The sequence below is a fragment of the Ptychodera flava genome, chromosome 13 (genome assembly GCF_041260155.1).
Source record: "Ptychodera flava strain L36383 chromosome 13, AS_Pfla_20210202, whole genome shotgun sequence".
NCBI lineage: Eukaryota > Metazoa > Hemichordata > Enteropneusta > Ptychoderidae > Ptychodera > Ptychodera flava.
The window spans coordinates 13915943-14060121 of NC_091940.1; the positions used below are offsets into that span (position 1 = coordinate 13915943).

The following is a 144179-nucleotide window of genomic DNA, read 5'->3' on the forward strand; positions in this document are numbered from 1 at the left end:
ATGCCTACCCTATCAGTGAAGTTTATGTCGATGATGATGATGATGATGATGATGATGATGATGATGATTGTCGTTACCATCACCATCATCACCATCCTAACACCATCGTCGTCATCATGACCATTACATCGTCGCCCGTATCATGCAAATGGACCCCAAGACAAGCGTTCGCATTGGTTCTTCCGAATCGTTTTATTCGTTACATAACAATTTTACCCAATTATCAATCACGTATATGCATAGGCCTACTTCGAGTTTTAATGTAATCGCGACATGAGAGAGGGGCGCCTCTCGGTGCAGACGATAACCTGTGTGTGTTTTTGTACACGTCAAACCTATCAAAAGGTTATTAGTGGTTACTTCCTGCTCGCGATGTGTTGGACTATTGTGCAGTTGGCGGGCTGACAAGTGAAAGTGACGGACGTCATAACCAGAAGAAAGCGCGAAGGTATTTGTCGTACGCAGCGAATCAGTAATAAACCAATTATCGCCGTCATCAAAGATACACCTGTCGGATATTTATTTTCAAAAAAGAAAGCTGCCACTTTGGAATATAGTTCACGGTCGTGTGACACTTGTATGTTATGTGACATATCTATAGATAAATAGAATGTTTGGAATTTTCAATTTTTTTTCACGGCAAATTGTTTTGAAAAGTAAAAAAAAAATGGATTTGCAGAGGTCTCCAGGCGCCCCTTTCAATGGTAATCCTATACAAAAGATGAGTAATACGGCAGGAAATGTAATAACGCATGCGGACGGATATGCGGGTATTTGGGCAAATAAAGAGGGTTTTCGTTCCATATTTAAACAATAAAATTATTCAGACGGTTTACACGATCTACTCCGATTCCAGGTAAGAGAGAAAGGTGTTGATCTTGGGAACACCGCAAACTTGGGACGTATCCAAATAATGTAGGCCTAGGCCTACGCCAACTCGGTACGATCACACTCTGCCCGACAACCGACCCAAAACGAACTCAAAACTGCTCCCTATATAAACTGGAGAAAGATTAATTAAACATCTGACAACGCCTAGTTCAAAATTATCGCACAAAGGTGATCGCCGCGACCCTGGTGAAGTTGTTTACGTTGTGACCTTGGAGTTGTTGCTTGTTGTGTCTTTGCGCGTGTCCTCAGAAAAGGGTGAAAGGTGACGCACTTCCGTGGCGTGACGTCAGCATCAAGGAATTCGCAATGGCGGATGTAAAGAAGCTCTACAGATGTGAAGGTTGGCTGTGAAGAGCGCGCCCGAAATATGACAGTTTACTCCAACTAGGCCCGTGTTTCGGTTTTATTTTCGGTCTGTCAAATGAGTATACGGCTTTCACGATATGTAGCTGACCATGTAACCGTACAGTGAGGGGGTTTTCGGTCTGTTTTGCTCAGTTGTTTTCAGGAGTTGCAGTGCAGTGCGATGGTTGAAGCCATCGACGAGTGCGTTTGTCGCTTGTTGGTTGCGTGCGAGCAAGGTGACCTGACTACCGTTCAAACTTTACTGGACCAGGACTTAGCAGTCGACACCGTCGACGAGGAGGGTTCGTCGTTACTGCACATCGCAGCTGGAAATGGCCACGAAGCTCTCGTTCGGTTTCTCATCATGCGCGGAGCGCGCATCGATCTGCAGAACTCGTATGGTTGGACGGCTCTCATGCAAGCCGCACGGACGGGGAATCACAAGGTGGTCGGCCTACTGTTGCAGAACAAGGTCGACCAAAACGTCAAGAGCAAGTTGGGGTGTACAGCTTTAACGGTGGCGGCCAGGGGAGGACACACGCAGGTTGTCCGAATGCTACTTGAAATACCAGGTACCGAACTCAACGACAACTCATCGACAGTGTCCCCCCTCATGGCCGCCGCGCAGTACGGCCACGACACCGTGGTCCGACTACTCCTCGACAAAGGCGTCGAATTGAACAATTTTGACGAAAGGACAGGACTAAGTGTTTTGATGGTGGCAGCTCTAAATGGCCACATGACAACGGCACAAATCCTGGTGGACCGGGGATGTGACCCAAATGTGACCAACATTCTCGGCAAAACTGCACTGGCCATCGCCATTCAGTCCGGGAAGCGATCCAGGGAAGTTCGTGGATATCTGGACAGGAAAACGACAAATAAACCCAAACTTGGTGGGTATTCCGTTTCCTATATATCGTAAACGCTTCTGTTTAATGTGATGTGTGCAGTTGTTTGAAGCCTCGTGATTGTGAATGCCCGGTACACACACTTCAGTGAATGTGGTTACTGTAGTCTAATACAATTACACGTAAATAGAAAACCATTCACGCCATTCGAGAACAGTTAAATGGAAGAAGCGAGGGAACTTCAATAGGTAGTCTAACAATACTATGTACAACGCTATACAGGCAATTGCAATAGTATTTACCACGAGAGAGAGAGAGAGAGAGAGAGAGAGAGAGAGAGAGAGAGAGAATAACTGCGAAACATTTTAATTTCTACCGCTATTCTCCAGAGCTCACCTTTTTTGATGGCAGATTTTAAAACTTACTGACGAGTTTATTAATTTAAAGTCAAACCATTTGAAATAAAATCCTGTATTTAACTTACGCGGCAGGATATTGATAATTTAGAAATTCATTGAAAAGCTTGAATAATATATTTAGAGATAAGGATATGCTAATCTCACTGTATTGTGCTTTTACAATAAGCGATTTCCTGCGGTGCTCACCCCAGCCTTTGAAAAGAAAATTGCCATCAATTCGTTGTATGCCATGACTACAGCTACCGCCAAAGCATAGCTGCATCGCAATGTTCTCGTGCACAGCCGCAGTCATTTTATGACCTAATTTTGTTCTGTTATGGAAAATTTATGAAATATTGACAGCTCCCTCGGGTTGAGTTGGACCCGCCCATCTGTGCGTTGCCCACAACACTCCAGGCAAACACAAAAGAAGGAAATATCAAAGGTTCGGATGCAGTCAACCTCGAGGATTTGCACAGATAAACTACTTTGCTATTCCTGATTTTAAGTGTCATCGGTCATCTTCATTGCTTTTCCAGTCTGCATGAAATGACACTGAAGATATTATGTAAACGGCGACGACGAGATTTTGAGAAGGCTTTACATGTACATGACTCATTGACTGTGCTCATAAGTAGTATTGGGCAATTTCTTGTCACAAATTATTTATAGTTTTCTGAGAGAGAGAGAGAGAGAGAGAGAGAGAGAGAGAGAGAGAGAGAGCATTTACTTCACACGCAAAAATATTTATTATGAGTATACAGTATTTACCTAGCAACTGTCACCCATGTATATTTAGGCATGTGCGTGTACCATTGTAATGCTGACAGCAGATATTATTTATTTGAAGCTAAATAGTTTTGATGTGCAATATTTGACCTGCAGGTCCATCTGATTGAATATGATTGATATTTATCAGTTGTCAGAACAAGGCTTCTTGAATTGAATCAACAAATGGAAATATTTGTAAAGATATGAAAAGATGGCACTCCCCTGACATAATATGTCTGACATTGTGGCACCATGTGAAGTCTGGCAGAGCAAGTACCGGCAACGTGGGAAAAAAATTGTGTATTACTGGCAAAATTTCTCACTCTCAGCAAGTACCTGTGTTTATTTTTCGTCCATGAACAGCTGCGACGGCAGCTTTTTTAAAGGATTTGAAGTTCTGATAAATGGAAGTATATGTGTTAAATCAGCCTAGAAAATAATCTGAGTTGTCTGTAAGGCTGGCAGCTGTCAGTAGAATCCACACAGCTTACTTCCTGGAAGTCTGTTCCCTGTCCCAGGCAAACAAGTACCCCGCTCATGAGACACTTTTGTTCGGTGAATGCAAACAACCCCGAGGCAGTGGTGTGAAGTTCTGGTCCCTCCGCCTCCACATGCCTTTGTCCGAGTCAATACACTTGATGCTCCTAAAGAGTAGAAAGGAAGTGTGGCACGGTTTTGGTGACAGCTGATGTCAAAGATTCAGCCGCAAGCCACCCATTCATTTTACATGTGGATATAATATATCTAGTGTTTTGCGTCAATATTGTTTATATTCCCACAATAAACTCGTGCTGATTTGTCTCCTGTTCACATTTTGGATTTTTGAATAACTTTTACCTGCTCCAGTTTCTGTCGTTTGAGTCAAGATTGAATTCACTCCCAAAACTCCCAAGTAAAAAATGTACTACAACATTAGATGGCATAACTATTTTAGGGGAAAAAACCCCACGGTTTCAACTGACAGCTGCAAAATGAGTATTTTAGTATAAAGTCCAGTAAGGTCAAGCGCTTTGCCATTTGATTCAGAGAATTCCTGTATAGCTTGGAAGTTGGAACATCACGATGAATGCGCCAAGAACATTAGTGGGGCAGAGTTGCTATGCCGGTGTTTGTCCCGTGTTTCCACCATCACACAATGAAGATGATTGACAATCAATTGCCAGATATTGAGTTCACACTCACACGCACATATTTCTGCCTTTTGTTTGCTGACAGGGATCAGGTGCATCTCCCCCCCCCCCCCCCAGCGTGTTTGTGAAGATTTTAATATCACTTGCTATGTGGCGTGATTTTAATTAAGAAAGAATTAGTAACGAAAAACAAGTGATAAAATGTTCTGCAAGAATTTTTTTTGAACATTTATTTTTGTATTCGCCTGCATAACTGAGCTAGTGTGTACATTTTGTGAAGCAGCAAAGTCAGATACTATTGTGTTTTCAGACAAAATATATTTTGTGTATTGTTTCAAGACTTTGCTTTCCGCATACATAACTGGGGGTTCATATCAACTCTGGAAAATATCACCACATCCAAATCCCTGTTATGAACCATACACAGTTTCGTCAACTGGTTTGATCAATATGTGATTGCTCTTCAGATGTAATTGAATAAACATGTTCTTTTTTCAAAAAAGTTCCAGTCGTAGGGAATGTGTGTGCACTTCACTTTGTATACAGAAAGATCTGTGCCATGCAGTGAGGTAAAACAGGCATAAATTTTAGGTACACACCTCTTTTCAAGCCAGCCAGAGTTTGAGAGACTGCATTATCAGCATGCAAATTTTATGTAAGTACGGTGTATTTATCCAGCGATGCCTTTGTTTTTATCACCAATCTCACGTGAACTAATGATCAAATTGATGTCTACTTTTTTTGTCTCATTACAGAACCAGAGGACCATAAACCGGACATATTGGAAGCTGCCAAGTCAGGTAGGCACCAGTTGCATAACAACATAATATTTGAGTGGTGAATCACCACTGTCAAAACAATGTCATACAGATTCCAAAAAATCTTCTGAAAGAATCTGACAGGTATCTTATAAAGGTATTAAAATATAATCCTAGTGGTATGGGGTAGAGTCTTGATCTTTAATCCCATAGAAATGATATCACGTTTTCAGAAGTTTCTGAACTTTAAGGGGGGAGGGAGGATCTCTTGATGTATGTATTATGGGGGGGATCTCTTGATGTATGTAGTGATACTTTCTGCTCTGGAAACATAGTTAGGAGGCCTTTCTTGACCATTTAGAAAGAGTATTAGCAGGCAAATAATTTTCAATCACACATTCTAGTCTTGGTCTTTCTGTCCCACATTGCATACATTTGCTATGCTCTAGACATTTATACAATTCCTTTTTGTTAGGTAAGTTGCAGATGGTGTATTGTATCCAAGTAGTTTTTCATTTAGTAAAGATGATAGTACCTGTAGTAAATGTTGATACATTTTCAGTCTCAGGTCATGATTTCGTTAGACGTTTATCCACGGATCAGTATGTGTTATAGTGTGTAGACTTCGAAATGATGTTGAAAGTTCTATGGAAGTATATCTGCTCTTGAACAGTAGTCTTCGCATTCAACCCTTTTTCAAGGTTCTTTTCACCGAAAGGTCACATGTGAGAGTGAAACTCAAAACGGTCAATCCGTGCCAGGCATTGTAAATTACGCCGCCAAGGAGGTATCGCTCGACAGCTCAGTAAGTTCATGGAGAGTACCAATCAACCTCTTTATTCAATCCCAGCATTATATCAAGTGAATGGCCCTCGTCCGTCAGCGCAATATTCCTGTCAGATGATTTCACAAGCACTATAAAATAAAATGTAAAGAGCCATGTGGAACACGCTGCCCTTTTAAGGTTGCTGACCTTATTTTTTTTCCGGCAAAAAAAAACAGGATCAGCCTCACGCTCCGGATTAACTTTAGATAGTAGCAAATTATGTACAGGGTCAAGGTTTATGGTTGGTCTATATAAATCTTCCTGGGTCCTACCTTCTTGACATGGGGGGGGGGGGGTTTGGCAGGCAGGGATTACCGCTTCTTATATTATTTCAAAATATTAAAACTTTGGTAAAGTTCTCTGAATTCTAGAGCGTTTGTTGCTAGATTTAGCCGATGTAATATTTAGATTGTAAAACAAAATCATCATCATCCAAAGCTTCTTCTTGTACCCATTTCATCTTCACTTCTAAAGTTGGTGGAGCCCCCTGTACCTGTCACATTGTGTGTTGTCCCACCTCCAGTTCATGTAGCTAGGCTTTGATCAAGATAGCTGTTGAAAATGTCACCAGGGAGGTTGTATTACCTGACAGGCATGGAGAGGGCTAGGTTGACAAATCGGCTAGAAATAACCGAAGGTCAGAGAATCTCTCCTGGAGTCTGCAAGTAGGGGAATAAAAACGGATGTTTGACGTTTGATGTTTGTAACAAATTACCCGTATAGGTCATTCCGCGTATGAAACTTTCAACTTTGTATCTGAGATGCGATGTGATATTGAACTTCTGCACCACAGAGAATAGTCCCTGAGTTATCTAGTTGTCTGATGTAAACACTTTGGAAACTAGATAATTATATGCGCATGATGAATGTGATTCATTGTATTTGACAAAATTAAACAAAAGTTTGGAAACTGCGAAAATCTGACAAAGAAATTGCTGAAATAAGTTATTAGAAACTCAAACTATGGACAAGTATTTCAACAAAAAAAATTTCAAAACAAAATCTTGAACAGTGAGCGATTGAGTAGCACGTATATATATACTGTTTCCATTGCACAGCCGTGGCACTCAGTGCGACTGTGCGAGCCAATTTGCGAAGGATAATTTGAATGGAGCTGCACCCCCACACCCTGAAAATGCCATGATTTTCATTTACCATACATGTTTCAACTACCCACAGCCCCTCATATAATCAGTTCTAACATTCTTTCCAAACAGGGATGAACATTGTAAGTTCTGACATTTAAAATGTTCACCATCGGATCAACCACGATCAACATGTAGCCTCAAGCTTGCAAATAATTTCTGATTTCTTCAGCTTCCACCAGACAGCATAGCACAGCATAGCACTCCTGAACCTGCACCCGAACCTCAGTATGTACAAAGGGTGCATAATTTTTTTCCCCCCCGAAAACTATGGCGATACTGTTGAGCATGTGACATTGAGTTATTGCATATTTGTTGGCAAAGAACAAACGATCGAAAAGTCTGCCCTGGTACTAGCTGTTTCAAAACAAGCTGCTCCATAAAGCCAAGGCTTCTAAATAAATCAGAGCTGCCTAAGAAAGCCAAGGGCCTCATATTGTGCTGAATTTACCGGTATGTTTTCATTTGACATCTAAAAATGCCACAACTTCTACGTCAGTGTCTTGATGATTTTTGTTTCCATGTATCAAGTGTGGTTCTCGTCATTTTGTGTTGACACATCTTGATATTAAGGTCTTGTATAGGTGTGATGTATATCTTTTGTGGCTGATCTTGACAAGTGAAAACCAGACAGAAATTCCTCTTCAATTGGTATTGTCCACTAACAAAAACAATTTCTACCATTCGGCTTTGTTTCGGATTGGAAAATAGCGAGTAGTCAAACTTGCAAGAAAAAAACTTTTATCAAAATTTACAGCAGTTGTCGCACAAAGCAATTAATGAAACAAAAGGCAACCAAGCCCTCCAAGATAATCTTTCCTGAATTGCAGAAATGATAAAAAAGGAGTTTCCTCACAGGAGGTATTAAGGTAATATCGGTGTACGCATAATTATATAACTGTAGACAATAGGGTGATGTAGTGTAGACAAAAGCTTAGCTAATCCCCATAGTTCTAAAAAGAAAGGTCTCGTATTTTATGACTTGGCTGACTCTATAATAGCTTAAAAAAGACGCTGATGTAAGACGGGATGCTCTCCAAATGATTTACTTAGTTGTAAATTGTGATTCACGAGTGGATTCGCACGTAATAAATTATATCAACATGAGTACGTGGCGTTGCCACCAGGGAGCATGTGTTTGCCGAGTGAGCGACGCCCTGCTCACACATGGTTGGAAAACCTTAGTGTTGAGTTTTGTGTTGTTGTACACGTGCTGGTCAATTTGGGCCGTTTTGGCCGATTTCCCAGTTATTAACCATCCCGGTGGCTGGTTTGATATGAAATTACAATCGTTACATTGTCTCGGCGCAGTCCTTTCGCATTATTCACCAAATACTGTTTCCTTCATTTTGTTTTGAAGTCTCATAGTTGTTTTTCCTTCAAATTGCATCGCGAGTAGCATGGTTTGGAGACTCGTGGCTTTTTATTTTGCGAGCGTTTGTTTACCACCGAAGGCGGTGAAAAAAAGGGCACACCACCTTAACAAAGAGCTTGTCACCTAAACTGGGACAGTGTGTCAAGTTTGTTACGTATAGCCTGTCTGATGACAATGGCCGTGTGCCTTCAGGCTTGTTTTCAGAAAGACTCAATGCCCGGGAATGTCCAAGCCAAATATCGTGTACACACTCGAGTCGTCGCCGAGACTGTACTCAGATACCTAAGCTGTGTCCTACATTTTGTGACAAGTGTCTTGAAAAGTGAAAGTCAAGTCTAGATGACCATCAAAAAAACTAGTCACAGTGCTGCTGTTGTGGAGTTCGACTGGCAATACCAAGGAAAATATGTTTTTTGAAGAGGATAAAAGTGTGAAACATAAGTTTAGAATTGAGATTTGCAAAAGATTTTGTGCTGAGTCACTGTGGGTTGAAATTCAGTTTGTCTTTGTGTAAGGAAATATTTAAAGGACAGAGACAAAAAATTATCAGTTTTAACACATTTTTTTGATAGCAATAACCGCACACGTCCACTAAAACCTGTACATCAATGAATTCTGTAAAACGTCGGAAAAACCTAAATGAGTTCAGTGCCTGAGTATCAGGTATATAACCAAAATTCTCTTGAGAATTGTTTTTTTCTTTGCGAAGTTCCAATACAATAAAAAACTGAAACTTGAAAAGGTGCAGAGCTGGAAGCAAAATGTTAAAAATTATGTTATTGAGTAATACGGTGTGACACAACACAATACCGGTAAATTAGCCATAAGTCTGTTTGATTTGTACAAATGAAGGTCGCTTTCCTTAAAATGTATTCTGTTCTTCATATTATTAAGCAATGAAGCAAAATAGTAAATAATTTTTAATAATATTTTGTAAAAGCACGTTTAGATATTTCAATAAAGATCTCAAAATAATAGTTAAATAACTGTAAAAGTCACATTGTGCAGGTACTACAAATACCATAGTTTTAAGAAGCAAGATATGACACACTGAAGGGGTTAGTCTCTGAGAAAAGGTAGTATTTAAATTTCCTTTGTCATTTCCATTGAAAAAAATCAATATCTTTTTGTTTAGTAAAACAGGTGCAACTTGTCTGCCTATTGTCCTCCACATTATTCTGTACAGCTGAAGGCACAATCTGTGGAAAATTTTACCAAAAGTGCTATCTCCTCTCTCAATCAAGCATAATTTTCCAAATTATTGAAAAGGGAAACTGTGAAAAATGGCGAGCTTAAAAGTACATTTTCAAAATTGTTAAAACTAGTCTACGAGTTTGTCTACACATAGGAGCCACGGTAGACTTCCCCTAAGGAATCTCCAATGGTACAAATCCTGATGAATTATGGGATATCCCCATTGCTGTGTGTGATCAAAAAATGTTTTGTCTTGGAATTGTAGCAATCTTGTCTCACTTATCCTATTCATTACCAAGAGATCATAGAAACATCTTTTGTCTTTCATGCCTGGCCTTAAACTGTCGCTATGGTAATTTGTTTATTGTTTGAAAAATATAAAAAGAAATTCTGACTAATTTTACAATATCAGACCCACAATTAATGCTGAATTTTACTTTTGTGTTTTTCCCTTAATGATGGCAAAGAGCTAATTATGATAATATTCGGTGAATAAATTGTCCACCGCTTATCTCTGCATACATATGCAGTCCTTTATACATGCTATCCTCAGTTTTGTTGGTAACTGATTTTTCAGCGGCATGTGCAAAGAATGAGTAGACTAGTGCTGCATGCAATAATTGTGTAAGAATGGGTGGAGATGACCAGAGGCGGGGACTGGAAGTGGGAACAATGAGCTTGTCACCTAAACTAGGACAGTGTCAGCTGTTGTTGCAGCCTAGTCTGCCCTTCCACAATGGCAATGAAGCCCCGGGACGTAGGCTTTTACGGCCATTGTCTCCGAATTACTAAGCCAAATGTTGTGTAATGGCACTCGGGCGCTCAACGTAAACACGGCATAAAACAGGAGCCCCGGCGTGGAATCCCAGTCACTGTCTTTGAAAGGCCCAAAAAAAATGAGGAGTTTGCTATATGTGGCATTGGAATAAAATGCGTGTGGCATTTCCCCGACAATGGCGGGTAGAATTCCCCGGTTGCATAACCTTCGTAGCTAGGAAATGCGTTTCCATCTGTCCAAAATCTGTGTCATGCAAACACATGTGCAAGTACATGTGTGCAAAATTTGCTACCTGTCACATTGTCTATACCAGAAACGATGGCCTTGTAAAACATTTTATCAAGAATAGAAATGCTAAAAAATGTGAAAAATTGTGATTTAGGATATAGTAACATACAGTACACCTTGAAAATGAAGGTTTGAAGTTCTTCCTCACATTTTTCTACATAAAATTTTGAATTCTTCTTTTTAAAATGATAAAAAATGAACTTCAGTTTCTTGATAATAAGATAAGCAAATTCCCTGTAAAAAAGTAAACTTGATTCATATCGGATTTTAAGTGGGGTCATTTCTTTCTTCTACTTCTGTGTGAAAGCCATTGAATCACCAGACAACATTGAGATAAAATTCATCAAAAACTGTCATTTTCGGAAGCTTTCAAAATGAATCTCCACAAGGTGCTCTGGTATGATAACAGTAAGAATATTGAGTTTAAGTACCCCATTATTGCGAAATCTGTCCCTAAGTATCCCCCCATTATTGTGAAATCTCCCTCAGTTGTGTTGTCTCTGATGTTGTCTCAGACCCTTTTATCAATATATATTTATGAATATATATTGTCTAAAAACAATGCAGTATATCTGTATATCAACTATAGTAGAATATCGATATATATGGTGGTACTGTATGACTTTACTGGAGTTCAGTATGAGGGCTCACCTCTCGTGTGTCTTGGGAATATGTGGTTTCATGACACAACATTTCACAAGCCAGTACAGTATAGACCTACTTGTACCGGTATTAGTTAATGTGAAATGATTGTCATTTTCTGCCTGGACTGAGAATCGATTTAGAAAAAAACAGTCTTTGTGTCATCTATGTATATACAATGTTGCCTCTAAGTTACAGGTAAATTTAAGAACCTTAGTAACATTATTGCTGTCTCCCATAGTACATCATTCATGTATGAAGGAATCAGTTCAGCACAGGGAACCCTGGGTACAATGACTAGAGTAGCCGAAACACTCCGGTTCAGTACAACTCCTCAGAAGTCATTATTAACTTAAATTCAGTCAAGAATGAATTTCTTCAGATAGATCTCCTCCAGTTATATCTTTCCGATCTTTTCAAATTCTTATTATATCTTCCGCAGGAAATATACTAAGGATCCGGGAGATTCTCCAGGATGACTCAAAGGCTGCGGACACCATCGGAGAGGACGGCGGCACCCCCCTCATGTTCGCTGCGATGAGGGGACGTTTGGATATAGTGGAGCTCCTCGTTCAGAACGGTGCCGACTTCAACAGGCAAGACACAGCCTCTGGATGGACGGCACTTATGCAGGCTACATATTATGGGTAAGTACCATCTGCAAATATAATATCACCCTCCGTTATGCAGTAAAACCTACAAGACAATCGATGTACTGATTTCAAAGTCATTTAAGCAGTTTCGGGTATAAGAGAGTTACATCAAATAGCTGTTGTAATACAACAGTCAGTTCAAGTATAATTGGAACAATATATTTACCAACAAGTCAATTTCAAATACTGCTGAAAAACATAATTGCTCAGATCTCCAAATGATATTTTCATAAAGCTGATTTTTATTTGCCTGCAAAAATTACAACATGGGCCAAACTTCAAAAGATATGTGATATGAATTATCACCTTCCACCAAAATGATATCCTAATTACTTTTTAAATTAACGGTGCAACTATTTGTAAGCTGTTAATTTATTGAGATGACAATTGCTACAGACTCAGCCGGTAATAATAATTTGTCATTCTATGTTTACATGTCACTGTCGTGGTAACAGGATAACAAATATTGAATAAAAGTTTTTTGACCGTCAATACGGTAGCTGGTCGTTGAAGAGATTACTTTTCATGCTTGAGGGCATCGTTCTGTTCATTTTCTGTATTTGTATGTCATAGCAACACAGACTGACCTAGATTTAGATTCTGTATCAGTGACTAGCATAAATATTAAAATTATTTTGACCTTTTGCAGTTAGGTCACAAAGTGTGACTTAGATAAGGCTTGTCCAATTTCCCATTTAATTAAATATACATTGTAGAGAAAGTTGGTCAAAGTCAGTCAGTTCTTTGGAAAAATGACAGAACTCAAAGTCGTGTGTGTGAAAAATTGGATATTTTAACACTTGCAACTGTTATCTTGACATACATTTATTTTGCTGCATTTATAAATTTTGATTGTTGCGTTATGACTGAAGAGTTGAGGGTTTCCAAGTTTGAAATATTCTTAATTGACTGCAAGAAAAAAGGAAGAAAGAGAGGAAAAACAAAATTGGGTCAGAATAGATTAGAGAGTGCGTGTGAAAAATGGCTGACTTTTGTATCTTTTCAAAAGTGGCAGACAATAAATTAGGGGTCATGCCTGTCAGATTCTGATAGAACAATTGCCAAGTAGCTTTTTGTACCACACAGCCATCCCTTACCTCCTGAAAACATTTCACAGCTCGGTTAATAAAAGTGAACGTTTCATTTTTGTGTCAGATCCAACAGTGTATAATATTACTGAATTCAGGTTTAGATGCCACATATTTTGTCTGCTGTAAAATTTCCAAGCATATTTTTAGGGGGAGAGTAGGGGAAAGTATTGTAGGCTGTCACAAAGGTCAGGGTATGGAGTTGAATGAACCTCAATACACACTGGGGTGATTTTTTTCTGGTTATTTGACATTTTATAATCGTTTGGTTAACCACCTTTTTTTTTATATTCGAAATGTGAAAATTTTTGGGCAGAATAAATATGGATGGGTTTAGATACTAGGCTATCAATACCTATAATGTGAAGTCACTAGAATATTTCATATACCGATACATGTCACCAGCCCATGTTGACCCTTTGAGCACCAAAGTCAATATTTGGCGCCTTTACAAATTACACTCCAGTCAATTTTTTTCAGATTTTTGCGAAAATTTTGATAAAAAACTGTAGCCATTGAAATGTGACGTCTATTTGTTTCAAAATTGTAAAAAAAAATACAGAAAAATTCATAAAAATTGGTAAAATGTTGGACTAAATTTTTTTTGCCGGAAAATTTACAGCACTCAAAGGGTTAATAATATTACCACAGTGAAAGCAGGTGAGTATATTTGATAAAAATAAGAAGGGAAATACTAGACAGAAGATGAAATAGCTGCACGTGTTAAAGGTAGTGACTTATTGCCATGTTGGGAAAGCAGGTGTGCGTGATTTCCCCGTGGCAGTCGTGGCGGCAATTGAAGCGAATCATTCTGTGCGGTGTTTGTTTTTCACAGTAAAAGAGAGGTCGCCAAATACTTAATAAACCAAGGAGCCGATGTGAATACACAGGCCAAGGATGGTTGCACAGCCTTTGATCTAGCAGTACTCATAGGTATGTCAGTTCAATCATGTTGTACTTTTCTTGTCTGCTCTCTAGGCTGCTGGCGTGGTTTGTGTGTTTTGTGCAGCTTGTTTGAATCCAATAAGGAGTCTGATTTGGAAAAGGGACGTTCTTTACCAAGAACTGGGTTTGCCTTCAACATTTTCTGATGATCAGGAAGGAATGAGCTCAGAGGATGGATCTTTTTGTGGGCTGAAAAACAACGGAAGGATTGCTTGCCACAAAATTATCATACAAAGATGGATTCAGCTGCATATTCTTTTTCAGATTGCCCACTGCAAGTTGACAGTGTTGGTGGTATACATCTGTCACGTGTGGGCAATTTTTAGGATGTGAGGTACACACATACATCACACACATGCATGGAGGGCCATCACCAGACCAACTCCGGGCTATTTTGCCTAATGGAGGGGTCCTTTAATCCACTGTTTGCACTCATGACTTCTATTGAACTACAAACATCATCCAAATCCCACCAAAAGAAGCATTACTGCGCTTTGTTTTTTCCCCCAAAATAATATGCAAATCTGCTCAAATAAGCCATCATTTGGATCTTAATGAGAATTGACCGAGCTAAAGTTTCCGCAGTGTATTTTACAGATTTGCGACTTAAAAGCAATTCTTTCATCCAAGCCTAAGCCCTCAATAGGATCAAAGTGAACTCTTTTGTTTTTGTAGCTTTTAGGAGTTTGCTGACCGTAATTTTGTGGCTTTCTTGCAGAGTATGTACAAGTTTGCTGGTTTGTAGGCATGGAATTTTGAAATCGAGTGTAAATTGTATAGGAGCGTTGGAAGTTTGAAACCTTTTGTGCTTTAAATGTACCTCTTGTGTGTGTGTGGTTTATGTGTGTGTGTGTGATTGTGTGTTTATAGATATGTCCACTGGAAATCATTTTTTTAGTACCGTAAAGACCTAAAATGTCAGCTTTAATTCAATATGCTATCATTTCACAATTCAAAAGTATTTAATAACTTTTGAAGGAACAAACATCAAAATATTTATTTTAGGTATTGATAATGCCGATGATGTTTCAATTCAATTTATTCTTTGTCACCGTTTCAAGGGAAAATAATTCCCATCATCACTCTGTATGAAATCTTCACAATGTGTGTTTGTTGTTAGTTCTTTACTCACTTACCATATACAAGTTTTGCTCCACTAAAGGTCAGCAAACTTATTTTGATTTTTCAAGTTCCTGCGAAGCCAGACCCCTAACCTATATCATGGCCTGACCACATCACTGTAGACAGTGAACATGAAGCTTACATGTTACCTTTTTGATATGATGGTCAGCTTTGATAGCCAATGATAATACTTACATAACATTCTGAAGTTTTGGTCTCCCCATCAGCAATGGGACTCCAGACACATTAAAAGTATGTTTGGCATGTTTCCACTCTGAGATCTGCGTGGATGAGTTGTAGTGTGAAGCCTTAAATGTCTACAGAAACAAGAAAAGATGAAAAAAAAATAAGCTCAGTAAATAATTTGGCATACATCACTGACAGAAGAATTCTCTCTTCTCTGCAATCCTCAGATGATGCCGACACCACAGAGCTGGTCAGGCTTCTTGCCTCGGTGGCCATGAAAGTCAACAAGCCGCACAGGGGCCGATCGGCCACTATGCCCTGGTCTTCCAAGTCCAAAAACTCTGACCTCGTCAACGGGGATGCTGAACCACCAAAGAGTGGTCTCAAGGTGAGGACACGTTTATCCTGTTCACCCCCCAATCCCAGTGAACAGGTCCACAGTCACTATTGATAACCAGGGGTAATGAGCCAAACCATGGTGGTTAAAGGGTGAATTCCTGTTAACCCCTTCAACCATGTTACAGGCATTCCATATAGAATACTTGGGATGTACCAGTGTCTCTGCATGGTGCCAAAATGATGAATTAGAAAATATGAATGATTAAACAGGCAATTGTATAAGTGTGACTGATCACATAGGCAACCCTGGTATTTCATAATCAAATTTTTCCCTTCCGTGTGCAGCTGGCGGCTCAATTTCATATATGTCTTTCAATTAATTTTGATACATTTGCATGTATTACAAAGTCTTCATAGAGTTACAATGTATTGACAGTGAGTTAGCCACCTGCAGCAGTAGGCAAAACTTGGTTGTAATTCGGACATGTAATAATAATCATTGTCACCTGTTATTTGGAGATCATAATGTAAATTCAACAAAGGAGGCCTTGTTGCAAGCATTACATCTTGATCAGGAAAATTGTGGTTTGCGCAAGAAACTCCAATTACAAAGAGTACGTGATGAACAAATGAATTAATGAAGTAATGCATAAATTAACAAGGAAAACAATTGTTTTGCTCTCTGCCTTGACTTCTCAATTTAAATTCTTTCCTCGTTTTTCTCTATACTGTGGATTTAAATTTTTGCAATACTGTTGGCAAAGTTCAATTCATGAGACAAGGATGGCTGCTCATTTTTCATAGTAGCAAAAAACTTTCTGTGTGCATATTTTGCATAAATTTGCATAATTTACATGTATTTGCATACCTAATGATGATAAGATTTCTTCATCACGTAGTGATGTTCGTTCAGGGTAGACTATAACCTGATACATGTCTGCCTTGATATCATCCAGACAGTGGTGTAGTCTAAGGTAATTTATCATAGATAGTCAAACAGAGTACAGCTATTATGGGGTGTCTGTTTGAAAAAAATTCTTCTTGAGGTCTTGATGGGACTCCAAGTGAATAAAACAGATCTTTGGACATAAATCATCGTCATCTGCCACCAGTACTGAATGGATTTTTGTTCTGAAGTGGGAGCTGCTAATGGTGGTGCTTTGTTGCATTCTGGCAGACTGTAATTTTCTTCCTCTTTGGAGTTGCTCCCTGTCAGGGAAGGTCATCACTCTTCTGTTATCAGAGGTCATAGGTCAGATCAGAGGTCAGCTAATGATAAACATGAGGGTAGTGATGATACGTAACAAGTCCCAACTGTTTTGACTTGATAATAAGGGATGTGAACAGAATGGATAGAGTTGGGGTTATGTAGAGTCGTAAGTTGACAGGCAGTTTGAAATATTCATTCATGTTTATTTTATACGCTCAAAATAATGTTATCTGTGTCTAGGATATTTTAGTATAAGATAACATTACTTTTCAAAGCTTGCTGTCGTAAAAATAACTGTGGGACAGTCACCCTTGACTTGGACTTTCAGATATACATAATCTTGAAGCGTTTGGTGGAGTGAGACATTTAAAACAGACGTTGCTATGGCGTCACACACTCTTTGCTGGGTCGATGGGGTCAGATATGGACACGATAGCTATCTTGTTGCTATCTTGGGTCAGACAGCCACATGAAGGCGGCCACTGGTTCGTTGTTACCCGATCAGGCATGATTGCCGTTTTGACACATTTTATTGGGTCACATGTTGAACATGATGGTTATCTGACACTCAGAGTTTATGGGGTCAGCTTGGGGTTCTTGATGACTGTTTGGCTTTCTTTTGTTGGTCGCTCTTTGAAGTTGTGTCCTTGCAGTGACAAAATCAAATCAATGAAGTCACGAAATGGCCATTAGATTCATCACCGAGTTATTTTCTGCATGGTCAAGTCAGTCATGGGTACATTTTGTGGCACAAATGTCCTTGTAGCTAGTCAGAGTGGAGAAATTCAGAATAAGCAACAGAATATGTTGTAGGACATAAGTGACATACATAAAATTTCTGTCATTGTAAATTTTGATATAAAAATATTAAGGACAGGAATTGTTGTACCTAAGCAGTTAATGAGTTAAATTTTTTTTTTCAATATGTAGGCTTGGTGGTCAAGGATGTCCAACCGTTTCCGCAACTTGAAATTGACCAGTACATTCCGCGCCCGCTTTTCATCCAATCGCCTGCAGCCGTTCAACGATGAGAACACTGCCACAGATACCACTCTCAAGCCGGCCCCGGAAGACGGCCCCAAGTCCAAGTCGCGGCGGTCGAACAACATGGAGAGCCAGATAGCAGAGATGGACAGGAAATTCAACAGTCCGAAGAAGTCAGCAAGTGAGTTCAATTTATTCATTCCTAGAAAGGGCTTCTTTGTGGGTCATTTTCACTGTTACTGTTTTGTAGAGTATGTTTAACATGACATATCATGTTGAGTTTGTCACTGAGGCAAGTGAGTCTGGGCAAAAGTTATACGGATACTGTCAGCTGAAAGTGTGTTTTCTTTCCATTATCAGACAAAAAATAAAATTAATAGCTGATCTTTGATAATTCAAGGGATTTTATGATCTAATAATTTACTGCAATGGTTAGTTAGGCTTCCAACACAAAACTTATCAGATGTGGAGGGATACTGGTACATATAATGGTGTATGAATGTGTCTTGGCCAACAATACATACCACAAGTAAGGTATGAATTTAAAATGTTTGTCTCTCAGCCTGGAATGCTACCATGAGATGATATCACTGTTTGATGTGTGACATGTCATGTTCTGTTATCTTACATAGCTGAATGTTTTAATTTCCTTCCAGGTATTGATAGCGGACTAGACAACAGCCAGAGCAGTAAAGCTCTCTATACATTGGTGAGTTTGCATTTTGAACCTCTACAAGTACATGCCCAACACTAATATCCCTGTTCGTATCATATGGCATAAAGTCCCACACCAATCCAAGGGACTCCAATGAGACACTATAGAGATTTCAGTGGTAATTTGGAACAGTCCCATATGCATCCTATGATCTTGTAGGGATCCAACATGGCCATTCTGTGGGGTAGGGTTTTAGTTCAGTAATAATCACACAGGATTCCTGTGGGATATTTTTGTCTGGACCATGTACCAATACATGCATTTTCTAGGAAAGTTATGCTTCTCTCTGGCAAGGCTTTAGCACCAATAGCTGTAAATGGTGAAGCAATACCAATATTATGAAGACATAAACGTGATACCAGCCATGTCGCTACTATGCAAATTTTTTTTCTGCAATTCAGACAAATATATCCCCCCAGAAATTCCTGCAAAGTTTCTCAATCATCAAGCTGAAAACCTGTCTTTGGGGAAATTAGATCTGTGACTTTGTCTTAGTATGAGCTGGGATGGTAAATATCAATTTGTGAATTATTAAATGATCTTTCACTGTAGAGAAGTTGGGGCAGGCTTCTAACCTGTAATCCTATGAACAAATTCATAAACCTTTATCTATCAGATCTTGAAGTTCTAAAGAGTAGATTAACGGGAGCTTGCAAGATAAGATTTTGTTTTATATTTAATGTACATATTTGCTAGATCTCTTCCCTTATTTGCCTGTTTATCTTTATTTCAGTCATTGGCGTCACCAACATCAAAATTACCAAATGAGAAACTAATGCCGGTAGTACCGCCGTTTCTGCCGCCTCCTTCATTTGAACTCAACAGCTCTGACAGGCCGCATAATATACACTCCTCATCCTCTAAGGTAAGCTATGGGTAGTGTACGAATGCTAGTTATGAATTGAACTCTGAATTATCCAACAGGTGGGAATAAGGCCAATTTGAGGTTTTTCCTTGCATCATTTGTCTTTTTTCTGCCAACAAGAAACAAAAAAAACGCGGAAAACTTATAAATGTTGAGCAATACACGCCAGTCTTAGATAGTAGGAGAAATTTTCCCCTCATATTCAAATTGGTCTTTGTACATTTTTTTCAATTTTCCATACTTGTTAATATGAGTAGAAGATATTGACAGTTCAACCTGACCCTGTTACCATGGTTACAGCTTTGTTGCCGTGGTTGCACGGTCAAAGAACTTTTATCTGTTTCAATACACATGCATGCGTTTGACCTACTTGCGAGCAGATTTTTCTCGTCAATCCAATATTGCACAAATAAAGAGATGCTTGTGGAATGATAATTGCAGAAATGAGCTGATTTTTTTACACCGGATGCTGCAGTTTGTGTACATGTACTTTTAAGGGTTTGCAAAACACGTACTTTAACAGTTGTGGAATTTTTTTTAATTTACCTTCTGGCATTAATAGGGCAATTAGTTAACCTCTGACCCCCCCCCCCCCCCCCCCCCCCCCCCCCCCCTTGGTACAGCATCCTTCATTCTTGTAGTAATAATAATTATGAGATGATCATTACAGAAGCCATCACATGTGATTGGTAACTGACTTAATTTCCATTAGCCGTGACTTTTGATGTACCGTACTGCTCAATAATTTTTGATTTTTGTTGTATTGGTAAAAATGCGGTTTCTTGTTCTACTCACAGAATGATTTGTGAAATACCTGGTGTTCAGCATATTCAATTTGTCAAATACAGCCTGTAGTCTGTGTCCAATGACTGTTTGTGGACAGTTGAATTCTGGTCCATACTACTGTAGAATTCATTTATCAACAATAACATTGTGTACAGTACACTATGCATTGTATTGGCAAGGCTTATGAGGAGACTAACAAGCTGTATTTGTTGTATTCAACAGACAATCAAAGTGCTATAAAAAATTATAGCTTGTTGTCCCTTTAAGAAACAGTCAGTATTTTGTCTTTCACACAGGGTTACAGTGACCCATTTTCATGTTCAGAGTTCTAGTATCTAAGTAATGATAACATTCTTTTGGAAAATAAAAAAGTGACACCTTCCTGTGCAATTGTATTTTTCAGAGTTCAAACAGGCGATCGGCTCCGGCTGGCAGATTCTCACGAACCATGACCAGCTCCCGTAGTCCCAATGATTCGGCAAACTTTGGCTATGACTCGTCCAGTCCAAACTCCTCGTCGGGGGCAGGCGGCGTGAGTAGGATTTTCACGACATCCCACAGGTCACACCCCATGTACAGGAGGCATACGTACGACCCATCAGGTGAGGACATGGATGGCTTTTTTTTTACATGTATGAGATGGTGAAGGTCAAAGGTCAAATATGTCCTCGCAGGGGAAACTTATACCCCCCACCTTTAAAAAAGTACCCTTTTGTGTGTTTTTTGACACACCTCGTTGAAGGCAGACAAAGGTGTCCTTTCATCGGGCCTTTCAGGCGGGACAATGCCAAAATGGAACAGAGTGTTTCTAAATTTAATCCTTGCATTGAAAGCCAACAATGGGCGGTGGACAGAAAAATGATGTGTGAAGGAACGGCTTTGCCATGAGAACACACTCTCTGTCAATGTTGTGGTTCCAATATAAGACTGGCAACACCGGCAAAACAGTGTAGAGTTTTGGAACTGGAAATGAACCAACCAAAGCTTGACACACACCTCATGAATTTAATCCTTAGTTTTCGAAATATTTTTATATTGAAAAATTATTCTTTTGTATTGTGATTAACGTCTTTTCTGTCAGAAACTTTCTGTGTATTCACAGTAACATCAGCAGGAGTCTTTTTTATGTGTTCTTTTTATTTTGGTATCTGCAAATGCAGCTATGAACTCACTGTGTGATTAGTTGTCATGTGCAGTTCTATGGTGTGTACAGGACTATCATGCAGCAAAAGTTATATGTACCTGAAAATCTGATGTCAGGCTGGTTTCATTAAAAATTCCCCATCTTATTGTGTCTCTGAAAGAAACATTCCTCAGTCCAGATGTAGCATAGCAAAATTTGCTGTTTGCTAAAATGAGTGCAGTTTCTGCTTGGTGCAAAGTTTCGTTGTTTTCAGTTTTAAATTATGCAGGTATAATTTAGGAATGCACATTTGTGTCTCATAATAACAATTGTTTTCAAGCTTTGATTCTATAAGAAAAGCCGTTTTACTCATTTGTTGTTCAAATTACACAATAAATGACGTTGAAAACTTTTCAGAAAGCAAAAGCCATGCAAAGATTTTATCGTTTGAATTTGATGCCGGTAGCTTTTCAATAAAAAGAACACACAAGGGGTTCCCTGCACAAAAGGTGTGTCTCCTTGTGCTGATGTCATTCTTTCATTTTTGTGTATTTCACAGTGTCAAGGCCAAGGCCAGTGTCGTATCCGACATCAGCGTTCATGTCGGCACCATCAGCAGTTAATGACTCCAGTAGTCTGGGCAAGCAGAGAATGGCTAAGAGACAGTCAAATTTGTGAGTAATCACATGCCTCTTTAACCTTTGTCAGTGAGAAACTTTGACTCTGTGTGTAAACGTTCATTGAGATATTGTGTTGATACAAAAGTGTGTCAGGTTGAGAGAGTGAACTTGGAACTCTGAACTGACTCATGGGAAGATATCATGCCCTTGATAACTAATTTTCACCAGTCTTGCAGTTGACAAAATATCTGGTTTGTGTATACCAGTGGAGATACTGAAAGTCTTGCATAGTTAGCTGTTTGAGGGCGCACTCACATTTAAATCAAACAATGCAACTGTGTGTCCAACGATATCTTCTACTTTTACCCCATGTATATTATACCGGTAATGTCTTTAAACTGTTTCCATACAACTTACGATTTCTTCTCCCCTGTTTTGTTTTCAAGACCGCCCAGTGCATTTCACGCAAGTTCCAATTCGTCCACAACATCCAGCTCACTCACGCCCTCCAGACATCACCACAGTGGAGCCTCACAGAGTAGTACTACACCGACCTTGACCCCGTCACATTCCCCTGACCCCAAGGGTCACCTCGGGTCAACAATCAGTTCATCCAGTATGTCAAGTTCGTCGTACAGACACAAGAATACAAGTTCGAGTAGTGGCATAAGTGAAGATGGTAAGAACTCCCCTGTTCCTTTCCATGATTTTAGACTTTCTCACCCCATTAATTCATCTGAGTAGGGGACATATTTCAAATTTGTGAAATGTGATATAAAATGATCATGAGAAATAGAAAATCAAAGTTAGCCTTGCTTGAGAGACTCTGTATGTCGGCTGCTACTTGAGTGAATAATTGGGAGACTGAAATCCAAACTCTGGAAACTGCATCGCTGAATGATTCAGCAAACTTTGATATGATAATCTTAGTTGTCTATTGATTCAGGAAAGTTTTCATCCCTCCCACTGCTTGTCGCCCCTTGTACGATGTATGTGTGACATCCTGCTGGGTCTGTGACGTCTGCCAAGAAACTTAACCTCCAAAACGCCATCACCATCTTCTGCATTAGGGGTGGCTTTTGTTTTGAACACTCTCAATCAATAATTCCAAATACTGTCCCTGCCGCTTTCCAACAGGAAGTGGTTATCTCCAAATAGAGTGAGCAATGAAATAATCTTTATCAGCCAAGAGAAGTTATCTGTAAACCATCCATTGATGGGTTCATTGATGTCGATTTCTGTACTTGTCACTTTCAGATGAACTTTCACTTCTGATGAAGAGACTCTCTCTAGAAAAATACACACCCATATTTGAAGAACAAGAGGTAAGAAATGACATTGATTTTATCATTTCTGAAGTTACGATAGTGATGAATTGATGCAAAGTTAAATCAAAACTGCCATTCAGTGTTCAATGATGAAATCATGGATACCAGTGAGTGTGTATGTTAAGTGTTCACCGTATATGATTTCTGGCCATTTCTGAACAGTGTACAGGCATTGGAGTTATTTTTTCACAGATTACGCTAGATATTTTCAACATGTTTTTCATAAATTCAACTTACCCATAACAAAGATCAAAATGAGGAGGTTTAAAAAAAATGTTGTTTTGAAATTTTTTTCATACCCAGTGATTCAGAGTGTCATATACATCAATGAGGTTTTCATCAGATTACATCAGGATTTGACACTACGAGATTTTAGCTGCACATTTCCATGATTAGCTGACCTATAACCCTCATTTCTGCGTGATTTTTTCCAGGTTGACATGGAAGCTTTCCTCACGCTGACCGATGAAGACTTGAAGGAATTGGGAATATCTCACATAGAACCCAGACGTCAAATCCTAAGTGCAATAACCGAATTGAACTCTGGGAAGGGACGTGAGCGGGAATTCTTACGAACCACCCTCACAAATTACAATGCCCACGACTTCCGTCATTAGAACACAAGTCAAAACACCCCCTCCCCCAGGAATCCAGGTCACATCGGCTGGCCCATTGTAGAATACAATATGACCAAACCATCGGCAGATTTTCAGGGAAGATGGGATACAATTTGTGTACATTCTGAAATGTAGATCTCGCACTTTTGAAACCGAGAAGAAACCCCATGAATTGTGAATTTTACAGATCTTTTGTATGTTTTTTTGCTGTAGCAATGTAAATTTTTACAAAGCCATATGATGTTTTTTTTTGTGGAAGTCTTACAAGCAAATGGTAAATTTACAACTAAGCTTGCAGCTAAGATTTGAGGAGGTTGCACCAAGGACCAAAACCCTGTCACACCCTAGTAGAGTAGACCGATCCACCCCATAGAACAAATGTAGGACTAAACCAAAGAGATTTTCTCATAGGTGTTCACACAGCTAGACTTGAATTATGGATTTACAGTGAGAAGCGGAGCTACTTAAAAAGAAAAACGAACCGAAATCTACATATATTTTATTAATGCCTTCCTTTTTGTGTCACTTTTAATGATCATGGCAGAATATTTTTAGCTTGAACTTTAGAGATGTTTAGATTCAATAAATTTGGAAAAGAAAGAAAAATTGCTATTTGCCTATTGTAAATTAATGTAACTGTGTTAATGCTGTATTTGCATAATAAAATATTCCTATTTTGAAAGTGACGACTGGTCTTGATGGTGTTACTTGAGCCTCAGGGTATTACCCCCCCCCCACTTTGATATTACAAAGACCACTAAGTATCCGGACATTCTTTCAAAATTGAGCCTTATTTATTAATTTCAGTGACATGCCATTAAGAAAATATCACCATCTTTGAATTCAAGCAAGTTCACATGATTTTGAGACAACTTTGGAGATCCCTAGAGGTCTGTTCAAATCAAGTAGATTTCCCCCATTTCTCTAGTCTGTGATGTAATCAAGAGTAAATACTATCCTGGATTACTACCTCATTGGCAAGATGATGTACAGCTGGAAGTTGTGCCAATATCAATCTCATTGACATGCTGTAAACATGCAGGACTCAAGAGAAGAACCTTGCCACTAGAGGGCAGTCAAACAGTCTCGGGACCAATTCTGTGACATGGAGATCAAAGGCCCAATAGGCAGTAAACTGAACAATTCATTTGTGTGCGGTGCTGCGCCATCTCTGACCCCAGTAGCATCACAGTTGGCGGATAGCACCACCACCCTAAGCAATAACTTTCAATTTTAAGTGCGGGGTTGAAGTTGGCAAAGGTCCCATATGCAAATGAATCTTCCAGTCTATATCAGCAGTAACTTTCAATGATTGTCCAGTAGTTTTTGTATACAGACTGTAAAATACAGATTTTTGTTTTTCTCTCTCAAACATTGAAATGCTTTGGTGTTCAACTTGTCAACATATGTGTGATGTTCAATGTCAATCGCCGAATTTAAGTGTGGACTCATTCATTTGTCAATGATAACACTGCATGATTTACACCATGTAGGACGTTGCCCGCGCATTTCAACATAACTCTGGAAGAGAAATGAGATAATGCATTTGTCTCATAGAACAATAACCAGTAAAATATCAGAAATTAAAGGTATAGTCCCTTCACACTCAACACATTTCATGACTGCCAGCAAATAATTATCAATTGCTGAAATATGATGTTAATAATCTAATACCACCAAAAAAGAAACATAAACTTGTGAAATAAAAAAGCAAAGTTTTTTATTTGCTTCATCATGTTCTATTATACAGCACCATAATATATACAATAATGCAGAAATTAAATATTTACATGATGTGACAACTTTTCTCAATGCGCCTGTAAGTTTCAAATTCATTCAAAATGTGAAATGTCCTCTCATATTTCAAGTTCACAGGACATAGAAATGTATGGCACCTTGTTTTGGACAATCAAAGGTCGTACATAGGGCAAGTGGGGACGAGCAATCAGGTCACCTGAAAAAGTAATATATTCAACTGTTCTGTGACTTCTTCAAATCTGATCATTACAAAATTGTACTTAATGTCTCTATTTGTCTTAAAAGTTGAGCATTTCTTGAATTAGCCCATCGCATGGAACAAAAGCAAGATGCTACATTTCCATGAATGTACATCGGATACTGATATACTCACTATGCATTATCTATGCATGACTCAGTCAAAAACTCATGACATACCGAAAATTGACAGAACAGATCATGAGCCTTGCTGAAGGAGCTCAAGGAGACAGTATGAAAAGTTTACAGGTTGCGATTCAACAACTACTTCAAAGCAGACTGCAGCTTTGCATTCACAATGTGTGAGACATTTTTTTTGCCATTTTTTAATTCAGAAAATTTCACACATAACTCTCACAGATGTGATTAATACGATGAAGTGCCAGTTTTCACACAGTCACACATCTACGGTCTCTCTTTTAGAAAGCCCAGCAATTACTATATCTGTATATGTTTCACTTTTTAATATAATGATGCGAAGCCTTCAGCTGTTTCAACACCAGTGAATGAACTTTGACGAAAACCCATGGTAAAGAACCACTTCACAACATTTTGAAATTTTTGCAGCCTGCTTGTCTATGAAACGAAAACCGTCAAGTTATGCCGTTTGCTACAGAAGCTTGTCTCAACAAACTGGCTCATGTTTGTTCCAACACACAGTATGAAGGTAGATTTGAAAGAAATACACACGATGGGTATATAGTCAAACGCAGCTGACAGTTTCCACACATGTATGGGCACACTGTACTTTAACTTGAATACTTAAGAAACATTTGAACGTGTTTTGATGGGGTAAAATAGAAAGAATATTATTTCAATTGTTGCCACTATGGGCCATTTATGAGAAGCTAATCACTGTGAAATAACATCTTTGAAAATGAAATTAATTCCGAGAAAAAAAATGTTAAAATTCCTACGCTGAAATGGACAATCAGTCTTGCATTGGGCGACATACATCAGTGTATAAATCAGTAGCTTTGGTTACACGTGGTTTTGTTAACAAACACAAATTCATAGTACTGGTGGATGTAAATCAAAATATGAAAATACAAAAAACGTCTCAAGCAAAGGAAAAAATGTAGAACTGGGTTTCAAATTGGATAGGATGTAATATCATTCCACACGGGCAGACTCAAAGAAAATAGTACAAAAACAAATTCATGTTTTACTAAAGCAAAGGATATTTCAGATTTGGTGATATTTTTATTAAATTGCACTGATGATCTGGGGAACTTTGATTGTCCTTCATAATATATTATTCTTATATTGTTAAAAGGGGCAGTAAGTTTTGTCCTCGAACACTCTTGCTTGTTTTCTACAAATTTGACAAAGAATTTGCCAGATGCTTTAATTTTCATCCAATACGGGAAATGTATATCAAAGTAGCTTAGCTGCTTCTCAGATTGCGCAATGACTTCATGAGCAATATCTGGCGATGCTTCATGCACAAAAATTTATTACTTCTTTGCCCTTTCAGGTCTAAATGTCTGGAAGGGCATATAAGGGTATCTCTGGTATGTTACCAGAAAGTCAGGCCTGAAAGGGTTAAATTGAATTTCAAACAAATATATAAACACAATATTGGCTTGAAAACTTTTGTAGACAGGTTATTTAAAAGCCTATAAAGACAGGCGCTACAAATTCTCTCTCTGACAATTTTTAGTTCTCACACAGAGAAGAGCACCAGCATCAAGCTGCCACACCCCTTCACTGTAAATGGAATTTACCACTTCTGCCACTGGACTCTAGCAGGAAGTGGATTATTTAAAGAAGGGCTTGCACTGGGTAGGGGGAGGGCGGCGTATTGTGGTGGCTACAAATGCGTAGACCGTCCAAAACTGTCAGTTCTCTCTCTGCCATAAATCTGGAAATCTTCTTGAAGACAGAAGCAACCACAACCAGTAGGACACACGTCCTGTGTCTGGAACCATTCCAACATATGATATGAGTGTCCTCCATGGCCACATGATAAACAGAAGTTAGATGAACCTGTTGGTAAAGAACGAGATACACACAGTGTTTAGTTCTTATGGCACTGTCTGTCAGGCTTCCTATGGTTTCTTCTCAGGGGTCAAAATTCTGCCTTTATAAAGTTAACAGTAAGCTTGAAGTCAAGGCAAACTTCTATCTGCATCAGAACTCCACTCTTTCAGGTGTTGATTTTACTGATTGCTAACTGCTAAAGCAAACTCTCTGTGATTCATTCTCCACATTTGAAAATAGCACAGCCAAGACTGTGTACAGATGCCAAAAACTTGGCATTTTTGAACAGACAGACTACCAGTGTAAAAATATACATAGTAGAACATGGCTGACACATGGCATGAACTGATTTTTATCAATTTGTCAGAAGTGCCATGCATACTTCTCATTAACACTGCAGCTCTATAGCTGTCGCGTTCATTAGAAACATGAGTTCACCTTCACTCAAACAAAACACTTTCAATATACCCGATAATATCAGACACAGAAGATGACTGGTAGAAGTCTATCTCATTGATTTGAGTTATGGTACTCTACTTTGTCTTTGATCAATAAGGCTGTACAGATGGTACTGTAAATGAGAACTTTGCTATTGAATAAAAATATTCACGTTTTCTAGAGTTTTTGCCTATCTTAATATCCTTGTATTTAGAGAGTGGAGACAGTTGTTATGAGTAGCAATCAAAGCCTTTCCCAAAAAGCCCTGCACGACTGAACACATCATTGACCTCCTACCCTGTGAGGGCGCTATAACACTGCTCACCTTTGACAGCGATATGACAGACTGCACACTGGAAGCTGTAACCAAGGCATTCATTGCACTTTGGACCTTTGACCTCACGGTGACAATGCTGACAGTAAGTACCAAATTCTGAAACATACACAAAAATAACAATTTTCACAAACACAATACAAATACACAGCAAAAAACACTTAAAATGTGCAAACGACCTCTGAATGCTATGGGTTGGCTCAATGTCATTATTCAATTGAAAATATGAAATGAGATCCTTTAACAAAGTTAAATATTAATAGATTTCATTGTTTTAATGGCATAGATTTCATTGGTTCACTGGCAAATAAGCGAAATTTTATCCTGGTGAAAATATTTCAAACATTGAAATAGTATTTAAAAGTATTTAACTCCCTGTGAACATGGGTATTTTTACAGCATTGCTAACTTTTTCACCATCCTTCAATAATTCAAAGTGACGAAAGCAATGCTCTGACAGAACTGTAACATAAAAAAAGTTACCTATCCCAGCATGCTCTGGTTCAGGGGCGGAGACGTACTTCAGGATGTCTGCCCTGGCTTCTTTCAGGTCCCACTTGTAAAGCACCTTGGCATAGGCTTTCTTGAACTCATCATACTGCAGCGTTAAGTTGGGATTCAGGAGACTGGTAGCAGGGTGAACAAGAAATGAACCATATTAGAAGATCCCTGATTGGACTAGAACTGTCTTGTGACACCTAATTCACAAGCTGATTGGTTTAGAGCGATAGCATAATGATTACAGCTATATGACAAATTTCTGACTCCCTTGACTCTGCTTATTTTGTATTGCCGATTGGTTCAGTGAATGTCATGTCACGAATACTGCCTGAAGCAAAATATTGGAAATAATTGCTGTAGAACTATTGCTTTGTAGACTTCAAAACTGTTTCTCACATTGCACAGAGTACTGCCACATTGCCATTTCATGTTTGCATGATGTGACACCCTCAAAGCTAGGGTTAAATATCTTCATCATTGAATGCTATACCTCACACCAAATCAATATCTGAAAAGTTATGTAATTTTTTTTCTCTATCTCCAAAACTTTGCACAATGACCCCTGATTTTATTTCATTTCATTATGAAAGAAAGTAAATGATCTGAAGTTTTCCCTCAGGGTTTCATGGAGGAAAGTTTGAGCAAATTTTAAAACTTTCTGTTTTGAAGCACATATTACCGAAATAACAATCTCTATAGCACAAGGGGGGTGCGTAAAAACAGACTTTTCACTCACTGTGTTCTCTCTTCATGCATTTCTCTTTCAAGTTCCCTGGGATCTAGACTGTGAGTTGAGAATCTGTAGTCGTCCGGTGATTCTGTCGACCAGCTGACACTCTGTGGGATACCCCCACCGCTGCCGATAGACCAGTCATTCGCACTGGTGTAGAATGAGTCAGGGTAGAAATTTGGAAGTGTGGTGAAGCTAGACTGGTGGAGAGAATGAAAAGACAGGAAAAGGGTATAAGTGGGTTGTTTTTGTGACCCCTACATGACCTTACATTCCAGTATTTTTATTGGTCTGAATCTAGTTGGGGTCAGTCTACCAGTTTGATTGACAGTTGGACAACAGTCAACTTTATTCTCAGACTGAATTCTGTATTGACCGGCCACTGTAATTGAATTTCAAGAAAATATAGTGGCATAGTTCTCAGTTAAATTTCTGATTTTTGTATACTAAAATACCAAAAACCCCCCAAAATTAAAGATTGTTAAAATGGCCGAACAGGCAAAGGGAGCATTTTTGTTCATAGAGTTGTGTGTGACTGGAGATGTTGGCATGACAACAAGGTCAAGGACTGCAGTAAGTAATCATTGTGACAATGTATCATGCCGATAAAAAACAGATTCAAATGTGCCAAAAATCTTGGCAGAAATATAGATTACATTGTTCGCTACCATGTTTGCTGGTAAATCCTGACAAAGGCATTGATCTGAATTTCTATATGCTGTAATCATGGTCAAAGAAAAAAGTCCAAAAATGATTATAAAAAAGCATATCAATTTTCCAGATTGAACCAGTCAATTTGAATTTAGCGCAACCAAAAAATGATGACAATTTCTGGATTTATTTGAAAACAACACAACATCATTTATCGTGGGATCATTTATTTGGGTCAAATATTGACCATTTGCATTGAAATAAAATGTAACAAAATTATTTTTAAAAGACAATGGCACTCTATCTTTGATCTGAGGATAAAATTAGAAATTTGTATCATAGCTATAATGAAAAACATGTGCCATGTACATTAACTGTTTTTGTGTATAAAATAAACTGAAAAAAATTCTGACATAATTCTTATAAAATATCAACCAGCGAACAAAAAATCACTGCCATGGGTTCAAGGAAACAAACAAAGCAGACAATTATTGCTCTGAAAGTCACTTACGTTGTTAGGGATACTGCCTTGCGAACTTGACCTTCCCATGTTACTGCTCGAATCGCCATAGAGATCGCCTGACTTTGGAGGCTGACTGAAAGCACAGCAGAGCATGGCTAGGGTCTGGACATCATGCAGGGCACTGTACTTTTCAATGCTACAAAAGAAAAGCAAGATTTTCTGTTCAAGTCACATGCTGAGATGAAGCTAGTACACTCAGAGGGTTTAACACTGAGGTTGGTATAAGCTGGCTGGCTTGTGCTGTGTGCCAATGTCTCTCAGCAAAACTAAATTTGCAATTAGTTACACATCTTCAATGAAAGTATCTATGTGATAAGATGATACACTGACTTTTCTTGCATCTTATCTGAATATGACACTACTAAAACTTCCTTTACTCCTCTTAATGAAACTATGACCTATGAACTCACATCGATGAGTTTTCCCAATGACCCTATAACTTATAACCAATGAAACCTAATGACCTTTCAACTCACATGGATGAGTTTTCCAATGACCCTTTGACCTATACCCCTCTCAATGAAACCAAGTGACCTTTCAACTCACATGGATGAATTTTCCCATGACCTTTCACCTATACCCCTCTCAATGAAATCCAGTGACCTTTCAACTCACATGGCTGACAGTAGTTTTCTTCCGAATGGATGGACAGCCCAGGGTGATGAGACATCCGGATCCTTGGACGGTAGCAGAGCTTTGTTGGTTGCCAAGGCAGCCAGGGACCAGACCTGAACCAGATCTTTCCTGCCAACATTGGCCGCCACGCTGGCATTCTTGCTACACATGCTGGGTATGTCTGTCAGATCTAGACTGTTAAATGGCAAGAAAAGGTAACAAAATGACTGCCATGATTATTTTTGCAGAATAAGCTAAACACTGGTAAAAATTTGTTCTACCCCTTTCAAAAAGAAAAGCAGTTTTTCAGGATTGGTATAAACACAAAAAGATGAAGCATTGCATTGGCAGTGACTTACACATAGTTCTGTGCCAGGGTCTTGTGTATTGGCAGAATCCTTTCAATATCATAGATGTACACCGTCCCTGGCTTGCTATGTTCAGCTGGAACGTTTTCCTTGTTACGTTGCTTTGGAGCTCCTCGCACTCGTATTTTCTACATGAAAAAGAAAAACAATAAATAAAGGACATGTTCTTTGTGTCTCAAGTAATTTTCAACCCGCATTGTGGAGGAAAAGAAAAAAAGCAACAATACCCGAAGTGAACATGTCAGAAGTCAGCTACTGATTTGGATGTGCATACAGCAGATACATACTGCAATTGCAAACAAAAAATACCGGTAATGGCCATTTTGTCAGGAAAACCTGTCTCGTACCGTTCACTCAATTGTGTCTGCACCTGGAGAATGTAGGGCCCTGTATCCATTATGAAAACAGCTGGGGTTTCTTAGAGGGCCTTCACTGGCTTTGTGAAGTAGCTTGACCCCCTAGAATTATGCTGACTTGTAAAATCGTTCAATGTCTGCCTACTCTTCTTCATTCTCACCTATTTGTGGAGTTTTTTTTTACCTTCCTAATAATCAATGACTTTATTTCCATCATTTCACTGATAGGCTCAATGTACACTGGTCAAATCTAAAACAATTATCCCCTCCACTGAAAATAAACTTGGTTGAACCAAAACAGAGGTTGCATGTATGACCCTGTCATCCCTGTCTTCAAGTATACTGATCCAGCCCATCGATCCAAAACAACTGGATTGTACCACAGTCTGCTGGTGCATGGGTCGTGGTAGGACACTTACCCTAGAATGACTCTCTCTCTCCTTGTAGTAGGTGCTGATGGAGACATCCGCCTCTCGTTTTGGACTTCCCAGGAACTGCGATGTTTGGGACTGCTGTCGGCTTGATATCGGGATGGCAATTTGTTTCTTGGGCATCATGATGGTGTTTCTGAACACCCCTAGCGCTGCCAGTGACCTGAAGAAACGGTGAGATAGTGAGCTCACTATACTAGTACAAATTAGGGGCAGTCTCCATAATTTTCTTTATTTTATTTGCACAATATCTTTCAATCTTTTCAAACCTCTAAATCAATGATAGCCGAACTTACGATCATTTTTGAGTTAAAACAACCACACACAGAGTGCTGTGTTGCTGTGAAGTTTGGTTACTTTGGGGTATACAATGATGGTAAGATTCTTATCAGAGATACCAGTTTTTAATATACACCTATGAACTTCAGTTACCCAGTAATACATAACTATGTGCAGTTGAAAGATGCGATTGATGTTTGCTTCAATTCTCACAATAGTTACTCTGCCAAAGATGGCATCTTCTGTGATGTAACACATATACAAACTTTACCTTGGTGTGCCTTCTGGGGTGCCACTCCGCTTGACATAGGTTGGCCTTGTGAAATAAACAAGTTTTCCTGAAAAAAAAGCCCACATTGTAAGTCATAGCCACATACACATTTATTTCAAAAGATGGTAACACAAAATTGCCAATATCAAAAAAGGGTTTAATGCTGAATTTTCCTCATCAGACCAAACGCAGAACATTGGCCACTTTTACTTTCGACCATCAGATAGCCATATGGTTCGTTCCCAGAGAATATGAGCATCAGCTCTATGGAGCGCCCTCTATGACAAAAGTGGAAATGAAGCAAATTTATTGCTGTCGGTGCTCATGTTCATTTTGGCAATGCCACTTATTCAGGGAAAACCATCCTACATTGTGGCTTAACTTTGTTCTTGATGATAGTGTTTTTAATATTACACTGTTGGTAACTTTGGAGGTAATTACATAGCTGTAACTGTACAAAACATGACCTATTTCAATAGGCTAACAAGGGGTGAAAGTATTTGGTTGTCAAATTGTCTGTAAAATATGATTATTAACATGCATCCTTGCCCATAGGTTTCCCATCATATATTTCAATTAATGTGAAAATGTTGACGGTCATCACAGCTTCTTCAGAACCGTTCCACATTTTGTATACGGTATTTCATTTTTGTAACTCTCTTCATTTTCACATATATATGCAAAAGTCTGCTGACTCACCGACACTACAGAATCTGGCACCAGAGGTTCTTGGGAAGGGTATGTGATTGTCTTGGTAGCTACCATAGGTGATGGTGGGAATCATGGGTAATGTCTGCGTCACAGTCTGTAGGTTGTACGGCGTCTGGGAACTGTCCTGGATGTTTTCATCAGACTGAGAACAAGAAGAGCACATAAACCAGACTGCATGATGAGAGTTGACTTAGACTTATGGGAATCATGCCAAAATTAAGGTAGGACGCGTCTCCAGGACAATTTTTTTCCACACTCAAATTTTTACAATGCTTTTCTAGTCTTCTACTTGTGTGGATTTACTTTGGCATTTTCATTGCCTTGTGTTTGATGGAAAATGTAATATTTCAACATAGGGCTAACACTGGGTATAATTGCCATTTTGAATTTCAAATACTGGCACATTAGTTTTGTTTTTCTGATCCAAAACTTTGCATGGTAACCCTGTCTTTCTCCTTATGACTAAGAATGGTGCCAAGCTTCCTTGAGGAAAGTTTGAGCCAAAGATCAAACCTGTCGGTTCAGGGAAAGTATTCCCATAACGAAATCAAAGAGAGACTGATTCAGCTTCCAAAATGAAACTGGTTTCTGCATGGAAAGCCGCAGACGCAGACTTATCAATGATGATATTGTCACGTGGCACAAACCAACACTGGATATTATAATGCACATTAAAAACCCTGTGTGCAAAGTGCAGACAGACTGAGGGATGTAGGTCAGAACCACTGACCTGAAGAGATTCAAGGGCACTGACTAGCTGTCTGATGCACGGCTCCAAACAGGTTCTGTTTCTTCTAACATGCTGCTGTGATGTTTCTTGGAGTGTCTGAAACAAATATTTGAAGGCCTTGTCTCAGAAGCGACATCTATCACAGTTGTACATTTGAAAATGTAATAGTATGTGTGCGTGACATATGCTGCTTCTGACAGAAATTCACAAGAATTTTCTCCAATAGGTACATTGTGCTTATTGCTCCAGCTTGTGCCTGGAGCCCTTCTTATGTGTTTTTACCGTTTTAGTCCTAGTATTGGTAGAAACAAATTGCCCTTTGCATCACACTCTTCAATGCAGAATTTTCAAACCTCTTTCAAAACTTTGGACAGATATTTATGTTTGCAATTTGATGATATTAAAACAGTAGCATCTTTTGACATTACTCTTCATTTTCTTCTGCAATTGAAACATGAAGACAATATTATATGTTACTTGCTTGTTACTTGTAAAATTCCTGGTGCAAAATTTCAGTTCTTTACATGAGCAGAAATATTGACATTAAGTTCTGACATGAGAACTTTTACAGCTGACTCACAAAAACATTCTTGTTTCATGGGAGATGCATATTTCTCTGAGCTGCTCTGGTGGACCAGGGTCATTACTCACTTTCTGGAGTTTGCCCTTGGCCTTGGAGTCAAGACTTGTGGGCTTGATGAACTGGAAGGTCGGGGCGGCGTTGTTCGGATAGTTGGTGGGAAACGTGGTGATCAACTTGACCATGAAATTGCCACTGACAGCGGATATCATACAGCTACGGTTGAGGGCATCCATCTGTGTGACGGGATAGAAAGTGTAAGAAATTGAAATTCACATGTTTTCATGGTGTATGTCACAGTTGGTAGATGTTAGGCAAAAACATCACATATGTCTATGTCAATCGATTTTCTTGACATCTGTCCTAGAATATGACACTGAGGACAGACTGATGTCGTCTGGATGAAAAAGTCAGCGGCATAAAATTCATTAACTGCGACCATTTTGGGACTGTCTATCATTTACAAAGGAAATTGTAAATACCAGGAAAATTATCATGGGTGGATACACCAAGCATCATGAAGCACTGTTCTTATAGAGAGCGCCCTCTATGATAGAAGATTTGTATCTTTCCTTTGAATCCAACAACAAATATTACAAAGAAATCCAGAGAGTCGACCCCTTCATTGAATAGGATCAATGAGTATTCTGTCCCTTTTCCTTGATATCTACTGACAAATGTAACTTGGTTTGATAAGCTTTGTGATGGACAAAAGTCTGACAGGAACTACTCAATTTGAAAATGAAAGCCTTTGAACTTCGACCCTACCTCTTCCAAAGTAACGTTTGGAATGTTAGAAACATTGACCAGAGAGAACTCTTGCTGCAGCGTCTGTGGTTGTCCCTGCGTCATGGTAACAATGCTGTCGCTCATGGACTGTTCCGCGACTCGTCTCGTCAGCGCGGCATCCGTCGTCACGTCGTTGATCTGTCCGTTCCCGCTGGTGGCCTCTTTCTCACCCGACGTGGAGCCGTTGATTTCGTTGGTCTCAGTTGACTCGCCTAACATGAAATCCTCATCGATCAAACCCTCAACATGATCAGCACCGCATAACTGCAAAAATCAGAATATAAATTAACATTTTACACAATGCTACCTAAATACATACACTTGTAAGCTAAAATCTAATTTTGTGCAGTTGGTTCTGAACCATGAGACTCACATACTAGGACAGGAGAAAATGCTTGCAGTCTCTAATGAAAGACAACTACAACTAAGCACATGAAGGTTAACTATCATAGATTGACTGTCCATTGACTTTTTTTCCAAACCAGATTTTGGAATAGCAAAATGTTTCAATGTAAAGGCGGACCCTATACAAGATATTGGGATGAAGGTAAACAAGTTTCTACAGGAGTGGAGATGAAATCTAAAACTATTGATGCGTCTGATTTCAAAATGTAAATTTACATATCCAAATATCAAACATATTGATGTTTTTTCTTTATAACAGACTTTAACTTCAATTATACTTCACAGAGATTTCTTAAGGCTCTGATCAATACTCACGTTGATAAAGAACTTACATGAAAGAGAAAGTTGCAATTCCTCGTTGACAAATTTAATGGTCAAAACACTGCCTTAATTTGCAGATATTAGTGCAATCTTTACTTGATTTTAATCAATTTTTTCCATTTTCATTTCAATGTTGACAACGACATCATCATCATCATCATCATCATCATCATCATGACTTGCAAAAGGTAATGCAGAACTGACAGAAAATGCGTAAATTCTCACCTTCTGTAAGTGTGGATCAATTTTCCACAGCCTTAGAGTGTGATCTCTGGACCAGGTGACCAGCTGATGATCTGTGCTATCTGAAGAGAGAGAGAGAGTCAGACAGAAAGTATCACATACAAATCAATGACAAATCTTCATAGAAATATCTGCAGCACAAACTAGAACAATTTAAACTTTCAAATGTACTCTGAAGAACTTTGAAAAGCTAAAGTATGCATTAATGTAATCACTGAAAGAGCACACCATGTTTGATCAGTGTGTGTAAAGTACCCAACTCCTTCATCCCATGACCCTATGAAAAAAAAATCCCCAGATGACACCAAACATTGGCTATTCCTATGTTTCTATAGTAAAGTAGAACCAAAACCATTGAAAAATGGTTAGAGGGTTGGCTAGCTCACAGGTATCACGTGAAATTTTCTTTACTTCCGAGGCAATCTTTCAAAATGCCTAAACAAGGACCAAATCAACCTTCAGTTATTTTTCTTCATCAAGGGAGATTGTCTCACCCAGTTTGTGAATTTCCAGATCACCTTTAAAGTCTGTGCTTTTTTTTTAAAAAAAGCTGAGTTTTCTTACCTTCATGGGGTTTCCTCCACTGGAACTCTAAGACCACATCTGAATGGCCCACAAAAGTGTGCACCGGAGAGCCAAGGTTGGTGGTATCCCATAACAGTAGGTTGTTCTCGCCTCTTCTCAGCTGGGGAACCACTACCGTCACCAGCCCGTTGCCAAAGGGCTGGGCAAAACAAAACAAAGCAAAAAACAAAATGCTTTTGTTGATTTCACTCTTCTGGTACTAGTATAAGTATGTGACTGTAATGCAAAGCATTATGGGTCTCTGTACCTGGACAATGGTGTGTTTGAAATCTGTCTTCATTTTTATCGTTCAACTTCCTCTTTGTAAAGCAAGTTTTTGGCTGCTATAATGGTACATTTACAACTCATATCATTATATATATATATATATATATATATATATATATATATATATATATATATATATATATATATATATATATATATATATATATATATATATATATATATATATATCACTCCTGGAAAATAATACCAACTTTCTATTGTAAACCAAGTATCATGATAGATTACCTCGTTGGCAAAGAAGAGGAACTAAAGTGTTACAAACACAGCTACAATTATCTTGCAATGTTTTGACTTTTCATTGGCTGGCCAGAGGGCCATACAATCAAACTCCCTACCATTTGATAATGGAAGCCATGGTGACAGGCAATGACCCTAAATGACCCGGTCACCCAGCTCTCTTTCAAGGCAACTTGACAGAGATAAAGGAGACACTTACCGTGTAACGAGCTCTCCAAACTGGTGAACCTGACGCCAGCATAGACTGTGCATGCCTCGGTGAGGTCACGTCCCAGAACTAAATGAAGCAAGAAAACGACAAAGCCATTGATGTTTTAACGCTGCATTGGCACAGGGCTGGTGTTCAGAAAAAGGCCAACAAAAATGTGCATTGTCTCTGAACAACAGTGTGTGTAGTGTTTGTGTGTGTTAACATTGTCCCTGATTTGGATCGTAACTTTTAAAAGGGGATCATTTCATTGTCATGTTGAAAACACCCTATGGTGGCAAGTCAGTCAGGACAATGTCCCAGAGCTATAACCGTATAGACGTTCTCACTGGGACACCGGCTTCAGTAGTGTATACACAGGCACAATGTGTCCCCGTTTGCTGTACAAGCAAGATGGTGACTGTGAAGATGAAGATAACTGGAGTCACTTCTAAGTTCAAATCTAACTCAATGATGCAAAAAAGCTGAGCACTGCAAACTCCATGTGGACTGGTTCTAATTCTTCCTAATCACAAATTAGGTCCAACCTCCCCTGTTCAAAATGGTATTCTTTGACCTACATGCAAATGGTTTCATGGAACTTTCTCGCAATCAGATAATGTAATTCCCTATTAATCGAGGATTGATATACTAGATCTTCAAAGCAAAGATCACTTGATTTATTGCAAGCTGTTTGTAGTTAGATGCCCGACACCCTAAATACATGCATGCAATACTATTTCTAGATGCAACTCCACGATGCAACTCCATGGTAGACAATTGGAATGTCAGTCATTGTTTGCTTTTCTTAGTAAACTTTGACTTTATCCCTATAAAACACCTCTATTTAAAGCCAAGAACCATGATGTATTCAAGTTTGACAGCGCAAGGAGTTAGATGCAGCAATTCTGACTGCTGTAATGCTGGTACATTTTATTCTGCAAACGTCACTGTGGTACGGTGTGACCAACCTCTTGTCCGATGAGAAAAAGAATAAAAATAATAGGAAAGTGAAAAACCACTTCATTAAAGCACTGGTAATTCTTACCATTTTTGTCTAAAACTGTTGATGGTTCAGACCAACATATTGGGTGCCAAATTAAAAGCAAATACATTGTGAGGGCGCTGTCTACTGCTACAAATATTTATTTACTGAAAACAGATATGAGTTTAAAGACAGAACTTGTTTTCCTTGCTGGTCTAATTTAGCATTTTCGCTTAGACATTGTTTATGAAGTAATTTCACTGAAAAACAGATTTTTTGTATGAGTTTTTAAATTAGCAGTCTGTGCGGTGTATTTTAAAACACCGACAAACACACTAACCATGAATACTTCAAAGTGAAAAATAACTTGTTTCACAGTCCAATAGAGATCACAGGAAGGTGCGTAAATACCTGTACACAGACTGTAAGAATTTGCGAGGAAACATTTGAAATCACCATGGCCGACAGACACCAGCGTCTTAAGAATGTACGATACAATATACAGAATGCATAACACAATTGACCCAATTCTAGGCCTGAGGTCATCCGCTGAAGATTTTTCACATCGTTTCTTATGCCCCACTGAACGTTTTCTTTCTCTAAAACATTTAAGAATTTTCATCTGATGCCTCTGTTATACAAGTCTCGCCAGTGAGAGTTACTTTTAAGACGGAGGTAATTGGAAAATGTTTGAAAACAATGAACACAAGTTGAAAGAAATTTTGAAGAAATTATTAAAATTATTTTTGAAAAAAAAAACATTTTTTGAAGGGATAGCAGATACAGATTTTGTTTCAGTTTAGTTTTGGCTTAGTTTTTCACTGCAGTGTTCAGACACAGTAGTGGTAATTTCAGACAGGTATTTGTAAACAGTTTTAAACACACCACAGTGAAGGATAACACCTGGTTGTCACATTTGTTAAAGCCTTGCATACATTTATTTCTCTCTTTGTCTCTTTTTTTTCTCTGATTTGAGAGTACCAATAAGGGTTGACAAACAAGTGAGACACACACTTGTAATTAAAAACTGCACCAAAACAAAGTTTTCTAGAGAGGGTTTAATATACAGGACTGGCCAAAAATTGAGTCTGATACAAATGACAAAGGATAACTTGTAAGGATAAGACTTCATATTTCGACACATGCTTGGAAGAACAATGAGAAACTGTTCTTGTTTTCTGGAATGAAAATGATAAAAATATCACCAAAAAGTTACAGCTAGTCCCTGTAAAATAGAATTTTGAGGGGTAGGGGATGTGCGTGTGAAAATTGTTTCTATGATATGAAACAGTGTTTTTTGCTACGCTCGGTACCCAAGTAAATTTTTACTGGAAAACCCCACTCATGTTACCTGGGTTATATTTAGAGAAAAACAGATATGTTACAGTCTTTACAAACCTGAGCAAAAACACTGTGAAATGATGAATTGAATGCCCACCTTGACTGTACAATCCTGACTGGAAGTGGCAAGACAAAATTCCTGTTTCGCATCCCAGTCTAATCCGTGGATCTTGGAGAGATGGGCGGCAATGTACTGCACTGGACTTGTGCCTTTCTGCAGAGAAAAGGGAATGAAATACAACCAAGATGCTTTGAAAAAAGTATGTTTCATTTCTCACCTAAATGAAACCCTTGAGGAGTAAAGATGAAGGGAGAATTCAGTTTTCAATGATTCATAAATAATAAATCAGCATTTCAGATTATACAAGAAACATTATAATTTTATTAATCATGAGATTTTAAATTCCAAACACTGTTGTTTATTTGTTATTTTTTATTGTGTGTTTTGAACTGCAATTTCTTGTTTTTCTATGTACATACACGGAACACCCAGTATTTTGCCGGTCAACAACAGTCTGTGGAATGTAATGGTTTTTTTTTCAAATTTTTGACCAAAGTTCTTTGATAGCGATACATGTATGCTTATAACCATTTCCCAACATTCATACACTGAATAACTCATAAGGTACACTAGCTTCGATGGAAATATAGACAAATATGGGAAAAATTATTAAAGGTAATTTGAGTGACTGTCCCTTGAAAATAAGGGCAATTTACGAAATGAAAAGGGATAACAATATCAATGATGGATGGGGTTCAATAACCTGCCTCATTAACTGTCATTAACAAAACCATCATTTTAATTACACGCTGTATGTAATTACAGATTCTATTGTCTCATCAAAGCAGCTAGGACCTCCATTGATATGCAAAATACATAATAATGAAGTCAATTTGCTTGAAGAGAATCAAGAGCACAAAAACCTCAAGTTGTTGCATTCTCTGTTGCCATGACAACCAACTGCACATGTCCAGAGGGATTACCTGTCGCTGACTATATGTGACAATATGCAAAGTGTTGATCACAATAGCCTAGATATTATCAATTTTTATCAGAATTTGAACATCATCCTTGTAAAAGAGGAAGAAATTCTAATGAATATGTTTTCATGTCTACAGTGCAGATGTACGTTTTCAGCTGTGCATCCTCTAATTTTTAACATTTTTATCCGAGAGTTAACTCCGTTGTATCAGTTTCAATGATGTACTATAATTTTCATATCTGTAACTCGGCATCAGAGGTCTATTTCGAACAGGGCAAATTTCTGCCTAGATTTGACAACGTGATCCATAAATGTACCTCATCTATGATACACAGTAATCACTACAGTTTACACAGAGTCTTCTAGTATGGGTACGTTATTTCAAATACTATAGCAGCAGATTTTTGAAGAAATGACAACAAAGGAATTCCCTATGATATTTAAATTGCATCTCTCCACCTGCAACAAGCAGGCAGATTTTCAGATTATAAATATTTAGCTGTAAAATTTTCTTCTTAAATTTTGAAGAACAATTTTGGATATACTAGCATTGTGTAATTTTTCTCTGTGTTATCTGCAGGCAATATTTATAATTTATTTACTTATTTATTTATATATTTATTCATTTTATTTATTTATTTATTTATTTATTTTTTCTCATCAAAGTTACACTGAAATTTGCAGTATGACATTTTCAAAATTCTGGGTCCTTAATACAGCTACATCACAACTCACCCTCATATCCCATATTCTGATGTCGCCATCGTGTGCCGTTGCTAGGTAGTTGCTATCCACTTTATTCCATTTGACCTGGGCTGCGCCAGCTGATGGCCGATTAAAAAATAAATAAAGAAGAACAGATCATCAGAATGAATTGATAATCCAATTTTCTTTCTCCTTATCACCGCCCTATTGCTAGTCACTAACAATGTGAGAAAGGGGGGGAGTATACTCTGTAATTGTGTAAATATTTGGCCACCACTCTGGTAAAAGCTAAATACACTTGTGGGGGAAATATAAAAAAGCTGCGCAAAGGCAAGGCAAATATAAACATCATTGAGGAACGAACAACATTGTGCACAGAACAGATAGATTCCTTCTGTTTTATTTTCACTTTGAGTGAAGCCTGACTCTTAATATTTTTTCAAGCTCTGAACTTAGACAGTCTCCTCCATTACCATAATTGAATGTCGGCAAGCGCACGAGAGACCGCAAAGTATAGAATGTTCAGAAAAAATACTTGTTAGTGTAGAATCTCATATGACTGTGCTAATACAGTCCCCTGGTTTGAATTAACACAACTGTGTCTACAGAGTTGGTTTGTTGCAACGCGGGCAGACTGCCAAAGTGTCTCTATTTGCTGCTCCCAAATCTTTTATTTTCCCTTTTTCCAATGCCTACAGCACACAAAAAAGCCACACAGAGAACACAAAGAAGTGTCTCAGTGTTTATAGAGGAGTGCTCTCTTTTAATCCAGGACAAAGACATTAGCCATAGTTGTTCACAGTTACCAGGAATGTGTGTGTTCACATTGTGTGTGAATCTTCCCAATCGTCATGGCGACGAAGTATGCGAGTCCTCTCAAAAATTTAGAAATTTGAAAACAGTTGCAATTTTAAAATGAAATAAAAATTTCCTGCACAGGACTTATTTTGGAAATGGAAAAATTTTGATATGATAAATTTTGATGACAGGTCTGCTGTGCATATTGTATTATTGTCAACCTGGGCGCCTACAACAATAGTCTGAGATATAGCGGAGGTGACAATAGACAAGTCTTTCAACAACTGCAGAGTCAACACAAACAGTATATGCTCTACAATGGAGCTAACACTATGTACAAATCTTCACATTTGTATTCACGGGGAGAAGACAGTCTTGAGAAACCAAACTGAGAGGTCGCGACCCTAAGAAATTTTCTTGGTTGCTTGGATAAACCCAAAACAAAATGGAAAACAGGTACAAACTGTTTCTAGAAACTTAAAGTACACCAAGATAGCATCTGTTGACTCTGTAATCAGTGACAGCACAAACCTATTGTAAAGAGGATTACTGCCAAGAAATCCTGAACCCTTTCACCCCTGTACATAGTTCATAGGTCCATCCAACCTATTCAAAACAATGGGGGCATACCATAGTCTGGTGGAGCAAGGGTGAAAAAATACAAGAAATCAAGAATAAGATCTCTGATCTGATTACTCACCTACTGCTGAGAGAGATGATGAAGGCTTGCGAGAATCCCTGTTTTGGAAAATCAACATAAAAGGAACAAAATGTAAGATTTGGGAATTATCTCATTTTTAATTCTTTCATTTTTGAAAACGACATCAATGATGCAGATTAGGACTGAAGAGTTAATAAAAACACATAAGATGGATAACACACCATGAAATAATTAATGAATCTGGCAAATTTGCCACCAGGTGGAAATTTTTGTGAAAATTCATCATATTTTGCTCAATATTGACATTCTTGGGTGTGATACTTTTAAACCGATTCCATTCTCTGAGTCTTTGAAAATTATGAAGCTTACTGTTGACTATAAGTGGTAACAAATATCATAATTTCACATCAGCTGTGCAAAACATACAATGATCAGTTAGATTTGAATAAAATAACACGTTTAAAACGTGGGCATTATGCGTATTTCCTGTCAATTCATTATGTTTCATGAAATGTCCTACTTATGGGGAAACACACTAAAATTTACTACATCAACTGTATTATTAGCAAAACTGAACTTCCTGCATCAACTCAACATGACAGGACAAATAAAACGCTGAGTACAATTTATTTGGTGAACATGTTCATCTGAACATGGACGACTGCTCATGAATACGATAAATCAAAAATCGTTTAACGAAATTACACCCTTTGAATGAGAATTTGATTGCGCTCATTCAACCTTGAATTATGGAGGCTTGAGTTCAGAGGTCATATGTTGCCATGGAAATGGGTGTATACAGCACACCATTCACGAAACATAGATACATGAAGTTCTTAGGGAAATTTTGTTGGAACAAAACAAATAGATTGTAAGATTGTGCAGCATTACTATCTGGATTTCTATTGACTGTTGTAACTACATCTTGTTTCTCTCTGATTGAACCATTACTCTGACAATTTAGACCCTGGATTTCTATTGACTGTTGTAACTACATCTTGTTTCTCTCTGATTGAACCTTTACTCTGACAATTTAGACCCTACCTTTTTTTAATGGGTGGTACTTATAAAATAGGAAATGTGGATAGGAGGGTTATGAGACACATGACATATTGGACACCCCTGAACTTGAATGGAATATTCCCTGTCATCATATGATGTATTGATCTAAAGAAAATGAAGCCATGCAGTTAATGTCGTTTATTTTCTCCAATGTCCATAAAATCATTACAGAAGCATTTAATCTACATAACGTGAGTCCAGTCCTAACATTGATTTCACTTGTCAAGTCCATTATGAAAAGTATCACGTTACGATCCTACATCATATCCCACCAGAAATTCAATTTTTCTTGCAAAGAGATTTTTAGGAAATCGATACCTTGTATTGATAAAGATTCAATAGTTTTCAGGTTTAGATCCATCTTCTAATAAATAATTCATGTATCAATGAAACGCTGCGGAGCAATTAGTCTCCATGGTGATGTGCTTTCGCTTCTAACACCTACTGACACTCTCTTGCAAATGAGTTTCCTGTCAAGGAGTCTTTACTGAGTACAGGCAAGAATATTGCGATAAACGTGACCAGGTGCAGAAAAGATGGCATTATTTGTATCAGAGTTTATGAAGCAATTTTTTTTTTCAATAAGCTAATAACTGACAGCATTCCAGTGATGAAGTCACTTCAAAATATTTGTCAAACATTTTACAAAAATGCTGTTGCAACTTATTTATGTGAATTTCTAAATTTCTCTACTTTCCATACTTTGTGAACATCGTGCTGGTCAAAGTACATCACTAGTCACAATGAAAGAACACATTGACACGTAGTATGTGAAGCATGTCCTGAGTACACATACTCTTGATCCAAAAATTACATGTACTGCTACTGGCGGGCGTAAATGGACAAAAGATGAAACTTTTTATGAAAATTTTTAATAATTTCATTCCTTAAAAACAAATATGCATACACTTTCTTATTCTTCTCAAAAATGGATATGTTGAAAATATAAAGTATAAGCCCTGCTACACGATGCATCTCGAACAACAAGAAATGTTATTTTCGACGGATGAATTCTAGTCCTGAACTACAATTCAGTTGTCAACATCAACGTCTGACACTGCACACTTACAGAGCTATATTCAGTAGTTGAACACTGGGCAATTCAACAAAGATTTTGTGAGCAGATAGTAAACTCTATTTTACAAACAGACCAAACAATACAGGAGAAAACATTAAAAGTTATGTGGACTAATGGACATTCAAGATACAGGTCACGATTTTGGGATTTAATTTTTCTGTGATAGTATGGTGTATAACTTCTTGAAACAAGCCCTTTTACAGGTCGTACCTGATTGTAATATTCATGACATCAAATTGGGTCATAGATGCCATTTCACTGATTCAGGGTATCAACGTATCTTAATTACATGTAACTGCATATTTTTTCGGCTATGTATACAACAATAAAATCCTCTCTCTTTTTCACTCAAATGTCTTTAAACTAATTGATTTTACATACAGCACAGGAATACTTTTGATAGTATAAATATCTTCCATGGTAAATGCAAACTGGCATCAGAATATAATGACAAATACAAATATATTTTACTGGAAAAGACACTTTGCTAGGTTTTTTATCGGCTGATAAAATGCTCTTCTCATCTGTACTTTTACGAAAATACATCCACAGAAGTGATTTATTAAAGGGAACACACAAAAAATTTTTATGGACCTGTTTGAGTTCAAAGGTCATAAAAACTTACATGTCATCGCTATAGAAACAGGCCTTTGCTAAAAGCAGATCAAAAAGACTGCGAATGACTACAGTCAATAAACTGCTGGTGGCTAACTACTTTTGTTCGCCTTTTAGAGGGGTTGTGAATTTTGAACCGCAAGAAAATGAGCCACAACGTCTTCCATTCAGAAACGTTCTTTGGGTTGTAAATGTAGAGTTTCAAAGACACGTGACTGAATGTTTCACAGGTCCATAGTCTGAATTTTATGACGGGGACTGACTCTGTTGTTTCCTACAACAACGACAACACTACAAACAGGCACACACTGACAGAATGACACTCCCTTGGTAACCACTCCGAGCGACACGTACACAGTGATAATTGCTGAGATACAGCGCTATTTGCTGTGGGATGGCTGCATCATGGTCTAGCGTGTTGTCAGGGCGCCGTGGTGTGAAGCCAGGTATCTTGTTTGATTTCCACTGATCCACCTAAAACCTTTTTGACTAAAATTATCAATTTTCACTGATATGAGTCATTTTCAAAACTAGCAAATTTACATATTTTTAAAATCATGGTAAGGGAATGAAGCCCTCCTAGAGTACAAATTTTGATACAAGCAATACATGCAAATCTAAGCCACAGGTTTACCAAACTCTACTTTAACACGGCCATCTCCACATAAGTCAGATCAAAATATGATTACACAATCATTACAATGCCATTGCAGCTTGCTTCTGTCACCAAGTGAACATCTTAAAACTGCACACAGGAAAAAATTCTGTTCATCGTCAACTCATTAAATACATGTGATTGTCAAAACACAAGTTGGCAAATATTCCTGCGCAAACTTTGGACATTTACGACAAGGCAATAAAATTATAAATAATTAGATTATTTATGACTGTAGAGATATGATCATTTTGTGGTTGTTGCTTTACAATATACATTCACAAAAACCTCTTCGCTGCTTCTTTGACAGATATAGACTTACCGGATGTCCCAGAGGTAGATGTACGTATCCACAGAACACGTAGCCAATATGTTGGCATCGAACACTGCCCAATTGACATCACTGAAAGTAGAATGAACATACATTGTAACTACGTGACTAAAAGATGGACATATTGGTTTTCACGTTTAAGCTCTCGCCATTTCATATCAGTGAGAATCAAAATTTTTATTCCCCCTTCTCCAAAGGATGTAATGCAAAGAGAATGGTGGCTTTTTTGAATAATTTCAAAGATTGAGAAATTTGAGACATATTGGATAATTTGTACAATAAACCCATACTCCAATTCCTGATGGTGAAAGAGAATAGTGTGTGCGTTTTTTGATTCAAAGTTATCATCATTGTTATAAATTTGACTTCAGATAAGTACATGTATGGGTGAAAGTTTAGAATATGTTTTCAGTGTACCATTGGGAAATAATGAAAATGTTCGGTTTGAAAATGGCCACATTTCACAGGAGTCTTCAATTTACAGTAATTGGTTTTAAGTTTAAACTTCGTTCTTACGAGATGGGCGTTCATAGTAGAGAGGTGTCAGTTACGTGAGGCAACAGAATAAGGGATCTTTAATTTATACACAACGTGCATCTAACGTACAGCATCAACCGACAGATCATTGACATCCCTGCACAAATCCACACTACGTGTCTCACAGCAGGTCTGTTTCATTTGAATAAATTTACAAGATGCAAGGATGGCAACACGTGTATCACAGGTTGCTGCGAGTCCAACACTGTTGCCACATCATGATCACCCTGCTTACACACAGAACAACATGTGTGAATTCCCACCTTTTAATTTGGAGTTTTCTAACCTTTTGCTCACTCTTGTGACCTTTGACCTCACACATTGTGCTCAAAACACATGGCTGGTACCACTCACTCACTTGACAACCAGGTAGAGTACAAACAAGCTCACACATCTGTAATGTATTCTGTCACAGCTATGTGCCACACAAATGTCAGATAAAATATGTCTTTTAGATGGAATGTTCACTTTGCCTACATCATTTTTTCATGATGCAAATAAGCATTTCTGTGAGTTAATCTCAAGAGCTATTTTCTCACACTATTAACCCTGTCAAGAAATGGTACATATTTTGAAAAAAAAAGCATGATTAATAATATTTCTTATACAGCTATCACAGCAATATCTAAATTTTCTGGCCATAAAGTTCAACCAGATTTTGATCCTCCATTCTGACAAGTTCTGACTAGGATGTGCATGACAAAGGTAGCTACCCTGCCATACTGTTTTGCAACTGACATGCACAGTCAGTCAGGTGGTACTTGAGTATGTGAACTTTTATTACAGACAATAAAAATGTTGTTTTGTTGTATTTCTGCACTTGCAAACATTTATACTCAACAGGTGGGCTAGACTTTGCTGTGACTTCCATTTGTCATGGATGCCCATTGTACCATCTTTGGTTTTAACCCTTATATGCTTTGATAAACTAGTCTAGAACCTCAGGGTCCATCTTTGGCCTTCGTCAAAGTTGGAGTCCAAGGCTCTATACTAATGATAAACATTTAATATAAGCCAGGAACAGTGTATAGGAAAGCTAAGTAGTAAAGTTCGATGAAATGTTTTGTATTTTTATGAGTATGTTTAATATTGGTGAAGACAGAATTCTGCCACAAAGTGTTAGTGTAATATGAAAACTGACACTGGTTACTGTGAAACAACACTCTTCATTGTGGTAAATCAAATTATTTTCGTTGTTCATTAACAAAAACACCCCTACAGATGATTTTGAACCAAAGATTCTTCAGCCTTGCTGTTCACTTGATAAAACCATGGATGTAACTCTCTTCTATGGCACAGTGGGGCTACTTCAGAGAATGGTCACTCCAAAAAAGCAAGGGGACATGGGGGTTTAGAGTATACAGTACTCTAGGTATACCTGAGATAGACTATTGAGTTAGGCCTATGAGTATGAAGTGGACAACACATTGAACTAACAATAATCTTATCAGTCTTTTCAAGACACACAGGCAGTGTAACCAGAATGTCAAAGTGGTGGCTACTGTTCACTACAGGAATTAAAGAACACAATCAGAATAATCTGGATAAAGATTTGAACTTTGTTTGTGAACAAGCAATCTTGTCAGCTCTTTATTGATACAACAAAGGCCACGCAGAGATAAAAATATAATTGGATTTGGGAAAACTGTTTGCACGAGAACCAGTCACAGATTATGACGCATGGATGGGTTTTGATAATGCAGTGATTTACCAAGGCTAATTGCCACATCTTTTGAAGATTTTGGTGTCTTGAAAATACCTGTAAAGGGATTAAACAAGACAATTCAATGTTGTATTTGAAATTTAAAGACCTAAATCTCACAGCTTAATCATGGAAGGTAAACTTGACAGTGATTATAGTGTTCAGTGCATCTGTTGGTGGATCCACACACTGAGGTTCTGATAGCGATGGAATCTTGATGAGATAGTGTGTCGCAACCAACATTGATAAGCTTATCTTCAAGGTCTATTTTTGGTTCTGCTACTAAACTTGACTAGAACTATAAACATGTGGTTAAAATTGTCAAATTTTTATAGGGCAGCACCGGATGGGTCTGGTGTGTGCATATTTTTGGTCAGGGTGACTCTGATCCAAAATAAAGATAGTCACTGATGTACTGTTTTATTCCAGGATTCAGTCCACAGGGTACGTTGCACCTGCCAATGAGTACCTCCATGGATTTTCATCTGTACAAATCAATGTCCTGAAGAGAGTGTTGGTAGTTTTATTCAAGTTTTATATCTAACTGACAAAATCTAGAGTCTGCGAACAGTATCTATCATATGGCATGCTGGACAAACTTTGCATACATTTATTCCACATGAAATAAACGCCTTCCTCCTTCATATTCTACAGTAATTGACAAAACAAGCATGGCAGTTTAATTTCAACAACTTATTTTTGTCTCAGGTCATCCTAATGTCGACAACCTCTGCACTTGAATGACATCTCGCACACCTAGATGGACAACAACTTTAACTTTTCATAATATTATCATTATAAAATTTTTGAAAAAGATTGAGGCAGACGCTCTCTTCTATCTTCGTGTGTAAAACAAGTTCTACGGTACTTCTCATGCCCATAGTGTTGCAAAAAAAATGTCCATTTGTGTACAACATGCATTAGTTGTTGTTGACAAAATCATTACCTGAACATGAAATTTAGTTCTCAAACTCATCTATTGCATTGCACATTACCAAAGTACCGGTACAGGCTGTGTTGACAAGTTGAATACTGGATATTTGGATATGATTTCGGGAGCAGAACAAGAAACCGTATTTCACAAACCTGGCCAAAATAATGGAAACGGTATCAAGAATTGTAGCGCTAATTAATGGAACTTTAATTAAATAGGGACAAGACCGTGTAATTAAAACACTGTTGTCCATGTTGAGTCTGACAGTCAAGGCTGTTTTACCATTCAACTGTGAAGTCCAGCTTCTGGCTATTATCCGTACAGCACACACTGACTGCACACTGACAAAACCACAGACTGTGGAGTCATTCAATGGAGACCACTAACCAAGCACACCGTTACACAAACAACCATACAATCCCACAGTCAATATTGAAATACACCACAAATGGGGTTTTTATTGAACTTGTCAAGTCCATTACAGAATCATGAATTTTTTTTCACTGTTTTATCTTACCAGACTTGAGCTGAATATACATCTTGGGACAAGCAACTACATGCACTTGGACAAAAAAAAGCACCACTTTATTCTTAAAGCTCGACAAAGAAATGTAAAACAGGTACAGCTTCCGCTGTCACCGCACTACCGGTACTTCTGACTTATGTAAACTCTGGTGACGACAAAGTTGGTATTTCAGTCTTGCAGTTAACAAAGTAGAAATCGAAGAACTGCCTTTTGTCACAGTCCACATCCACTACACCGAGTATCAAACACTTTACCCATCTTTTGAAATGAGTTTCCAAATTAAAATTAATGATGAAGATAAAACGAAAAGTAATAAAATATTTTCCCATATACTTCAAAAAACTTTTGAAATTAAAACTCTTTTTAAAGCTAAGTTGATAACAATGGTTGAGATACAGTGAAGGGTCAACAAACTTCTCTTTTCTCAAGCGAAAAAAAAAACAGTCTTTGATATCTTTACATTGGCTCTCTATTAAATTGTAAATGTTTGAATTCTGGTGGCAGGCAACTTATATTTTCACAATCTACTCCGTAATTACAACAAAAAGATATTTTCCCATGTATTAGCGCATGACAAGTGAATTCATTTCTGCATTTGTTTAAATTAGCATTACATCCTTTACTGAACACTGACATTTTTTGGATTTAAATTATTTATATATCATCATCTTTAACTTTCTTAAATGTTTATTTCAATCTTTTTGGCTTTCTGTGCTTCTTTGGTCATAGTTCTGAAAAAAGTGGGCAATCCTACAAACAAGCGACCTGCGGCCGATATAGCTCCGCTGTGTTTATGTAGAGAATAACTATTTTTGACACATGTTGATGAAGAAGGGTGGAAATCTTTGATAGCTCGATGCAGTGGCCAGAAAAAAGTGGCTAAAATAGGCTGCAAAAATACTTTGAATGTATCACATAGGATCATCCCTAAGAACATGTCAACCAAAGCTATCTGATGAGTAGTTTTTGAGAATAAATTTTTTGACCAAAAATGGCAACAATTGCCCCCAAAAGTAAAATTGCAGATTTCATCATAATTTCAAAAGATCAAATTTAGTTCATCTATAGAAACCTGTATACCAAATTTCAAAGCTGTTAGACAAGTACTTTTTGAGAAACGCATTTTTTGACCAAAAATAGGAAAAATTGCCCAAAAAATTCAAAATTGCAGATTTCATCATTATTTCAATAAATATCATTTAGTTCATCTATGGAAACCTGTATACCAAATTTCAAAGCTATCAGATGAGTATTTTGAATATACACATTTTTTGACCAAAAATGGCAAAAATTGCCCCAAAAATACAAAATTACAGATTTCATCAGAAATTCAATATATATTACTTAGCTCATCTGTAGAAACCTGTATACCAAATTTCAAAGCTATCAAATCAGTTCTTTTTGAGAAACACATGTTTTGACCAAAAATGGCAAAAATTGCCCCAAAATTACAAAATTGCAGATTTCATCATAATTTCAATAATTATCATTTAGTTCATCTGTAGGAACCTGTATATTAAATTTCAAAGCTATCGGATGAGTACTTTTGGAAATACACATTTTTTGACCAAAACTGGTAAAAATTGCCCCAAAATTACAAAATTGTAGATTTCATCATAATTTCAATACCTATCATTTAGTTCATCTGTAGGAACCTGTACACCAAATTTCAAAGCTATCAGGTGAGTAGTTTTGGAAATACACATTTTTGACCAAAATGGCAAAAATTGCCCCAAAAATACAAAATTACAGATTTCATCAGAAATTCAATACATATTACTTAGTTCAACAATAGAAACCTGTATACCAAATTTCAAACTATTAGACCAGTACTTTTTGAGAAATAATTTTTTGACCAAAAATGGCAAAAATTGCCTTAAAAATGCAAATTTGCATATTTCTGCACAATTTGAACAAATCTGAAATAGATCATCCCTAGGAACGTATGTACCAAATATCAAAGCTATCTGACTTGTAGTTTTGAAGAAGAAGATTTTTAAAGATTTTTTTACCAGAAATGACAAAAATTGCCTTAAAAATACAAATATGCAAATTTCACCACGATTTGAAGAAATCTGACTGAAGTCACCCTAAGTAAACTGCATATCAAATTTCAAAGCAATCGGACAAGTGGTTTCAGAGGAGAAGATTTTTTTACCAAAAACACAAAAAAATGCCCCAAAATACAAATATGCAAATTTCACCACGATTTGAGGTCACCTTAAGTGAACTGCATATAAAATTTCAAAGCATTGGACTTGCTGTTTCAGAGGAGAAGGCAATTGTTGACGGACGACGACGGACGACGACGACGACGGACGACGGACGACGACGGAAAATCAACCTATTTGATAAGCTCCGCGTCGCTGACAGCGGAGCTAAAAAGCTTTGTGACTTCCTATGTTTTCTTAATTTGCTGAGCAATTTTATAATAAAATCTGATAAAGACAATGGAAAATTCCATACAAATAAATTACTGTTACATAATTTTGCAAATGTACACTAGTGTTCACAGAAAGAGACAAAACATGACAAAATCTTGTTTTAAAAACATGGTTGAAATAAATGATTTTTACCATGAAAAAATTGACACATTTCTAACTTCTCTTATGAACCAAAAATCCTTGAAACTATATTGATCTCAGTACCTGACTTGTCCCAGGCTATAGTCTGTACAATCAGATAACAAGTCTTTTTAAGAACAATCCAATGATTGCATTTCTGTCTCAGGCACAGGAATTATCATACTATGCAAGATTCCACTTATTATTAATTGTCCACTTATGATTAATTGTCGGTAACCAATGTGAAAAATACTAACATATTTTGTGGATAAAATTCAAGGATTTCAGCAATTTCTCATGATTGTACCAGCTGATTTACACCATTACATTGAATACAAAAGACTGGGACAACAGGGCTAAGTAGATTTTGGAATCATCCTGACAAGGGTATACAGATAGCGTTCAATTAACTACATGTGTGGCAAGTGATTGGGTGAATACTACATGTGTCTTGTCGTTTGCTAAGTCACTGTTTATAAATACACATCAGGGTCAGGGTTTGGCTGTTGTCGAGTTGAACTTGGTAAAAAACAAATCTAATTCCATAAATCTTTGTGAACGCTGTGTCAGATCACAGTTGAATGGACTGACATTTGTGGTTGACCTTGATCTTGGCTGGTGCTGAACAGATTTGGAACATGATAACAGCCTGGGTTTGACCTTGCTCATTGATATTGGTGAAAAGTCCATTGCAAATGGCTGTAGTATTATCAAGGAATGCATTGTATGTTGGAGTACACATGACATAAATATTTTTATCAGAATGAAACGAACATAACTGTAAAATATTTGAAATGTGCATAACTTATTTTACTTGGAAGGAGGTAGCTGCATGTGCACTGATCTAATGTTTTTTGGTCTCTATGTACATTATTGACATTGGCAGTCCCAATATACTATGAAACAACTTGAAATATAAACTGTAAAGTGGGACATGATAAAGATGGCCGCGCACTGAAATATAGTGGTGTGTTGAATTATGATTCATTGGAAAATATTTTTAGAGGATTGGAATGAAAATAGGATTGAATTCATACAAGTATGCTATAATGAATACAGAGATAAATTTAAAGGAGTTTAAAAGTTGCCTTTGCACCAAAATCAAAGTAAAGGTGGTGAAGTGAAATGGACAAAAAAGAGGACAGAAATGGACATAAATGTATTGTTGTATTGTCTAAAATCTAGATTGTCATTTAGTATGCGCCAAGTCAGAGAAGTCAATGATTCTGTAGATTCTAGACCGATTGTCATGTGAAAGTATAGCAGCTGTGTACATTCCAAAACCGTGACAACTCCCTGTAATAAATCCCCGACTCAGCTGTAAATCCCCAAGACATGCTAATAGCATTAAAGATCAACGGACTGGTATTTAATTTGTGGATGGTTGGGTGGGATGGTCGGTAAGCTGCCGTTTGAGTTGCCTAATCTATGAACAAAGAGGATGGCTATTTTAACGGGAGGTGGACATTTGCTCTGGGAAAAAAAACGACATCAAAAAGCACTTTGCAGAACATAAATATGCTTGGAAGCGCATACCTATGGAAAGAAATAAAATACACATTATAGAGCTGGAAACAATGAGAAATATGTGAAAGAGTGACAGGTTGCTGGGGACGCTGATTGCACTTTGAACACAATGTAGATATTCACGCTCTGCTCTTACACTATAAGCCAGTAAATCCCACTTTTAATGAAATATTTTGGTATCTAGTTTCCCTGAGCTTAGCGCCCACAAAGGCATAAAAAAATAAATCGTTTTTTCGTTTTGTGGTTTTATACAGGAAAGACTTGCTTTGATGTGAAAAACATCACTAAATAGTCTGTTTTTTTGTGTGTTGGTCTGCTTACTATTTGAGTGTGCATATCAATGACATCGTTGCAGTTTTCTATGCTATTGCTTGTTGATTTATACGGCCGCAGATAGGTAAATGGGTATCTATGCCACGTTGACATTGTGTTGTGGAGATGGTGTCGCTCCTAGGCATGTCAAATACTTGTGTAAATGTGCACTTCTGCATCAAAATCCTAAAACACATTTCCGCACAAATTCACGATATATATCATGTCATATCTGTTTGCGTACAGGTACGTACGAAAAAGAAAACTTGTCACTTCATTTTAAGCAGCTTTGCTGTTATTCCTCTGCATGCCAAAGTTGGTATGATTCTGAGAAAGTCAATGCGCTGCAGCAATTGTTTTAATGATTGCCTGTTACGTGGCTTTGTTTTTAGAGTGAACACTTCGACCGACAAGAAAACTGCTATATTCCCTCTGTCTGCTAGCAACCGTGGGTGAGAAAACGGAACTAGTCAGAGACCACGTCCTTTTCAGTTTTTTCTTTTTCTTCTTCTTCTTTTCTTTCTTTTTCTGGTCGTCTTCATCGTTGTGACTCTCCGTGTTCACAACAGGTGGCAGTTTTTCTGGTTCCTCATCCCCGGTTCCAAGATGCGGGAAGAAAGCGTTGAGATGCTTCCTGGGGGGAATATCCTTGACGAGATCATTGTTGCCATAGTCTACAATACCATGCCACCAAGAGAACTTGGGATGGCTGGCTTGTCTCACCATGGCACTTTTGGTCCTCCTGACATTACGTTCCTCTTTTTCCGCTATTTTGGACGGATGCACAACAGCTGCGGTGTGTGGACGGCGGATTTCCTCGTAGGACGCACCTGGAGATCTGTCTCTGGCACTGGACAGCGTCGATTTCGCTTTATGAGAGAACGCTGATTTCACACTCGGACTCGAACTCCTCGACCAACTGCTCGAGCCGATATAACTCTCAGAAAACCCACTGTCAATATTTTCAAATCCACTTTCTGTGCACTCGTGAGTGTAGTACGATTCACCATCGTCTTCACTCTCTGAGCTTTCCAAAAGTAATTCCAGAGGCGGGTACCTCGGTCCCGTGTCTTCAACTTTGTCATTCTCTTCATCATCATACGCAGATTTGTCAATTTTATCCCAGAGAAGTGAGCTCCGTTTATAGAATTTCCGATTTTCAAGTCTCTCTCCGTACATGAAATATGCCCTATTCTTTACTTCAGTGTCTTTAGTCCTCTGCTTGAGATAGCGCATACTCGATCCGCTCGACGTTTCGATGTTCTTTGAAGAGATTTTCAAGCGGTTGATGTTGTTATTAAGTAGGACGACCGAGTGCGCCTGGGCTTTTTCCAGCAGTTTCAATTCCAATTTCAGTTTGACTCGATCCACACCGTTACTTCTGAGCGCTTTTTCCTCCGTCACGCTCATAAACCTCCTCTTTTTCTTGGTTGCCATATTCAGACCAGCTATATAAAGATGAGCAGAAATATTCCACGGTGTTGAAAGAGTCACCGGCAAGATTTTTCCATTTTCAGCTTCTTTTCACATCAGCCAGAGATGAATTGAACAGCATGTGGCATGAGCAGCGGCAGCGCTCAATGACAACGTTCCCACTGCCTTGACAAATGGCCAGCACGCTGAACTCCCGGGTCAATAGTCGCAATAGCCTATTCACAGTAAACATACCGTTACTACAGAGCTCCAACGACTGTCAACTATGCACTGCCTGCGTGCATCCTTAATCACGAACTGTTATATTCAACCTATTGGTAATCTCAAAGGCAGATTTAGTTTTGTTTGCACGGGTGCCCCCACCCTTGTTGGTTAACTGGGAGACTGGTGCCAGTGACAAGGGTTGGCAAGCGTGTACAGAAGTGCCACGACAAGTAGATAAGTCGGCTGAAAATATTCCCATCTGACAGGTAACCCAATAGTGGTAATTGTATTCAGCAAGGCTTCACAATAATATATCAAAAATTTATAACAATACCACAATGAGTCCAAATGAGGGTGAAAAAAAATATTTTCTGTCAGCCAACAACTCTCCTGGGAAATTCCATCTGATTATGACATCATCGATCAAAGCCGATCAAGTCTTTATCCCGGGATGGGATCAACCACAATGGAGAGAACAATCCAGCTGAAGGCACCGAGCTTAGCACATAACTGTGTATAGCGACATCATTTGGGAAAATTCTCAATGGCCTTCAGAAGTGTCCTGGTTGGCTGTACTTGACACGGTCTTCAACACACGGGGCACAAATATCAATAAAAAACAACTCAAGTACATGTCAAACAAAGGCCCTCTCCTCTCTGACCCATATACATGAGGATCAAGAAGTGGTGATGAATAGCTTCAATGGCAGTTTTCACAAGGAGGGCTTTCATCCAGCAAAGCACATCTTAATTGGGAAATACTGAATTGGAGACGATCGCTGGAAGCATGAGGTCACGCTTGAGCGCACACCAGCCCAAGGTTGCCGCATTCATCTGCTTGAAGAGGTCTGGAGGCTCACCTTTAGAAATTTCCAGCCGCAGTATCCAAGTGGCATTATAGCGGTGATAATGCCTAGATGCAATTGGACACACACAGTCAAGGGACAATGGATTTTAAACACACAGGCAATTGACAACACTGTCCGTAGCCGATGAGCCAAGTGTTAGCAGCAGCTATGGGTGGGCACTAGAGGGCCTCAGACAGGCAATCATGTCTGGTAAAATGCTCAAAAATGGCATTTCTGTGTATTTTGAAGTTAGAAATTACCATACTCACCATCACCGTTTCACTGTACAATGGATGTGGCTGGTACAATGGTGACATAATAAAAACAATCAGAAAGATTACAGAGCAAACAGATTAGTAAAACTAAATATTTATCTTTTCAGTTGATTCTGGAAGTACAACTCAATGGTGAAAACGTTTCAAGGGATGTGTAAATTTTAATTGTGAGTTTTTCAGAAAGCAAAATAATCTCATTTTGAGATTTTCAGAACATATAAGGAAGGTTAGATTTGGACAGACCGGTAGTACTGAAGTTCTAGTTTGTATTGTAGTCACTTATTTAAATACAGTCCCTTTCGTGGAGGACTGTGATTTATCCGATTTTTGTTTTAATCAGCAGTGAAATACACTTTTTTTTTTTTTTTTTTTTTTTTTTTTTTTTTTTTTTTTTTTTTTTTTTTTATTTTTTTTTTTATTGCAGTCATAACTTTAATGTAAACATCCACATACAAATCGTCCCCACGACATTCCTTTCGGGGGATGCTGGAAGGTGGAAAATCATATTTAAACACATTAATTTAATTACACAAAAAATTACCAAAAATGGCAATTATGTTCCCATTCTAGAGTTTTCATGAAAGCTCTAAAATATCTCCCCATTTTTTAACATGATTATCTAATTTACCTGAACGTGTAGCAATATACTTTTCTGTCTTGTGAATATCACACAAAAAACTTTTAAAGTGTACAATACTAGGTTTTTTTGTTTGACATCTGCAAATATAAATAAAACGTTTCGCAACAAGCAACATAAAATTCAATAATTTAGTTAAGGAGCTATCACCAAAAAGTATCTGTTCCAAAGTGAGCATGGCATCAAGATGAAAACAAACACCCCACTCATCAAGAAAAGTTTGCCAAAAGTTTGAAATGAATTCACAGTTATAAAACAAATGCAATATTGTTTCATCTTCCTTTCCACAAAATGTACATGCAGCAGATGGAAATTTCGAAGGAATCATCTTAGTCAAACGACTATTAGTAATAAGAACATTATGAGTCAATTTCCATTGAAACTCCTCAATTTACAATCTAAAGTAAGCTTAAAGGGAAGATTGTAGATGTAATCCCAATTTTCATGTCTGGCCTGAAGAACATGATCGAAGTAATATTGTGCTTTTGGCCGAATAAAGTATCTTGAAACAAAACCTGCGTTAACAGTTATGTTCTACAACCTTTTATACTATAAGAGACTCCTGAAAAGGTGATACAGATGGTATCCTCTTCAGTGTCAAGTTCTATGACATTAGAAAAATCTACATTAACTTTCCATTGCCTTGGAATAGAATAAATTATACTACACCATTTCATAAAATTACACTGTGGAATACTATTTTTTACAGAATTCCAATCCCGGACTTTACCGGATCTGTCAAAAACATCTCTGACATAAACAAAACCAGCTTCATAAAATTCTTTATAGAAAACACTTTTACCTTCAATGAGAATCTGACTGTTGTTCCAGACAAACTGATTGATAAAATTCTTTTGGGAATTAGAGACTAAAGTAATCTCTCTCCAAGTTTGAAGCATGCTTTGCTCAAATTCAGACAAGTTAATAGGCAAAAACTTAATGTCAAAATTACATTTCAAAAGAAAGTGAATACCCCCAATAACCTTTAAATTTTTTTGACAAACACAATTTCCATGGGTGGGACACATCATCATCACAGAATCGACGAAGCCAATTGATTCTTTGTGCTTTATAAATAGCATAAATGTCTGGCATACCTATTCCACCATCTTTAATAGTTCCAATAACAGTATTGCGTGCTACCTTATCTGGGCCATTCCACAAAAAGGAGAAAAGTAACTTATTAACCTGCTTTAAGTGATCAGTATGTGGCTCAGACAAATTAAGAACATATAGAAAACGTGAAATACCTAAAGTTTTAATGATCTGTACTTTCCCTAAAAGTGAAAGTCCTCTCATCTTCCAAAAATTAAGAGAGTTATTTAAGCTTTCAATCGGCCTAGCCATATTCAGACGTGCAGCAATTTTTTTATCATAGGAAATATAAATACCAACAATCTTAATTGGACCATCAGGCCATTTCAACCCTAGTGGTTTGGAAGTATTATTCTTAAGCCTTCCAAGCCACATAGCCTCACATTTATTCTTATTTACTGTTAAACCAGAAATCATTTGAAAATGTTTTAAAAGCCCAAATAAATATTCCATAGACAAGACATCCTTCAGAAAACATGTTAAATCGTCGGCATATGAGGCATTTTTCAACTCAATGTCATCGCACATTATTCCATTTATATGCTGATTTGTTCTCATAGAAACAAGTAAAACTTCCAATGCAATGATAAATAACAAAGGTGAGATTGGATCACCTTGTCTAACCCCTCTAGAAAGATTAAAATATCCAGTACTAATACCATTATTCATTACACAGCTTGAAATATTACAGTATAAGGATTTATCCATTGAATGAAAGTGGGACCAAAATTAAAGGTGTCAAGGGCTGATATCAAAAAACTCCATTCAAGCTTATCAAATGCTTTTTCAAAATCAATAGTCAATAAAATACCTGGGATCTCATTATCATCTGTATAATCTAAAATGCCTTCAACCAACTTAACTGTATCACCAATAGACCTATTTTAACCAAAAGCAGTTTGAGTTTCATTTATAATCAAAGGAAGAACTTTTTCCAACCTTCTAGCTAAACACTTTGTAGCAATTTTATAATCTGAATTTAGCAAAGAAATAGGTCTCCAATTTTGAATATACCTACGATCTTTACCTGGCTTTTCCAACAAAGTTATGACACCTTGTCTTTGAGATATAGAAAACTGACCAGACTCACAAGCATAATTTAATGAATTAAGAACTTGGTCACTAATAAGGGGCCAAAAATGCTTATAAAAATCAACTGGCAACCCATCATTTCCTGGTGTCTTATTTGATGGGAAAGACTTAACAGCTTCATAAGCTTCATTCATAGTAATCAAACCTTCACAGAGTCCTGCCTTTTCACCATCTAATTTTGGGATATTTGAATTATCTAAAAAACTATTGTGTAAATAATGCAAATGATCATCTACTTGTATACTTTCGAGAGAAGAATAATACAGAGACTGGTAAAATGACTTAATCTCTGAATTAATACCTTTTGGTGAGGATACCATATTCCCATCTGCTTTTAATAAAAAATAAATATGTGACCTTGCCGCATTAGCTTTTTCTAACTGGAAAAAATACTTTGAATTTTTCTCCCCATACTCTGTCCAATTTGCTCTAGACCGAATGATGGCACCTTCAGTAACATAATCATATTCTGTCTGAAGCTCTTGCTTACACTTCTCAAACTGGTTGCCAAATTATTCTCCAAAGTATGAATCTTTTTTTTTTCTAGCTCTAAAATCTTATTTTTGCGGTTCCTACTTTTTTCTTTACTGTACTGGATTGTAAGCTGCTTTATCTTATACTTAATCCAATCCCAAAGATTAGATGGATCAGATAAAGAAGAGCCCTCAGAAACCCAATCTGGAAAAGAATTATAAATTAAATCGTTATATTTTACATCATACAATAAACTTGTGTTAAATTTCCAATAGGAAGGACCTCTTGCAGTATCTTCGAAACTCACTGATAATAAAATTGCACAGTGGTCTGACAAAACACAAGGAATGATACTTGTTTCACTAATACTGTTCAGTAGAGAATTTGACGTCAAAAAATAATCAATCCTGCTCTGAACAAGAGAGGGGTTAAAACGTTTCCAAGTAAAGGCAGAGTCATCAGGATGGAGTATCCTCCATACATCACATAAATCTAAAGATTCCATACTTTCCAACATCATATTTAAAGAATGCCTCCACACTTTTGGATTACCACCAAACCTATCCTTATTAACATCTAAAACAAAATTATGGTCACCACCCCAAATTATTGAAACTTCAGGATCTGAAATGTTTTTTGAAATGTCAGAAAGAAGATTTTTCAAAAAAATTCTATGGTGTTCTTCATTTGTAGGGGCATAAGAATTGACGATCATAAAATGTTTACCTTTCAACTGTAAATCTAAAATCAAATATCTCCCATTAACATCAGAAATAACTTTATGAATGTTAGCATCTATATTACGCAATATTGTAATGACTCCTCTACTATTGGACGTACCATGAGCAAAGTACATAGTGCCTCTAATTTGATTAGCCCAGAAATGTTCTACATTTCTGGTACAGTGTGTTTCCTGTAGCATCACCACATTGGAATTTTGTTTTGAAATCCACTGAAAGATGTTTTTCCTTTTTCTGGGAAGACCTAACCCTCTCACATTCAATGATAAAAATTTGACATGGGAGTTTGCCATCTATACTGTCTTATAAAACAAACAAACAAACAAACAAAACATCATCAAAAATTCCACCTTCCAGCAATTAAATAAAATTAAACTTACACTGACTGCATTATATATAATATACACGTACACAAAGTACAAAAACACAAAAACAAATACAAATGGACAAACAAAAACACAAAAACCCATCAAACTCGAGGCCATCAAACACAGCCACAGCAAAACCCACCGTGGGCATACCGGCTTCGGGTTCTCAAAACATATAAATATGAAAAGTTGAAATCAAGATTCTCTTCCCAATTATCTCATTAAACAATGTTCCATGTTTTACCCTACCAGTTTTCAAAATGTTTCTCCAAACTCAAAGAATGGGTCGTGTCCATCTTGACATCTTGACATGTACAGTCCCGACTGTGCACTGCACAGTATCCGTGCGCTTGGTTTTTGAAATACAGTTTTCATAATACGAGACGAGGTTGTCCGTAGAGACAAAGCCACAGGAATCCGAAAACTGTCTCACAACACACTGAGAAAACACCTATCGCCTTCACCTTCAGCCGTCTCTGTATTGTCCGTCACTTCCGTGGTTGCTATATCTTCGGCCGTTGATAAACACGGTACCATTTTGAAATCTGACGCGTTTTCCTTCGCTATAGGCTTTATTCATTATCGGCAACAAAGTTTTCTTTTTCTCATAGTCCTGTGGACACAGATCTTGTTTTATCTGGATACCAGACCCTTCTAAAATATGACGAGCAGACATCAGGATTTTATACTTGACTGGACGGTGCATCAGTTTCACTAGAATAGGTCGGGGCTTAGTACTGCGAAGGTTTCTCGTCTGACCCGGAGGACGACGTGCTGGCACACGGTGCGCGTTCTCTATCAACACGTGGTCAACATCAAATTTCTCCTTGAAAAGTTTTCTGACCTTTTGAATAGGTGATTCGCCCTCCTTTTCATCTCCGTCTTCTTGAATACCATAAACTCTGAGATTAAAACTTCGGTAAAATCTTTGTAACCGTAGATTTTCTTCTTTGTTGGCATCAGACTCTTTCTTCAACTTTTCAACTTCACTTTGCAACATTTCAATGGTGGATTTATTCTGCTCGCACGTGGCAGCTGTGAACTCAATGGAATTTTCCAGTTCAGACTGTTTCTTTTCCACCACCTCGACCCGATGAAGCATACTAGTTACGCTTTGGAAACCTCTGTCCATCTTTTCCTCCATTTTTCCAATCAACCGATACAAGGATGCCAAAGTAATATCTTCAGACAACTCATTTACACCTTCACTTTCACCAAGTTCAGGTATCGTGTCCTTCATCTGTCCGTCGCCGTTTCCGGCAGCCATCTTGGACCCCACTGTGAAGTCTGTGATTTTGCTCAACCTCTTTCCCTTATTTCTCGCAACTGTGCTTTTCTTCTTCATGACATAGATGATAGCTTGGTACCATTGTCAGTTTAGACAGCTTTCTGTGTCGGTTGGAAGCTTCAAAATGCCTTTCTTGGGGAAAGAATACTCGAGAACTCGAGAGCCGATATGCCCCACACAGCACACTACGTGAACGACATCACGTGACCGAAATACACTTAGATATCACCATACTAATCATACCCCATTTGATCATACCCCTTCCCTCCCTGTAACCTCCCCCCCCCCAAAAAAAATGACACAATGCTTGATCTTTCCAGCAGCAGATTATGCATGTTTTATTTTCTTGATCGCAAGGATGACATTCATACAGAAAAAGTTGTTGGAGAACTCGAGTGTTTTCAAGAAATGTTAAATCATCAACCCCTCAACCATTATCTGTATGGGGGATACAATTAAAGTGAAAATATTCTCATCTGTATCAAAAGGTAAATGCTTGCTGATAAGGGACATGAAAACTTTGCAAAACACCAAAAATAGCCCTTGACTATTTTTTATCTCTATACAGATTTAGATTTCTTTATATCCAAGTACACTTTAAATACTGTCACAAATCATCCTTACAGAGAGTGAAATGCTGCAAAATACAAGATGGTTCATCCAGCTAAGTGGAGGTTGAATTGTAATGGTCATTTAACAAGCACCTGTTGATTAATTAAATCACCATAAAGTACATTTAGACACGCAGAGAGTTTGGAGATCACTTGGTGAAATTAATTAAACTGAAAATGTAAGGCCAACCAACTTGACTTGTGAAGTGTGATTCCACAATGTCACCATAGAGGGCAGTAAATACTTTACAAATGACAACAGAACGGGCTGAATCTGTGCTGGTGTCAGGGTACTTCACACTGACGTATTATCATAAAACTACACAGCCACACTCAATAAACGGGAACAAGGTGGAGATTTACAATACTTGATATGGGAACTAGCCTATGCAGCTTGATATCTGACAGTGAACTACTACAAAAATTTATAGAAAAGTGTACTTTTGACTATTAAACTCCAAATGGCATGTTTATTGCTTGTTTACAAATTATGAACTAGATGTACTAACTATTACTTTATTATATGAATTGGAATGCATGAATAAATTGGAAATTCATTAGTGCAAATCTCAAAAGTTGGTGGATTGGCACAGTGCTTTTCTAAAGAAGTCTGTGATAGACATTTTGTTGTTTCTCAATGTTTGTATCCGTAATTTCAATGTACTCGTACGTGTACCTGCAGTATGCAACAAACTTCTTTAAAACCAAGTTGTGTTCACCAAAGACTGCCCTCACTACTGAGAATCACGCATCATTTCCATGGCGACATGAGCACACGATTGCCGAAGGGAGAGTAATTTGGTGGCAAATAGCACTGAATTTTGGAAAACATGTTCTTATGCAGTATTTCTGTGGAACTGAAGTAACTCATGGTCAATCTACAAGCAACCAAGAATAACTCTCACCATCAGTATTGTCACAAGATTCATGACAGCAATAATTAATCTAATGCCGGTTGCTGTACACTCACATTTCTTCCGTTCTCACGAAAGGACAATTGCAATGCAAGGCACACATCTGCCAAAAACACAGACATTTTGCATTTTCCTGTTCCAAGAATGGTTAGAATACATTCATTAATCTAACGACAACTGAGACTGAAACAATACCCTATATTTATATTACTACCCGGCAAACTTTGATGACCAGAAGGAGAGGAACAACAAAGCAGAAACCGCTGTGAACAATACATCATATTTCACCCTGGAACATTTCATATATTTGTCAAACTATGAAAGACGATATATAGATCAATAGCTGGTCATATTTTGAGAACTTTTGACCAGGGTGACAATACTCAGAAAAGAGTGATACATTTCATGCAAATGTCTTTATGCTATAGTCTATGGTATAAAGAAAGTTGCATGAAAAAATATCACTTTCTTGAAGACACTGAAGGATGTGCAACGGATACCGAAAATGCACCCTAACAGGCAAATATATTCAGAAAGGCATTTTCTTATGCATTCTACAATTGAAGCTAAAGAAACTTCTCGGAATCTCCCATTCAAAATTCAATACTGAAAAGAGTATCATTTGAGATTTTAAGAAGAGAAACATTTACTTATATTTAAAAAATCATTGATTCAGCATCTTCATAGTCACAATGGTCCCACACAGTAGTCCCAGTTCTAAACCATATATGGCGCGTAATCAAGGCCAATATTCGAACTCCCAATTTTCAACAATACAACTCAACATTCAACATTCAAACTCCCAATTTTCAACTATATGGGAGTTTGAAATGTTGAATGTTGAGTTGTATAGTTGAAAATGGGGAGTTTGAATGTTGAATGTTGAGTTGTATAGTTGAAAATTGGGAGTTTGAATGTTGAATGTTGAGTTGTATAGTTGAAAATTGGGGAGTTTGAATGTTGAGTGTTGAGTTGTATAGTTGAAAATTGGGAGTTCGAATGTTGAATGTTGTTGTATAGTTGAAAATTGGGAGTTTGAATGTTGAATGTTGAGTTGTATAGTTGAAAATTGGGAGTTTGAATGTTGAATGTTGTTGTATAGTTGAAAATTGGGAGTTTGAATGTTGAATGTTGAGTTGTATAGTTGAAAATTGGGAGTTTGAATGTTGAATGTTGAGTTGTATAGTTGAAAATTGGGAGTTCGAATGTTGAATGTTGAGTTGTATAGTTGAAAATTGGGAGTTCGAATATTGGCCTTGATTACGCGCCATACTACATATTCTCCGATTGTCACCTCACCAAAATGCACGGGCATGCTTGAAATTTATTCCAAATTTTCTACAGAATGCACAAGAAGTAAACAAGCAAATTTTATGGCCGTTGTAAAATGCAAAGAGCTGACAACAGCTAGGCCGAGGGGTTACTAGGATGTACGCTGCATTCTAGCCGTTCATGACAAATTGGCTGCAAAAACCATTCAACAACATTGACAGTTTAACACAGGGCTCAAGCCTTGATTGATCAAATACACAATCTAGTAATTAACGCCCAGTTCACCAGTGTGTCATGAGTTCAAGATAGAGCCACTACGCTGGAAAAGATGGCAATGACATCTCACTTGGGAACAATGCCCTTCCATGGCAGGATGCAAATTTTTGACAATGCAATACTATTAAGAGTTTTGAACTGAAGCTAGCTACATGTATCGGTACTAATGGTTTTAGCTTAATTTGATTTTTTATAGAACATGATTATTTTAAAGATGAATTTCCACAACTTGGGCCAGTAGCTATAACTATGGTGATTTTTACCACTATTTTTGTTTTCAATGTCAACTACCGTTTCTTGTTCTACTCCCAAAAGCGTGTTGAGATACCCAGTATTCAGCTTGTCAACTCAGCCTGTACATGTGTAAACTGCATTGTTATTGCTGATGAGTGAATTCTTGTCTGGAGTAGAATTCAAATGTCAACAGTAACAGTACATTTTACAAGTATAGACACAGCATTGACAAGCTAAATAGTGGGTGTTTCAACATGCTTTGGGTAGTAGAACACAAATTTTCGATTACCATACAAAACAAAAATAACGAAAAACATTATCAAAATTACAGCCACTGGCCCTTTAACGTGTACAAGTGAAGTGTGAACAGTTCTTATTTTTTATTTTGGCCGCTTTCCCTTCTGGTTGGTTCAACTGTGCTATTGCTTGCTGCACATGGTTTTCAGTATTCAAGGGGGCTGTGCAACTTACAAGAAGTGATGTAAAGCCTTGTGATAAGACCATCCCACAGAAATGCAATACCCTGGATATAAGATTTTGTTATGTTACATGTATGATATAGAGTTTCACCGGTTGCAACTCACGCAAGGTAAAAGAGAAAACAAAAGGTGATCCCATTTGAATGTAAATGTGGTGTTTTAGAATTTGACTATGACAGCAAAGAAAATGTCATACTAATGTCATATTATTTAGTAGTATTTTCCTTCTTTCCATGAGGAAGGAACAAAAGAGAATTCAAAAGTCACATCTTGATAAATAAAGGCTAACCAATGATTCAAAAAGAGAAACACAGTATGAGGTAAAACTAACACTTTTTTCCAAATTCTGAATGATAGAAATCATATATCAACACAGGAACAGGCACTGAAAGACTTGCCAATCTGAAGAGTGAAGTTTGAGTCACACGAGTCAATGTCCCGAGTGACAACAAAGCAAACATCTACATCGTTTTCAAGCCCAGTAACATGTTGCTGGGGTACCACACGTACTAAGCCGGATGCAGATTTCAACGTGCACTCAACTCTTGTGTGTACACGGTGACTGTCCCCCCTCCTTGAAGTTCAGACAGTCATTGAGAGTGTGGGGGGAACACATAACAGTTTCTAGGATTTAAACACCGGATACGTAGACAAACAAACAAAAAATATCAAGCCTACATCAAATTGAACTCCTGTTGATGGTACAATTTAGATATGGATGTCATTATCGTATCTTGTAGCCATGGTGATGAATTTCTGACTTGTTTTTCTTCTTTTGATACACAGACTAATGGGTTCAGAATGTTCAACTTTTCAATCACAACCAACAACAATAGAATAGGGCTGTTTGCAAATGATGTCATTGGTCTCTCATTAATATGCAAAAATAAATATCTGTCTGCAAACTTACATTACGTTTTTGGAAATTATGCGTTCAAGAATGATGATATAACTTCAAAGACTACTGCTTGTGTTTCAAGAAGCACTGTCTAATGTTGTGCCCGTGCAGCTATATTTAGTAACAAGCCTGTACCCGCGAACAATGTTATTCAAATTACACATACAGCATCACTGAGCTTATATGAATAAACTTCCCTTATACTGTGGGGAACTTTCATACCAGGTAAAATTGAATATAAATCGATATACTATTACATGTGTGTGGTTATCACAATTTGGACTGTACATGACTTTCTTTTTTTTTGAAAAAATAATGTTAAATATTTTGGATCTTTTTGATGTACAAAAAAATAGAATTATTAAAAATCTGAACATGAAATGCGTGAATGTTGAAACACAACAAAGTTGGAAGAAAATGATCATAAAAATCAAAACACTGACTTGCAATCGAGTGAAGTGCTTCAGCTATACATACTATGCTGATAGATTCTCATTAACTGTAACATTTGATGAATTTTTCAGTATTTTTGTCCTGTTTCTAAAAAGACAGCTTTTTCTTACCGCAATCATGTCAAAATGTTAGGGCAGTTGTCCGATGTCATTGTTCATTGCTGAACTTGAGTTTGGACCAGGACTGTCTTGTGTCAACAATAATATTGCACATTGCGTTGTGTTTACAGGGCTTAGTAATATTAATTATTTGAACACACTGTGCGGAAAAAAGTATGAAAATGTCTTTGTTTTCCTGGACAAAAATGATTAAAATTTGACAATAGTTATAGCTATTGCCCTTTGAATATAGTATCTTGAAATGAAATGTGTGCTATTAACCCTTTTCGTGCCAAAGTCAATTTTTGTCACCCTTACAAAATATAGCTACCGGTAAGTCAATTTTTGTCAGATTTTTGCCATAATTTTGATAAAAAACTGTTGCCAATGAAAGGTTGTGTTCATTTGGTCCAAAATTATCAGAAAAATTTCAGAAAAGTCAATAAAAATTGGTAAAATGTTGCACTGAAATTTTGGTGGGAAAAAAATACAGCACTCAAAGGGTTAAAAGCGATAGAGAAAATATCCAGTATACATGTGTTTGGAGAGGGTTACCCGGAATGTGTTTGCTCGTATTTTTTTCAATGTTACTGGAGACACAATGGGACTGTTTCCTTCTTTGTGTGTTACCAAGGAACGCAGCTCCTTTGGTCGTTTCAACGGCTGTTTATAGCACTTATGTCCTGTTATCATCTTGGACCTTTTTGACATCACAGAGTCCAAATAGCAGCATTTTCTTTGAAACTAAAATCTCGTCATCAAAGACAGATTTTGTTTGAGTGGCCCCCTGACACAATGGTTGTCAACATGCAGTCGCGAAGGACACAATTTTATCTTTAGTCCCACAAGGGGCTACAGTCTGCAATCATTAGAGTGAAGTTCATTGAAAATATGCTAAATTTTTGATAAACTGGAAGCCTAAACTGTACGCAACAAGTTTGATTTGATTTGGTATACACCGAGTCATTGGTTTGATGTCCACCGACAGACTATCTACAGTCTGACTATGGATTGCTTTTAGAAATATCAAACTACACTGCCATTGTTAAATGTTCTGGAACTCAATATCACATTGTTTTCAGATGTGTCGCGCGAAAAGAGGAATAAATTTGTAAAATGAGCCTATCAAATACCGGCAGAGAGGAAAGAGGAATAATTTTCGATCATTGTATATCTTCAAACTTTATCCACTGTGTCGCTTTCTGGTTGAGTAAGTTTTAAAAATCATGGATACAATTTACCAATAACGGTTGCACTTTTGGCAGTTTTCTTTTTACAATGTAATGACCTAAATTCAGAGTGTAAACCCTCAGCATCCACTGCCCTCCACTTCATCGAATTCCACCAAAACACAGTCTTCATAACTGCATTGTATTTCTGTTGTTGTTTTTTTTTCACTTTATAAAATGCGAACTCAATAAACTTGCGAGTGTTTAAATTTACACTTCGGCATTACCGGTCAGAAAAAACTTACACATGCAATGGATTACATCCATTTCTTTTTTATTATTTTAACATTACAAATATATCATTGCAAACATGAATAAATAATTATGAGGTATGATTATGAGTGTGTGTTGGCTGGCAACCAAAAAATGTCCGATCATCTTATCAATATGCAAATATCAGTAATAATACACAGGATTAGCAATATTTCAACAGTATTTCTCCGAGGGGTTACGATTCAAGTAATGCAGGTTTAATTTAGTTCCAAGCAAGAATCACATTCAAAAATCAACATGAGTTCCCACTTTGTGAAAATAATCCATTAGACTTGATATATGCTAGCTCAAGATGTTCTCTTAATGTCAGTGTTTCGTTTTTGGAATGTCAAAAACTTCAGATAGGTCTTGAATATAGACGGGAGTTCGTCCGGAATCAACTTTGCATAAAAAAAAATAATTGATGCGTTTAACCAGATAAAGTAAACTTTTCTTTTGAAAGCGAACATTTTGACTGTACTCTTTGGAGTGCAAACCTGACACAAAATAAGTCACTAGTACTTTTTATACCTTTCGACAAAGAGTTGTGGTGGCAAAAACGCTGAAAAGATGAAAGCAATTTTCAAAATAATGACTAACTTACAGGCCCACATGTAATGCATACATGTAGTGCTCTCTTTCTACTGACGTTAGTTGAATACACACAATACAGTTTGATGAGATACCAAGAAAACTGACACAGATATTACTGAGATCAAACCTCTGTCAATGGTAATGCTGAGTATTGTTTTATTGTAATCAAGACTTTGACTGACTGCAACTCATGGCAATAGTGAGATTCGGCAGTAGTGAGCGAATAGAAACGTTTATCCCCGACTGAATTTAACGCATTATTGTGATTTAGCAGCGGGTGCTTTTGATGACGCCATGGTCAGCATGATTCGCTGCTGGCTGGCGATAGTCGGCGCTGTGTACGACACCTTCTTACGGACCCCCCTGGCCATGTCCTCAATTCCTTTGAATTTGGCAGAATGTGACGCCATGCGATAGTGCACGGGATTCGTGAAGAACATGTTGTTCGTTACAGGCACGGTCTGGCGTCGAAGGAGCCGCCTGGCCAGTGGAGTGTCGACTTCATCTATCATTTTGTGCAACTTTAGAAGATAGCCCGCATTGTCTAATGTCGGGTCTCCTGGCAGCCTTGATGAGCTGCTCTGTTTCGTCGAGGCGGAAGACGTCCTGGCACTCTCGGCTCTGCTGGCCTTTTGGACCTGCCTGGCTGACCCAGCAGAGCGTGTGGCTCTGACAGCTTGTCTACCATTACGATTATTAGCACTAGTCCTTTGTGAATGAAACGGCTGCCCTCTGCTGGTGAAACCGGAGAAGGAATTTCGCCTCTGCTTGTAGCTGTCGCCACGAGCTCTACATCCAAATGCATCGGCAAAGTAAGTGTTTGACAAGGGTCTGCCGAAGGGGAAGAGTTTCTTTTTCTCTTCAGGGGGAGTTTTATTCGAGTTCTTTCTGTTCAATAATGACACCGGAGCACTCTTTGGGACGCTCTCTGCTTCTCTATCAACGAAATCAATCCAAACATCCCCCTCGTCGTCATCCTCATCAAAATCCAGCAAACTGCTGGTGTTGTCACTATCATCCTCAAAGTTGAAAGTAACAGTGTGTCCATCTTTCCCCGAAGACAGCCTCTGCGGATGAGGCGATGAGGGCGGCCGTGCGAATACCGAACTGACATGTGACATTCGTTGATTGAAGACCTCCCTGCGCGTGTCCATAATTTCACACTGGATGGATCGCAGACTGTTCAGTCTGTCCTTCTCCAGCTTTTCTTTCCTCTGCCGTAGCCGCCACTCCTCCATGTTGTTTTTCCGCATAACTCGCAGGCTGTGAATTCCCGACATCCTGCTGGAATTGGCAGTAAACACGAAAATTGTCCTGTGCTCGTGAGCTGTGTCGGTCTGACAGTTTTTAGGAAGATACCACTGTGTGTAGCAGACAGCTTTACAATTCAGATGCTGATATAAGGAAACAAAAGTTAAAGTCAACTACATTTTCCATATCTTATTGGAACATAGAAATCATTGGGCGCATACATGTACCCATGGAGGGGCAAAAAAGACAATCATTTGAGAGATTAGAACTTCACAATGAACATTCCAGCTATTCATACTTTTTAAATAGGATTTGGGATTTGCACAGCTCTAACTCATCATCAAAGACTGGATTAATTCCTGCATGCCTGTGAATTAAACAGTGATGGGTCTGTCACAGCTGCCTGTGCACATTTGTCATTTACTGTGACTGATTGGACTATGATGGACAAGTTCAAGTGTATGATAGTGTCCCCCAGCACCTTCTCCTTGTTCCTGCTGATAACTTGAACATGACTATGGAGGCGTGTACAGCATGCAATATAATCTACACCAATTTGGTGAGAGAATATCAACAAAATGTATCTTTCCGCAACACCTTACTTTGCTGTAGCTTGTCCTGGCTTTCAATTCCTTTCATGGTTTTTCAAAAATCGACAAAAATCGTAAATGAAAAAAAAAATTGAAAAAACAAATACCTTTTTTCACCTCCACCTTGGGTTGACTGGGGTTTCCAGAAGGCATGTACACTTCTTCACCAACAAAAGCAAAAAATCCGAACTTGAGGGTAAAGTTGAAGTCTCTCAGAGAGCTCTGACCATGAAGAAGTATTCCTGTACACTGGTGATCTCATCGACCAAACCATTAAAATTAACAGTTCAACTTCCCATTCATAGTCCACTTCGAATCCCACACAGCTATGACGTTGTTATAAGGGTTTCCCCCATTCAGGTACAAAAGATACAACATTATGACAGCAACAGCGTCTGTAAGCTACTTGGTCGTTGCCGAGATCATCGGCAAAATCTGGCTGCAGTTTTGCCAAGAGGAAGAGAATGACAGAAAAAAAGTCGGCATTGAATTTCCCTATGTTCAAGTATAATCCAAATGACTTGATATCTAAGATGATAGTGTAGAAGTCTCCCCTGACCAAATGATTTCAGCAATGGCAAGCTGTTGTACACCACTTCACACAAGGTTGGCAGGTTACACCGATGCCAGTGGTTCAACCAAACAGCATGGACTGAACAATCCATCAGGTTGAAGTATGTCACCCAGGGCCTAGGGAGGGCTTACCTAGCAGTTATCATCAGTTGACATATTACAAGATGAGCGTAAGTAAATAAATAACAACCTGGCAGTGTTTGCAAAAGAATTAGTCAGCGGTCCCACTCCACTGAGAGTACACGGGGCTGTGGTAACGACACCTTGACTTGTAACCAATTGTACAAGCCATTAGGAGGGCATTTCAGCGATAAAATATCCTGGGGAGCAAACAACAGGCAGCGTTGATTGGGGTTCACTCCCAACTTACGATACTCTGCCTTCAACACACTGACATCCAGTACATCTGTGAAACTTCATTGACTGATCTGTGCAAATCTCACGAATTTGAAGACAATTACCCGAAAAAACCAGCAACCTTGTCTACTCCAGATTGCAAGTTCGACAGTTTCAAGAGCAGCTTACACAGAGAAGTAGAAAAGACCATTATTTTTATCCTCCAAGCTTTATGGAGATTAAATGTCTACTCATAGTGTGAGATAAAAAAGAAATGCCTCTGTATAAAGCAGAGACCCAATTGACAGGAGAATCACACATAGGTATCAATGTATTGTGAAGTTGGAATTGTTTAAGTCAAAATCATTTTGTGTTTGCAATGCTATCCTACTCAAAAGTGCACAAGGTCATCAGGTATTTAGACCGCCTACTATATAAACTCTGAAACCAAAATGCAGTACGTAGGATTGTATGCATGATGGTTTTGTACTCTCGTTATGTGTGCTATGTGTACATGTATTACTATGGGAAGAATTGATACTTCAAATTTGGGTAGCAACTTTGAACTTGTCTCTTTTCCTAAGGACAGAGGTCACAATGGAAAAATTTCTGGATAAATAGCTAAATGTGTAAGTTGAAAGAATAACGTAAAGGTCGGTCTTTTTAGCCACACAGAACATTTTTGACGGAGTAGCATCATGCATGTACAGTATGTACATTGCATAGTAATGGATTACGTGTAGATACAGATCAGTACTAATACAATTACATAATGCACAGAAACATTGTTACCGATAGGGATTTCCCCCCAAGGTATATTGACAAAAGTAGAAATACAAAGCACAGAAATAATTGCAAGGAAAAGTTAATGGGGCAGTTCAAGTACGAAAGTTGTGTTGTTTCTGTTTATTTAGTTGTATTCTGTATGCCAGGATTGGCAGTTTATCTCTTGAACCTTGTTTATATAGCTTTAGCTACGTTTTGTTTGTGAGCAAGAAAAAGGATTTTTCAGTGTAAGAAACAAAAGTTAAAGAAGTACAATGTAGGTTACTTGAAAAAAGCCACTGAAAAAGGAAAAAAATGTGAATTCTCAAAAACTCCTTACTCCTTACTTCACTAAAAGATTAGAAATTATTACATAAATACCGGTACGACCGAAAAGATAAAATTCAAGAAAACTTTAAGGTATTGAACACCACACATGAAGTGCTATCTTGTTGATACCCTGAAAACGAGTCCTTGACATAATTATGGACAAAGGTCAACTGACTTCACTGAAAGATTAGGAAACACCCCACACTTACAATCAAAATAAACATTCATTAAAACTTTCTTAAGATACCCAACATCAAAGATAAGGGGCTCACCTATATGACAAGACCTTGACACGATTATGGAAAAAAGGTCAACCTATGTTTACACCATTGTTCTTCTTTCAATGCAATTCTTTTTATTTTCAACAAGTCATCGTTGATGACACAGTCCCCACTTGTTAATGGGTACTTGATTACAAGTCCTCAGAGAGGATAGAGTTTTCTTCATTAATTAGGTCTGTGATACAAATACTTTGATACAGATGGCGCTCAATGGCCAAGATGAGTTCCATGGTGATGAAAACATAAAACCAATGTAGGCAACCATCCTAAAGTTCATAAAATGAGTCAACTAGGAATTAATCAACAGGATGTGCAAAACATTTTTGCATACAATTCTAATTAACAGATTATCACTGGTACCATATTTCATAAAGTTTGATGCAGTATTTACAACACTATGAGATCAACATCTGTATCAAGTTTCATCAAATTTGACATTGTATTAATTTGTGGCTATATCACTCTAATTAGGAAAGTTCATTACATATGCAATTACAAATTAATTAAAATGACACTGATAAATGTCTTTTTCAATGTTAAAGCAATGTGAGCTTAACATCTGTACAAAGTTTCATGAAATTTGGTGCAGTATTTCTTGACATATCAGCCTACTTACGAAACTTCAATAATTGACATGTTACTGCTACATGACGTGAAACAAATTGACGAGCATATGTATGAAATAGGTCAATGTCCTTGTACCAACTTTGAATGATACTGGTGGAAATATGTCTGAGTTATGGCTCTGTACTTTAGAAAATTGTAACAAATCACCGCCATGCAGTGATATTTGATCGTACTGTTTAAAAAATCAACACGTATATGCATTACATAAGTCAATGTCCATGTACCAACTTTGAATAAGATCAGTTGAGACTTGCCAGAGTTATAGCTCTCGACATGAAACAACCATAACAAAATTGCCACCATGTGACCATATTTGACCATCACGTGAAACCAATCGACATACATATGTATAAATAAGTCAATATCCTTGTACCAACTTTGAATGAATTTGCTTGATACATGTCTGAGTTATGGTTCCGGACATGAAAAAATCAGAAAAAAAATGGCCAATGTCAATGTCCTTGTACTAAGTTTGAATAAATTTGGTGAATAAAATCAGTTGAGACGTGCCCAAGTTTAGGCTAAGGAAGTGAACAAATTGTAACAAAATGGCTGCCATGCAGCCATATTGGATCATATCATGAAACAAATTGATGTATATATGTATGACATAGGTTAATGTCCTTGTACCAACATTGAATAAAATCGGTTGAAATATGCCTGAGTATTATGGCTCTGTACATGAAAAATCATAATAAAATGGCCACACGGCAGCCATATTGGATCATATCACCTAACAAATCGACATGCATATGTATGACATTAGTCAATCTCCTTGTACAGTACCAACTTTGAATAAATTCACCTTGATACATGTCTGAGTATTATGGCTCTGTACATGAAAACATCGTAACAAAATGGCTGCACGTCAACCATATTGGATCATACCACTAAACAAATTTACATGCATATCTATGACATTGGTCAATGTCCTTGTACCAACTTTGAATAAATCGTTGAAACATGTATGAGTTATGGCTCTGTACATGACAAAATCATAATAAAATGGCTGCCTGGCAGCCATATTGGATCGTATCACAAAACAAATTGACGTGCATATGTATGACATAGGTCAATGTCCTTGTACCAACTTTGAATAAAATCGGTTGAAACATGTCTGACTTATGGCTCTGTACGTGAAAAAATTGTAATAAATGGCCGCCTGGTGGCCATATTGGATCATATCACAAAACAAATTGACGTGTATATCTATGACATTGGTTAACGTCCTTGTACCAACTTTGAATAAAATCGGTTTGAAACATGTCTCAGTTATGGCTCTATACATGAAAAAATCGTAATAAAATGGCTGCCTAGCGGCCATATTGGATCGTAATAAAATGGCCGCATGGCAGCCATATTGGATTGTATCACAAAATAAATTGACGTGCATATCTGTGACATTGGTCAATGTCCTTGTACCAACTTTGAATAAAATTGGTTGAAACATGCTTTGTACATGAAAAAATCGTAATAAAATGGCCGCCTGGCAGCCATATTGGATCGTATCACAAAACAAATTGACGTGCATATCTATGACATAGGTCAATGTCCTTGTACCAACTTTGAATAAAATCGGTTGAAACATGTCTGAGTTATGGCTCTGTACATGAAAAAATCGTAATAAAATGGCCGCCTGGTGGCCATATTGGATCATATCACAAAACAAATTGACGTGTATATCTATGACATTGGTTAATGTCCTTGTACCACTTTGAATAAAATCGGTTGAAACATGTCTGAGTTATGGCTCTATACATGAAAAAATCGTAATAAAATGGCCGCCTGGCGGCCATATTGGATCGTATCACAAACAAATTGACGTATATCAAAACAAATCGAGTGCATATCTATGACATTGGTCATGTCCTTGTACCAACTTTGAATAAAATCGATTGAAACATGTCTGAGTTTTGGCTTTGTACATGAAAAATCGTAATAAAATGGCCGCCTGGCGGCCATATTAGATCGTATCACAAAACAAATCGACGTGCATCTGTACGACATATGTAGTAATCCTTGTACCAAGTTTGAATGAAATCGCTCCTTGCATCTCTGAGATATCTGCGTGAACGGACGCACGCACGCACACACGCACGGAGCACGCACGGACATGACCAAACCTATAAGTCCCCCCGGACGGTGTCCGTGGGGACTAAAAAGTTGAAGAGATGAGGCTTTTCTGTTCTGGCATTTCTTTGCATGGCAAAGTCAATTTTTGCCGCCTTTACAAAATATAATCAGTCATTTTTACTCAGATTTTTTGAAAATTTTGATCAAAAATTTTAGCCATTGAAAAATGATGTCCGTTTGGTCCAAATTATTAAAAAATTACAGACAAATTTTTTAAAACTAGTAAAATTTTGCATTAAAGTTTTGGCGGAAAAAATTACGGCACTCAAAGGGTTAATCAATTCAAAGCATGTGATATACTGTGATCAGAAACGATGTTTAATAATCTCTTTCAAAAATTATCACTATGGCAGTGAGTATGGCACTTGTGTATATGTCTACCACCCATCGTTCTCTTGGTCAACTTGAACTATGTCCACCTGTACCAAGCTAAGTATTCGCTGCGACTGATCTTGCACCTTTAGATTAAAAGTTTATTTGTGGTGACAATTACTTGCTAGAAAAAGAATGCAATGGAGCATTAATTTAATTTCAGTTATTAAAATCAGCTGAATGAACAAAAAGCAAAACAATTTACACAAGTCTTCATCCACGTCTGTAAAGGGCAAAGGTCGCCAGGGGTACATCTCTCAGTTTTCAAGTCACAAAGAACTATTTTACTCGGAGACCACTGAAAGTTTCTACTCAATGTAAGCGTGATTGCAAGTTTTGATAATAGCAGAGTCAAAGTTATCCTTCTTACATTTTGAAGAAAATGTTGGGCAAGCCAAATATACACGTCGATACACAGATTCAAATTTAAACACTTCAGACTAGCAACTGAGGAAACAGTCAGTAGGTCTGACGCTGCAGGGGACCAAAATTGTTATTAGTAAGTTTCATCATCAAATAAAAAGATTGCCTGAACAGGGCAAGCAGAGGTCCCTTGTTTGATATATGGCAACACATACGACAAACGATAATGTAATCCCAAGATTCAAATTCAACTTGTTCAACCCTATTCCTTGTGAACAGGTCCACATTCACCCATGGATAACAATGGGTTCGGGCAAAACCATGGCGGTAAAAGGGTGAAGCACCGCTTGAGACTTGGCAAGAGCATGGGGGTAGGACAACATCATAAAGTGACATAATGTGATTGATAAAATCATAACTGGCAATCTATTATGTTTCAAGTGTTTGCAATCTGTGATATGAGATCCTGCTCCAAGGGGTCCTTGTTGGGTAAACAAGGCAGCTTGCAATGTAAACATGTTTATTCTTTGGATGTTAGCAACCAAGATACTCATCGGCAGAGGATTCTGTTGTTGCAATAAATGTCAACCAAACTGAAATTAATTTCACGTAGAATGCACCTCACTGAGTGACAGTTCTTTAAAACATTCTTTTTACAATCAGCCATTTTGAATTTCAGTATTGGTGAATTTCAGGTTTTTGGTTTCTTTAATCCCAAACTTTGAACAGTGACTCCTGATTTTTATTTCTGAATTAAAATTAAAGCCATGAAAGCTACAGAAAATGGCATAGTTTCCTTAACCAGATTATGAGCAAAAGTTTAAAGTTTCAGTTTCAAAGTGAGTATTACCTTGTACACAACTGTGCCAGAATTTCAATTCTGATATCTTCAAAACCAAGTGCGTAATACGATTAAAATGAGAATGTTAATATCATGCTTTGACGCATGTTCACAATAAGTTTCTCTGACATTATCTGCAGCAAGTTTGCAGCATTTAAACACTATATAAGTGTACATGTATATCTAGCTGAATTTATCAATCTTCAAGTGATGGCAAACTTCTATCTACAAGGTCAATATGTAAGTAGTCTCTAACAAAGTTGTTACTAAATATAGCACTGTATGTGCGATATTTCCTGCTGCTGACAGAAATTCTGACAAATTTTGGACAAATTAATGATGCTACTCTGATATCATTAGGAATCAGCCATTATTGCATTTGAGAGTCATATCATAAACACTCAACATTTTTTTCAGTTCAATGTTGATTTTGAGATGTTCTATGAAGCTGAAAATCCCCATGAATGCGATTTCCCCTTTGCAATATCAGATGAACTACAAAATTGGCAGCTTGCATACAGAAGATTTTTGGAAGTCACAACATTTCCCCGATAATATTTAAAATTCCACTCAGCAAATACTCTACCACTATCCCTACCGTGGGATTGTCTCACTGTGTGTCAGGCAAATTTTTAAATGGGTCACTGACATAATTCAGCGGCCATGAAGGTTAAGCTACCACAGACTGATTAACAACTAGCCAACAGAGCCCTTAATACCAGTTTGCTGTAAATTTGGTGCGCATAAAGGATGATCATTACGTGGCAAAAAGCTTGTTACAACATTGAACGGATGCACTCAATGTACATAAATTGTTGTTTCTGTTTTTGTTTTCAATATATGAGGGGAAGAACTCTTGAACTTTGAAATCAGGACCCCTGAAAACTAAAAAGATATTTCGTATAAAAGGCTGTGAAACAGTGGCAAGATAGAGTATCTGTAGACGTTTTGGTCAATGAACTTGTGCTGGGGAAAAATACCAGGTATTATACTGCATTTGCTGAGATAAATTGGCAAAGTTTACAATCATGCAAGTCTAAGATCTGCGTGCTCCCATTTGATTTGATGTCGATGAAACTTTAGTACAGAATATGGGGAAAATCTTGTTTTGTAATAAGAGATTTAAAATCAAATCTTTATTTTTTGTTTGAAACTGAGAGACAAAGCACCCCATCAAGGATAAATTTGTTAATGGACATGTTTATAGACTATTCAATAAAATGCAAGGATTTGGATGCGGGGATGATTGCAATTACTCTGGTTGTGTGATACGTACTGTTTACAGAGGCTAGGAATCAAGCCCTTGCAAGACTTTATGACCACTGAAAATCAGCTGGGATTGTGCGGCGTCTCAGAACCTTGCGGCTCATCGTTTGGCTGAATACCATTGTTATTATGAATAGTTTTCAAATGGCCAATCAGCTACATGTACCTGCAACAGCTTCAATTTTAAACTCCCTGAGTTGCAGTGAATAATTGCACTCTACCAATCAGCTATAACCTTCTGAGCTGCTGCACATTAGCCAAAAACCAGTTTACGAGAAAAGACAGAGAACCATTACCATTGTTACCTACGATATCATCTACTTTGTATTAGAAATCACTTTTTATCAAGGCCTTGCAATCCAAAGTGAAGGTGTAGCCAACAACGCTGTTTTGTAAGACAGTGTAAAAGCAAGAAATTTCTTGTTGCACAGTCAGACAGGCAATTGTTTTTCCTCACATCAGAAGGCGGGAAACAGGTTTGCTGGCAATTTCATCTTATAGATAAGTAGAGATGGGGAAGAAGTATTTCACTTTAGGTTAGTGTTTATTTATTTGTTTGTTTTGTTATTTTTGGGGGTGCCAATTGGAAAGCATTTGGCAAAGAGACAGCTATGAGAAGTGGGTAAGCGGGGAGATTCCTAGTGAGGAGTTGGGAAAACTAAAGGGCAAGAAGGAAACATTTTCCAATCATAGTAGGGGGTAGTTGCAAACAGCTTTAACTTTCCCTACCAAATTTCAAGTGTTTAAAGTATGTTGGAATAGTACATGTACATTTACATGTAAAAAGTCTCCTAGTACAACCTCTTGAAATAGACTGATTAGTTGCCCCAGAGAGCTTGTGCAAAATATGTAAATGTCGGCCACAAATTTGACCATACAGGTACATTCCTCCACAACATTCACCTGCAAAATCTAACAGCAACCTGGATTTTGCTTCACGTTTGAACTCAACCACATTCAAAAGATTTAGCTGATTTTAGTATGGACTTCTCATGCATGCATCCACACACACTGCATATCATATCACCGCTTACCTAATAACTCTTGTGTGAGCCTTCAAGGAGGTCTGTGGTTTCTCCACACCATTCTCCCAACTCCATACATCAGCACTCTGGTTGGACTGCGGAGAGAACCAGAGACTGTATTCTAAGTGCCCTCTACATATTGACTACAATTATTTCATGTTGAGAAAAATGTTGATTTTACCCGTTCATAGGCAAGTTTTGTCATCAACGTTAACCAATGTTGCTTATGATGTGGCCATGGTTACACTAATTCATATGGATATTGGGGAGGGGTAAAAAAGTTAAGACAGGTGTTTTCCTATGATTAGTTCTGAGATTGCTCTAAAGATTTCCAAACCTGAATTTATGCATGCTATGCTTTCTTGTCCAATCTTCCACAAATTGAATCAGAAAATGCTAATTCCACAAACTGCCTTCAACTTTAAATAAACACCCTGAAATTTTTAAAGACCTTTATGCGATGCTGCTGATGTATCAGCTATGTATATTCTACTGGCACACTTGGAGTGTTTTTGCTAAGGGTGGTAAGGAGGTAAATATTACCGGAGTTCCCCAGTCATTTTACTCGGGTTTCCCCTGGGTATATCTATGTAATTGAATAAGGGCAGAGCATCAATGTTACTGGGGTTACCAAATCATTTACCAATATTCCCAAACCTTGGCAAAAACACTGACTTACTACTTAATGCTTTCGTAAGTATGGGAAAGCATGAACACTATGAGACAAAGTCTCATGGGAAAGTACATTTGACTCACAGTGGCCACAAAGAGGTGCTTGTTGGTGGCATGAGGATTCCACTCCATGACACCCACTTCCCATCTGCTCTGCCGTGCCACCCTCTTCACCACATCTTGAGGTCTGTCCAAATTCACCACAGCCAACACTCTCTTGCTGTTGAGAGAAGACAGGAATATATGGGGAGTTTTGTGGAACAAAGCTCTGATGTATGCTCTGTAACCTTGCCCTTGAACTCATCCTGATCATCAATCTGATGTCTTCTGAAGCACACCTACTGTACATCAAGGTCAACTCCTTGGTCTACAGAGTCACTGACTGGTTATTGAAAGAAATAAAGGTCAGTTATGGTTGATTGCTATCTAGAACAAGAAGTATGGAATTTGTGAGATGACCGGTAAAAGTTGACGGCTAGTTGTCAAATTTGTACAAAAAAATTTCCCACATTGACTTTAAGTTTATATGTACACATGTATTACAACTTCATTCTGTATTTTATACAGCTATGTGTAATGTGCGTGTATGTGTATCTCTATGTACATGTATCTCTATCTATCTACATGTATCTATCTATCTATCTTCATCTGTCTAGAACAGATATAAGATTAAAAGACTTGAGTGCACAACACTGAAAATTCAAGGGAAATGATAGTTAGCAAAGCCAAGAAAGGGGTAAATTTCTGTTGTTCCTTGACCATAGATGGCGCTCTGCTCATTTGAAAGCTTGCACACAACATATAGGAAATAAATGCATGTGCATTGTGTTAGACGATTGACTCACAGGTACCATAATGGTAGTTCTAATCTCATGTGAAAATGAGTGAACATAACTGGACACAAAGGACTCCCTAGGTTGTTGGTGATTAAAGACAAGTATGCAAAATAAAGGGAAGGATGTCTATTAAATAATCCACATTACAATTTAAGGGACACATGGTAATTAACATATTAAGCACATGACAAAACAAAAGGATTTCAATTATCATGCACAATTTGCACAGCCTGTATGCCACAGCCATGCCATGGAAACCACATGTATGCGGACCATGGTTACACTCAATGATACATGATGGTTCAAATTTTGCTTCCAACTTTCTAGTTGTCAGTAGTTTTAAGTTCAAATTATCTATTTCAGCAGTTTATCTTGTTTGAGGAAGTTCAAATGAAATTAAGATTTTGTAGTCAGATCTTGGCAGTTCCATTTTTTTCAACTCTGGGAGAGGAAGTGTATGCCACAGCCATGCCATGGAAACCACATGTATGCGGACCATGGTTACACTCAATGATACATGATGGTTCAAAATTTTTGCTTCCAACTTTCTAGTTGTCAGTAGTTTTAAGTTCAAATTATCTATTTCAGCAGTTTATCTTGTTTGAGGAAGTTCAAATGAAATTAAGATTTTGTAGTCAGATCTTGGCAGTTCCATTTTTTTCAACTCTGGGAGAGGAAGTGAGGTTCCAAGTAAAATATGATGAGTTTAGTGTACCAGGTACTTGTTTCAATAGCAGTACCGAAATACATCAACTTTGTTTACTTACCCAGCAAGAATGGCAAATTGGCCGGTGCAATCCACTGCCATTGCATTGGCCTACAGAAATAACAAATCAGTTTAGAAATTATCTGTCCCTTCCAAAAAACACCCTTCCCACAGTTTTTGAGATTTATTAAACATCATGAACTTGATAAAGAAATGGACATTAAATTCTTTATTCGTAGCTGACCACTAGAGGGCAGACTTGCAAAACAACGCACACTACAAATCGAAAACGGAAATGAATGACGGCATAAACAAATCTATTTGAAGTTCGCATGTGACTATTTTAGATACAACCAAGACAAGCTATTCAGATTTGTCAATGGTATACCTGAAAATCAATATTTGTTTTCAGCAAGTTGTTACAAGGACACTGTGCATTTGGCAATGGAAAGTGTACCGAACGAAGTACACGTTTCTGAGTCGCCAGCCGTAACGAGAGCACAAAACGCAAAGTTACATCATTTCATGACGATCTGATTGCATGATCTTCCCTCAGGACCAGTTATTCAGTTGACAAAATTAACACGAAGAATATGCTTTGAAATTACCTGGAGTTCCCTGTGTTCGGCTACGATCCCTTCGCTCCATCTTGCTGCCATTTTTCAATATGTGTGCCGTAAAATGGTATGATATAAATTACCTGCGACTTTATTCAAATTCAACAACAATTAGTCTCAATAATGCATTTCGTCGATTTTAAAGTGTGACATAACTTGCTTACTGAACTGAAAAGAATTGTGATAGCAGGCGGAAACCTGCCGAATGACCGTTTTCATTTACGACATGATAGGAAAGAAACAATCAACCAACTAACTAACCAGGAAGTAAACCGGAAACTGGCTGAAGGACACATGACAGTGGACTCTACTATCAGTATCAGCTCCTCGATTGTGACAGGTAAATCGCAGGTAATTAGCGTTATCTCTATACGTTTCCCACGGTTTCATCTGTATGTCGCTTATCACCTCTATCCTCCATTTGAGACCAATGAATCGGTGTTAGCAACTAACATTTGGTCATCTATCACTTCTAAAAAGTCTATATTATATGCCGTGTGTTGTGTAGGTATGATTCATTGTCCTCGAGTATAACAATGACGCTCAGTCGTCGCGATGCCCTGAAATGTTTGCAGCTGTCGCCGAACGAGCTGCCACAGCTTGTTTACACCAGCGAAATACCTTTTGAATTCGAATTGTGCTCGAATTGTGTGCTGTGCTCAGCACAGCGGTCTTCTTGCCATAGTTTATTTTCTTCAATCATAGACCCTCGAGGGTCTATATTGTTTTATTTTAATACGTTTGACCATCATATGCCAATTCTCGACCGCGGAGTGACGTCAGTCACGGTCCTCCACAAAACGGTGGAGGGACCGTGCGTCAGTAGGTGAAACGCATACACGAGCGAGGTGAATGAGAGATCAGACGATACTGAAGAGAGAATGATACAGAAATTGTGTGGAAAAAATTAGAACTAAAAGTTATGTCATTTATGTGTATTGAAACTTTGAATATTGCTTTGGTGGTTGAAAAATCCGAACTTCTCCACGGCGCTGTGACGCAAAAATAACGTAAGAACCCACAAGTACCCGGATGACCCGTGGTCGAGAATAAAGAATACTGCCAACCTTTGATGTCTTGGTCTTGCATTTGTATGATAGCACAGGGTACTCAGGAAACAAACAAACAATTGACAAACATACAAACAAGCATACGAATACATAATAAATAATAAACACAGACATAAATAGATAAACAAACAAACAAACATACAATATCATGGAACGTTGGATAAATAAACATACAACAACAAAAAAATGTATACACTCATATTTTTATATATATATATATATATATATATATATATATATATATATATATATATATATATATATATATATATGCACATCGAAGTATACAGATGTCCTCGTGGGAAATTACAGTGCTCGATGCCGAGGCAGAGAGTGATAAATAAGCATTATAATATATATATATATATATATATATTATATATATATATATATATATAATGTATGTGCATGTGAGCGTGAGAGACATCAGCATATTGAAAAAAGATTGAAATGATTGACTGAACAGCTCATGCAACATATCAACATGTGACGGCAGTACCACTACTCCCTATACTTCCCCAAGGGGATGTGACTCAATGGCCACCAACGCCATGACATGGCCGGTGATATAATTTTTCCAACCGCGCGTAAAATGGCCATTTCACTGCAAATGAGCAAAAATCCATACCAGTTTGGAAGGACATGAATGGGGCTCTCAAGTTCAACATGTAAAATGAATGTGCGATCAAAAAGAAAGATTATCTATTTATGTCTGTCTGTGTGTTTATTATTTATTATTTATTTGTATGCTTGTTTGTATGGTTGTCAATTATTTGTTTGTTTGTTTCCTGAGTACCCTTGTTTGTATGGTTGTCAATTGTTTGTGTGTTTGCTTCCTGAGTACCCAGTGATGATAGCACTGGTTTTGTAACAATTTCTTTTTCTCCTTCGCCGTGTCACGTATGTGTCCATTGACAATCTTACGCGAAGTTTTGTCACTGTGTTGCGTCTATTATATGATGCGTTTGATTGCCTAATGCGCCAAAGCAAGCAAGGGTAATTACTAATCTTTGGACGCTGTCACCAAATTATCGCCGGATTAACTTTGACAAAGTCAACAACGAACACTCAAGCAAGCTTGTTGTTAACTTTTTTCAAAGTTAATCCGCAGATAATCTGGTAACAGCGTCCACAGATTAGTAATTTACCCTTGCTTACTTGGCACATTAGGCGATTAAACTCTTCAGATAAGAGATGCAGCATGGTGATAAAACGTTTAGGGAAGATTGTCAAGTGACTTTTTGACTCACATAGTTAATAATAATAATAATAGTAATAAAAATAATTTCTCGAAAACGTCTTCCATGTAAAAAAGACATCTCAAGGCGCTGTACAGTACAGTGAGTTGATAAAATGTTGCTACAATCTAAAAAACTCTAAAAATAGCATTAAAAACTTTCTAAAAATAAATGTGTTTTAAGTCCAGACTTAAAAACATTAAAACTTGTCGAACTACGAAGATTTAATGGAAGCCTATTCCACAGCCGTGGTGCACAGATGGCAAAAGCTCTATCACCGTAAAACTTTGTATTACATACTGGTTGATACAAACTAAATGAATCATTCGTGGTTGACCGAAGGGTTCGACCCGGAGCACGGACACTTAAAAGTTCTTTCAAGTATAATGGGGCCGTATCATGCAGAATCTTGTATGTTAAACATAAAACTTTATAGTACTTTATAGAGTAGAGGAACCAAGTGTCAATGGTTTGGTTTAGTTAGTGTTGACATTAGCCTGCCATGTTTTGGCTAACCATACAGTCAAGAGGTCTAAAAGTGCAACAATCTTTTGCTTACACATTTTATTATTTTGATGGCATTTCTATTAATATTTCATTGCATTTATATCCAGTGATTTGGTCCATAATGAACTGAGGACATTTGTTACCAAGCTCCCTGTCCAATATGCAAGATGGAAAAGACTCTTAAAAGATATGGCAGCGTCGCTGAAAATGAAACTGCAGCACAAAGTAGTTTTCCATTTGAGAGATTGCCCAAGGAATGCCAGATATGTGTGTTTTCCTTTCTTAATGCCATTGAGAAAGCAAGATTGTCGTCAGTTTGCAAGACATGGAATGAGCTGATGGTCACACCACGTCTATGGTCCTTCGCTGATTTCAGTCTTTTGAGTCCCTGTCAGTGCGGGGCTGCTGGTTACAGGAGACCTCTACTCAGCTGCGACAAGTGCGTCAACAGGTGCCCGTCGGACTACCTGTTGTTCAAGAAAAGGGCCTACCACTACGTCGCCCACCTAGCCTTCAGAAAGGCAATTCTTAAGAAGCTCCAGTTTCAGTTTGATCTCCAGGAGGATGAGGAGGTGTGGTTGAAAATGCTTCTGTATGCCATCAACATGACGAACGTCAGGGAGCTGGCCGTGGTCGAGTGCAGCTGGACTGTTACCAGGGAGAAACCCAGCTCTCTGTACGCCACTGAGGATTTTCTCGAAGGAAAGAAGCATGAACGTGTGAGAGCATTCCAGAAACTTCTCAAAGCCCTGACGATGCGTTCTGAAATGGTCCACACATTCCGTTTCGAATTTGACTGGTCAGATCTTTCGATTGACCTCTTGTCGTCGTTCAAGCACATTCGACACCTTGAGCTCTATCGCATTTGGGTCTACAAAAGTATATCGCAGAACCGAATAAATCGCCTCTTGCGTGACATGGAATTGTTGGAGTCCCTGAAACTTGAAATCTGGATACCTTACCAGCCGGGCAGTGTTCACCCCCAGTACAGCATGATGTCCAAGTCTCTCAAATGTCTGAATATTGCTCTCTGCAAAGGGCTCTTTCTGGGAAGTGTCAATCTACCAAATTTGGAAATGTTGATCATTGCCCGGCTTCCGTGGACAGGACCGCTGCTGCCAGCCAATGCCATCAAAATCACCTGCCTCTATGAAGTGCTCAGTCAGGGTGCGCCCAGACTGCAAAGGATAAACCACCACTTCTTGGAGGAGGACTGGAGAACGTCATGCTACCCTGCGCTAGACGACCAGCTAAAACACTCATGCTACTGTACTAAACATAAGAAGGGTTGGGCCTTGTAGAGCAAAATAAAAACAAGAACTGCAAAGTACAAGATTACATATAGAATGCATGCTTAGGATCAAATGCATTTATATTATTATCACAGTTTCAGGTAAGGGTGGTACATAGATGAATTTTGCTTTGGTTCCCAAGTCCTGTTACTGGGGTTCTGTCAATGGCTTAGCCAAAGTATACAAATGTACTGATGTGCTTTATTTACAGGCAGGGTCAACAACCTTTTCCGTGGGAAAACCACGAGCTGACAGCAAACAGTGACCGTGGTCCCAGAACTTAGACCAGTGGGTTTGAACCACTCTTGTCCAACTCCAGTGCCTGCTCACAAAGTAGACACACACTTGTTTTACTAAATTTACTGCCTTAGTGGCATTTTATTCTTTTCTCTTAGAACTTAACTGGTTTTACCATGTGATTTTCTTTTACCTCAGTTCTGCTTGCACATGTACTCAGGGCTTGAAATATTGCCTGTTGGCTGTCCCGAAATAATTTGACCTGTCCACATCAGAAAATTATCCCTCCCCGAAATATTTTAAATTGGTTTTGAGTTTACATGATGAATATTTTACAATCAGAACTTTTTTCTGAAGCTCCCTGAACAACAAGACCACAGTACTCCAATGGCAATGGCCCCCCAGTACACAAGTGTTTTCCAGGATGGCAGCCTACTTGGTAAAAATGCTACTCAAATGATCAGGGTTTTTTTTCAATCAGAAATGTGAAAAGCAATACTCCATAAATTTGTACCCAGTAGCAAGAATCATACTTTTACATGCACTTAAGATTGTATTACCAATGATATACATGAAATAGTCTGCCTGTACGGACCCACTTACTTTCTAAAACTACACGTAATGAAGAATTAAGGCAGCCAAGTGTTTTATTTCAAGCCCTGGTAATATAATATATGTGTACATGTAGACCTTGGGGTGTAACGTGTACAGAGTCATTTTTTTAAAACTTTATTCTTTTAATGTCCAAATATTAAATGATGCGTGTAAAACTGTTCTTTTAGAAATGTCCTCTCAAGGAGATCTGCTTTTTATCAGAGTGTAATGCAATCAGCAATACAATTGTAACAGTTTTTAGGATTCCTGTTACTGTACTCAAGATTTTGATATTTTAATTAATATTTTAATGAAAGTCATGCTGCACTTGCACTGTTTGAGTCCTACGCAAACTGGCAAGATACATAAGGTACCGATAGAGATTGTCGTTTCCAGTGGCAGGGTAATAAAGTCCTACCGAGTCTCAGGAAAGTGTGGATAGGAGAGGAATTCTCTGTAAAATTTCTCTGGAATATATTGTATATGTGAGTATATTTGAATGAGAGCAGTAATTCTGAATTAGTAATGCTTAAAGTACTAGACCTCATCTTCAGTCATCACCCTCAATTCCCTGTGAACAGGTCCACAATAATCATTGATAACAATGGGTTTGGGCCAAACCATTGTGGTGAAAAGGGTGAAAGGGTTAAGATGTTCTTTTTTCTACTGGGGGATCACATGTACATGTCTGTATGGGGTGAAAGGGTCGCAGGGTGGGTTTGGGTTCATTTTCATTTCACAATACTATATGTACTTATAGAATACTTTAGCATTAACCACAGGCGCTCGACTAATTTTAAAATCGCTTGTCTGTAATTTTAATGTTGAAACATGCATTTCATTAAATAAATGTGCAAACTGAAATCATGCGGACTGCTTTTGAGACATACAGAGAACGGCGCCCAGTGCACGACTGTGGCCGGCCGCCTAGCTCTACTGTTACTCATTCACACTTACACCCCCTTACACATAGTGTAAGGGGTGTAAGGTGTACATGACAGCCGAGCCGCCACAGCCTTACTATGGGCGCTGCTCACATTATGTCTCAAAAGCCGTCCGCGTGATTTCTGTTTGCACATTTATTAATAAAATGCATGTTTCGACATTAAAATTATAGACAAGTGATTTTGAAATTAGTCGAGCGCCTATGCATTAACTAGGCTTTTGGAAGCCATGCATTATTTGTTCTGTCTTTTGTTATACTGTCATGCCCTAACTTTGTATTGTATGATGATTGATGTGGTGGTGTGAAAAACCAAGGTTTTTATGCACAGTTCCTGGCTACATTGTTTGGTTAGGGCGCCCTCAATCAGCAACTCACAATTAACCTATATTTTCATGCAATTATAGAGTGCTCTTGCTTTATATGTAAACTGTTTTGAATCTTATCCTCTTGAGGCAAAGATTTTTCTGTGTGTGTAATATTTCAACAAATTAAGGGAGTGACTGTTAGATCCTTGGAGGGGATAGTCATATAAAATAATGAAGAAAAAATCTTCCGCGCAAAATCGCAAAGAAATATTTTGCTGGCATGCTGATTTTTTAGAAGAAAATATTCGCATGGTTTTCCAAAACAAAAGTGTGTAAATGTGGAAAAGAAAGGAAGTATGCAGGCCATGTAAAGTCCACAAAAAATAAATTATTAAATTTTGGAGTGCAAAAAAATTGCATGTCAGCATTATGACCATCCCTACCTAGGTCTAATGGTGTATCCATAAGAGTATTGGTCGGGATAGATCGCTGATGCTAATATTGATGACTAGACTTTGGTAGACTGTCAATCTATGCTCTTGGTGATCGACTTGACTGTATCATCAAGTTCCGGGCCAGCGTATAAGTCATTCTTCCAACATCTCAAGTGTATACCGTGAACTGACAAGTCTTGATGGAGAAGTGGATTTTGAGATTTGGATACTTACTTTCAAAGGACAGTCGCTGTAACCTGTGATTTTGTCACTATTTTTTTGTGCATAGTTGGTGTTTCAATGTGTTCTGAGGAGGAAAACAACAACACACAAAAATAGCCAAACAAAAAATCAGAAGTCACAGCTACTGGCTCTTTCAAAAATGAGAAGGAAGCAATAGTATTTTAGCGGGATAAGTAATATATCTGAACACACATACAGCATTTCAGTAGAGCTACAGGAGGTCCCAGGAAAGCAAATGCAACAGACACACAGCACATTGTGAGAGACATTAAAGATAGCCACTTTATTTCAGAAATCAGTGTATTTTGTGATACATGACAACTTTGAAGGACCCTATGCTAGAAATAATGCTTTCTTGTAACGAGCACAGATCAATATGTCTCTTTTATTTTGCGTATTTGGTTTTCATTTTTTTTTTTTTGTATTTGCCACTTCTTCGACCAGAGAAGACTTTACAAAGAAAAAATGAGACTACCCACTATAAAACATAAATCTACATTTTTTTGGTAAAGTTTGTCACTGCCATACACTACATTTGCTATAATAAGTACAATTTCTCATTGAAAATTGGATTTTTTTTTAAATTCTAATACAAGAGGCTTTTGTGGTTTTTGTGTACCTGTGCGAAGTATATTCAATAAATTAAAACTGATATCAGTTTATCTGCATGAAATTATATCAAATCTACCCTAGGGAAGAAACTGTCTTGATTTGGTTGCAATTGGGTACACCCCAATTGAGCATTGATGTGAGGAATTGATTGAACCAATCATTGATTTACAGGTGTGGTTTTTTCATCAAGAATACAAGGGGAGGCTGCTGAGCCAACACACAGGGCACTGTGCTTTTGCTAAGCAGTTCAAAAGCCGCCGTGTTGGAAGCATATCATCATATTTAATTTGGAAAGTTAATCTGCCCTGTCAGAAGACTACAATGAAAAGTGTGTTCTGCTGTTGAAAGTATTACAACGATTAAAAACAGAGTTCACTGACAAATATTCTTGCCTAACGTGCGCACACAGTATGTGTGGCACAACAGTCAAACCTGTTAACAGCAGTCAGCCTTAAGGACCGTGCTTTTCTGCCCATGAAGAAAAAAGAAGCTGCCCAATATATTATTTTTACCATACAATTTATAATGGTATCCTAGTTAAAGGCAGTAATGATTGACTTCCTATACCTAATAGCCACATTACAAGATGTACTGTGACCACAAGGTTGACCACCAGCTACACCAATGAGATGGCTATTTAATACAATTGTGCCCGATGTATAAAAAGACAAGTGGCCCCTTTGTGAAGACATCTGCTTATATACAGGTTTGACTGTACCAACTGCAAAAGGTTCACTAATAACTTCATAATTTCCTTTCTTCATATCAAAGATTGATCCTTTGAACCCCGTTTGGAAGCAAGTTCCAACATGATGCCGTAGGTCACCATAGGGTCACCAGATGGTCAGGGTTCAAAGTTTAAAACCCTTTCACCCCAAATTCCCTATGTTATACGTCCACCCAACCTATTGAAAAAAGGATTGTGCTAGTCTTGTGCTATCTGGTCTTGACAGAAGCTCTGCATGTCTGATGGAAATGCAACTGTAGCGGCATGCAAAACACTGGAAGGTTCCATTGCTAATGGGGAGGAAGGGTGACATTGTCGTGCATACTGTCACCCCCCACTGCCCAAATAAACTTTCCTGATAAGCTCAGTATCACAAAAAATGGCTAGCTGGATCAGTCGATTTTGTTTGGAAAAATGACAATGCAAGTAAAAATAAAGACAGACTGTGTAAATATGAGCGATATTAAGTTTTGTGTTCGTATTTTTCAGACCTGAATACATTCGGCAGTAGTATATGAAAATGATTTCATTTATTGTAATCACCATAGAGCTTTGACATTGATAACATTGTTCTCGTTGTAAACATGATTCAGAAATGACTAAAGCGAATGTCTATCTAACCACAAAATATCACTTAAGTTACAGAGTTGAGTTTTGACATATATTTGCATCTCTTCCACTGTGACATTTGTCCCATACTAAATTTTAATTACAATATAATTCTTTTTTTTTTCAACAAAAGACAAATTATGCTGTACCAGCTGGTGTGAGAATTATTTTTAACCATGTGTGAAAAAAACACTGACTGCAACAATGCTATTGTTCCCAGCTCTCACAAAACTATACAGAAGATTTTCTCCTTGTGGTACTGTGGTACATATTCTTCAAAAAGGGAAGAGCATCATGGGAAATTGGAAGGAGAAGAGCATCATGGGAGTACATGAAATTGACCGAATTGATGATATTGGGCAATGGTTTGACAGCTTGACATTTTGAAATTTAATTAGAATTTATAGAGCTGTGAAAAGAATGATCGTAAATCAGCCATAAAAATATCCAAGTAGTCATTTTTTCTATAGAGCTTGGCTAATTACGTTGTCAGGTGTATTGGTAATGAAATAAAAACTGTAATTATAATTTAGCAATGCCCCAAGTGACATGTCTGATATGATTGACCAATTATTGAATATTTCGCCGTAAAGACTGATATAGTGGGCTCGGTGACAGAGCTGTGAAAATTTGTTTCTTCTGGTGAAATGTTTCATAATCAAACTTCATAGACTGAATAATTTCTGTTCGTCAGAATCACTTGTCCCAGTCGGTGGAGCATTGAAATGGTGTGTATTCAAAATTGAAATTTTACAGTGAAAATGCATTCCAAGTTGGCCTCTGCAGACGACATCAAATTCAGTAGTGTTTGCCAATTGTCCTGCTCATCAGGCGTTTCTTTGTTTTCGGTTTTTCTCAAAAAAAAACGTTATATTGCACAGAACTAGAGAAGGCCAATAATTCACTCGGATTTGTACCATCAAAGATTTCCTGGATGAAATTTTGCATGTCCCCCCATGTGTAAATAGGACTTTTGGGGTTGTGGATTATATGTCCAATTTTGAACTATCTGTAAAATTCATGCTGGATTGAGAAGGTAGCGCAATTATGTCAAATTTTCAAATGATTGTACAGCCAGCTGTACAGAGTAATTATACGGCAACCAGTGACATCTGGTGTAGCAATTAAGAAAGAATGGATTTTTTTTGTCCGATTTACATTGCAAAGAAATTTATATGCTAACAATTCAACAGGGGATGACATAACTCAATTTGTTATTTCTTGCTTCCAAAAAACTATGGCTTGATTTTTTGTGGCCATTTTAGTTGCAATGTTGATATTTTAACTTCAATGCATGAACACTATTTTCTCAGATCTTATGAAGAGAGAATCACCGTCTGTTTCAACTTTAAGCATGTTAAAATCAATAGCTGAAAAGTCATCAGAAAGGTTATCTGTAAAAGTACAAATCAGAGAGACTTGTGGGTAATTTCTAGTGCCTGTGTATCAGTGTAACACCGCAAAATTGGCAGAATTGTTGTCGTTAATAGGTGTGAAAGACGTGACTATAGGGACAGATCTAAAGCTGCCAAAACGTTGCCCTATATCATGTGGTCAAGTAAGATAGCCTGTTCATTTTACTCTACAGGAAAGTATTTTGATGGTTTGGCTTGTTTACAATGTCAGACACTGGTGCATTCAACCAAAACCCTCAACCCTCCATGGCGGAGTGACTGCGCTTCAAACCAACAGTGGCAGGTACTTGCAGACTGAAGATTTCACTCCCAAAAAAACTCCAAAAACACAGCTTGTTCAGAAGATTAATTCTTTTAGACAAATAAATATTTTTCCACCCACAAGTGTTTACGCACAATTCTTGAGAATGCTGTGAGCCAAGGAGAGTCAAGATGCCGTACAGTCCCAGCAGAATTTATCATCCAATGACCCAATATGAGAATGTAAATGAAGCATCCAATCAGCTTGCACTTCCCCAGGTCACCTGATATGCAAATTGAGGTCAACAGGTGACCAGACGAAACGTAACTGCCTGCTATTCTGAGGACAAGCATTTTGATCCATTGGTCTATCACTGAATCTGATATGTAGCTTCCGTTTTATAAGATTTATAGAATTAATCTGCCAAAGTTTCAGTGATAGAGATGCCAAGTTATTCACTCACAGGAACACATGTTGCTCATAAAATATCTATATTTGAGTATTTTTGCCCTTATGTTAAGGAGTGCATATCATTTATGTTTCTCAAAGTATTAGATCTCCTTTCATTGGCTCACCAGATTAATGTTCAACACACAAAAGCCTTGTAAACAATTAGAACTATTTAAATTACACATATATACAGTTTCTTCTGATTCTGTTTCTGTTGGAGTCAAATTTAAAGTCAAAGAAAGATGTCATGTGATTGTGTAACCATGACCATGCTGAAACCAAATTTTTTGTTCTCCTGAAGGGTACAAGAGTACTTGTGAAAGGACTCTCATTCAATTTGGAGCAGATGTTGGATCAAAATGTGCCATTTTTCACTGTGGGCTCTTGTATGTATGTGCACAATTTCAAAATCCCAGAACTTTCAGCAGTTATTTCAAAACTGCTGTTTCACTAAGCAATGCGAAAAGCAGGTCGACGTAAACTTTTCAGACGTAATGGGACGTTTCGCTCACTGTATGAAAATCACGCTGGCCTCTTAAAGGAAGGCAGTCATCAGAACTGCATGTGTGCGATTTTCTTGTTTACAAACAATGTATTTCATGCATGATATCTAGATGCATCAAGTCAACATAGCTGCAACATTTATATTTTACGATATTCATTGTTGACAAACATGCTTTAACTTTCATCAATTGCCAACGTACCCTAGATATAGTGTTTACGTCAGTCATGGGGATCCCTGGCAACCTTTGAGCAGAGTTCCAATGACTGCTCCCTTTAATGCTCTTTTAAGGAAGAGGAGGGAATGTACCAAAAAACCAAACGTTCAGCTTTATGAAAAATATGACCAAAGCGTGACAACTTTCACAGAAAATACGTGCCATCTGGGAAGAAAAGAGCGGCCTGTCAAAGTTGTGGCTGTAATATAATATTTCATTTTCTGTACAATCTATTATAGATATAAATAATTGGCTTTGCTCATTTGACTACATTACATATCTCACCCCATTGTTTTTTCAAATGTTGAGTCCAACTCTGTCACATAAAAACTAGAGTTACACCCAAATTTGATGGTGAAAGGGTCATGCTCGGCTGAATATGCCGTTTGGTTGATTAGAAATGTGTGATTGATAAGAAAAAGAGTCTGACATTAAGGTGTGTGCCAGAAAATGTCGCCATCTTGTTGAGGATTAATTAGCGGTGTTGTATTACATGTCTGCTATGGCAAGACGAGATGTCAAATTCATAAAAATTAATAGTTTCTGCTGACAGAAAAAAAGCAATTGATAAAACATAACGGTATAGCCACCATGGTAACAGTGGAACAATAATAAATAATATAATTAAGGGTTTTTTTTTGAAAATGGTCTGGAAATAAAAACAGATGTAATCTTCTGTGCTTGTGGCAGTCAAGCATCGTAAAATGGTTCCATAATTATGTTTTCTTTGTTCCGAAAGACTTGATCTAAACCTGCCAATATTTTGTTCAGTGGTGTGAGACTTGACATGGATTCACATGGAAACAGACAACGATATGGACAAGTTCACAACTTGGTGAGCAATGACCGGTCCAGGAAAATATTTGCAATCCGGCTCCTAACAAACAGCGAACCAGCATTTGACAAAAAAAGAATTTTTTTTTTGAATTCTTTTCTTTTCTTTTTTTGTCCTTTTTTTGTCCTTTTTATTTTGATTTGAACAAGTTTTGCAATCAAGTCTTATCAACTGAAAGTACAAAAAATTGTGAGTACAAAAACACTATATTCTCTTTCTGAGACACAACATTTCCGCCATTACAACTAAGTTTGCTTGCTTCCATACAGTCAGAACACTTGATCCGACTAGATGTATACTTGCTGTCTAGCACTGTGTTTTTTTTTAATAATTTAATACATTAACCAGTGCTGGAAAAAAAGACTGGTTTTACATTGAAAAGGGAAGCTGTTATTGGAAATGAAAGACATTTTTTTCCTTTTTTTGTGTGTTTGTTTGTTTGTTTATTTGTTTTCTCTGTTTGAGATTACCAAAAACTGAATGTTCAAAACACTAGGGGAAAGAATATCAGTCACATTAACAGTACACTAGGCAAAACAACATCTTTAATTTTCTCAATTTTTTTTGTTATTGTGAATTTTATGTATTTTACATGTGGTGTATTGCTTCACAATGACCAAGCAACAAATTCTACAATTTGGGGAATTGTCACTAGTTCTTGAGGTGAATTTTTTGCCTAATCTTGCTAATGGAAATTGCCAGTGCGTTGGCAAATTGTGTTGCCTCTCTACTTCCCTTGTGAATAGTAAATTACATAGGGCTATTAGTTGAAGTGATTTTTGATATGCAGGTAGCGAGGTCAAAAGGTCATCTGTTCACAGATGTCCATCTTCCCGCTTGTCTGGCTGTATTTGTGTCAATGTGAGCACACGTGGGCATGTATAGCTACTAGTATAGCATGTATATGGCTGTCAGTATATATATATATATATATACAAGTCTGTATGTGTGCATGAGCATGTGGTAAGTGCTCTCGCGATGCTGTCTTTCATTTTATGCCACCGAGGAACCGAGATCCATATTGATGTACACATGGTGCATGCATGCATGCGTGTGCATGCATACTGTCACATTGACACAAGCTAATGCAAGCTCCCATATTCTACTGCTTCAAACTGCACTCTCCTACTTTTTAAGGACAGAGCCCCTGACCAACATAGTCGGTAAAATTTTTTACGTGTCTTTCCCAGTCACCATACAATCCCTCCAAAAAAGGAGGGACCATGGTCACGACAATTAAAAGGCTGGCTGATTTTGTCTTAGGATGATTCAGTGCACATTGGCAAGTATAAAAGCTCCTCAGAAATATCATTTTTTTTTAGGTGCAAGAAGTCATCTGTACTTCCACAAAAAGGACACAGAATATTTGGTCAGAAAAGACAAAATAAAACATTAACACACTTTTTCGACACTTTTTACTAAATATTAGCTATTTTTTTAAGTTCCTGGTCCCCATCATATCTACTTTGTAAGCACATTATGCAACTTTGATTCTGTTTCAGAAAAAAAGGAATTGTATATATATTAATTATTATATGTAAACAACATGAGTATGTACAGAAATCTAGAGATCTGAGAGCAAAATTATGTTGTCACTATCTCCCTCACAAATATGACAAAAATACGATACATTAATGGCATTCTTCAACATTAAACATTATAGAGCTTTCTTTAAATGTCTGTCTTGAACAGAGGAAAAACACTGTTCAACAGACACCATTGCTAAATAGATATTATTGATGTTTTTTATGTATTATTTTTCATAGAAAATATGTAAGTTGCTTGATTCCTAGAATACGGGTCAAGGGGGGAAATATACTATATTGGCAGTGCGTTTCTGTAATTCGGGGGGGAGGGGGTACTTAGAATTATGTGTGTTTTTTTACTCCTATGCAGATCTAATATGGAGCCAGGCTGAATGGCTGAGAAAAGGGGGAAATGAGTTCTGATTGGCTGATATGAATTGCCCTTCAGCCAATCAGCTGTGGTCTACTCTCCAGGTCATGGTATTACCTAAAAATAGGGGCCAACAGACTACTGGTAATAGGTAGGCATTCTTGCACCCTAGATGACTTGCAAATGTTGAGAATTCTTCTTGTCTGTTTTTATTTTTTAATAAAGGCCGCATCCCCTGAGATTGTTGGCAATAATGGTGTCCGTGACCGCATCAAATACAAACTGAATGTTATTGGTATCCGTAGCACATGTCATGTGTCCATAGATCTCCTTGGTGGTGCTTTTATTCATACTTTCAAATTGCGCTTGGATGTAAGCAGCTGCTTCATGATAAGTATTGGGTCCTTAGAATGAAGGAAAAAAAAGAAAAAATTTGAATAAAGTTGCATAGTACTGCATCTTTCAGCTGGGCAAATTTAGAGTTTATATACATATAATATAGAAATAATGGGCGACGCCCTGACCATTAATGTTTATTTATGGACAAGGGTGAGAGGAAAGCCAAAAATTAACAGGTGAGGCTTGCCAAGCCTGTTAATTTTGGCTTTCCCATCACCTACGCCCATAAATAAACATAATGGTTAGGGTGGAGTCTGTTATTTCCATTCTATTATCAACGAACCTGAGAAAACCATCAAAATTTACAAAAGTTTCCTATGCAACAAGACAATGGGGCCCCAAGTTTGTGCAATACGCGATGCATTGTAAAAATTTTGCAAATCAGGAGATTTTTTGGAAAAGAGTGTCTAATTTTGGCCCCAAAATGCTTCATTTTGTTTTAGGATTGATTATGATCTTTGTACAAATCAAATTTATGTTTTAGCTATATTTTATGACGTTAACATTATTATTTGTATTCACGGGCATGTAAACAAACCATTACTCTGTATTTGTGGCCAGTCACGAGGTTCAGCTCGACCAATTAACATGCGACGGACAGGGCATGGTAATATAATGAAATGCAAATTTTCTCAATGATACATATTTTATGTAATGGATGAGAATAAAATTATGCAAGTTTGAATTATTCGTAATAACAAACAGGAAGCAGTTTGTCCTTCATCAAGATGACCTTGACTGTTGACACTATTCAACTTGAAAACGTTCCTATTCATTATTCATTCGCAGTCAAGTGCAAAAGTGCAACCAGTAAATTTGTTGCAACTTGTGAAAGTGCACTCACTGACATTATTGGCCAATTTTCTCTCAGTAAAGTAAAGGAAAAGACTATACCTGTGCATACACATAGATTATGTAAATTACAATGATGCAGCATAATTGTAAAGCCCAATTTTCCAATGGCAGAAAGAGCCTTGGGGACACTTTTTGGACACACTAGTTTTAGAAATAATTTCCACTGAGCTACTTATTTGGAGAAAGTGAAGTTTTTACCATTTTATCTTTGTGAAAATCGAAAATACAAGTTTTCAAAGAAAGTCACACAGGATATAGCAGTCATTTTGACTTTTAATGGGCCAGTTTTTGATGTTTTTTGACGATTTGCGATGTAAACTATAATTTCTTGTTCTACTCCCCATACCATGTTGAAAGACACAGTATTCAGCTTATCATCTCAGTCTGAATATATGTAGACTGCATTGTTAATGTTGGCAAGTTGATTCTGGTCTGGACTTGAATTCACATTGCTGGAGAGTCTATGCGTGTAAACAATAAAAGTGCATTTTACACATATAGATGTTGTGTTGACAAGCTAAATTATGGTGGGTGTTTCAACATACTTTAGAAAGAAGAACAAGAACTTGCAGTTGACATACAAAACCAAACGGTGAACAATATCAAAAGTTACAGCCACTGGCCCTTTTATATAGGCCTTATGAACTTCGGTAATTTTTTTCCTTCAATGCCAAACTTTGTGAATTATTGACCGCTGATGTTTTAGTCTTGGAAGACGTGCATATTTATAATACCATAAAGAAGCACTCAATCACATTGAAATTGAAAGACTAAAACTTTTGCTCAGACTTTCCGCAAGAAAACTTTCCCTTTCAAAATCAAGATAAAAGTATGTCTCCTTGCAAAATTTGTTGCTATAGAAACAAATTACCCAATAGTAAAGGAAGGGTGTCGTCGGAACTGCGCATGTGCGACTTTCTTGTTTACTGTGTATTTCATGCATGATATCTAGACGCATCACGTAAACATAGCTGCAACATTTAAATTTTACGATATTCATCGTTAACAAACATGTTTTAAATTTCAGCAATCGCCAACGTACCCTACATTCAGTGTTTTTATCGGTCAAAGGTGTCCCTGACAACCTTTGAACTGAGTTCCGACGACAACCTCCATTTAATTACGGACATTTGATATCCAAAATGGCCACCATCCTGCGTTAACTCTATTGGGAAATTAAGTTTTCTATTTTCTATTTGAAATGTGCTGAAATGTGCTGTCACAAGTGATAGACCGACTGGTATTGTAAATGTTCCAGTCTGTTGTGTATATCTGTCCCTGGGGCGCTTTCTACCTGCTTGTCTTATTTTGCTTTCCAAACATCAGTGCATGGCTGTAGAGTTTCTTACCTGTGTATTCAGGAAAGCATATCGTAAGAGGTGACTTCATAATCTTTTCCTCAAATAAATCTTTCTTATTTAGAAATAGGATTATGGAAGTATCCGTGAACCATTTGTTATTACATATTGAGTCGAACAATTTCAGACTTTCTTGCATTCGGTTCTGTAAAAAGGGACAAAGGTGAAGAAGTGGTAGAAATTCAGTGTTTATCATAGTCTACATGTACTTTAAAACAACCGTTTTTATGCCAATAATGGTTGTACAAGACGAATTCAGAATGCGACCAACGCTCAGAACCACAGGCACTCGACACGTCTCTTCGCCAGGCCGGTGTGGTGCAACCAGAAAAAAGATTACATCACACGAGACTAGCTATACTGATGTGTCGAGTGCCTGTGCTGACAACCACCCATAATGAACTAGAAAGATTTCCCATGACTGAGATGATGAGCGGGAGCAAACGGCAGAGGCGTGAACCATCAAATCTCGCGAGTGGTGGTGGTTAAATTTGGCTCTAGTGGTCAAATCCACCGGAGCGTGACATGGTCAATCATTTTCAGCAGTGCTGCTGTTGAATAAATGAACTATATACATGGCTAGAAATTGAGAAGTGTATGAAATTCTGGGCTGTGAAGTATTCATACCTACTCTGAAAAAATGTATCAAATCTTAGAAATTTAAGCAACTACTGGGCACTCAGTACCATCCGATGAGTATACAAACGTGCATAGCTGTTTTGACCCCCTTTCCCCCTCATGTAAACCAAGGAAATTTTCGAAAATATAGACTTTTGACCCCTGCTTTTACCTCGAGCATGATTTTGATCCGTCACTTTGTACAAAATATAAGCTTAGAGTTTTGACACCAGTTGTCCAGGCCGAATTGTAAACTCTCGGCTCCCGATTTATGGAAACTGATGGAGATTTTGCTTTGTAAAACTGTCCGGGTACACCTGTGTACTAAAATCGATGTTTTGTGCCCCCACCCCCCAAAAAAGCCCCGCATCTCCCTATTCGGACCATCCCTTTCAAGATCGTATTACGATAAGTCAATCGGTTGATACAGTGAAGGCCGCTGTGCCGCCCGGCGCTGAACTCGAACACGATGACCCCAAATGCAGCTTGTGTCGCTGTGCCTTCAATTTTGTGATCGTAAAAATGCTATATGAGCAAAGGATTTCGCGAGAGCAAAAGAAGCAGAGCGAGAAGATAATATTCAATTAGGTTAAACATATTGTCGATAGAAATTATACTTGACGCCCCCTGGCGTTGGCTAAATTTAGAAAGAGACAGGTATAAGGGTCACGCACAGAACATGGACGGCAAATTTTGTAATCACTCTATCGACTTCACCAGACAAAATAAATTCAAAATGGGAGAATCGATGGTACTAAAAATCTACCATGATTTGTTTTCAGGCTTTGTTAACCAAAACTGTCTGGTACGCTGAGCCTGGAAACGGACAGACAGATTCTACACGATTCATAATCGATAGGTAGAAAATGATGGGAAACTCGAAGGCGCTCGTAATGTTGCATTGCGTCTACTAAAGTACGGCTACATATTCCTTCAGGCTTCATTTTATTCAGTTCGATTTTTTTGCAATGTCGTAAGGTCTGAGGAGAAGAAATCAGAACGTCAAGAGAGAACAGATGGCCTGTTGCGATGGTTTGCCGGCAGACAGTGTGACTATGTTAAGTTTGATTCGAAGAAATATACAGACCATCTATGAATTGTCTGATTTTTGTCTCAACACCCTCTTTTTATCAAAGAAAGGCTTGTATCTTACTGTAGTTTCAAGACGTTCAAAATGAGACCTGACCAGTTTCTTACGTTGTAACACAGTACTTACGATCCTCCAGTTTACGGGATCGTAAATTAGAGTGCGGGCGCGCGCGCTCCTATAAATCAAAATAACACTGACCCTAAATGCAAACATACAATTCGATCTCGTCGACTACAGGAAGCGAACAGTACCAGAAAGTAAACTCCAGTGGCGAGTTCTGCTTATCAGTTGACGTTAAAAACCAAACGGTGAAAAAAATCACAAAAAGTTACGGGTACTAGGCCTGTAACTTCGTAAATAACACAGTCATCTCGCTAATTACTCACGCTATCTGACAAAATTGGACGAGATTGCTCCATGACCTCAACTGTACTGGCAACACCTGCCCTTGTAGAATATCAAATACCGAGTCAGACCTTAAAACCCAGTTTCAAGAAAACGACAAGCCTCCAATGTTTAAACTGGTGGGCTACATGATTCAAGATGTGAACGTTGGACTTCGTTCTCGGAACTGCCGACAAAATGGTGTTTATAAATCGGCGTTGATGTAATTTTATTCCACGATACTATAAAATGTGGATGGGAAACATAAATGCCCGTAGCAAACAAACGTCTTGCACAGTTTTTAAAGAATTTAGTCATCTGAGAGTTCTGCTTTTATCCTCAGATATGCAAGTACATCGCAGTTGTCTGGTTATTATTTTGAAAAATCAGACGTGAACCGATAATGCTGACAACTTTTCTTGCGACAGAACTTTCCAAGGGTCACGTTATATGACCCTATACTTACTGTCGATTCGTCTTCGTAGAGTACTTGATCATAGGCACTCATTGCAACGCAGAATATGATAGCTGTAACGTCTTCAAAACAGTGGATCCATTTCTTTCTCTCCGAACGCTGGCCCCCTACATCAAATAATCTGTTTGAAATTGAGAGGATGGTCAGAACATCCAATACAGGTAAATACAATGTATAGGTAACCGTATAGGTAACCTTATGTATGTATGTACGTACGTTTGTGTGTGTGCATGTATGTATGTATGTATGTATGTATGTATGTATGTATGTATGTATGTATGTATGTATGTATGTATGTATGAATGTGCATATGCTTGTGTGTATCTTTGTATATACACACTGTACACACATACAATGTATATATGTACGTATGTATGTATTTATATATATATATATATATATATATATATATATATATATATATATATATATATATATATATATATATATATATAATATATATATTATATATATATATATATACAGTGTTCTCCCTGAATAAGGTAACAGGGGCGTGGCGCCCTCTTGTGAATTCCGAGCGCCCCCTTGCCAGAAATGAAAAAGATTTATTTTTTTGAAAAATAAAACAATAAAATGTACGAGATAAAAAGTTGACGGTGATTTACAAGCAAAATGCAAGCGTGAGCGTCGATCCTGCAGGCTGCAAACGTAATTCTCATCGATCTTGCAAATCTCGCGAGTTTGTGATGTCATCCGAGATCATAGGCCCATGTGCAACTCATCGATGGCAGCCATATTTGCATCGCTCAGGCCGTAACGTTATCCACGGTCCCTCCATAGGGACCGTGCATTAGGTAACCGACTTAGCTGAGTAAACATGCCAAGGAGCTTGAGGGTAACCAAGGACAGCAGAGTACACTGAAGTTTTTATGGGAGGTTCTAATTTCGCTTGTGTATTCCTTCCCAAAGCAAAACGACCTATTTTTAGGCTCGGCCGGACGTGTATCAGGATGAGAATACGTGAGTGTTATGGTGATAATTTTGACATCGATGAATAAATGTATGTCTGTCGCTATGTTTTCGTTTTCAAAAAATGTAATCTTCATTGAAATCAGTGAACTGGAATAAAAGTTATCGAACACTGTCTCAGATCTCTTTTCCTTTGAGTTTTTTATACGAAAAAAATCGGAAAAAATACACCCAAGTGCCACCAAATAACACCATTTTAATCTCTGTTTTTCAAAAGCTCCAACGGCAGGAGGGGGGACACCCCCCTCCTGACCTCCCCCCGCGACCGCTTACGCGGTCGCTTGTGGTGCTTCGCACCACGTCTTCGCCCTCTTGTCAAAATATCCTGGGAGAACACTGTATATATATATATATATATATATATATATATATATATATATATATATATATATATATAAACTATAACATAATATCTGTTACTAAGCTCCATGCAGGACACACACACACACATACACACATGGCATACATGTGAGAGAGAGAGAGAGAGAGAGAGAGAGAGAGAGAGAGAGAGAGAACAGTGGGTAGGAAAAGTAAACTTACTTAAAATTAAGATTTCTGAAGCTGAAGTGAGTTTCTACGATACCAGTTGTCTTTACCCTAGTTCTCAGGACATCTTGTTCGGTCGGGAGGTAATCTTCAGCACATATCCTATCCAGGTCGTCTAGAAAACTGAGAGGAAGAAGAGAAAAAACAAAGAAACACATTATCGTTATGCCATGGTGCAAAGGGGGACGGAATTTTGTTTATTAAATTTGCTTATTTTGATGTTCCTATTGCTAAGGCACCTTGGATATCTAAGAGCTGATGTCAGAACACAGCGTGTTCGAATTCCTCAGTATCTTCTAACTTCTTTGTCCTTACAAACTATTTAAGTGCAGATCGGACTGGAGAATAACGTATTTGTATTACACTTTGTTTTAACTCAATTTTTGTCTTGAAGTAGCTTTTATATTTGTCATGTTGGATGTCGGTCCTTAGACTCGGTGAAGTCGCGGTCACTCAACACAAACTCCGGAGTGATTCAATACAATCGGATGTAATGACAGACCCTCGAAAAAAAACTATAATGTCGCACACGTCCAGAAACAGAGAGTTTAAAACTTTTGCTCAAGTTATGTTCAACCATTCTCTTTCACACTCGAAATAAGTGTCGGCGGTCACATCGTGCAAAATTTGGGATTGGAGAAAAAAGTACGTAATATTTACCGACAGTTGAAAAACAAAATGGCCGCTACAGCCTGAATTAAGTCTCCATAGGGGAAAGTGAATTTTGGAATTTCAAGGACGCGTGGCAGCGAACACTCGATTTGTTCCGAGAGCTCCGAAACGAGTCCACAAAGGCAGCAGACTAGGAAGTCTTGTAAAATTTGAGCGCCCGGAAAACCGTTTCCAACGAACACTTTACCTTCAAGGCAGCACTCTTTTCTGAATCATGTCACATATTAGCTTGAGCAGAAATAATAGACTGCATCGCTAACATGGCTAATGTCCTTGTCGTGTAAAATGAATACATCCTCATAAAAATATATGGAGACTTCCGGCGAGTGGAGGACTTATGTTTGCTGTTTTTGAAAAACTATCTTTACAGCCAAAACATGCTATAATTCTTTATCGAGGATGGGTATGGGCAGCTCACAGGTTTATGAATTATGCAGGTACGTTCACGATTGTGCCTATTTTAATACATGGTCTAAATACCAAATTTGCTGACAGCGGCAACAGCGACGCGGTTAACCCTATCCTTCGTCGAGATTTTCGCCAAACATCGGAAACGCCGTGGGCTAGATGGTGTACACCTCGTAAGCCGGCAAGCAACTATTCCCTAGCGATAAGGTATTTGCTTCTTCCAAGCCTTGTGGATTAGTTCTAATAACTGTAACGCTCTAAAAATATATCTTGTCGGACAAATGGTTATTTTATTCCAAAAGCCCTGCGGATACTGATGACATTGGCTTGGTATCACCCACACACACTCACAAACCACATACAAGTTACTTATGATATGCCAAAAAAAATTGGCTAAAGACTATTATAGACGAAGAAGCTGGTTTTTAATAACATCACAAAAATGATGGAAACCGCACAAAGAGTTATAAGGATCGTTCTGGGGCCATGCAAGCAGTCTTGGACTTGAACTTACCATAGACCCTCGAGAAAGCGTGGTGAATTATGCCCCGTGAATCACGTGGACTCTCGTCAACGATACTGTGATCGTTCGTGCTCGTTTGAAAGATTTAATTATACTGTGTCAGTAATTATCTCGAAACGACATTGGCAACCTCACTGTCGCATTCCTAATTAACAGATCGATCATTTTGGTGAGAAGGACAGCGAGCAATTCGTCCCTGCGATTGATTTATTGGAGCGTTGATAAACTGCACCTCATTGAATGAGAAGAGCTTATTGGCATTCATCGGTTGATCTCGAAGAATGCATATTTAGGTCTAGACATCGGTCACCGAGAATGGGGGAGACTGATGAATGATCGGGGAGTCGTTTAATGTCTCTTGTTGAGACATTCTCCAGCACAAAGTCGACATGGACGGTAAGAACTACCTGGCAAAGATACAAAACGTCGTGTTCCTCTGTCAGTTCAACATGACATACTTAAAACGATTCCGTCAAAGACAAGATATTCTTTCTCCAACCCTCTTTCTATCTGTCTCTCATATATATGACATCTATATGTATGTATGTACATATCATATCATAGAGCATCATATAATACAATATATTTCATACGTTGTTATATATATATATATATATATAGAGAGAGAGAGAGAGAGAGAGAGAGAGAGAGAGAGAGAGAGAGAGAGAGAGAGAGAGAGAGAGAGAGAGAGAGAGAGAGAGATTATATATATATATCCCAATCAACCGGTTAACATCACTGGTATTCTTAGGGCAACACTCCCGATTTCCAGGAATGGAAAAATCAGAATTCGCAGGCGCGGATTTTCATTATTGTCAGTTGAATAAACGATAGAAGAGATGTGACGTCACCTGAAGACTCATCGGCAGCGGTTGCCAGGCGACAGAAATAATGCAGCAGACTATCTTTTTGATCCCTTTAAAGTCGGATGACGTCATACCGATTGAACTGTACAGCGCTGGCACATTTTGTGAAATCTTGTGACAAAAGTGCATGTTGGCCTCTGCCATCACGGAAGGGGCATAGCTAATTACACGCAGCAAACTGTAATTTCCACACCGCAGCATTATTGGACAAGGCGCACGCTTTCAATGCTCGCAGTGGCCGGCGGGACTTACAGGAGCACGGCTGCAGAGGAAGAGTGCACGCCTGGTGAACCTTGATATTTCTAAAACTGCTGTTGAGAGACTCCAGATACTGTTCGATGAGGACAAGGTCTAAGGTGATCCCTTTTAAACTGTCGGGTATTTCATTCTTAAAAACACCAGATTTGACCAATAGATTCCATTAGCGCACCCTGCACTTGTCCCTCTGCCATTTAAACGATATCGCGGCGCTGTCTTGTGTCACAGGCTCTCTCTCTCTCTTGCAGTTTGCAATATCGGAGAAGTGAAAGCGACAAGGTTTGTCGGTTTGGGGAATAATTTTGTCACTTTTGGTAGTTTGAGAAGTCGTTTACGCATGGCTCGGAATCTTGAAAGACGCAGAAAGATCTTCAAAATATACCATCAACTCCAATTAAAGGTAGTATGCGCCTCGAAAGTGAACAACTTTGTAAACTGTTGCTCAAACTTTCCTCAAGGAATATTTCAACCATTCTCTTTCAAAATCAAGAATACATCTCGGGGGTTACCGTGCGAATGTTGGTACTAGAGACCAAATTACCCAAGATTTACCGATATTTCAAATTCAAAATGGCCGCCATCCCTGTGTTAACTCTATTGAGAAAAATAAAATTTTAGATTTTGGAAAAAGTAAGCCGGTAAAAGGTTTTCTTACAACAAGAGCTTGACAATGAACTCCCACAAGTGGTAGATCAGAAAAGAATTGCAAAAGTTTGAGAGTTTAAATATATGTCACCGAGGTGCTTTCTACCTTAGAGCTGGTGCACATGAAGAAATGATGACACAGTTTCTTGTATACCGCATATATAGTTGTATGTTCATGAACAAGCATGTATTCTAATATGTAGTTATCGCCTATAATCTGTTGATGAAGGCTATCGAGGAGACCGTAAAGCATCTTTGGATACTATTATGAGAAGATAACAGGGAGGGGGTCGTCTCGTCTGCGGCTGTGCGTAATGGACCAATCCAACGGGTCTGTTGTTATGCACAACATATCCCAACACCCTTTCTGTAGATCCAATATTACTATATAAAGTGGCGGCTGTACCGAAACTGGAGACCGCGGCCGAAGCGGCTTCGTGTAAACAAAGGGACGCCACCAAAGTTTATTTAGCAAAGTCTTGCAGAGATTGGAAAGATACAAAACTTGTGAACCATATAAGAAAGAATATCAAATACTAAACTTGATATATGTAACAGGCAGGACTTCATCTTATCAAAAGTCAATTGAATATAAAAGACGTTTTAAATTTTAGATATACAATGTTATCCAGTAACCCTATCTTTGAATTAGCCTAATCACTTTTCGTGGCTTCGCGCGCTGTACCGTACAAGCAAAGAACTGATTCCCAACGACGTGGCAGTTCCATTATTAATATCCGAAAAGCAAATATTTGTCCGTAATTATGAACAAGACTTCCGGAAATTACGTTTGATGGGAACTTGCGGGGAAAAGTTCTTCGGTAGCACTGATTTATGATTGATAGTGTATACTTATCACACATTGAGAGATATGGCACGAGCTGCAACAATAAACAATGGGCATAAAAGGACAAAATTTGCCGGAGCTGCTGTCGGCAGAAACTAATATCGCGCGCGCTGCTATATTTAGTAACAAACTACCATTGCAAGAAGTGTTATTCGGGTCCTGACCATGTGGTGTCATCTTTTTGCATAAATGGAAGTTAATCTCATTCCTTATCCACAAGTCAACTGTAACTACTGAGCAGGGCAAGAACACGAGAGCAAATTCGTGTAAATGTTTTGGCGGTAAAACGAAAGACGACAAAAAGTTGATTTCGTCTTTTATCCACAAGTCGACCGTATCTACTGAACATGGGAAGACCAAGTGAGCAATTCGTGAACATATTTTGGCGGGAAAAAGAATGACTTTACGGAAAATTGCTGGGATACACACAGCCCAAACGAATGCACACGACTGGATTTTATTTGTACGGATGACAACGAATAACAAAAAAGTATTTATAAAAAAGTATAATATTAACGCTATCACATGAGAATACGAAGCTTTCCAATAACTATATAGGGCAATGACCGGGTGATCGGCTACTGCCCTCTACAATTAGTCATAATTACTTTACAATTAATTACTGAAACGGGGCAAAACCTACATACAAAAGTGCTTCTATCTGTGAACTTTCCATGCGCGATATATATTTGCATATGAATGTGATTATTATATCATCCAACTGCTTATTCATGAATGCATACGGCCGTAAATGGCCACAGATATTGGGCAGGTGTTCGTCAAAATACTAAAATAGTGAGCGATTTCGAAGGTGGGAAGTGTCTGCAAAATGTGGCCTGCACAGACGACAGGGCAATAAACTGGGCTCGAAATGTAAGGTCTGTCGACAGAGAATTAGTGTTGATTAGTGTTGCGTATGTTTATGCAATTATTGCCTAATAACATCGGAAGAACCACAGTTTGTTGTTGTTCTTGCTGTTTCCAACCATTTTGTTGTCATTGCAAGTACATGACTGTAAAAGAACACTAATGATTGGGCTTCCGTCGCTATAAATTACCACGAATATGAGGGGTATGGCCCTACAGGTGTTACGTCAGATATTCACGACAGTTGTCGGAGGTACAGCGCAGCGCGGGAGGGTAACACTGATGGAGGAAGAAGTTGCTTCTACCTCCATGGGATACTCCTTGCGTAAAGCGATAGGGATGAAGCGGTCGCTGTTGTAGTCAGTACCACAATGGCACTGTACAGAAACCCGATTATAATGTTTTTTTACATTGACTGAAATTCAAGAACGACGGCAACAAATTAATAATCTTCAATTTTACTAGCATTATAAGAACATAAACATAGACCAAAAAAAAACCAGATTCTATAAGTTCCTTGTGAGTTTCGAATTCGAATGTAGGTAGAATCAGAGACAACGCATAGAAGCATTGTATGATATTCTATGACAAGTAAAGAGGGCAGGAAGACCGACATGCGCAATGCAACGTACGTTGGCTAAGAAAAATTCCGACCTACGTGAAGTCTAAGGGATCTCGACTGACACAGAGTAATTGTGGTCAAAACCAGGAACGAGGAATTCAATTGCCAGCTATCCCATTAAATTTATGCAATTTTCGAAACAGGGTCACACATGGAATTTTCAGCGACCTTGCACAACATGTATTGCATTACAATCCCTATAACTCTGAATATACAAAACATATACAGAATGCATATATATATATATATAAATATATATATATATATATATATATATATATATATATATATATATATATATATATATATATATATATATATATATATATATATATCCCACATTTTGACGGCGGCCGAAGTAGCTTGATACAGACGAAGCGACACAACCAAAGTTTACTATAAGTTTATATTTGGCAAAGTCTTGCTGTGATGGGAAAGCTACAAAACAGCTGGTGGACAATGAGCATGTCGCAAATGCTGAATTTGCTTCAACTTTGCTCGACATTCCTCGGCCATCTCTGGGAAGAGGCAATTATTATCAAAAAGAAGTCGCGCAGCCGCACATGGGACGACCCCCTCACTTTAAAACTTTTAGCCTTCCATTCCAGTCCATGGGGCGGCGAAAGAACAAGGCGCGGCGCGGCGCATGGTTCAGCGCATGCGAATTCAAACTCGGTGTAAGCAATTCACATACACGATTGCTCTAAATCCAGCCATAATAGAAACAATGTTGACAATTTGGTAAGGAACCAGCACATTTCAATAAAAAACATGGTAGAGGCAATAATAGCACGTTTTAAGCACGTTTTATATAATACATGTATATGCGTTTGAAACTGGGTCTCATATCAACCTGGCTGGTGTATACGGACCCGTCCAGTCGATACGACTTCTCTGATTGAGGTGCAATGTAGTACGAAATGAGAAGCGCTCCACAGGTGGGAAAGGCACTGCAGGGTACAGCTCGAAAATCCGATACACTTTTCAATTTATTCCATTTTTCCAGCTTGCCTAATTGTTTCCTGCTGGGCCTCTTCCATTAATTTGACTAATTCACCGAAACGAGCTGAAATGACGTCACAGAGGTTGTTTTTTTTCACTGGTATTGCTGTCATGTGTAGCACGTGAAACATAGGAGATTTCAAATATAGGTTTGTTCCATAAAGACGATTAAAATTATTGTATAGAAAAACATAACTATTGTTACGCGCCTTAGGGGCTGTATTTCAACATTACCGTTTAGACCACAGAGGGCCTGTTCTGCGCGTTCGAAATGCATATTGTGCATTATTAGACTAGACAGGGAAAGTGGAAGAGCGAAGATATCGTCTTACTTGTGGCGGTCTGACAGCGGTAAACATTATAATAGAACCGCTAACGAGATCAAGAAAAAAACACGGATGGCAGAGAATGTGAGCTTGCCGGGAGAAACATCAAGTGGTGGGACCACAGCCCTGGAATGAACGTCAGAGTATTAAAACATCGTCAGCAGTCATCGAGAGAACTGAACGCTGTGCGATCAGATTTGGCCGTGTTCAATACCAAGTCAGATTTCGTAGCTTGTCTGCCGTCTGGAATATATAGCGCTCGATTTAGTGGGAAGGGGGGGGGGGGGTTAGAGATGGGCCCGCCCTTCCGCAAATGCTGCGACGAGCTCGAGGATATTCCGTGATATCGTCTGAGACGTCCCATCACTTTGAACCCAGAATAATTAACCCGTGTGTGAGCAAAAATATAAAATAGAGAATTAAATATATAAATTAAAGGGGTACAGTCGTCTGAACTGCGCTCAATGGTCGTATAGGACCCATAGGACCAACGTAAACACTGTATCCAAGGTACGATGGTGATTGATGAAAGTTAAAAAATGTCTGTCATAATCTACATTTTATAATTTAAATACTGCAGCTATGATGATGATGTGCATCTAGATATCGTGCACGAATTGCATTGTTTGTAAACAACAAACGCGCACAGGCGCAGTTCCGACGACGGTTTCCCTTTAAAAGCCTATAAATACACTCAGAAATGACAAATACGGAATATTTACTTACTATCTTGCAGAATCGTTTAATTGGTACTCCCTTGATCTACCATAAATGTTTTGCACACCACTGTCTGACCAAAGTCTTTTGAGGGCGTCTCGCAGCTCGGGTGTGGGGGGCTCGGTGTCTTCCATCCTGCCGATGACGTCGAACACCATTTTCGCGTCTTCCTGTCGTGAGAGAGGAAAGCAAGCCGGTCAGGCTAGAATTTCAAATCAAATTAAAGACTCCCACAGTTCATAGTCTAGTTTATGTGGAAGGCTTGTTCCATTTACGGGCGGACCTGATGGAAAGTTGACCATGGTGGCGGATTTGTGTGTAAGTCTAACATTTGGGGTTAATTATGGGCACTTTTTAGGGGCAAATTGTGTGAAAAGATGTTATCACTATTTATCAACGATTCATGAGACCACATCGCTTCTCGAGCGCTACGCATGCGCATTGTAATTGTGTGTGGTAAAGCGCCTCAAGTACTATTGATTTTTCTTTGTAAACACACTTTCTTTTCTTACTCGAGAAGTCTCATCTCGGCCTGAATGTATGTGATATTCCAATGTTATTGTTTTGTCCGGAGTAGAATTCATTGTTTAACAGTAACATCGCACATTGTACGAAGCCCGCTGTGTTGGAAAGGTCATATTTTTTCAACGTTCTTTTAAACATTTTGACATACTCTTTTTTATTGAAAATCTTACATACGGCAAGCCTCAAACAGTTTGTGCCACCCTGAGAACCCATTGCACGCTGGGAGGGCACCGGGTGCATTCTGGGACGAAGACAGAAGTTGTTTGAGTCGTGTCGAGTCGTGTCGACAGCAGGGTGGAACTACACTACTATCAGTAACACCTTGCAGGGGTTCGCTTACACTTTTCCACTGGGAGATAATTGTAAAGTGCCCAGAAAGAAGGAACAGGCATAATAGATAGTTAGCAAAATGATCAATAATCGTAATAATATTGGACATCACAAAGTCTCTGAAAGTTGGAGACTCGTGATTTCGGAAATAAATGCTCTTTCTGTGGAAGCAAAGAGCTGTGTCCTGCAAATCACAGTTGTGTTCACTGGAATTCTTGGAGTCGAACAGGCCACACAGAGTGAGAGTCACATCAAATGAAGTAGAGCTGCCTCTACCGAATGGGAGCTTTGCCAGACGAAATCAGAGTCTGATCTTTGTAAATTAAATTGTTCATCATGAATATCAGAGTTCTGTCTTGTGAAAATTAGATGTTTTGAATTTGTAACTTGAACTCGTATGGGCCACCATACATCATAACCACCAGAACTTATCCTGGCATGTCGGAGTAATCGAGACACAAAAGGGTCATGTGGGGTTAGTATATTTCACGTGATGTCACTCTTGGTGTTCGTTTCATGCAAATTGATTATGATGTATTTACGTGACTGCGTCATGATTATAAATAATATATTGTTTATCACATTTTGTTAGTGATGATTGCATCATATCTATAAATAATAAAGTTTTATCCCAGTTTATTAAAATAAACATGAACTGTTCTCTAGGCACTCCACGGGATCACCTTTTACCTTTTTGTGAGATCAAGAAAACTTGAAATATTTACCTAAAGTCGCCCTGTCTACAAAATGACGCCAGTGCATTTAACTACAAAAGTGTCAAAAACTACCCCCTTGTTGAATAGAAACGGCTGATTTCGTTTGTGATCGCTAGAAAAAGTGGATTTTTTAAATTCAGACTTGCTTTCCTATTGCCATAATGTAAGGGAAAGCTGCTAAATCCTACTCTTTATGAAAGGCATCGCCAATTACATTGTAAGATTTCATTTACAACACCTTGCATAAGGTCGAAACTTAATGTACTGCACCAGCTTATGTTCAGCCATGCATTCTGAAAGTTGTGAACGGAACTTATTTTTTTTGTGCACGACCGTAAAATGTCTAATCTTGTCTGGCTGCAAGCAGACTTGATGTTGTGCACATTTGACCAGTGTTTCAGTGCGTTTCAAGTTGTCAAACAACACACACTACTTTTCATGTCAAACAAAATTCATGAAAAACACTCAAAAAATGAGCGACTTCGACACTATATATAGTGTCTCACGCAAATACTCCGTAATCAGGCTAACGATTTCTCCGTAGGGTTTTGGTCTGGATCTGACGGCGTTGGATAGCAAAATTGAGTTACGTTTGAATCAGTGCTTCTTGAGACTCAGACAGTGGGCAATATCCCGGGGCAATATCAGCATTTCTTTTGGAAATACACTGGAAAACAACTTTTATATTAGCATATTCGTCAGATATCCCGTGAACCGCACCTCTACTCGTTTTCGAATGAGCTGGGAAATTTATATATATATATATATATATATATATATATATATATATATATATATATATATATATATATATATATATATATATATATATATATATATTATTGCCTGAATACATGGGTTTATGTGCCCGAGAGCAGGTGACAATTTGCCCGACGCCAGGAGGCAATAATATGCGGTCAGGCAATAATATTTTTATTGCATGCCTCTTCAAAGCAAACGCTATATGACATTTAGTTACATGCAGGGCATTTTCAAACAATTTTAACATAGTCGACCAGCATCATACAGAGTTTAACGAAAGTCAAAATAGCAGTGCGCGCATGGATATTTTACATCTAGCGTTAAGCGTCTACTTTGACATCGAAAACGTCGAAGGGCTTCACTGGGCCGGGTAACCATGGGAACAGGTCAGTACATCGTTCACTGGCCCACTAACCCCGGATGTTCTTATTCAAATCAATGCACAATTTTGCACTCACATCGAGGCATGTAATAAATATATACTCTCGTTTTTCGATTCGGCTTGGAAAATTTACATGTGGCCTCGTACAAGAGATAACACATTTAAATGACACCTCTGCATACGATACATACTAGACTTCATCAATCATGCGTCCATTCATAAATAATGCAAATGATCTGATCACACGACAAGATGCAGGCAGTTATCGTTAACGCCAGGTCTCCATACATCCAGGTGTTTCTGAGACTCTTTCCCTGATACTACAGACGCTCACAGAGCAACCACTCCGCCTAGTTTCGTTTTCTAGTTTCACAAGAATACTATTGCAACTTCTGTAGGTTTCGTGATGTTTTTTGATAGTAACGGCTCCGAAGGCCGACATAAGACAGACATGACGGGACCGGTGTTGCTGCTGGGAAACACAAGTCACACTATACGCCCTGGAGTCTCATTCCAGGTCGTATGGTGCCACACACATTAATAATCTGCATTTCCTGTAGGTCAAGGCTGAGTGAGTCACATCGTATATTGACTTTTCATTCAGTTGACATAGCGTCCAAGGCTTGTCAAAGTCACTAAGTGTGTGGCCTATCTTCGGGGTAAAGGAAATACAAGAACTTTGTCGTCCTATATATTAAAGAGTACAATAGTAAGGCAATACGCGCCTAAAAACTGAAATACCTCAACTTTTGTTCACAGTTTCCTCGAGTAAATTTTCCACCATTCTCTTACTAAATCAAGCCACATTGACAGTCCCTCTATCACCGTGACTTTGATCAAGCGTTGTAATCGGGATCAGCGTGCAAATTTTGGTAATAGAGGACAAAGACGGTGAACTTTTCTCACTCCAAGGGCTTTGAAAAGTCTTGTCTATTGGCATATTGAAGCATGATCGAGCGAAGAAATTTACTATAGATTTCAGAAAATCGTGATCGAAGAAAGATGCAGGTACCTTATTTGAATACGACCAAGGTAAGGAATTACTAAATCAATACGCGGATTGGTCAGGTTTCCACGCCACTGAAGTAAAATTCTATCATTTGATAAAAACCAACAAGTGATTTCTATTAAGTTAAGGAGAGTTGTGTTTTGAAGGAGAGACGGTGAACATTGACAAATTGACCTAGGGGAAGAAGATCTAGATCGGCTTACATGTAACTCAAACCAGGGTCACGTTGGTATTAGACAGAACCCTCAGGGATATAAACTATCGTAGAGCCTTGCGTCCTAATTTATCTTGACTTAAATGGACATGTCATGTTTCAGGAAAATCATAGTATGTTTTAGGCATTTTTTCCTGACGGGACAAGTTTGACTCGTTACCTGGGAGACGATGTCAAAGGTCAAAGATTGAGTTAGTGTCACTCAATTTGTCTGAACACCGTGCCGGCCTAGGCGTCCCATACACCTTTCAATCTCTCAAATACTCTGACAGCTTAAATATTTCCAACGCTGTGCTACTTCGTGAAAGCTATACATCGCATCATTCTGGTTTGATGATACTCTTAAAAGCAAAGAAATCGTCGCTTGGCCAAATACGCAAATATTGTGGTGTCTTTCGCCCTTATGTATGGCAGTCTTTAACGAGCTTGTTCCTCGGAGCGAGAAATACAAGAATGCATGCAAAGGTGTTCAAATGGGGTTCGGGTTATCGGTAGACGTTCAGTTGTTTACAGTATTTTAACATGAAATTAAGCAACTTCAAGGTACACTATCACAATAAAACAGCCTCAGAGACAACGCAACCGCGTGATTGCATCATGTCACTCCCCCTCCCCCCCCCCCCGCCATCCATGCACGATGGAGGTCTGTGAAATGTCTCTGCATGGCAAGGTACTGACGGTAGTACAGAAACCCCCAAGCCTGCAGGCTAAATGGTGATAACATGCTCTCTGTCACAGTGACCAGACCGTGTGTGTTGTTGGTGAGGCAACCTGGGATTAATAGTTTCCGCCATGTTGAATATTAAAAGCCACAAATTATCGGGTGGATGTTGTAACAGATGCCATTAAATTATTGTTATTGGCGGCTGGTTTTTAACAGCAGGGTGGCCCTGAATACAAATGAGTTTTCCGAAAGACGGACGACCTCGTTAAAACGGTTAGATCGTGATGATTAAACAGTAATGTTTTTCGTGACGTCGGTAGAATATATCACGCTACGACTATAGGGAAATCCTCATTGATTGTTCCAACATACACTCAGCACGCCTAAATCCCGTTGTCTTTGAGCGGTTTCACAAAAAAACAACGAATTAATGCAAACATTTTCTTCCAAAATAAATTTGTTGGGTTGTAACATTGATTATTGCTATTTCCGTATTTTTCAGTCTTGTAACATATTTTTAATGAATGTGCGTCTATTCCACAGGCCTCTCTCATCTATGCCGAGGACGCACTCTGGAGATTTATGTATACTACCAGGAAGGCGTGTGCCGCAGCCGGGTTTTGACCAGTGAAGAGTGAAATCCTGTTCATCGCCATGGCAATGGCGCATGGGATGCCGCCATAGTATTGCCCATCGGGTGTCACACGCAGTGTGTCATCGGCAACTAGGGAACGCATCTTCCGACGGGGACAAAGGTGACAGGGCGCCGGTTACAAATAATTCGTGTTCCCGTCGAGGTAGCTTTCGGGTGTCCCTCAATCGTACCCACCGGGTTTCCAGAGGAGACCTGTTGGGGTGTGTTTTTGCCATGAGTTTCCTCAAAACATCACGTACGGGCTTCGGAAACGATACTTGGGAGCTCAAATAAGTATTTACATAAAACAGTTGCAACAATCTGAAAAGGTTTGTTTTGTTCAGTGTTGCATCTTTTCCCCCAAGTACTTTCAACTCGGAAACCTTGCTGGACTCTCGGCAAACTTCGCAAAATCTCGCTAAGTCTCGCTAACATGAAGTCACTGTAAGATGACAATCGGAGTATCGATAGAACATTCCCATCAGAATTTCTACGTTACATTTATCTAAGTACCTGTGAAAAAAACTATACTGTAAAATTGATGAAAGTCTTTAAAAGTCACGATAAGAACTAGGATTCTTGGGCTGATAAATTAAAATTATTGAATATTACGGTACATTAAGCCGAGGAGAAAAAGTAATTGCAAATATAATATCATTCTCAAAATAGCTAAAGTTTGGTTTGAGTCATGGAGAAACTAAAAATGAAATCTCAAAAAACTTGTCTAATCACATAATGTGTGCAAGGTGAACATGCCCACAAACGATGAACTTTGGTTTCACAACTACACGAGTCAGATGTACACTTAACTTCACGAAAACCAGAGTATTGCAGCTTCACTTAGCACAGGAGTATGTTTTCTCACATTCCTGGCTGCTGGGAGTGCGGGATCGAGAGTGTGGGATAAATCGATCCCACACTCTCAGAAACCGTCCCACACTCTGCAGTAAATATTACACGACCTCTGATTGGATGATAAGCAGTCTGTTTTGTTCCACGCGCAAAATGTTATCCAATGGCACGACGAGTAACACACGGACTAGAACTACAAAGTAAGCAGGTCAAAGTACAGCGGCAGACGACAGAGTTGTCCAGATTTTTGATAATATTGTACGTGTCCAATATGAATTTAACGCATTTTGTGGTCATGTGAGAAAAAGAATCTCACACACCAAGGACCTGGGATCAGATTTCTCACACTCGTTGGGGATATTTTGTCTCACACTCGCCTGCGGCTCGTGTGAGACAAAATATCCCCAACTCGTGTGAGAAATCTGATCCCAGGTCCTTGGGGGTGGGAGATTCTATTATTCTCACATTCCTGCCGCTTGGAGTGCGGGATCGACGATGATGGAAAAAATCGATCCCACACGCTCAGAAATCGTCCCACACTCTGCAATAAATATTACACGAGCTCTGATTGGATGATGAACAGTCTTTTTCGTTCCACGCACAGAATGTTATCCAATGGTACGACGAGTAGGCGTAACACATGGACCGGAACTACAAAGTAAGCAGGTCAGAGTACAGTTGCAGACGACAGAGTTGTCACGATTTTTGATAATGTTGTACGTATCCAATGTGAATTTAACGCATTTTTTGGTCATGTGAGAAAAACAATCTCACACAACAAGGACCTGGGATCAGATTTCTCACACTCGTTGGGGATATACACGAGCCGCAGGCGAGTGTGAGACAAAATATCCCCAACGTCGTATTATTGCCATCATTCCCTGCGTGTAAATAGGACACTGTTCTGGTCACTGTAAAACTGGGGTACATTATTATATATATTAATATATATATATATATATATATATATATATATATAATATATATATATATATATATATATATATATATATATATATATATATATATCGTTGCGTTAACGTCCATATAACTTTATGAAGCAATTTACCCATTGCTGAAAGAGTGAGTGAACGTCACCGGACGCCTTTGATACAAAATTCTGTGCGACGCAGATGTTGTTATGTTGGAACCGTCCATATCCTCATTCATACGTGAACGTTGTTAAGCAAATAACTAATGCCGTTTTAATGTTGGCAAACTGCTCGCTCTATTTAGAAGAATACGTTTCCATATGTTGTACCTTTAAAGCGAAGAAAAAGGTAATTCTCTATCGCTGAAAGTAACAACGTTCCCTACAGACGAAGTAAGCTTTTGGACCGGGGAACGACTTCGTGCTTTGGAAAAGCTGGCATAGATTCCTGTGTGTGTGTGTGTGTTGGTTAGGATAATGTAAATTAACGGGTCATTTTGAACTCACATATTGACTCTATCAACGTCAAATTCCCGACATATGAACCAAGAAAATGTGCCATAATAACGTCGCAATATCGCCGCGAGAAATGACTCCAAGGACATTAAATGGATTTCGAACTTAGGCGGCGCTTTCTTTCAATATAAAACTTACGGACTCGTTGATAAATAATGCTCGAGCGAGGACGCCCCAAGAATGACAGATCGCACGGTGAAAGACGCCATCGCTGCCTTCGACAACGGTGAGGTTTGCTGCCGGAAAGCTCGGCTGAGCTAATTTGCTTCAACAAGTGTTACCATGGCAACAGCCTAACCATACCGCCATGCGTACTCTGTGCAAAGATTGTGAGGCGTGTCGCCTACCTGCGTCGATTCGATCTAATACGATTATGGCTATGTAGTTGACATTTCAGACGTCGAAGAGGGAAATAGGTCGGATCTTCCCTTGTATTTCTCTCGTCAATTTTTAACAAAACAGGACATCCCACATAAGTCAACAGGTGTGTGCTCACAAAAGAAAATCTTTGTTATTGATCAAGCGAAGGCATCGGTACAGACTATTGAATCGTCCTACTTTTTTCTTTCTCTCTCTCTCTCTCTACCTCTGCCTCGATAATTTGTCAATTGCATTCTGCGTAGACGTGACAGGCCATTGGTTCACAGAGAGTTCAAACAGTGCGTTCCTCCGTCAAAATGCTAGATTGGAGGGATCGGGTTTCTTCAGTTCGCTAAACGACAGACCGAAAAATGTCAACCAGGTAATTTGCGGCATTATTTCGCGTAAAAGTCTAGTATTTAAATTTCAATGTTCTTGTCGAATTTCTAATAATTCTTAGAAGCCAGACTCATTTCCTCCGTGATGGGATGGTATCGAGTTCCGTTATCTACCGACCAACTGACTTCTGAAGATGATTGTTCGTGACGTCAGCGATTACACTTTATTGTTTCCAGGGGAAAACGCTGGGGACTGTTTCCTTACTGCTGAGGGCCAAAAATGTGCTCACACTGTGAGAATACCAAAGACATTTAAGTGGTGCACTTTTGATCAAGCACTTTAATAGATGGATGGATGTGTGTGTGTATGTATATGTATGTGTGTATGCAAGCTTATGTAATGTATGTAATGTCTGTCTGTCTGTTTGTCTGTCTGTATGTATGCATGTATGTATGTATGTATGTATGTAATGTATGTAATGTCTGTCTGTCTGTCTGTATGTATGTATGTATGTAATGTATGTATGTATGTCTGTCTGTCTGTCTGTCTGTCTGTATGCATGTATGTATGTATGTATGTATGCATGCATGTATGTATGTATGTATGTATGTATGTATGTATGTATGTATGTATGTATGTATGTATGTATGTATGTATGTAATGTATGTAATGTCTGTCTGTCTGTCTGTCTGTCTGTATGCATGTATGTATGTATGTATGTATGTATGTATGTATGTATGTATGTATGTATGTATGTATGTATGTATGTATGTATGTATGTATATATGTATGTATGTATGTATATCCATCTATCCATTACAGCACGGAGGAACGTCAGAGAGGTCCTCTAAAATTCGATCATAGTACTTTGTTTTGAAGTTAACCAAACACTGTCGTAATAAATGTTATCACAGTATAAGTAAGCATATTCCTTTCAGGGCTATTCAAAGAGTATACTGCTTGCAATTTGCATTTTTTCAAAGCTTGAATGTATCAGGGAACTTGAAACCTTGACTCAGAGAAAACAGAGTGAACACTGCGCTGCGAAATTTGAAAGACCGAAACTTTTGCTCAAACTTTCAGAAAGGAAACTTTAATCCAATGCCTTTCGAAATCAAGAATGAAAATCATGGATAACGTCAAGTCGAGCGCCCACAGGTGGCAGGCTAAAATGGTAGTAAAAGTTTGAGAGTCTTAATATATATCCCCGAGGCGCATTCTACCTTAAAGCCAACATTGCTAGCCAAGGGTGTTTACTAGGACAGGTAGACTGTGCTTACGGGAGGCTACACTACGCCGACCTTACCAAGCCGTGCAGACTAACGATGTCTTTAAACATTTACCGTTCTGTGTCACCACATCGTAAGTGTAAACATATTGAGGAACAGGCTGTTCGTTTCGTCGATTTTTTTTGTTGCGAATATTTTCTCTTTATTTTTCAAGTGCTCAACACTTTCACAAAACTGAACTTCAATTTTGACTTGGTGATCTTATTCGAACACTTTCATATGGACGGATTGCCACACATCTGTAAAAATTCCCGTCAAGTTTTCCGAGTCCCCTCACTAGCATCTCTGTCTGTGCAATCCAGACAGCGCCCATTTGCAGAAAAAAAACAACAGCATTGCCTGTTAAAGCCGATTGGTTTTGGTTTCACCCACTTAGCGTAATTATATGGCAAAGCAAGCTAATTACAGGTTATCACAAATGTTATCTTAACTGAGATCTAATGGATGACTGCTTCGTGAGAGACTCGTTATGAAGTGGAATAGGTTCAAAACAACAAGTCTCAGACTGACCGACAAGGGGGTACTCTCTGTGTCTTGCCGTACTCATCAGAAAATGTTTCTCCTCGACGAAATACTGAGATTGTAGATATCTTGTATGAATGAATAAATTATTCAATGTATGTAGCCTATGTATTATGTTTACATGTATGTATGTATGTCCGTCTGTACGTAACGTATGTATGCATGGTTGTGTGTACGGTTGTGTGTATGTATGTATGTATGTATGTATGTATGTATGTATGTATGTATGTATGTATGTATGTATGTATGTATGTATGTATGTATGTGTGTCTGTCTGTCTGTCTGTCTGTCTGTCTGTCTGTCTGTCTGTCTGTATGTATGTATGTATGTATGTATGTATGTACGAATGTATGCGTTTAGCTAGTTTCTTATTACTGTTTATAACATCTATTTATTCATTAATTTACTTAACAGTCCATTAATTCAATTATTCATTCATTGTCACGTTTATGGGTCTGCCTCGTATTAAACTATAAGACATTCGTGTTGCCTCCACGGTGGCTTCATTTTTAAATCAGATGCAGACTCTCAGCAACAGCTAATAGCTCAGGTTTATTCCTGTTGGTGCTTGATGTAATGTTGGTTTTGCGACGAGGGAAAACGCTTCCTGCTCACGCGGAGCCCTAATTATGCCTCATCACTTACACAGAACGTGCCGGCAAATTAAGAAAATTTCACCGCATGCTTTCATCACCCTCGCCAGTAGGTGTTTCTATGGCAACGTTGCGTGCGTGCATTTGATAAAAAAACGTTGTCTGTTTCACGAACAGGAGGCAAATTAAAATTGTACTCTTCATTGAGACCAGAAGAATTGTTTTTTAAAATCACCGCTACTACTTTTTGGGGAATATGATTTTTTTTCGTATGTGTTACCGAAATAGCTGCAAAATCAGTGCGAAACACTTCATCATATCGAGTTAAATATGTTCATATTGACTTCTGTTTTCTAGTTGTTTTGCTTTGCAGTGAATGTATTTGTTAGAAACAGTATTTGGTGTTCGTATCAATCCTTCCGATATGTAATGACCAGGCCTTCAAAAGTATAACGTTGCCGGGAAAATATTTCAGCTTGGTTAAAGAAATTCAGACATTCGCCCGCAGAAACTCAACCTATAGCCTCTGTCGCCTCAACAGGGGATTTTTTCACTTGGTCATAAGCAAGAAGTTTTGCATACTCCATGGCTCGATCAAGAGAGACTTGTGATTATGAAGAGAAGCAATCGAGTTTCTGATCACGGGGACCCGGTAGAAAATTTCCCCTTGCAAACAGATGACGCTAGCGTTTACTCGACGCGTCGAATGCTGCACCATGCACCAGAGCAGACGAGATAGAGGCAGGCTCTGTTCTAAAATTAGAAATATTTCACTTCCTCAGAGGCGCATGCTTGTACGTGAGTTACTGCGCACAAAGAAACACCGTTACTGCCGTTCCTTTAAAGGGAGGCGGTCGTCGGAACTGAAAGGTCGCTAGGGACCCCTTTACGACCGATGTAAACACTGTATCCAAAGTACGTCGGCGAAAAAAAAGTTAAAACATCTTTGTCATGATGTACATCATAAAATTTAAATGTTGCAGCTATGTTGACACGTTGCATCTATATATAGTGAATGACATATATTGTTTGTAAACAAGAAGGTGGAACATGATCAGTTCCGACGACCGCTTCCCTTTAAATTGAATGTTATCAATTAGGTGTTTGCGCAAATATGGGAAGAGCTGTTTTGTACTGTAGGATTTGTCCTGATTCCATCGCTTCCTTGGACTTTGAAATCATAGCTTGCGAAACAAAAAACAAAAAAAACGCACTGCAAGGGGCTGAGTGCCGCAGACTGAGAGACCGAGACAATCATGCACATATACGACCGTGCACACGTCACCAGAGTCAATGGAGAATGGGAATACAAAAGAGCGTCTGAAGATAATTATTCATTCACATCACACGGGCTAATTCCACATCAGACATGACATGTTTTGAAATCAGGGCACAGGGGGAAATATAGGTAGGAGTCTACAGCACAGACTGTGTTAATGGAAAGAGAATCCGTTGTGGCTCTTAAATGACATATGAAAATAACTAGTGTCCTCATTTTGATGTCGTCTGCAGGTCATAAGTTTTCGCAAATATATCGCGCTTCTAACGGTAATTCATTTAAAAATAGTCGGTTGTCAATAGACTTATAGCCTACGGATTTCCGTTAGCTTTGCATTAATGGAGCCATACTTAGCAAGGGATTGGTGCCTGCTGTCTGATTTGAAAAAGAGTTACTTTGTCTGTGACATTGACTACAACTTCAAGGTCAAATTTTGAGCTTTGTTGTCACCTGGTCTTGTCAAGATATTTTCCATGTCACCGTTACTGTTTTTATTAACAAATTGGTTTATAATTTTTGATGGTTATTATTTACAATTTTATACCACGACTCTCGTTGGTCCCTTTCTGTGACGTTTTGAAGATTTATTCAGTTTGAAATTTGCCGGTTTCGACACCGAATGTTAAAAAGAAAAACCGTACTAGAGCGCAGCCAAAGCGCTATTTTCCTATGCTAGCCGAAATTTTAGTGACATCGCTCACAGGTTCTCTCGAGAGAACAATTTAGCCTGCTTGACGGTTCAAAAACAAAGCCATGGTGGCCTTCCTCAGCCGCGGCCGTCAACTTCGCGGTAAAAATAAAGATATTATTTGACATACTTGAATATCTTCAATACTAGATCCACTGTAATAATCTACAGAGCGGTGTGTTATCACGTATTTGATCCTAAATTATCGTTTAACGAACGAGGCTGCGAATTCGTGCAGCAAGAAAACTTCGACAGTGATGAATTGTCGCAGGGTCGGAATGCGCATGCTCAGTTGAAATCTTACGTTTTGCAGAAATTAGAAGAAAATGCGTGGGCGGACGTGGCTTTGCAACGCCGGCGCACAGTCGATAAACATTCAGCTGTTTCGGTCCCTGGAATGCTGCAGAAAAGTCTGCGGTTATAACACGACGACAAAACTGCAAAGCCTCTTCTTAAAACCCATCGACGACAGTAATATGATCGAGAAAGGTGTTTGTATGATGTATTGGATCCAAGTTTGATCTAATTCGGAACAACGTTACCTTGTGTAATCAAGCTCTGGATTTTCACCCATATACCTGTAATAATATCCCAACCAGCCAAAATATAGTGTGATTACGTTGTTTTAAACAAGCTTCTGTGATTTAATGAATGCCATTAATATTAGACAAGAGAATCGACTGAAAATTGCTTATCGATTCACACTCGTGGAAAGAGATGTCGCGTGCTTAACGTATGGAACAACTGCAGTGAAGTACACTAGGCTACATCCTACTAATTGGATAATTAGTGGTTGTCTGACGGTCATTCCATAATGAATAGATTACCAAAAATGTCAATATTACCAAATATGGGCCTGTGAACCTTGCCGATCTTCTGGCGTGAAAAATTTAGGTGAACGTCCGACAATGAATGAGGACTTTCAAAATGAAACTGCATTAAAACGTAAATGAGATTACGATATCATTATACAGAAATTGCTATAATTTGTGCACATTATATCGTTGGACAGCGCCCGGGCCAGATCATAACGAGTAATGATCTCACAAGCGATTGGCGCAAACGCCTGTAACAATAATGACAGAAAACATAATTGAATGAGCATTCGCTCGCCTCGGGGGCGAACGGTCCATCGGGGAAGTAACTGGGAATTTGCATACTCGCACTGCCGAGCTCTTCGAAAGATAAAACATGCACCGAAATCTGGGGCCATGAAATATAACTGACATTTTAACTGAAATCTTTAAACAACGACTTTGTGGCTATGCTATTTAATATGATGACAGGTTTAACGCGTGTATTCGTGGGGGGGGGGGCTATGGAGGTTGCGTCAGAACGCTTACGTAACGGCTGGGGTGACTTATAATTGCAATGCCAGTCCCCCACGGCTTCCTGGCTGTCGTTCTCGTGTTCCCTACTCACGGCGGACCGTTGATTCATTTGCGTTGACTCAAAGGCTTCAAAGAATAATTTTCTGTGCAGTACCGGACGGGGTGAACATTTTACGCTGCGTTGGGATGTTTGATACCTACAGACAGATTGTAGAATTTATACGCTCCATAAATATACCTTTCACTGAAAATTTGACAGGACCAATTGAAGACCTGTACATCACACGTAGAGACTAATTTGTGTGTGAGTTCGTGATAGAAGCGATATTTCAGACGCTTTTACGTCACGTCAAACTTCATTTAGTTCTTCACATCAGCAGGTCAGACGTGTTGCGGCAAAAAGGGCATGAGGTGACACATCGCTACTACCATCATCATCATCGTCATCGTCATCATCATCGTCATCATCACTTTCATAAGTATCTTCGACGCGTCGTCGTTGTCATCAGAACATCAATCATTATCATCATCATCATCATCGTCGTCGTCGTCATCATCACTACCACTGCTACCATCATAATGATATAACCTTATGATAGTTAATCATTTCCAGCTGACAGAGCATGACATGAGCAGAAACCATAAAATACGATGATTTTTAAAGTATTTAAAGTATTAAGAGGGGACATATCACAATCGATTTCTGTCTTAAGTTTTTTTATTTGCTTCCGGGCGCAGTATTGCCATATTTTCTGGACGCTAAACTACAGCCTACCTTTCCTTGACTTTGAAGCATGCAAACGAGGGCTACGTTTGATAGCTATTTGGCGCCGTAATTTTACGCGATTGGAATGGCCGCCAATGACGACACAAGTGGATCATACTACTTATCATACAGGGATAGGAGGGTGGAATCAAGGTAGGAGGGATCGAACGATTGACACGTAACATTGAAGATACCCAGATAAACACATACCCGTCAGGATATCTGATGATTCTCCCTCTATATTTTTTTCCGTTTTGCTTTACCATACTAATTAAACGTATGATTTGATCGACACGCGTTTCCATGTTGTAAGAAATAACGGTGACGAAGAAATAGTTTGGAAAAAAACGGTAAATGAATGCTATTTTGTTTTTCTATTGCTACATTAGATATAAATACAGCGAACGAGATAACGTTTAACAGTGATGTTGGCTTTTTTGCATCAACGCGACACCTTTCTGTCGACCGTCGATGTCTGCAGCATTTCAAGTCAGATATTCATTGTTATTTGGACGTGGGATCCCATCGCCGCTGACGTATATCACAAGATTCGGTGACGTATTTGACGCTCTGCGGTCAAAATTCTCACATGTTGCCGAAGCCGATGGCTCGTTTGCTCCCAGTGACGCAGGTCGTTAATTCTTGCTCTGTGAATTTTTCTTACCCGTCAAAACTCTTGCGACTTCAGAGTTTAAACATGTGCTCGTGTATTTGTGAAACAAAATCGATTTCAATCGGAGGACGAATAATTTCCACCCACGTGACAAAACCATCTTTTTAAGCTATCGATCGCGACCAACCCTTATCCCTAAACCGTTACAAACCGTTAAACGATGCATGAACGTTCAGGTTTTAAACTTTGTCACCTGTTCCCATGTGACAACAATCCACTTGGCTACACACATTAATATAAAAATTAATACAATCTGGGACACCTTTGGAGTGAGCCAGTTTACAAATCTGTCCATGTCTTCATGACCTTCTGAAAGTCTCCGGCTTAGGGTTCGACCATTAGATCTGAGGATGGGTGGGTAAGAATAAAGAGGCAAATGTTTTTTTCAAAGTTAGAGTTGAGATTTGATGGGTTTTTTTTCAAAATTTGAAAGAGGTGCAGTTTGCTCACCCCCTTCGATAATTACTGTCGATCCCTTGCCGTAGTACTGTATGTCGACACGAGATCGCATCAAACGCCGGAAGAGCGATATTTCATTTAAGCAGTTTGTATTCATGGGTATTGTTTATGAGAGCAGATCCCGAAATGGGACATTATCAGTGACGAATATTCGTACATCTCGGGTATTGTAACTCGAATTGAGGCGGATGACCGAGAGTAAAAATACTCCTCACTGTACTGTCCGTCCACGGACCGTGCTCACTGCAGTGCAGGCATTCAGGTGCCGCGATACCATCCTCATGACGTCACTCGTGAGAATGGTGACAAGTATGCCAGTGGTACTACTTTTAATACAATATTCAGCTGCGGAAGATCGTCTGTAGAGCAGCGTTTCATACTTTTCTAACACCCCAGTGGCTCACAGCTGGACAAACGCTCAAAAAGACGCGAAGACTGGAAGTAGGAGCGCATGCCGATCTGTGCAATAGCCAGAATTTTGATGAAAATGAAATGCGTCATCTCCCTTTCCACGAAGTCGTACCCTTTCAAACGCAGAGATAAAATTCTTAAAAAGCCCCGCGGGCGCTTTCTGACACCATTATCGAAGAAGCGACCAAATCAAAAATGGCGTTTTAAAAAATTGGTCCATTCAAATTTCCCGTTCTTTCCTCTCATGGCGTACCCGCAGCGGCACTTCTCGTGCTGAAAAATCTTAAAGCAGGAACGCGTTATTTGTGACGTCTTGTCTTGTGTGTGACGAAATGTACGAACGCGATAGGGTTCGATCTACTTTTCTCAAGTTCAGTTCACTCGTTAAAAGTGCGCCATCGGGCGTTTCGAGTCATCGAATTATAGATGAAAAGCTTATAAGATGACACTTGCACACATTTCATGTTGGAGGGACTGTGTCAATTCTCATCATCAACTTCAGAAGCTCTGTCAAAAAAGCGAGACTCATCGTTTTAAAACTATCCAATTATTTTGGACAAAACGCTAGACAGGGCGTCGACCGGCACGAAATCGTGTTGGTTCTGTAATACCTTGTGAAACATGGAAACATTTTGCGTCATTGACATCTTGCTGAGTGAAATTTAAAACAAGAGAGCTTTTGTAATTATTATATGCAACCATGCATTGATAATGCGCCGGTGTATTCGGCGGTACTCTTGGGATGACGTCATTGACAGGTGTGACGTGGGTTATTTGATTGCTAGTTCAGCCGTGAGCACGAGATTATTTTGAACCCCACCGGTGACCCTTGTAAGTGTTATCACCCTTTCCACTTTGCGATATGCTAATCTGCACAGATTTTGACACTACAGAAAAGCTTTGCGTTACTTCACAAATGGCGAGATTGAGAATGACGCTGCGCGCGCACATTTCCAGTCATCAATGACACGGTCTGCAGCTTTTCTTTTCTTCAACTGAAGTCGCTGCATGTAAAAAGGTTCGCGTTTATTTGTTGTTTTTGAAAGGGTGTTTTCCTCAAGAAATATTGAAAAAAAAGACTAATAAAAATCCTTGATTGTGTGAATGTGGGCCTGCGAATTTCAAGAGGTTTGTTAACGGCTGATATTGTCACAGGGATGTTGGCTATATACCCACTGGCATCTATTTGTGTGTTATATATTGGGTAAGCGATATCAGCATTGCATATCTGGTTAAATGTTGTTACATGTTGGGTTAGTATTACATATTGGGTTTAGCGTTACTACCTTATTTGGTAAAGCGGGTCAATTGTTACATATTGCGATAATATCAACATCTCTAATGCCTTCTTCCTGCCACTACTGCTTAGAAATTTAAGGAACTACTTACACTACTCTACTTGAATCTGTTTATTGCTTACAAAAGAGAATCGTCCGACTGATCACTTTTCTGATTTTCACCGCAATAATTCCCTTCTTTCTTTTCTTGTACTTGTACCTTTATCTGGTTAAATGAACAATAATCACTGAAGAAACTCATTGCACGACAAAGTAATGATGTAATGAAGGCCACTGCCTTATTTAGTCGGCGGCCATCTTGTTCTGAAAGAAGGAAAAATCCGTAGCCTTTGACGTTGTTCACCGTGCACATTGACAGCGATACAATGTCGGCTATCGAAAGAAGTGACCTTTGAAGTAATATGTGCGCTACCGTTATAAACCTTATGAAACTACTGTTCAGCGAACAGGCAGTAGGCTTGTTAACTGAGCTTTATTTTATGGAATTACGTTTTCCAGTTTTGTATCGCGATACAAAACAGAACGAAAACCGCCAGCCTCTCTGAAATTAAGCTTACGTTATAGTCGACTTTCTCGCTCAGTGAAGTGTAAACCATGGTGTGTAAAAAGATGATTTATTGTAAAATACTAAATTATTAATCAAAATCTGTTGGAAATGTTGACAATGTGACTACATGAGCGGGTTCATCATCAATCAAGCTATTAGCATCGCTACTACGCAGTCAAGGCCGTGTCAAGGTCAGATGGACAGAAATAAACACGGAAAAATTGTAGTGAAGTGGAAAAAGAATCCAAATACGCGATTACCTATCCTATATTTTGCTTTGGAATATATGATGCATTTCTCGAGCTCTAACAATGCGAATTCATGTCGCATAAGCGTCGATTACAAGATGTGTACCTATTAAGTTGTTAATGAAATGGAGAAGTTGATAATTTCGATATGGCGACGACTCTAGCACTGGCATACGGTCATCACACCACGACGACGTCATCGATGACGTCCACTATGAAGAACGTGTGGCAATATCAACGCGATGTTCTTTGGCGTTTTCACACCTGATGGCGATAAACTGCCCTGCGGTATGGCCACGCGTGTGGTAGCGATTATCTGGGTTAAATTTACACCAATGGTGTATGGTGGTACGCGCCCGCCGGAAAAGAAAGCTTTTTTAATGTTTTAATACGCATGCTTTGCTCGAAGAAAATATTGGCCACTGTTAGAATTTTCATAAGTAAAAATAAAACTCTTGTGGTCTCGCGATGAAAATTTCAGTTAAGCAAAACAAATTACTTCAAATATCTGCACTCGAAATTCAAAATGGCCGGTTGTCCCATTCTTAACCTGATGCCCAAAAACACACCAAAAGGGACTGTCATGTCGTAATTTTCTCTGCATATTTCAATAAGGGTCGGGAGGGAATAGTAAGATTTTGAAAGTTTGCAAACATGAAAAATATGCGTATTCTGTATGCATGTGATCAGTATGCTGTCTTCAATCCCAGCATGCATACGAGCTAGACTTCATTCAGTCATATTGAGGTCATCCTAAAAACCGATGTTACACATTTGTTGAAGTTAAAAGCATTCTTTGTCGGGAAAAAATAGATGTGCGATAATTGACACAGCTATGGCATTCGGGCCAAAATTCTTTACCGATTTCTTCTTCCAATAGGGTGAGATTCCCAAAATAAGCAAATCATTTCCTACTCGCGTGACGCTTTTTTTCGCTAACACGGCCAGTCACAGTTCAGACACATCTCGGCGTCAAATGATCTGTGATACCATGGTTGTAACGCTTTAATCCAATTATGATCGACGCGTAAAATATGCTGCAGCGGACACGCAGATGAAACGATCGCGTCAATTTGGCGCTGTACTATAGTAAAACATATGGCGGTAGCAATAATGCAGATACAACTCTTCGGCTGTCATCTGTGACATATGGGACTAACATATTGCGTTGGAAGAACTGAGATAACAGCTTTAAATTTGCTAAAAGAAGTGTAGTTTATTTGCACTGTATGGTCCAATAATTTCGTTTCGTTCTGTCCAGGTTACAAATGCTTCTGTTTTCAATATCTATGGTGCAAAAACCGCAAAAATTCTCGCTCACTCTGAGCGTATAAGGCCCACACCTCCACAAACAGCATACTATCTACGGAGCTCACTTATACAACGTAGAAGGAACATGTGGGTGTAGAAATAGCACTTTTACGTGTGCTATTTTTTAACATGAGGACTTACACGTTTCAAAAATAGCACATCGGAACTTCCATGCGTTTGGATAAAAAGTCTGTTATCGAACCGAGGCACTCACAGTCACATATTGGCGTTGCATATGGCAAATTGATGACATATCCGGCATAGATACGAATGATTAATTTCATCGATTGATTGATTGATTGATTGATTGAATGACTGATTGATTTACTGATTGATTGATTGATACCCTAAGCTCAATCATTTCGTCTAACGCTATCATTCGCAATCGGCGAGAGCTCTGGCGTTTAGCTGTGGCAGTCATCGATGGGCATCGGTGATACTAACCAACTAACTTACGTCACATTGGGATGGGCAAGTCAGTTTTTAACGTAAGAGAAGATGTGCTACTTATACTGAGCAATACAGACCGCATGATGCGGAAAAGCGTGCACTTCGGCCGATGACGTATCGATTTAGACCTGCAGGCTTTCACAAAGACAGGGTCTTATTAACGAGACAGCTTTGGCGATTCGTTTTGGCGCTATGCCCTTAACCCCGAGGAAAAGTGAGCTCGGACGAGAAACACAAAATCTGTGACGTCACAATTACAAAATCACTACCACGCGTTCGTAAATGCAGATTGAGCACCATTACTCTCTCACATGGAATGCAGAGAAGCTAGCGATCACATTCTTTCCAGAAGAGCAATATGCCATTGACTACAAGCTACACGAATTGCCCGTTTTTCTCTTCAATACACCACATCGAGTGACAGCCCGTAAATTACAACGGAGCAAAGTTCGCGACGAAAAAAATCCCCACTCGATAAATCCTAATGCATCGTGTGGACACAGCGTCCGTGCACTTTGTCACATGTATTCTGAAATTCATACCTGCAAAAGTCACAATCTCGTCATTCTGGCAGATTCTTTGGGAATTATTTTATTCCTCTCCCATTTTTGTAAATGCATATCGATGAGACAAACTATTTCACACAAAAAACTGATACTTGCAACTCAAACTGACAATTTCTTCATAAGCACATGGACGATATTCTTAGTGCATATGGCATGTTCCCTCAGTAGTGTTCGTGCCCTCCCTTCTTTAGAAGTCGCTTCGCATGCCGATAGTCCATGAAAACCGCAGCGCTAACAGAAAGCTTTTGCCTGACTGACCCCTGACCCAGCTCAGTCTCTCAGGCGATTACATTATCAGATTTCAGAATCGAGATGGCACGTACAGATATCGAACTGGAACGGATTTTCCCCGATCGTATGCACACTTCTTGACGTCAGAGTAAATTTTGCACATAACCCTGGAAAAAATTGACCGACGGAATGCCCGAGCGACGAGCTGATTTTCGCCCGCCGACGGCCATGACGAAGCCTGGCCGAACGTGTCGCAAGCCGAGCCGAGAGCCCCGTTTCGTTGCGATATACACATTCGGGAAACGTATTCCCTCGGGTATGTAGTACGACAGTGTCTTGTCAGCTGTCTGTGCGATATTCATATAAAATGCAAAATGCACAAGGTCTGAAAGTAAAACATTACACTCTCAGCGGTACATGGTAAAATGCAGAAAATTTGCATATTCGGCCCTTCGGCTACCACTCCGTAAAATTAAATTTAATGCAAATCGTTCTCGCTCAATCACTAACAAGGTTGAGAAGGCCATTTTGAGTAAACCATATGGAGATTTTTGAAATTGCACTGAGATCATCGCACTTTTTCAAATCCCCAAAGCGCCATGAAATAGCGTCTGAAAAAACACTATTATCCGGATATTAAAATGAAAGAATACGGGCGCGAAATTCCCTATGGACACAACCAAACATAATTAGTCAAATTTATTGTCTTTCTCGTCCTGAGCATGCGCAAGTGAATTGTATACGTTGACATTATCATCATTAATTCAGCCATAATTATTCTTTCATAGATTCAAACATTAATTTATATGAAATGCCATTGATGTTTCCTTTGTCCATAAATTTTTATTGATGATGCATTTTGACAGTCGATTATGTTCGACAACATCCACACAATCATTCTACTGCCGTGTCTAGATTAAGTGACATTTTAATTCCTTAATATTTAACGTGCACACGAAGCCGTCTTAATTTGTTTTCGGGTTTGTGATACCTAACCACCGGCACTGAATAGCTCTGACAGGCATATCAGTGTCTACGATAATAAATTAAGCGATTATGAAGATGGTAATGTAAGGAGGATTATGATGACGATGAAGACGATATAGCTGTTGTATTGTTGTTTTTTGTTGTAGTTGATGGCGACGACGAAGATGATTATAACGACACAAATGGATTACTATTCTGTACAATATGACTTTGGAGGGCACGATAGTCTTAATTTCATTTAAATCTAGTCGTCTGTACACAAAGGAAGACATGTATACATGTACAGTCTCCCGATCCTATTTTTGAAATCCACGGTTGTTGTATCGAGGGGTCACATACGCTCTGCGAGGTACTCGCCCTAGATACAGACCTGAGAAGTCTTGTATTACGTCTTCGTCGACATGGCAACGGTTCAGGGTCCTTCTAATCGAACTCAAGGATGAGACTGGGATATGGCGGACGTCCATGGAAGGTGCAATATGCGAACTGGAGGATTACGGCGGGAAGAAAGCGTAGAAAACCTTAAAATTTAACTTAGTACGCTTGAATATGAAAAGAAGGTTATATAAGAAAATTTTTAAACTGTCAACGACACATGCGTAACAACAAAACGTTTTCTAACACTAATAATTAAAACAAAGTTGAGATATTTTATAATAATTCTGTCACTTTGAACGACAACGATATACCTTATATACCTTTAAAACAATCCATAGACCCGGAGAGATGGAGATAAGCGTATGATATGTATTATATGCATATATATATATATATATATATATATATATATATATATATAATATATATATATATATATATATATAATATATATATATATATTATGCGAGAATTGGAATGACCTCTCACCTCCTTTCTACAATTTAATCCATCAAAAAATCTTGCTTTCGGAAAGGTCTCATATTTATCAGATTCCCCTATCATCTTTGTCCGCAGAGACTACGAAAGCCATATACCGACACGTATATTTATACAGACATACACACGCACGGAAGTTTTCAGAGAGAGAGCAAATAAACGGTTCTCCTCAAAGCCTCTTGAAACTATTTTTAACCTTGTGTACAGAATCAACGCACGGTTTACTTAAACTCACCCCGTCTCTTGCCATTTTGAAATGACATCGGCTATTTTTAACATTCGTATTGGAAGCGCTTTTAATATCCGTAGCCGGCCTGTTTCCAATGTCAGCCGATAACTTACAAGTAGCAAGTCGCAGGTATGACTAATTTCCCGAGTGTTTGAGTGAGTATTGGGTTCGTGAGAGGGTAGGTGTATCGTCTGATAAATTCCTCGCGCTGAAATTGTCACGACGTGATTTGTGCACGAGAGAGGAAACTCCTTCACCCCTAATTTTCAAATACTACATAAAGTACCATTTTCTTCCTCATGAAGCTGACATAAACTTTATCTATAACTTGGTTGTTACCTTGCGATCAGTGTCCAAATAAAGATCAATATATTTGAATCAAGAAGTCGATACTTTCTTACATGCAAAAAACTTGGCAGCACACATGTAGTTGAATCTCTTGTCCTACCGACACACTTTAAAAAACCCAAAACAATTAGATTGAACATTACATCTGGCGCGCACTTTCCGTTTCTCGTTTCCTCTTCTTAGATTACCTCTCTCTTGCATTGAATTTCTCTTTCTTGATTGGTTGGTAGATTAATTGATTACTTCAGTCATCAGTACTGTAAACAAGGTAGCGTGCATTCGTACGTATATTTACCACTGCAGTCTCTGTGACATAAAACATATTGAACGTTTCTCACTTCAGGGTGCGTGATCGTTTGTAATCTGCCAACCGTTCATCTTCCTCTTTCCAAACTGTGTCATCTCATCGAAACCATCTATGCCGACGCGCTCTCCATAGGGCGTCCCTCTCGCGCCGTCTTTGTTAGCTCTACGGTCACACTACTCGCAAAAACGCCAGGTCCCAGTGCACAACAAATTACTGCCTAAATCATTTCATATGATCTGGTGTATTTCAAGGAATTATAGCAATACTACATGGTGCAGTACTTGTGACCCAAAATACACCACAATGGTATGCCTCGGATTTCGTCAGCAGTAAGATTTACAAGAGCGCCATATCGCTATTTTGCATATTGGTGTGCATCAGAGCGATTGCTATCTATGGATAACCATATCTATTCGCAAAATCGAGAGAGAAATGGCTATTGAGAAAGGTTCAATGCCAGGCCAACTTCCAGTGTATTATACATTAACGTTGGCAAACGCCCTTGAATGCATCTCATGAACGGCAAGAATCGTTCTCTATAACTGGGTCACATTTGTCCGATGGAAGAATAATTACAAGAAGATTCTGCTCCGTCCAAGGAATTCGCTGAGAATTCAATATTTGAGAGTCCAAGAAGATTCATCATGGGACCCATTTTACATAAATATTACTGTTGAATTTAAAACGCAAAGCAACTTGTATAATGGACTCTGATGATGGGATCTCTTTCATACTTTTATGCAACTCATTCAATCTAGAATATATATATATATATATATATATATATATATATATATATATATATATATATATATATATATATATATATATATATATATATATATGCATACCAAACAAACATACACATATATACATACAACTGCCAATATAGGCAAGAACCATGCCCTTCATCATACGGGCTACACATGACCCAGATACATATTTAGCAATCGAAGTGAACTATTCTTGTCCGACAGGTCCTGCATTTTGGCGTGCTTGGCTGGCATTATAGTAATCTTGCCTCCCTTTTGAATGGCTCATTCATGAACCTGGTGGCAATAAATGGAGAGCAACATCTGTTCTTCCACTATGTCTTTGTAAGCCACCTGTATTTCTTCGTGTGCAACAATAAGGGAATAACTTATAGCGATCTCGAAATATTGTCCGTGATTGGCCTATTTCTTTATATTTTATCTTGGGCCAATCCGTGATTTTTTTTCAACAGGTGCATAATATTACCGCTGATAATGTTACATGTTGTGAGGCGCTGTAGGTAGCCTAAAATAGACTCTGTTACCATGGCGATAATGGAAGTTGCGTACAGTTGGCTCCGAAGTTTGTCAGTGGATGGTCAATTTTTTGTGTCACATTTTCGACCTAAATATAAATTTGCTTTAACAGGGGCATATTTTCGTGTTCGAAAATCAGCAGTATAATATCTTCCGACGAGATGTGGGTCGGTCAATGGCTCGTTCTGTTACCGTTGAACCCAAAAATAGGCAAACCATTTCGCGTACATATGGTTTGGCAATTCTTTGCAGTGCGCATGAGCCGTTGCGAGTTCAAAAGTTGGTGACTATTATTGGCTGATATTTGACAGCCGAGCAGAATCCCAAAATAAGATAACATATTTATGATGACGATCGGTCAATTTGCGACTATTCTACAACAGAGAATTAAGATAGACAAATGGCTCTTTTTTCTATGAACTAGTTTACTTACATTACTCCATTACTGAAGTAAAAATAAAGTCCATTACAGGTTGAATCTATACCGACACAATTCTCAAGAGGAATATACAATACAAATTCAATTATTCAAACTGCTATCCCGACAACCCCCATCCGACAACAGAGAATGTTGGATAAATATTACAAAATGTGAGAAAAAGCAGTTTGCATTTTCGGACGTTTGATGAAACCTTACAGAAATATGAATAGTATTTTACGTGTCAACGACATTCAATGACTGAAAGTTAAATCCATTAAAAATTAAATTTAAACGTTTGTTCTAAAAAACATCGTGTGCAAGGGCGGCGGTGATTAATTTTTATGCGTCTTTAAAGGGACAAAGTCGGCCATTTCTCATGAATTTTGTTTGATACGAGATACTACTTATATTGTTTGACATGTTGAAAGATACTGAATGAATGGGTGATCATGCATATATTCGACCCCGGTTTTAGACCAATTAAATGAAACCATCGCGAAAATGAATTAATGGTCATGACCATTAATTCATTTTCAAACAAAATTCAAGAAAAATGGCTGACTTTGTCGCTTTAATTGAAACATCAGTTCTCACAAAACACATCTTGGGAATATTAACTGAGCATGACTGAGCTGTTTCCATGACGACTCGAGAACGTTGACTGTTGATAACCAACGCCAGTTTAACGCCTTGTGCATAAGGCAGATGATCTGATGTTAAATGTTATTTACCCGACAACGTAGGTCAATTGCAGCCATGGAAACAGAAAGGGCGGCTGATGCAAACGAAGAAAAATGTTTGGAATCCGCCCGGAGGTCGAGTAGAGGTTAGTTTTGCTCTGCGATTGACCTATTAAAGATATATGCATTGGCTTAAGCTTAAGCAGCATGCTTTCGTTTACATTTATCTTTGATTTTTGAACTGCACTTTCTTTTTGTTAGTGAGACTCCAGAAATAGTGCACAGGTAGGCTGGCTCTATGGCAGTCCCATTTGGAAGGTTTTGTGTTGATTAAATTATGGATTTCTTTTTACATTTTTACAACTTGATATCCTGTAGCATTTCATTATGGCGGCCATCTTCACCAGTGCGCACGCATGCGCACCACGCTTAGCCTGTTGACTTTCCGCCATTTTGCCCTTCAGAGGTGGTGGATTTGCACGTGTCACGCCCACCTGGTCTAGCGACACATCTCGAACACAAGCCACAAGACATCGATTATTGAGATACTAACATCGTTAGAGAAAACACTTGAAAAAGCGCAACCCGCAAAGCTCGTTCCCAACAAAGACGTCATCGCGTATGAAAGATTGATAGATTTTCTCCCACTTGTCAAACCTCATGGAACGGCTTATCGACGTGCATGGTGCATTTCACCGTCTGGTGCATTTGGATTCAGACATTAGGCGGGAAGGAGGATGGAAATTTGAACTAAACCAAATAAATATACTAATTTGGGTCCGTACATGAAGTCGTTCTTTTTAATGTACTTTGGTTTATAACATCTTTTGACATTAAAATCCCAGTTATTTCTTCTTGTTTCAGTGGTAAGCTTAAATAGTAAAATAAGCACTTGAATATTTCACTAAATGCGATGAAAGTCAGTGGGAAGTATATGCCAGCCCTCACGGATTTTAATTATTGTACAGTCTGACGTATCATGCGAAAAATTAACACTAACATAAACGACGTTTTCTACACTTGTTTTGCTATTCCACCCAACACCCTTGAACCTGAAATCCTGCAGATGCCTGCAGTCGCGGTATATATGCAAGAGTGTTGTACAGAAAGCAATGGAACAAGCAAACATCGATATCTCTGATTGTCAGCCTTACTACGTTTATCAAAATGTGTTTCAACTAACAATGTTCTATCGTTCTTAATTTGTGTTTTGCATTCAACAATCATTTTCGGGGCCGTGAAAGTGGTTGTCCTTATCAGGGCAATCAAGAAATCCGATCCGAATCTGAACCATGGGGCAGTGCGGCTCAGTTCAGTGAAGTTGGAGCCAAGGTAGTTGTCCTGTAGGCCATTACTTGAATGAAGCAGCGAGGCTTTACGTCGTAGCTATGGCAACGCCACGAACATCATTGTCGGGGTGCGCCTCGGCTCAAAGACAGTAAAATATTCATGCAGCCTCTGATTTCGGCTATTTCTGTCGAAAATGGAACTCGAAGTTTAACACCCGCATCCATGCCTACCAACACTTTATTGGAACTTGTTCATAAAAACACTGTTGAAACAATGTTGGAACAAGAAAGTGGATATTTGAAAACAGCAATGGAACAATTTAGAGTGGGGAAATCTTCCCTGAAAATGCTCGGCGATAAAAATCATTGCGTAAATGTAATCAGATTTAATTAGTTGGACAAATTGACCACCCGTAGTAATTGTGGTGGAATTGCATCTTTTTTTATCTTTCGAAGTGTTAATGCTTGCGGTTGGCACGATAAAGAGTTGAAAACCGTGGACGAACGTTTCTTAGTTCTTGGTGGTGTCATGCACCATGGTCAACAACAAGGACGAAATGGAGTCAGACTGAAAAAATGTAATGCGTCTCGTTTCCATGGAAATGGATGATCTCATTCGAGGTGATTTTATGACAGTTCACACATATTCGCCATCTTTCATGACAGTGCTCTTGCCTACACGTAGTCTTCTCTAAGAAAAAAAAATGGCGACGAAATGCGTATCTTTGATGAATCGTTTGGAAAAATCAACGTTAGCTAGCTCAGTGTAAACGGACCGTTGTTGTAAACGTGACCCAGTCTCCCACTGCGCACTGTATAGCGATAGAAAGGGTATGCCATTCAGATGGCGTGCGTGACATCAACTGAAGTACAACGTAGTGACGACAGTTGATTTACAACTGTCGCGCCATAAGATCGCAACGTCGTCATCTTCCGATCGTCAAGACTGATTTACGAGTATGCGTATATACCAGGTGGCGCGTCGGAACGATGTCACATATATTTATGTATTTTACTTTTTTCTTTTTTTTCCGCCGACGACAAACATTTACGCTCACCCTCAAGTTAATCTAGCATTCCAGAATGTATTTGGGACGGGATATACCGTACTTTCAGCTAGCGTGCACACATGTGGGGCAACGTCGTTGAGTACGTCACAGAAAAGCTTTATTACTCTCCTTATAAATGTAATATTTTCCAGCGACCATCGCACGAAGATTACCGCAGTACAAAGTCCCACGTCATCGCTATTCCCGGGACAGCCTCATAAGTACTTTGCTATGCCGCTAGGATCTGTGCTCTGATTCAGTGATTTTTCGTTCTTTTGACTCTCATCTGATCGCCATCATTTTCCTTCGCGGCGGGATCGGGAGCGACAACACGGCGGCAGAATAAGGTCAAAGGTCACCGCTTAATCAAGGCCATATCCAGTTTCATCGCTCGGCGAAAGCAAATACTACAAGCGCCTTACAAGCCTGCTGGCAGGTCGGCAGTCGTTTTCATTGCTAATTGTATTATAATGTTCTCCTAGCGTTTTGAGTACAAACGATGATTAAGGCTATCAACAGACTTCAGAACAATTTTAATATTGATTCTTGGCGCCACTTTACATGACATGTTACGTTCTGGGTGTTGTAACGAAGACGACACGCGTTGTGGTGTAGGCCTATATATATATTCAAGTTCTATCGGGCCACGTAATTTCCAATCTTTTAGGTTGCTTCGAACAGGTCGACGCTTTCCCTTGTGTCGACAATCTATCATTGGAAAATATATAGAGGTACAGTTTTTGTTCCGACGGATGAAGAGAATTGGAGGTTGCTGTAAAATTTGATATGAACTTACAGGGCTATGGCCGTTACGTCTGCGCACTGTGCGACTTCCTGGTTTACAAAACAATGTATTTCTTTAACATTTTGGTGAAGAAAATTACCATAGTTATAAAATTTTAAATGAGATGGAGTAATACAAAAGATAATTTTTTGTAAGTTTCTATCCCCATAATTTTATTTTTCCCGCGCTTTTTTGTTGTATGTGATCAATACAACATTTAGCGAAATGAAGCTTTTTGCGTTGTCATCTGCCGCGGCCCTGACGTTAAACTTGACCAGCCCCTCCTTTGTCAGTTAATATTTCGGATTGCGGCGATACTGTTTAGGGTGGATTGTGCAGAGATTACAGCTGCAGGGTATAAACGTAAAATTACTTATAAGGTGCAGTATCGTTTGCTTGGCTGCGGAATACGCTACGAAAGAGAAAATAGGTGCCGTGTCCGTGACGACAGACTGGTGGTTTACAAAGAAGGGGCTTCGCAATTAATCACATCAGCACCTTAGCACCTGACGTTTTCTACGCTAATTTCGAACCAACTGTGATGATTTGGGCACACAGGAATTTCCTCGTGACGGCGACCTGCAGCCCCCGTTTATCAGGCGCTGTAGCGTAATGAAAAGTTACAGGTAGATAAAGTATGTTAACAGCCTTTTATGACATCTTATAAAATCTGGCAACCGCGATTTCGAGATATCAAGAGAACGTGAATATTCTCGCGATTTGAATCATAATTGTCACACAGGACAAAAAGGATATATATATATATATATATATATATATATATATATATATATATATATATATATATATATATATATATACACACACACATGTATGTATATATATATATATATATATATATATATATATATATATATATATATATATATATATATATATATATATATATATATACACACATGTCCCTGTTGGAAATTACAGTGCTCGATGTTGTAGCGTTTATGAAAGTTTGCAAGATGCATGAAACTTAAGTAAC

General features: G+C 38.4%; 5 protein-coding genes across 6 annotated transcripts in view; 2 read left to right on the forward strand and 3 right to left on the reverse strand.

Moving 5' to 3' along the window:
* Window positions 1–1160: 1160 nt before the first annotated feature.
* LOC139147515 (ankyrin repeat and SAM domain-containing protein 6-like) lies at window positions 1161–24659 on the forward strand. The gene is made up of 13 exons (XM_070718632.1): window positions 1161–2132; window positions 5142–5186; window positions 11835–12039; window positions 13969–14066; window positions 15614–15774; window positions 17866–18100; window positions 18576–18628; window positions 19368–19499; window positions 20689–20887; window positions 21968–22082; window positions 22475–22707; window positions 23286–23353; window positions 23791–24659. The coding sequence occupies exons 1-13, from the start codon at window positions 1418–1420 to the stop codon at window positions 23971–23973; spliced, it is 2442 nt and encodes an 813-aa protein (XP_070574733.1). The 5' UTR covers window positions 1161–1417; the 3' UTR covers window positions 23974–24659.
* A 1009-nt stretch (window positions 24660–25668) lies between these two features.
* LOC139147514 (GATOR2 complex protein WDR59-like) lies at window positions 25669–85316 on the reverse strand. Its single transcript, XM_070718631.1, has 24 exons — window positions 85181–85316; window positions 84634–84683; window positions 83115–83250; window positions 82368–82453; window positions 47730–47810; window positions 44037–44074; window positions 42569–42657; window positions 40948–41064; window positions 38537–38614; window positions 37792–37951; window positions 37210–37289; window positions 36238–36522; window positions 35541–35705; window positions 34890–34985; window positions 34148–34301; window positions 33449–33515; window positions 32887–33061; window positions 32103–32239; window positions 31744–31938; window positions 31117–31264; window positions 29961–30154; window positions 29207–29349; window positions 28715–28822; window positions 25669–27957 (listed from the first exon to the last, which is right to left on the reverse strand). The coding sequence occupies exons 1-24, from the start codon at window positions 85229–85231 to the stop codon at window positions 27782–27784; spliced, it is 3009 nt and encodes a 1002-aa protein (XP_070574732.1). The 5' UTR covers window positions 85232–85316; the 3' UTR covers window positions 25669–27781.
* Window positions 71017–74232, reverse strand: LOC139147512 (uncharacterized). The gene is made up of 2 exons (XM_070718630.1): window positions 73554–74232; window positions 71017–72999 (listed from the first exon to the last, which is right to left on the reverse strand). Exon 2 carries the CDS (start codon window positions 72883–72885, stop codon window positions 71863–71865), a length of 1023 nt encoding a protein of 340 aa, XP_070574731.1. The 5' UTR covers window positions 72886–72999; window positions 73554–74232; the 3' UTR covers window positions 71017–71862.
* An 80-nt stretch (window positions 85317–85396) lies between the features above and the next one.
* Window positions 85397–90564, forward strand: LOC139147516 (uncharacterized). Of its 2 annotated transcripts, none has more exons than XM_070718633.1 (2): window positions 85397–85540; window positions 88112–90564. In XM_070718633.1, the coding sequence occupies exon 2, from the start codon at window positions 88172–88174 to the stop codon at window positions 89303–89305; it is 1134 nt and encodes a 377-aa protein (XP_070574734.1). In that variant the 5' UTR covers window positions 85397–85540; window positions 88112–88171; the 3' UTR covers window positions 89306–90564. The 2 variants fall into 2 exon arrangements, with proteins under 2 accessions (XP_070574734.1, XP_070574735.1); XM_070718634.1 differs by having other exon boundaries at window positions 85397–85529.
* Window positions 90565–97800: 7236 nt separating this feature from the next.
* LOC139147517 (guanine nucleotide-binding protein G(o) subunit alpha-like) overlaps window positions 97801–144179 on the reverse strand; it is a 49444-nt gene continuing 3065 nt past the window's right edge. The window contains exons 4-8 of the mRNA XM_070718635.1: window positions 114037–114197; window positions 106269–106397; window positions 104730–104859; window positions 102163–102316; window positions 97801–99963 (exon numbers count right to left, since the gene is read on the reverse strand). Of these exons, the coding sequence (XP_070574736.1) occupies window positions 99776–99963; window positions 102163–102316; window positions 104730–104859; window positions 106269–106397; window positions 114037–114197 (762 nt within the window). The 3' untranslated portion in view covers window positions 97801–99775. The remainder of the gene's footprint in view (window positions 99964–102162; window positions 102317–104729; window positions 104860–106268; window positions 106398–114036; window positions 114198–144179) is intronic.

Coding starts and splice junctions, on each gene's coding strand:
- LOC139147512 (XM_070718630.1), bottom strand. CDS start 72,885: ATGTCGGGAATTCACAGCCTGCGAGTTATGCGGAAAAACAACATGGAG.
- LOC139147516 (XM_070718633.1), top strand. CDS start 88,172: ATGGAAAAGACTCTTAAAAGATATGGCAGCGTCGCTGAAAATGAAACT.
- LOC139147514 (XM_070718631.1), bottom strand. CDS start 85,231: ATGGCAGCAAGATGGAGCGAAGGGATCGTAGCCGAACACAGGGAACTC. Junction 42,658..44,036: donor ATCATCTCTCTCAGCAGTAG/GTGAGTAATCAG, acceptor ATCGGCCATCAG/CTGGCGCAGCCCAGGTCAAA. Junction 41,065..42,568: donor TCAGAATATGGGATATGAGG/GTGAGTTGTGAT, acceptor TTTTCTCTGCAG/AAAGGCACAAGTCCAGTGCA.
- LOC139147515 (XM_070718632.1), top strand. CDS start 1,418: ATGGTTGAAGCCATCGACGAGTGCGTTTGTCGCTTGTTGGTTGCGTGC. Junction 5,187..11,834: donor ATTGGAAGCTGCCAAGTCAG/GTAGGCACCAGT, acceptor TATCTTCCGCAG/GAAATATACTAAGGATCCGG. Junction 14,067..15,613: donor TGATCTAGCAGTACTCATAG/GTATGTCAGTTC, acceptor TGCAATCCTCAG/ATGATGCCGACACCACAGAG.